Below are 144,179 nucleotides of genomic sequence, written 5' to 3'. Positions count from 1 at the left end.
TGTACCTTTAGAATCTTAAATTTTATTTTATATCTTCYTTACTGACACATTCTCTTTAGGTGCAAACATAGATGACTTGGCTCCTCCGTGCACACAGATCTAGGTGGTGGCATGTACCACTCTGCTGTTAATGCATATAAATAKTGAGGTTCTGTAGAATGTTCTTTGCATTAATAATGCAGTGATGAAAAGGAACAGCTGTGCTGGCGTTATTCCTGTGATCAGAAAGTGGTTGCTGGTGTGCAGATAGGTAAATGAAGGTTAGCTGAGGTTAGCAAACGTGTGGCAGCTGAAGCAGCCAGTGACTAAGYCCGTCCTGGCTTCTCACACGCTCTGCTGTCCTTGGCCTGTTGTGTCCCGTTGATGAGCAGCTGCCTGGAAGGCTTGCCTAGCTAGAGAAGAAGGATTTAAAAATCCATATCTGATATCCCAAGCAAAACCTGCTGGCTGAGTGGTGGAGAAGAAGCAGTAGTGGTAGTGTGATAATTTGTTGACAGTTATTTTTGCAGTGTTCTTGGTTGCATTAGCTGCCACAGCCTCCTCTTGTGGGTGTCTGTCCGTACTGTGAGTGTCCGTCTGGGAATGTGTGGATACTGCTGAGCTATCACGTGYGGTGGGTTACTTCACATTGGCTTTGAATTTCTTAATTTCAACTATGATTTAAAAAAAAAAAAGTTGATGGGGGGAACTGTATAAAATATTTACTTGCTTAGTCAAAGATCATATGTTTGTTCAAGTGAGGTGCTGTAAATCATCCAGAAATTACAGGAATTGCTTAGTGGGATTCTGCAGCCTGCATTACAAGGAAGGTTAGATCATCATGAGGATGGTTTTAAAAATACCTGAATCTGTGAAGAATGTCTACTGAAAGATATTGCAAGGAGCTTTCCAGTTAATATGGCATCCTTCTAAAATATAGCTTAAATATCTGAGATTTTTCATCGTTTAATTTTGCGTGCACATTGATTGCAGTGCTGAGGCTAGGCCTATTTGTAGACAGTGTGTGGCCTGAGCAGCCTCTAATAAAGGAAGCTTTCCTGAGGTGTTTGTTTATGTGTGTGTGTGTGTGTGTTTATATATATATATGTGTGTGTGTGTGTTTATATGGACATGGATGTTCTGCAGAGGGTTGTCTTCAAAAGCTCTCTAAAAGATTTTCCTCTTAACTGTGCCATGTTTCCATATGAGCTTAATAGTGAAGGAATTCACCCTCTCCCCTCAGAGCTGTCGTTGTCCTGGGAGCTTTTTTTCCGTGTGTGTTTGCTTTATGTTGCCCATTACAATTTCTCTTTAAACTGGATGCAGTGCAGCAGTTCAGGCTGGTCTCGGTGCAGACTGGACATGTCCCATGTTTGGTGCATGAAGTGGTGCCAGGCCTTAGTCCTGTATCCCCGACTGCATTCCCGCTTCCCAGCATGTCCAGGCAGCTCCATAGGGCTGAGAGAGTGGCAGCCCTGACAGSGGATGGGGAGACCCAAAGCAGAAGGGAAAAGAGATGTCCTCAGCTCTCCTGAATTTAATGCCTGTTGAGATCCTGCCAGGAATCTTAGAATGAACCTGATGATTCGCATTGTCCCATCCTGTCTGGTGATTCCCAGAGCTTCCAATACCTCCTTGTTACATTTGCACTCTCCCATGTTGTATTTATTGAGAGAGGTGCAGTATAGAGTTGTAAATGGCTTTTCAGGACTTCTTTTTAGATCTGTCTACATGGTTCAAATCTTAATGTGTGGGATTCAATGGCAGGAAAAGAAAAGCAAATTTGATTCAGTTCCAAAATACCCAAAACTTGCTTTTAAAATTAATTAATTAACATCTCTGTTTACTTTTTGGAGAATTTTCAGGTCTAGAAACAAGTGTTTTATGTTTCCATTGGCTCTGCAAGTGTTTTCTTCTACTGTTTTAAAAAAAGCTATTCTATTTCTGGCTAGTTGTGAGTTGCAGAATACTTGTGTGTGTGTTTGTTTGCATGACTGAAAGAAAGCCAGCAATTCAGGAAAAAATATATGGCAAAGAGATGTTTAATACCCAATTGTTTTATCTGGTTTTGATGGCTGCTAAGGAATTTGGAGTTTTGGAAGCCTTGTGGTGGAGGTGGATTATGAGGTAGTGAGTTAATGTTGTCAGTGCAGCTAATCAGAATTTATCCCACTGCTTCACTGAGAGAATATTTAAAATACCAATTTCATTCATGTTATGTCAGCAGAATTTGGGAACATATCCTGGTCCAGCCAAATTGGTAGCATTGAGRCTGTTTGTCAGCGGTTGGTGTCTAGAGTTGGGTTAAGGTGAGGGCAGTGTGTTACTCAGAGAAAGTTTCCCTGTTGTGTTTACTCAGCGTTTTGCCTAGGATACAAGTTTAAAAGCAGTGAAATGCATCCTGCAGTGCTGATAGTTTCCACCTCCGTGCTACTCTAATTCTGAGGCTTATTCAAGAATTCCCAACAATACAACCACATAGATTAAGAAAACAAGCAAATCTTTCATTCAGTACAATAGAATAGAACTTTGTCCATTTCACTGTAGTTTTATTTGACTAATGGCATATTGTAACTAAGTAGTTTCTTCTTGCATTCACAAATCTATGCAATATGTCTTGTAGTAGCTGAATACTAATTCCAGTCTCTTTAATGTTGCAGTCCACTCACATTGCTCGAGCCAGCTTCCAAGTCGATGCTTTTGGATCATCCTTCATCCTGGATGTAACACTAAACCAGTAAGTAACRAGTGTATCTTATTCTGTGTTTGTTCAGGACCTGATGCAGGGAAATGTCAGCTTTTAATAATGTTTTTAGAGGTTCTTTTATAGCATAAGTACTATTTTTAGGAACTTTAAATACTGTTTGTTTACTTGGTTTTACAAATAAATGCTAGTTCTAGGATTTCATTTGAAATAGTATATATTAGATAACTTGTTTCCAAGTAGGCTTTGCTATCCTCCTTGTTACTATTAGCTACTAGCTATTGTGCTGTAACTAATGTTGTTGTTTTATAATTTCATTTGCAGTCATTTTAGTTTACCAGGAAGGCAAATAACTGTTCTGAGGCAGAAGCTTGCTGGATTTGAAAATACAYAGTTGCTGAAAAGTGGTAGCTGTTAGTGTTTTAATAGTTTAGTGCAAAGAGAATTGGTTGTTACTCTACAAATAATCCTTAAAAAAAGAATGAAGTGAAGAGTTGTGAATGAAGCTTCTCCAGATGCGTTTTGTCTTTTGGGAACATTTTGGGAACAGAAGAGGCAGGAGCACATTGTGAACTTCAGTCGAAGTAGAAAGATTGAACAGTAAGTAATAGAATCTGATGTGAGATTCAGCAAGGAGTTTTCAAAGCAGCTTTTTTGGCACAACTGTTTCAAAAAAAGGAGCTAGTTTACTTTTCTACTTTAAAGTGAAAAGAGTCAATACTTAGAGTCCTCTATTTATTCCATTTATGTTTAATTATTAGGAGCTAAAGTTCTGTTGCGTGGTTTAATGTAAAAGGTGAACTGTTGAAATCCTACGAGTTTTTCTGCTCTAAAGATGGACAATGAAGCTTGCAAAGAAGTCACCTTCGTTGCAGTTCTTTTACTTTTAGGCACATCTTAGTGCCAATCTCTTTATGTGTGTAAGCTGCATTAAAAACACATATGAATTGCTGATTACAGAGGGAAGAAACACTCCTCTGCTAGAAAGAGAGAGAGAGAGGGAGAGTGGCTGGTTTTAAAAATAAATTTAAAAGACTGCTAAAGGAATGATATCCTGCTGGAAAACACTAATTCCACATAACTGAATTGTTTAAAAATATTATTTTTGAATGTATTTGAAGCATTATTGAGAAGAGTTTGCACAAACCTCTTTTTATTTTGGATAGCAGATTATGAGTGTGCTCATACTTTCTAAGGTCAGGCATGAATTTCAGTTCATCTTAATAAAAGCAAATAAATCCACTCATGGCATATGAAAAGACAACCTAAGGATGTGACTTTTATTATGAACTGTAACAGCTCTCTGGAGGTGTCTTTTTGTTTGCTYTTGCATAAAATATACATTTAAATAYATCTATATATATAATATATGTGATTTGTTTTGAGCTAGATTCCATTTTGTCATTCTTTTTTGCCTTTAGTGACATTAGACCAAAATTTGTATGAATAAGGCTGCCAAAATCTGACATTATTATGTGTTAGTGCCAGAACACAAATGAAATATGAATGTTTTTGAAGGAATTATTTTTGATATGTAATATGAACAAAATCACAAATTGTGCAAGACGAAAAACAAGTAGGCTGTAAGGAAATTAATCATGGTATTTAAATCAAGATGTAAATTGCTTCTGAAATTGAATTTGCTTATGGACAGATCATCCTTTTAAAAAAAGGGACAGGAATACCACAGCAGCATTTCAAATGCTTTCTTAATGACAATTCTTGTTCTTTTCAAAGGCTGTATATGCTTTTAACCTTACTGATATTGTTTTCTCTTGTTTTATTCTTTTTTCTCTCTGTGTGTAGATTTTTTTTCTAAATTTCCTGAGAGAAAAATACCRTGTCTTTAAGACAGTGAGTTGWCAAATTTGTCCCACAGTAAACTTAKTGAAAAACAATTGACTGCTTGAACYGAACAAGACACAAGATTTTAGTTTTCTTCTGAAAAGAAAAAAACATAATTCATATAGTTTAGCCTCTGATAATATAAAAAGCAAGGAAAGCTTCCATAGTAAAATTAATTCTTGATATCTACTTAAAGAATGTTAAAGGAGGTGTTGGGGAACAAAAAGGGAAACAAGTCACTTAAAAARAAGTCACTTGAAAGAGAGACTCCTCCTGCCTTTGCCAGTGTCCTTTGCTATGGAATCACAGGGGCTTAAATGCTTTATAACTGGCAGYAATACTTTACCTAGAAAGACAGATCTGTGCACTGCAGCCATCCTCAGAAAAGTGGTTTGAAGACAATTCTCAAATAACCATGTAGGTATGGAGCCAATGCACCCTGTTGCTCACAGGTCAGTGTGTAGGACTAATGTGCCAGAACATGTTTGAGCATCATCTCTAGTTGCAATGTAAACAGTCAATAGTCCCCATGAAAATGTACGTTCTTCCATATGGAGTGAAATTCTTCCAATTTATGAAGAAGAAAAGATCAAAATTATAGTGGTAAACAAAGAGGTTTAAATACATTCATAAACTAAAATACACTTCCATTCCCTGAAGTCTGCAAATAGATTATTGCCTCTTTATTATCTCCTTGTAATATTATTACTCTGTTCTCTTCCATTCTTTTTTTGTTTGGCAATAAGTTACTCTGTTCTCTGTAGCATTAGTCTATACTTTGTTGCACGCCCCCTTGTTATGTACCCTTTAGTGTTTCATGTTCTGCTGTATTAACGTTTTTTTGGCTTTCTTACTTGGTTCCCTAAAGATTCATATATTCCTTTCTGTTCTTTCCTCATCAGGAATACTTGTCCCCTCTGCTGTTGTTTATAATTTTCTTCTTCTTCTTTTTTTTTTTTTTTTAGCATTCTTTTTCCTCTAAATCTTTTTGTCCATTAAAGTTTAAGCTTAGCATATATTAAGGTTTGAGGCTAGCAGAAATTTTTATGGTCTTATACCTACCTCTTCTCCCGTGCTTGACATCTCTGTTTTGTGTCTTCAGTGCTCGTGAATTTGGGAGTCAGCTGAAGCAACCTTCTCTTCCTACTCCTTTCCTTTGCCATCTCCCCCATCACTATCCTGCAATGACGGAGAGTCTATCTCTGCAATGAACTGGAAAGAAAGGAAGAAAGAAAGAGGGGGGAGTGGAGAAAAAGGAAGGAAGGAGAAAGGGGGTGCTGGGAAGAGAACCCAAGAACAGAGTTTACACTGATTCTAGATATTACAGCAAATTAAGAGACCAGATTGTGGCCATTGTACCAGTTATGTGGGCAGGCAAAGGGAAGGAAAAAATTATTTTCCAGATGACATTTCCGTAAGTCAAATTAGTTAAACATTTAAATCTGTATATGTRTGCTGGTTTGGCATTTCATCTAGTTTTAAATGCATATTTGTTCGCATTAAACCCAGATGCGAGGTACAGTYGAATGTTATTTTAAATAATATTTGGGAAGTGAAAGGGCCTAAAAGATGATAATTACAATGTAGTTTCCTTTTTCTGCAATGRTAACATTTGTTTCAGGTGTCTCATCTTTCTGTGGGGTGAAACTGTCTCTTCAATAAGCGTTTTTTTTTTTAAGATAATGTTAAGACTGTTTCTTTTTGAACTGTTTTTTTCCTGTAAAACTGGCCAAGGTATTTACAAAGCAGCTGTGTATCTGAGAGGCCCAATCCCTCGGGCAGAGGCTCGGAAACATGCTCGCTGCATCGGTGTCCGTAGGAGGCCGTTGCCCCGGTCTCCCTGCGCCAAGACCTGCACTAAATGGAGCTGTGTTTGCTGTGGCCATCGTCATTGACGTGGCCTTCAGCGTGAGCCCCGCTTGGCATCGGCCCCTAGGCCGGGTCTGCTGCTGGTGCTGCCGCCTTTCCGGGCACCTCCAGCTCTGGCCATCCACCCAGWGCTCGGCGGCAGTTGAATAGCAATTAGAAGTGCTTATTTCATTATTTATTTTTATTCCTTCTCCATGAAGTGTCTGTTGGTGTTGTAGAGTTTGCGGCTCAGTAAATGGGCTCTTTCTTTTTGTATACAGAGTATTTTTCCTTAAACGTTGCCGTGTGACTGTTCACATTTTCATCTTGGTTTGTAATTGGTTAAATAGCAGAGCTTGTCAGGAAACTGGGCATGTTTCCGAAGGCCTCTTGGAGCTGCTTTTGTGGCTGTGCAACTCTTGTGTCCGTCTGAGGGGACGTGGGCCAGAGCGCTTCCATCTGCCATCCTCTGTGGAGCAGCAGCGACCCAGTTGCAGATGGACCGAGGAGAGCGATAGCTTTGCTGGGCTGGGGAAATGCCTACTCTAATATAGTTTATATAGTTTGTTAACCAGTTTGTTCCCTAATCATTCCTTTTTTTGTGATAATGAGCACATCAGTAGTGTGATATCATCAGGTGTGTTGTGATGGGTACGTGCTCTCAAGGCTCACCAACATAAATAAGGGTTTCAAGCTGATGTTCAGCACTTAAGGGCTGTCCCATTCCTCCTACTGACATCTGGTGACCAGGATGGCAGTGCAGTCACCACCTGCATTCCCTGCTTGCACCACAGAAACATGATTCTTCCGATCTCTGTGTTTTAGAGGGAATCAATTGATAAAGAAGTGGATGAGGCTAGAAATGTTTCTAACCACTGTCCTCTTTGGAAAGTGCATGAGCATTTCTGCTCCTGGAAATGCCTCATCATGTCCCCGGCGTGTACCAGCAATGTGTGTAATTCCACAGTCAGGAAAATCAGAGACATTCAGGAGGCTCAAAACTTTCAAATGAGGCATCTTTTCAAAAATTTGCAAATACGTGGGAAACAAATGTCTTTTTCAGTTTTTAAAATGTAGACACAAAACCAGAAAGAAGCCTCTTCAGAAAATCCTGATAGGTATCTTGTATATTTTGATCATATTTTAAAATATTTCTGTGTAATAATTCTTAAAGGTTCTTGGTATTCTCAATTAATTATTCTGCTGTGCCACAGAATAGTGTTTGTAATAGTTCTAGTGAGAAGGATACAGACTTCCCTCATTCCTTCAGGGGAATATTTATTAGGAATGTGTTCCAAGTAGGGTTTTGAAAGCCTTACAGAATCAGATCATAAACTTCATCAAAAAATACTGAAAACAGACACAAAATAAAAGGCAGCTTGACAGACAAGTGCCAGCTTTTCCCTGAGACAGACTGCTAGAGTCTTGTTTGTCAATTCTCTTGGCAAATGGTCTCTAACACTGATATTAATGTGTYGTGTAAGCTGTAAATAAAAAACATATTCCTAAACTTGCTGTAAATTGTAAACATTTGACTGCGTGGAATTCCAAAGGGGTAGTTTCTTGACGTGATTTGGAAAATACAGTTACACTGTTTTTGACTCTTACCATTTCTGGTTGATCTTTCTTCTGTGTTGCCCCTGCTGAGTCTTGTGTTTCTTCTGATCATCTGAAAAAACGCTGCTGTGCAGCTACCAGGTTTCACATGATGTGCTGGGTGATTATAGCTCTAGGTGGGAGCTGACAAGTCAGTTAYTCCTGCTAAAAATATGTTGTGGCCTTCACGGCCTCCACCGTTGTTCGTGTCACAAGTCTAGGTAGCTGCTTGGATGCCTAATGTGTAAGAGATGGTCACCTCAACTGGAGGAGGAGCAGAGCTCGCTCAAAACGATTTTGGGGCCTCCCTAAAGTCTAGCCCAGCCCCTCACTAGCTGCTCAAATGCTCTTGGTACCTCCTCCCTGGTAGCACAATATAGAGCAGGTTCAGGTCTTCCAGATGAGGTGCTGATTGATGCTCTGCTCTTATGTTTCCAAATTATTGCTTGACTTGGGATTCATGTGATTTTTAGCACGTGCTCTGTGATCAGAACCGTGCCTGACCAAGCAAAKCTTTTCTCTCTCAATGCTGCTTGCTGTGCAAAGTCCTTCCAGTTTTCYTGCCCACTTTGGTGGAAATTCTCCCTTACATTGTAGCTTAATTCTGAAAGCTGATTTTATTCTCTGGGAGGCAGTTATTGTGCGTCTTCATTTATGATAGCACATTTTCAATAACAAATTGTACACTCTTGGAACAAAAATCTTTGTGAGTGGATTATGACTTATAAAGTTAAAAGTTTAATCCTTTGAAAAATGTCAGCTCTACAGAGACTTCTGCTAACTAATTCTATTTGGTCCAAAAGAAAAGGGAGCGGAGGAGGAAAACAAAACCCAAGATTGTACTAGTGTATTACTACCTAGCAGGTTATGAGGATAGAATGGCTGGGATTGTGTAGTTAGACCAGTGTAGCAGTGTAACTAAGGGCTCCTACCCTGTGTTTTTTGATTGTTTTTATTTTTATTTTCCAATTTTGTTTTGAAGAAGTATAGTGATGATGAATTTGTCAAAATAGAAATTATTACAACAAATAATTACGTTGCTCTGTGTTAAAAGTTCTGAGCATTATTTATAGACAGAAACTGCTCTGTAATAMGGAGTTCTCCTCCCATGTCAATACCTTTAGCCTACCAGCCTTTGTTACCTTTCATTATACAGGTTGAACTCGTGGATCTTTGACAATAAGGCCTCTTTTATGTTCTTTATTCATTCCTGTGCCTTGCCTCTGACCTCTCCAGTTTATGAACATCCTTGCTGGAGTTTAGGCTCAATATTGTATTTCAGCCCATGCAGTACAACCTTTCTGTTTCCATTTAGGGTACTGATCATAGAAGCACCAGTTTTTCTTCTGTGTCAGGGGGGGAAGTCTCATTCAATTGATTATCCATCATGATTCCCCAGATTCACTTTTAAGTCTGCATTTCTGAGATTACAATTCACTATTCAGTAAATATGGATTGCATTCTTTGCGCTTATTATATCAGCACCATCACACTTACTGAATTTGAATACTGCATAAGGAAAATACTTGATGAATTTGACACGATCATTTTTCCATTAACATAGGTTTATGGAATATTATACAGAACAAATTAAAAGAAGGTAATACAATCACTTATTATGTTTAAGATAATTTTTGAAAATTTTGGTAACTGTTAYATTTTATTTTTGAATATTACTCTTTACTTTTAGATTAGCATTTCTGCTGTGATTACTCCTCTATTATTTTCAAAGTATGATTTTTTTTTCCTTCTTTTATTTCTATTATCTCTCTMCCTGGATGCTTGGAGGTGTATGTATGGCATGTAAGCCCACTGCTAGGTTGCTTTTTCAGAATCACCAAAAAAGAAATGGTTGTTAATTGTTGTTAGGGTTACAAGGCTTTTTCCTTGAGTGAATCCATAATGATGGTTGCACAGACTTATCAAGGCATCTTCAGTGATGTAAGTTATGAGTGTAAAGCACTTGTAACTTTTAGAATTTTATGATTTTCCTCTGTTGGAGGAACCATTCAGCATCGTGGTTCTCTCTTTCTACTTAGAATCAGATGGCAAATGTTATTTGCTCTGAAGTTAATGGAAGACTCCAGGGCAAGCCTCGGGCTGCAAGGAAGGAGGCGAGGGAAGAGTGTGCATGTGTGTGTGGCAAGGTGGATAAATACAGTGTTTGTGTATTTGTGCTTTGTGAGATGCACAGCTTTATGCCTGCTGATGGGAATTTATCTTGACAATGTGATGTTATTGTCAATATTTCTCTAAAATTGCTCTCTGAAATCGGATGCATGTTTCCATTGGCTTGCTAGATGTGTAGCTGTCCGCTGTTTTTCTGTAAATAGCAAATGCTAATCTTAAACTAGCTTTGCAAAAGTGAAAATAATTTTTGTCAGTGAATTGAAGGAAAAAAGCATTCAGATAGTGGATTACACTGAGATCTTTCTGAGCGATTGTTCATTTAATGTCAGCTATGGATAAGGGTCATCGAAATGGGCACAATTTTGTTACTGACTTCAGTTGTACCAGGACTTAGAAAGCTTAAGGGATGGAAGTGCTTGCAGGGAAGCTATTTGGTATTCTGCTTAAAATGAAATAGGTAAAGTCTTTCTTTCATTCATCTATCTCAAAGTGCATCACTAGAAGATATTTCCAAGTACTAGTATGAGAATTCCCCCAATTTCTCTGAAGTAGCACTTAAACCACAGTGGTTTCTTGACTTCTCAGAAAAATAACATTTCAAAACATGACAGTATTAGTACCAAGTAAATTACCCTTTCTGGATGCTAATGTTTTTATTTTTTTATTTTTTTTTTCTGAAATGAAATTGTGGAGAATGTAAGAGCATGTATTACGGAGCATTTGTTTGTGTAGAAACACATCAATTAATTATTCTGGAGAAATGTTTCCATTCTATTACTGTAATACTTTTATTTCTTGGTAATGACACTCCTTAGATTACCAGATTAAGAACTATATATCTTTTACAGAGGTATCTCATGCAGAGAGATCTGTCATGTATTATATTTTAGATATTTTTTACAACAAAATTGCTTAAACGGGAAGAGCAATCGGATTGCCGAACATGTTTCAGTGTTTCTCAGCCTTTCTGCTCAGTGCTGCATGTCCCCAAGTGGCAGTGACTGTAGTTTCTGGATTAACTGTTAAAAGTGGAATTATGTCCTCAYGTGCTAACATTAATTTGGTCATTAGAGCTTTTACTTGAACTCTTGGATTGTATGTACTTTAATTTCCGCAAGAAAGTAGGAAATAATGATCTTTCATATGTATGCATTAAAAATAGCAATTGTACATCGTGGACCTTTTAGCATGATGGTCAAATAATATCCTTAGCTGAGCAATGAAATGAGTTGAAATCCTCTTTCCTAGAGAAGGATTTGCGTGAAGCATGTAGAGGAATGAAGATGTAGAGAATAAAAATAGTAGAAGTTATTAGGCTTTTTAGGGGGAACTGAAGGACCTGTAAGAAGGCTGAAGAACTATCTGCACACAAACTAATAATATTTAATTCTTCAAGATTTTTATATGAGGAGTAAATAATTCAAGCCAATTGCACTCAGGATAGTGGTTCTACTTAAGAATAGTCACTGAAGAGACTGAATGAACAGGCACTAGTAAAGCACCGTTTTGTCAGTATCTGGTACATCTTTTCCCGGTGAGGGGCTGCCAGGGCTGGAYGTGTGCATGAAATTCTACCGTCTTCTCAAATTAACGGGCTCTGCTGCTTTCTTTGCAATGTCTGTGGCAGAGATACAGGGCTAATTGTGAAGTCGACTGCTACTTGTTTCTGTACTTGTGAGAAATGTAGGTAGGGTTTGTAATGGTTTTGCTGGTAAGACCAGTGTGTTATTGTTGACTTATGCAAGTGGCCAAGAGTAGTCCTTCTTTGAGCAGGTTTCTATTCAGCGCATGGTCATTGGTGTAACCGTTTCTATTTGGTTGAGGCCTGTTTGTGAGTAAAACCTCAGTTAGGGGCAACTGTATCACCTCCGGTTCATATAGGAAGTATTTTTCCTTGAARAAATCCCCCAATAGAGCAAATTCAGCACTTTCCTTCCAAAGATTTAGAAGTTATTTTTGATAAATGAGTATTTAACTAGTTAAATCTTTCGCTTTTTACAATTTCAGTACAAAGATAMTCAAAGATGTTGAGACATGATAGATCAGGAATGGCTTGAGTCTAAACTGATCCTGTCTACATGCAAACACCTGAACTCTTTTGRTACTTTCCAGACCTGCAGGCTTTGCAGTGATGCTTCTCTAATGCCTCATCTAAATCCTTCTTTTTTTTCTTTCCAATTGCGTGTTAATCAAATTTTCATTCTAAATCATCTTCTGATTTGAACAGAACTCAGTACGTCCCTAAGATTCTTCTAATACTTGATTGCTTCCTATTTAGTTGCACTTCTTTATTGTCTGTGGGTCTSTGTTCCATTATTAAATAGTATCAAATGAATCAAAACCTCAAATATTGAAAGGTGCCTTGTTTACAGTGCTCATCAAATAATACATTAAAATATATTTGATTGAAATATAGAGCAGTTTGCATTACATGAATATATTAATTTGTTTAATGATATTGACATCAGATAATCATAATAAAACAGCCAAATGGCTCTTTGTTTCTATGGTACCTTATTGGGGGGGGGACAACAATAACAACTTGTAATTTTCTTTTATAGTTTTTTTTCTAAGTGTTTTAGTTATATGGAATCCATGCCTATTACCTTATAATACTGATAGCTACAAGTTATCTACATGTGGGCTAGATGAGATCCATTTGACTTAAGGTCTGATCGCATGATGACAGTTCTATTTAAAAAAAAAAAAAAAAAAAAAAAAGCCAAAACAATGTTAGGAAGCATTTATCGTGTGTCCTCATTCTGTTCCATTTACTTTATTTCTTCTGTCCCAAAGGAAATAAAATGCTGTCATTTGGTGTGATACACAGCGAGATGAAGGAGGAGAATCATTCTGTACTTTAATAAAAGATGACCTACAAAGAGATATTTCTTCTAAAYTGGGCTTCTGCCCTTCTTTGAGATGTAAAAGGTGAATCTGAAAAAAGAACCTTTTTACTGTAGTTCTGCTTTATTCCTTTCTCCAAGCAAATAAAAACACTTAAAATCCTACTTTTTAATACCCAAGTTGATTTTTTTTTTTTTAATTCCCCCCCCCCCCACTGTTGTTTACGTTTTTACCTATTTACCTATTGGATCTCCACTCCTTTCCCAACAGCTATTTGGAGGGCATAAATAGACATTTGGGGAGAAGTGGGGAAACGGGGCCTTGGTACTGTGAGCTGGAGGCCCTCCTGGGGTTTCTTGGTTGGTACAAAGCCCTTTTCTATGTCTCACCAGCTGCAGTGAACGTTGCTTGTAGAACTTGCCACAAGAAGCACTTGGTCAGTCATAGACCCAGTTTCTGGCTTGAATGTACATGTGTGTGTGTTGTGCAAGGGGCTGGTCATGTTTAAGAGAAGGTAACTTCCTCAGAAGTTTGTATTTAAAATATCTGTGTTTGGTACCTGCTAAGCCATTTGGCAGAAGAAATGGAAGGGATTTGCTGTGTGTTTTAACCACAACAAAGTGCTTGCAAGGCCTTTCTCATCTCGTGATGCTACTTCAGATGTTTATATGAGACTTTTTCTGTCTAGTAGCATCCCCGATGCTTCTCAGGTCATTTTTACAACTCAGATCATTCTTCCCCTGAAGGCAAAGCCCTCCTGAGGATGTGCTTAAGGTTGGCCTAAATATTAAAGACGGGAGGTTKGCTTCAGAAGAACAAAATGAATGTATTTGTGTCCAAAGGGCATGACGGATTTTCAGTCCCTGGCTACATGTCATCAAATATACCAGTYGCTTCTGAAACTCCAACTCATTGTTAAGATGCATCATTTTAAAAGAAAATGGCACTTCACACTTTTTTTTTTTTTGCAGACTGATACTTTGAGCTCTAGTATTGTACCTAAGCAAGCCAGCAAAAAAAAAAAAAAGTAAGTATTAAATAAAAGCTGTCCCCTCTACAAAGCAGTTTAGCTAGAACAAAACTATGCCATTTCTGAACCTCCAGTTCGCAGAGACAGCCTCAGCTCTGTTTGCTATTGCTCTTATCATAGCTTTCTTTTGCTTTGTCAAGTTTTGAAATTATACTGAGGGAAAAGGAGGGGGAAAAAATGGCTTTGACTTAATGTTTTTTGGTGGAGCGACTCGTTTTCAAAGCAAAGAAGTAAATTCAGCAACACTTTTGCTTCCTTTCATTTCTAAATATCACTGAAGGGCCTCTGTTGTGTTACCACATGTATTAGCATCACTTCTGTTTCTGCTTAATATAAGAAACAAAGGATTTCTACTGACTTTGTTGGAGACAGGAATTTATCCAAAGGCTTCAGAATTATCAGTTTGTGCCTACCTATCTAAATGGCCAAGTTGTTCACTGAGGCAAATTCCTAGAAAATAGTAAGGAATAAATTTAGATTATTCTGCTCCGCTCCTGTGAATTGCCCAGGAGCAAGTGGGGATGGCACTGGAAGCTGCAGAGAAACTGCAAAATTGAGCTGAACATGATACTGCAAAGGGGCTGCCAATTCTAGCTAAAGAGATTAATATAAATAGATTTCCAGTGTTAATGAGAAATGGTAGCTGGATTTTTTTTCATTTATATTTTCACAGCCTTTGCTTTGGTACAAAGTTAGAGCGTTTCTTTTGTCTTTCTCTTTTTACAAGAGTTGTTAAACCTTATATTACAATGTATTTTCTGGGAGAGCTTGCTGATCTTTAGCCTGTACTTATCCATAATCATTCTTTGATCTTCCTTTCTTTTGGTGTAAGAGGATGTATTTTGCTTTGGTGGATTGCCAGAAAATCACTGCTAATGGATTTCTGGGGCGCTAGAAATGTTACAGTAGGAAGAGATATAATAATGTTCTGATGGTCTGCAAATATATGGATGTGTCGCCACTTAAATTAGGCTTTATTCATTTTTTGCTCTTTCCTTTGCCTGACCTCTTAGAGAGGGACCTTGAAAGATGTATTTAATGACTTGTTATTCAATATGTTTATTTTCTTTTTTTGGCAATATGACCAAAATAATACCAAAATAGATTTGCAGCTGGGAATCTGAAATAAGAGGGGCCATACTAATGAAATTCTACCAGCCCCCTGATGACTGAGTTCTTAYGTGCATTTATGTGGTTTTTAACTCTAAGGGTTATTTGAATTCACCTTTATTTCAGTCTTGCTGCATCTGGACAGAAGAAATGAAACACTTGGATCCAAATTATGTATGTTCCCTGGCAAATGCTGTTTGAATCAAGGCCTGTTTCAGGTTAGGACTTAGCAAGGTTTGAGAGGACACCTTCAGGCACTGAGTGTTGTACTTCAAATGGTGAGATGCTTGTCAATAATTTGACATATTCATATTTATAGTTGGATGTTTCACCAGTCAAGAGAGAAAAAAAGGATGTGACTTGTGGAATTACCTAAAGGACAAGCTATGGACCTTTCTTTAAGATTATACTTGTAATAAATGATTTAGCATTTCAGGCAGGGGCCCTACATGATATATTTTTCACCCCCCTGCCCGGGAGGCTTGGAGGTTAAAGCTACTGGTATCAGATTTCAAGAACAGAGCACAAAATATATAGATGGTACTGAGGTAAAAATCATTCTGTGATTCTGTGAAAAAGAAGTGGTCTGATTTAATCTTTTGCACTAATAATGCCCTCCCCAGATAGTGAGAGATAATGATCTATTACTTTATTAATAGTATATCTTCTTTTAGAGTTGTAGTATCATGTTGGGCTATGCATGGAAGTTGGGCACTAACTTTGATCTTTCCATTGATATAATTTTCCTGAAGGATTGAAGTGTTTCTGCAGCCCCAGTTGGTGAGACCTCTTCTCTCCTCCCCTGCGTGTGCAGTACTGAACCCCCTACATCAATTATTTCTCTTGTCCAGTGATCTAAAGTTTGGATCTTTGCTGGGGTGAGAAGGGAGTGCTTCTGCTCAGGAGAAAGAAGCAAGCATGGCCTTTATTCATGCCTCTGTCTTGTAGATGTTAAGCAGATAGGGTTGTCCTTCCTGAATTACCTAGGTTGATCCTTTCCTACTTGGTGCTGAGGAGGCTACACATGGAGGGCTGTGTCTGGTGTCTTGTCCAGGACAAGAGAGACATGGAAATACTGGAGCGAGGCCAGCGTATGAGGAGAGGCTGAGAGAGCTGGACCTCTTCAGCATGGAGAAGAGAGGACTGAGAGGTGATCTTACCAACGTGCATAAATATCTGAAGGGAGGTTGCAGAGAGGACGGGACCAGACTCTTTTCAGTGGTGCACAGCAATAGGATGAGGCAACAGGCACAAACTAAATCAGAGGAAGTCCTGCCTGAACGTGAGGGTAGCAGAGCACTGGAACAGATGGAGTCATCGTCTTTGGAGATACTCAGGTATCGTCTGGACAGAATCCTGTGCGACATGGGCTGTGCAGGGAGTTGGACTAGACCATCTCCAGAAGTCCCTTCCAACCTCAACCATTTTGTGGTTTGTACTGCCACCGAGGCACTTTGGGGGGGCACTTTTTGGGGCACTTTCATGGACATTTATAATTCTGATTCTGGCTATAACAATATTGGGAAAAAAGGGGAGGAAGGTGCACATTCCCTTTACTTTATTCACTCATTAGAGTGATTTAATCTCCCTGGGATCTATGCTTTCAGAAGCTGTTTCAAGAAATCATAGCTCTSTTAGGTGGATATACTGTCAAACAACGTAAAGAACTCTAATAATGAAGTTTCCATAATTAGGATGCAAAATCTTTATGCCTGTGCAGATGTGAATGCTATGTAATCACTCATATATCTGGATATGTTTTTCATATTYGCCTCTGTAATTTCTAGTGAAGCATTAATCCAGAAAAATGTCTTTTAAGTGACTGCGCACTTAAATGCCATTAATGTTTCTGCCTATTGATTTTTTTTTTGTGACTTTATTGATCTTGCTATTTTTTTTTGTTAACTGGTAAAAGTACTTTAAAAACAGACTTTGCAGATGCAGTTTTTATTTATTTATTTATTTATTTCCTTTGGTGAACTTGTTCTATCTCTTAAACCCATGAGAAGGATTGAGAATAGTTCTGGTAAAGCTTGTTGAATAGACTCGTCATTAAAATATAGTACTGAGAGTTTGTCATTAATTGTCTGGAAAGTTTTCTTTCATCTTTCTCCTTCCTTAAAAATTCGTATCAACATTTTCTGAAACAACGGGGTTTTCGTCTAAGTGCAACAAGGGGGAATTCATTGGATGACATCTTGAACTGCAATAAAAATTGCTTTTGAGAGATACTGAACAGTCGCTGCTGCTTTTGACTTTCTGAACTTTGTAGAGGAAAAAATAGAGCAAACTTTAGGTGGTCTGTTGATTAATATTCATCTTTTCTCTGAGTCACTGTGATAGGCTTCATGTTATCCTATTCTAAAAGCTGACTTAGTCCAGCAGAGTTCCACTGTTAGCTAATTGTGCAGTTCACTTGGAAATAAGGGAAGACTGTCCAGAGAACCCAAACAAGTTGTGTGTTATCTGATGCTCTCAAGCAGACCCTTGTCCTGGGGATTCCAAGGTCATGAGAGCTGTCTTGATAAAGAGCAGGATGAGTTGTATCAGTAGCTTCCTCTGTGATTTAGTTTTTTAAACAAGCACATGAATGTACACACACACTTGTAAAATATATATTATATATACACACGTATACACACACATTTCTTTCCTCTCTTTTTTTTATCTTTGTCGATTTGTCTACRTTTAAATATAGAGTAATTCTGTGTGACTCCAGTTTCTAATAGCACCATGGAAAGGCTGTTGCTTGCAACAGAGTTGTCTAGACATTGTCTGGGTGTGCAGACAGCAGAATGATATAGGTAATGTGTATTTTGGACTAGAAGTCTCATATGGGAGATGTATTTGAATACTTTCTGACTTTTTTTTGACATTTTGATTCTATTTCTCATTAAAATGGATGAGGGAGAAAAACAAGGCAATTACTCTTTGGTCCTTGCAAAGTCTACTATTTAAAAAAAATTTTGGATTAAACTATTCCAGCTTAAAATAATGTTTTTTTTTTTAAATCTCTCTGCACCTGGAGAAACATGTTGTGGAGACACAGTGACACTATCCTGTGTCAGCAGGAGGAAGAAAGGCCTTTAAACTCACCCCCAAAGGGGGAAAAAATGTTCACATTTACAATGTTTTGGTATATTGAAAGCAGCTGTAAAAGGTTTTGGAAATCATTTGCAGGTCACTGTAAGTCAGTGAGTGGACATAATCTTTTCAGCCCGTGTTGCCAGTAACTTGCACTGGAGGAAGGAGGACCATGGTGGTGCTACCTAATTGACTGGGGAGAAGAGCTGGAGAGTGAGTAATGAGATGGTCTCCATACCATTGACCTTGAATGTTTCTGCACAGAAWTCCACTGGTGAATTCAAAGATATATTAATATCTCTGTGTTATATCACCGTGTCACCCCAGCAGAAAAAAAGAGGAGAAAGGTGGTAAAGGGATTTCATGCAGACCATGGGATACTGAGCCACGCTCTTCAATTTGTAGTTTCGTTCTGCTTTATCAGAACCTAATAGTTAACTTTAGCTATGCATTTTATATTTTCTCTATTTAAACTTGTTTGTAGCATAAAATAAATATTGTATGTCACATTTTGCACTTGGATGAGCATATGTAGTTCTGGTTGACTTCAGCGGGAGCTGCAGGCAAGCATCCTAAAAAAGAACTTGGCCTCAGATCTAAAATCCCTTTTGCCATATCCTATATTCCAGGAATGTATTTATCCCTGTTTTCCAAGTACAGTAATTACTCGCATCGTTTACAAGACTCTTTCAGTTGTCCTTGGAAAAGGCTAAACAGAAAGAACTAAATATTTATGGGACCAAGAGGCCAGTGTTTGTGCACTATTGAAATCTCAGACGCTGCTTTCTCAGCTGCCACCTAACAAAAGCATTAAGGACTTGGTCAATGTGCACAGAAAATTAACGAGCAGCAGACACCAGCAGTAGAATGATCTTAAACACCAACTGTCTAGAGAAACTGCTACATCTATCCTTACTTTCTAGGATAGCAGACGAGTTTGCTATAATCTTAAAGCAGCATTTTAATGCAATTTTAATGTAGTGTGACTACATGGTTAAATTTTCCCTAAGATTTCCAAGCTTAGCTAACAACTTTTGCTGTGAACTGCTGTTCTTCTGTATAGGAAGAGAGAGTTATAAGGAAAGATAGAGGAGGAACCTCAGCTTTCAGCCACAGAGCAGCAACCAAGAGTCCTTCGCCCTCCTCAGCCCCTGTGGCAAAGCAAGCYAGGTAACTCACCACGCAGGCGGCAGGACACAGGAATATAAATCAGCCAGCCAAAGAAGAGGCCAAAAGAGATAATCAATATATAGAAAAACCACCTGGAGATACGTTAGGTGTTTTCCACTGGGTAATGATGGCTATTTTATGCTTTTGTAATGGGGAAGGCAGAATTCCTTGCACTAGTCCATTACTAGTAGCAATTTACATTGTTGTACTAGTAAATGGAGGGTCAGACCATTGCTGTCAGTAAGGAGGAGCTTGAGTAAGAAAAGTTTCAGTGTTTCTGTGTGTCAGGTTTCCCTGTTTAACTGATAATCCTCAGTCCCTCATATAGGACTTGGATCCAATTCACCACCCCAGGTGGGTGCCCTAAGGAGTTGGCTGCAGGATTAGCTTTTTAGATAGTAGGATGGTTTAGTATAGCCAGAGAGGAGCTTTCCAAAACTCTGATGTTTGGGGCATTATCCTGGGATGTGAGACCTRATTTGAGGTTGCTTCAGCAAATCTATCTAAGTAGGCTTTTTCTTTAAAACAGATCTGCTAGCTGCCTTGTGTCCTTAGGCATCCGTTAGTGGTTTTGGATTTTGCTGTGGGAGTTGGTACCAGATGGATGCTAAACTGAGATAGAGAAAGCTTCAGTAATCCGTGATATTTTGCAGGGAATTAGGCTGCTGTGGATTTCTGCTTGAAAAGCAATGAGGATTCACTACTGTAGTGACTAGGAAAAGGTGCAAAGCTGGAGGGTGTGACCAGGTAACTTCTTGTTACGAATTGCTTATTTTTYCCTTTCTGCCTTTTTGCTCATGTGTGCCTCAGCAAATTGCTTCAGACCCATGTTAAAATAATTGTCATTATTCAAACTCACTGACGTAGATCAGTAATCTGCAAATGAGCGATTATGTTCTCAGTTTGTATAATCAGTGGATAATTATGAAATCACGTTAATATCATGCCCCAATCCCATTCTAGAGTTTTCACTGGTGTGTGTGAATGTCAATTTGTACTTTCATAGACTGCAGGTATAACCATCAATGACATATTAAGCATTCTGTCATGACAATGTATCTGAAAAAATGTTAAATGTTAGAATAGAGTTTGTTTTTCTGCTMATTATCTGTAGCAGCAATATTTATTTACTGCAGTGTTGAATGGTACATAACATCCTGCCCAGCTCTTTGTATAGTGGCAATTTTCTCCCTTAATACTAGTTTAATGCTTTCTGGTGACAAGTTGTTTATTTTTAAGCACAAAATTCAAATATGAGAAGGACGGTATTAAGATGGTGCCTCCCACCTGAAAAATCTTAAGCTGAACATCTAGTAAGAAATCAGAGAGGTTTAACCACTTTTGAAAAATGTCCTCTTCCTTTTTGAAGCAGTGCCCGGTTCTCAACGAAGGGCATCTTAGAGCTTCCAAGTGACTCCCCTTTGGCCTTTAAGAAAGCACAGTTGCAAAACTAAGTTAAAGCTCCAACTCCTTCACATCCCGGGGCCTGTGCAGGGGTGTGCAATGGGGCAGGCAGCTCATGGCTGCCACGCTGTATGTTGTCATCTTCCTTCTTGTGCTGGTGACCCATAAAGCTTAGGGAATGGTTGCTTCCCTTTTCTGTCCTTACTGTTCATTTACTAGTGCTTCTTCCATCACCTTCTTTCTGTTCCTCATGTTTACATTAACTGAATTTCTAGTATTTCATCTGAAAATTACCGAGAACAGGGAGAGAGAGACTCCATCCATGTTGCTCTCCTGCACTTAGTCTGTGCCTGGCTGTTTGCTCTTAGCTCAGGCGCCGTGTTCTGCTTGTCCACAATCACATGCAGTGATCTGGACATTATTCCTGGAGACCCTGCGAGACTCGCTGTTTTTCAGATATGTTGTTTTTGTGCAGGATCACATATTCGTTCCTCAAAGCGATGATGCTGGCTGGGATGGGTCTCTGGGGTGCTCGTCCCTTTTCTGTGTTAGGTGAAAACTTTGGGAGAGCAGGTGTGATATTCAGTTGCCCCTTTCAACTTTTCCRGTACAGATACTTTGACATAGAGACCAGCACGACATTGCTCCAGCAGGTTCCCAGGTGGAGTATGTGTGTGTATATACACACACTATATATGTACTATATATACATATAYGTGTGTGTGTGTGTATATATATGTTTAATGATRCTCTTCCTTGTTGTCTTGGACTTTGCCTAGCTATTTTTTAAGCTCATATGTGACAGTATCTCTTCTCGCATCTAGTAGCTTTGGAAAGATTTCTAGCCCAGGAAATTCACCATTCCTCAAGTTCTTTATGGCTTTAATTTCAAATTACTTTTGCACTTGGAAAGAACAAATAGTCTCTGTGCTGTAGACATAGGGAACTCGATAACCAAGATCTTTCTTTCCATCTCRCCCTAATCCTTTGCTAGACATTTCCCACCTGTTAATATGATCACTTTTTTTTTTTTTAATTCAACTCTTCTCCTTTTATTTTTAATGTATTCCTCCTTCTGGCCTCATAAACTCAGAGACCAGCTATGTTCCTTCTCTCTGTGACCTTCCCTTGTACTTTTCCATTCTATTTAGTCTTTTCTCTTCAGACAGTTATTAAATGTGATTCATGAATTTACCTTTAATTAGTATTTTGGACTCTTTCTGCACATAGAGTTGCAGTGTCGTCTTAGGCTGTTTTATGCCTAAAATTTCTGTGTATCTTCTCTAAACAAAAGACTGATTCTCAGCTGTTACAACTAAGAAACTTCTAATCCTATTTTTTGTTGCCTCTGCTGCAGAGATCATTATTATCGGTGCTCTTTATTGCACCTTTTACAAGCAATAATCATTTTGCAGATACTAGGTAGCGAGTATCTACTCCACTAAAGGGTTCTAGCGCTGAGCACAGATATTAGTCATGTACCATTTGCCAAACTACTGCAGATCATCTTTCTGCTTTAAAAACAATGGAGATTTCAAGGTGACCTGGCAGGTATGTTCCTACAAAAATATTGTTTTTTTTTCTTATTCTCCTTTCTCAATGTGTGCTCTGTTGCACTAGCTTTTGTTACATCCACAACTTAGGGGGTGCTTCTGCAACTGAAAGGTACTTCCAGAAGAGGAAGATGACATATAGCAAGTCATCTGTCACTTCATCCGTTCTTGTCAGCGCATGAACGTCCACAGTCTTATCTTAGCAGCAGCCTTGGGAGCGTAGGCCTCACTGTATTCCCTTGGATTTTTGCTTCATGTTGGTGTTCTCATTTTTCGCTGGTATTTCAGGGTAATTCAATCCTGTGCCTTGGCCTTACACCCTTCCTGCACTCTGGTCGAGCTGCGTGCCCGTGTTTTACAGCAGATGGGGAGACCTCCGCTATTTGCTGGGCGCTCTCTTGTGCGCCGCYGCKCCTGACAGGGGATTGCGCGACTTAYCCTRCCCTGTGAGACCGGGTGAGGAGCTCTGCACACAACATATTTCACTTATGGAAATGGATTAAAATCACAGTTTCTTTTTGTTTACTCATTTTCTTGCTTTCACCTCCCAAAGCCTACTTTTGGCACAACCTGTATGCCAAATTATAATTCTGCTCCTGGTAGTAGGAATCAAACTCTRAACAGTCGTGGTCATTTTGTTGGGGTGTTATGTTCCTGCTTGCAAGTCTCTTATAATGTGAAAAAAAAAATAATCAAAGCACAGTGCTAATATGTCAAATCAGTAACGTCCAGAGCTATCTGGTTGTTCGGCACCCCGTCAGTTAATTGGTGCCTCAGGAATTCATTTCCACCTCCTTGGAGAGCCACTTTAGCACGTAGGTAAAGACCCTGATTTGTGTTGGGGAAAGCACCAGCTCAGGCACGTGCAGGTTTCTCACCTTCCTACTTCAGTTCAAGGAAACCAATGGCACCAAATTATGTAAAACTCAATGTCCTATTCCTGGTCCATTTTTATAGCCTCAGGTTGCTATTGTCATCTGTTTTAACTTGCAAAATCCACTCCAGACTCGGGTTTCAACGAGCAGTAGGTTTCTGTCTGGGTACTGCACTGTCTCCTGGGTACTTCCATGGGAGCTGAAGAAGCAAACAAATGCAGAGCTGGGAACCTGTTAAGAGTTTTAACAGTGTAATCAGTCATACAAAAAGTTACTGCCGTCCAAGCTAAAATAATACTAAATTTCCTGTCTAGATTATCCTGTTCCAGCTCATTCTGAACAACAGTACAGCAGAAACTACCTATACAAACTATATCAGATCCCCCTTGTCCCTAAGCTACGTTTACTCATCGGGGGGTGATGTTGACGAGTCTGCTGTCAGGAGTTTGATGTTGATCTTTCTAGGGGATCTCTTCTTTCACAGTCTTGAATTGCTGCTGAAACATTTTGATCCCTTCATAGTTAGTTATGGATCTACAGGTTTAGTTATACAGTGTTTTCTTAGTTTAGTTATGTCTTTACTATAGTTGCATACTTTCTTTAGCACTAAACAAAGGCTGTGGCCTCTTACTAGCAGTGACAATACAGAATTGAGCCACATAGATTCTAGATATATAATAGTGTACCTAAGGGAAAAACTACCTRTGCCATGTTGAGTTTTGAAGTAATATGGGCAAAACCTGCTATATTTAAAATTGGGTAACCTCTCCCCTCCCCCGCTTCCTTTATTCTCCTTCCTTCCTTGTGAGCAAGCATTCCCAGGCACCATTGATACAGTGAATAAAACCAGTTAAACTCTACACCAAACCTTTTAGGCTATAATTAAAATGCTTATGGCAGACAGTTTCTTATGTAGTGTGACAAAGTCTTATAGTTCTGTTGGGTATGGCCTTTGGAATAAGGATTGCTTTTTTCCCTTGGCTGAATGCCACTACTTCTGTAAATGTGAGATTGTCAACTACTTTTAGGCCTGTGTTTTCTGGACTTCAGTTACAAGTGAAATAGAGAGTTGGGATCTTGGCTAGTTTTCGATTAGCCTGARATGTTCCTAATCTCTTCCCRATACCMTAGGATGTTCAYGTTCCMGTCACATATAGCATGTTTTTTTGTCTCAAATTTCTGGGGAAGGCATGGTGCTCACTATATATAACTATTTATGTATGAGACTAATTATGTTCAAGAGCTTTTTCCATACTTAAGTGCCTTGGTAGCCTTACCAGCATGAATATCTAGTGGTTGATTTGTGGAATAAAGCAAAGGTGATTTGGTACCTAGAAGCATGTCTTGCACTGGACAACTCCCTGCTCTGTCATGCACCTCACTTAAGTCATGTGCAGATCACTTAATTTTGCTGTAACTCATTTTCCATCTGTCAAGCAGGATAATAGACCTTCTCTTAGGTGTAACGGGGCTAYGGGCATATTAAATAGTGTTAAGGTGCTTGCCTAATAGGTAGCCAAATCTAGATCCTTGAAGKTGAACACAGACTCTCGAACTAAGGGCTTAAACCTTATGCAGACCCAGGCCTGTGAATATAATATTTTGCTGTCTTTGCTTTGCATGGGAATTTGGAATAAGCCTTTTCAGGAGCGAGTTACCTTTGTATAACTTACTGGTGCAGATGGTGGGTCTGTGTGGGTCTGTGTGTGTCTGTGTGTGTCTGTCTGTGTGTGTGTCACAGGCAGCTACCAAACTGGGAAGGGAGCGGGAGGAGGCTGGGGAGCCCCGCATGCTGAAATGATTTGTGAGAGCGCTGTGGCTTTCAGCTCGCTGCTTTTTCCATTTTCCCTTGGTGGGTTAGAGCTATTTTTAAACTCTGAATCTTTTAAATAATGTATAAGTTAACAGTAGAGACTTATAGTACTGGAGAGAGAGGGAGGAGAAAAAAAAAAAAGGAGCTATTAGAGAGAGGAAAAAAAAAGAATAAAAAGAAAAAAAGAAACAGAAAATCCTGCGGGGAGTGCTTGCAGGAGGGTCTTGGGATGAGCAGAGCTCATTTGTCTGTTCAATTTCCAGACTTCATTTGCAAAATTCCTTTTTTAGAGCAAGTCTTCTCACTTTAAACAGAGACTTTTCATTTACCAAGTGCCTTCCCAATCAAAGCWACTGCATAAATACCCTGCTGTGAGAGGAGCACGTCACTTCATGGCCCGTATGTTTTGACATGGTAGTGCCCAATCTTTCTGACTGGCTAAGTACCTTAGTGTCTTTGAATGTCAGGAAACCCCTTTTCCTTTGAGAACAGCCTGAATGAATGTTTAAGTTAAGCTGTATGCATCCAGCTAATGCAACTCTTCCAAGCAGCACTAGATACACTCTRTATCTGCCAAATGCATAGGCAACTGAGGCCCCACAGCATGTGTACATATGGGAATATGTGAGACCCTAAGCATGGAAGGGCTGTCCCTGAAAAGATGGAGTCCCAAGCAATTCTGCACACACAGCTCGTGCAGCTCACTTCCACTTTCCACACTTTCCCTGCAACTGGCACACATTTGTGGAGCGGGATCAAGGGAAGTGGGTGGCTGGGAATGTTGTYGGTGCCAGAGCGATGTATCCGGCCCCCAGCTCGCTCTGCATGCGCTGCCCGTTGGCGCTCAGGAAAGGAGGTTGTGGGGAGCCAAGCGCCGGGCACGTTCATTATCTTGGGAGCTTATGGGTTTGTAACCTCTGTGGGCATGAGGGTGATGTCCACAGCAGAAGCCTGGCCTTGTGTGAAGCGTGCCGGGAGAGGAGAAATGCAGCAAGGATTTTAGTTCTTTTTGCACAGGGGTTTCTTAAAGTCGTCCTGTGCCTGGAAGGGCTGCAGCCCAGTCTGCTCTTCAGTGATGCAAACGGTTAACTTAGAGGTGGAGCAGGACTGAAGAATTGGGAATGTACCAAGGGTTTTGGGTTTGCTCCATTTCTCACCTCCTCTAGATCTAGGGTTGCTAATGAGACTGCTAGCTAATGGAAAGGGAGAATTTCTGTTTTCAGACTTCTCTGCTTGTCTTTATTGAAAAGTGAATTCCGATGCTCTTAAGGTGAGGGGAGGAAGAGGCACAGAGTATTTATGGGTACAGCATCAATCATGTAATTTTATTCCTTTTCACTTGTGTTATATGCCTTTATACCATCATGTAGACAGTAATCATAAATATTCATGTGGGTGTAAAGATAGCACATTTTTTTTTCCAAGTACATTTGGAAATAATTTGCACTCTGGGTATCTGAAAAATTACAGTTCTGTCCTGGAACTGTACATTATTTTAATACTTAGTGAGGTATTTTGGGCAAAATGGCTAGCAAATTGAAACTGTGTTGTTGTTATAGTATGAATTCTATTTTTTCCCCCTCTCTAAATTTCTAAGAATCCTCAATATGGAAGTGTTTACGATTTACTGTATTTAGAAGATAAAAATTATTAATGTCCAACACTGAGACATACTAATGAGTTACAGGGATTAAAGAAATAAAAGGTCTGCTCGTACATTTGCTGCAGTCCAGTAATTGATGCTAGCAAGAAAAATAATCCTCAACCTGGTATCAATGCAGGAAATGCTTTTAAGAATAATTGCAATATCTTTTTGTATCAGTGCATAGAAGTTTTAATTGATTTTTATATTGTTGATAGAGGCAGTAAAAACCTGTGGTATCTGGTTATTAATAAAAATTAACCATAAAATGATATGCATAGTATGTGTCCTTTTTTTCAGGATTATTGATCATGGTTTGCTGTTCAGGGGAGAACTCAGAGTTTTAGCTGAACGTGGCCAAACAGTTGGAGAATGTTGTCTTTGACRTGCACATGAGCAGTGATGAATAAGAAGTCTGGGTAAAAAGCCATGCCTGGATTGCAGTGCTCCTTACAGAGGTTCCTTGCAGAGAAGAGGCTGATGTGCCTTCCTCTTGCAGCCCACGGKTTTTTTTTTGTAGTGTTGCATGTGCAAACGCTCCCTTGAACGTTTGTTCATACACAGAGCACTGCRTGGGCCTGTGCAGTTCAGACACTCAGGATAGATGGTTTCTGCTTTTGATAGTCTCACAGGGTGCACGTGTGTTGTCATCCGTCGTGATCCAAGCCTAAGGACATGAAAGGTGGTGCGTGCTTCCGTCTGCCTCTCTCATCCATCTTTGCCTGAAGACCATATTTTCTCATGACCGTATGGTCTGCAGCTGTTCCCACAGCGCTGCTCTTTCCCTCCCTGCCCCCTTTTTCCCYATGTTGAAGTGTTTCAGAGAGTTATACTGTCCTTTCTTTTTCCATCTTCAAGTTCATTGCTGCTGATTAGGTGACACTGGGCAGTCTGTTGATCTCCACYACAGGGCTTGTTCACAGAGGTGAGGCTCGCTTTGGCTTTTCAGGGGTGCCTGGCTTCAGCTGAAGCACTAAMGGCTAGAGGCATTAAAGAGCCGACAGGTTGTTTAGGCGAACCACATCTCCAGCATGTATTGTATTCTAGGATTTTATTCATTTTCTGWTCCTGAAAAATGCTTTGGGTCAAATCTAGTTTGTTCCTAGGACAAATGCTTGTGCTTAGTATCCAATACCCAAGTATTAGATGGTGCAGCAAAGCTCTGGGAGCAAGAAGCTGTCTGTGCTGARGGGTCTTTGAGAGAGTAGACCAAGGCACATTTCCCAAGAAAGAAAATTGTTCTCAGGGCCTTCAAGAATGTTTGCTACACTCTCTCCTTGCTCAAACAAGGAGCCTGGGAACAAATCCTGGTGAAGGTCATCAGCCTCCTGACAGCGAAGTCCAGTTTGGAGAGCTTCTGTTCCAGGGTATGGTCTGGAGTTGGTAGGGATCAAAACTGTGTAATGGAGCAGGTAACACTGTGGATGATCCCAAGCCCTTGCTTGAGCCTGTGCCCCAGCCCTGCTTAGTACGTGTGGCACCTTGTATGTTCAGACTTCTTTAGTGATGCTGCCCTGTAATGACTCAGTAAGCCAAGGAAGAATTGCTTTATACATGCCTGCTCTATACACATGCTCTGTCTTGCTTAGGTCTTTTTGTTTTGATATGTTTATCATAGTTTCCTCTGGTTTAGTAAGTTAATCCCAGGGGATCTTAGAGGTACAAATCCACTTGAAAGTTCAGGTCAGCTCTAATTGGGRTATGGTGAAAGTGCTGCAACTGTGCATAGCTACACAAATATATATGTGTATTCAGTATTCTTCTTGTTGGATTCTTTTTCTACAAATTTTGTGGGKTTTTTTTCCAGGAAAAAAAATAGTTCTGTGCTTCATTCATGATCTGCAGTGTTGTTATTACCCAGTCATTGACTTTTCTGTGTGATAGTGTGGAGTTCTTCACTGCACAGCTCTGAAAAACTTGGATTTGAGACAAGAGTGTTATTATGTTCTTTTTGAAATGATATTTTGCAAGTCTAGGATAGTAACTCATGATTTTTTTTTCCATGACCTTTAATAACCCATATCAATGGTACTGCTAAAATACGTATTTGTAACCCGAATAAAATGCCGGGGCTCAACTGGCCAAGGAGCGAGGAATAATTGCTTATTTTGAATTGTTTTCCAGTGCTTTAAAACAAATTGCTCATTGAGGGCACAATGAATAAGTTTCTATTTTGGTGTGTTTCTCTTACTTAAGTATCTTTGAAGATTAAAAAAAGGAATTGCTTGGGGGAGAAAACCCATTTGGAGAAAATGTCAGTACACTCTTTAGTTTAATAAGAGGCCTGGTATTTGCGGGTTCAGTTACTACTGGTGAGCTGAAACTGTTCTGGTAGAAGTGCAGGGCACGTGTGCTCTCCATGGGCCATTTGTGGCCTGACAGGGATGGCTASGAAATGGAGCTTCCCTTGCACGGATTTGTGTTTCTTTTGGATACACCGAGGAATGAAATAAAAGGACTTTAGGGGCAGGAAATTACGATACTTAGAAATGCATTTGGGACAGAACTATGCCAATATATTACAGGCAAAATCCTTTGTGGGCCCTYTCTGTGTTGGAGGAGAGGGAGAAGGGCGATGGGCTGCTGGTCTATGCGTCATGCTCCCGATGGAAGTAGGCCTGGGTGATGGTGTTGCTGGAAGCAGGGTGTTCCCTGAGGAAACGGGCTCTGCTTGTCCTCTGCTCCTGTCTCATGCTCACACTGGGGTCCTGCACCTGCTGCCAACCCCTTAAGAGCAGGGTGCAATGGGGCAAAACACAGTTATTTCTGCCCTCTGCGCACAGTGCTATCGAGCAGCGAATCCGAATCTGCATTTCCTGCTGTCTCTTATTCTGCTTTCTGTGAACGGGAATAAATCGCGTACACGGATCCAGGCACAAAGTCCCTTTCATAGCTGGGGACTCATTCCTGCCATCAGAGACTAAGCGAGTGCAAGAGGGGCCTCGTCTCGGGAGGCTTTGTTGTCCCCTCCAGTCCCACTGGTTTAAGTGAGGCCTGGGCCCCCTTCATCCTGTGCACGTGCAGGGCTGAAGCACCACCTTTATTTTTCAGAGCTCCATCATCCTGTGTAAAAGAAAGATTTCTTTAGTTACCTCATTCTAAGCTGAAAACATTTCCTCTCTTCAYCTTGTTCTTAATCTCTGATCCTGCTGATATTATATATTAATTTTGCAAATGTATTATTTAATTCTAAGGAACATTTTAGGCTGTGAGCTATTAAAGTGCGGTGGTGTATTGAAGGAGGCTCAAGCTAGAAGGAAACACATTTAATCTTGGCTTTATTTAAATAAAACTTCATACTATTTGGATAACTGGACAAGATTTTGCAGAAAATGTGTCACTATTTCAGAAGTTTAGAAATATTTCTGATGTTGAGTTCGGTTTAAGGAGATTTTTAACTCCTCTTTTTTTAAATAAAAAAATGAAAAAAAATATATCTTTGGACTGCTTCTGAGGTATTTTTCATGGCTTCCACCATGGAAAGCTGCAGGATGTGTCGTACCACAATGAAACGAGCTTTTGCAAATGTTGGAATCTTCTATGAGGATTTTATCAATAGCTCAGACACTGTGCACCTAGATGAGGAGAAAAACAGTTGTGTTTACAAAAGGGCTCTGCTCTGTCACATTTGCTTATGAAATATTTTAAAGAAGAAAAAATAAGGTAGTTCATAATGGTGACAGTTCGGTGTAAAAGTGGTAGCAAATATTTGTTCTGCTATTATAATCTGGAATACTTAGCTGTTAAGTGAAGTCTCCACTCTGTTTGAGGTACTAATACAGATGTTGGAAGAGTTGGACTGCATCCATTCTGCAGTATGAGTCCCATCTGTTATTTGTGTTTAACCATGTATTCCCACGAATTAGGTTTCCATGAAACCTTCCATGAATTTGTTCTGTTGTTTAGAATATTTCAAAGCTTAAATATTTTTGTCCAAAAATGTCAAGCTCAAATGTTTTTTATCCATGTTCAGATGCTTGAATAGTAATGGAGTGATTTTCAAAGGTGCTACCTATTATATCTGCTAACAAAACACAGAATATTAGCAAATGCTCCACAACTCAAAATATCATTGAGTTTAAGAGGAAAAGTCACTTTGGGAGTGCAGAGAGAAGGGAACTCACGGTATATCCAAGACACTTAGAGTGAAGCCTGTTGTGTCTCAGATACTGACATTTTCCAGGTAGTTTCTTCTTGCTCCCTTTGATCCTTTGGATCCCTTGTAAGGCATGAAGTGGATTTGTTGGTGCCAGTCCAAGGTCAACCTAAAGAATGGGGATTAAGGCACATATTTTATTACAGATAATCCAAGTTATGTTCTTTCATGTGAATCAGACAAATAAGGGCCTTGAATCTAAATGAACCCGACTGACTGTTCAGGTCTTTGGCTACAAGAAATTGTGTTTTGGGGAGAGAAAAAAAAGAAGTTTGAACTGTAGTGCATCTGAATAAAGCTCTATTTCTGGAAATGGTGGAGATTATTATTATTTATTATTATTATTTTTAACACTAAAATTAAGTCACTTATTAGAAAATTCTTGACCAGCAGTATTTAAAATAGCTTTTTCAGGGCAGATGAGGTGTCTCGATGTCCAGATCTCCTCGCCCCAAATACAATTATTTATAAGCAGAATCAATTAGATTGTAAGAAAATACAGGTTTTAATGATTTAAGAAACAGCTATATTTTTCCTCTGATTTTTATATTAATACTTATCTCTAAAATACTGAGGTAAAGGCTAATCTGTTGCAGCCTTATGAGGAGTCCTTRGCAGATGTAGTGAAATGATTCCCAAGAAGAAACATTACAGAATTGAYTCAGTGGTAGTATCTTGGTGAACATGTCTGTCTCTACTTTTGTGAAAGAAAAAAATGTAGTCAGGGTTAGATATGCATAATCTTATACCTCGTATATATTCAGAACCATCAGAATCCTTAGAAATTGGTTTGCTTTAACTTATAGTTCAATTCAGCATTAAATTCTAGTGAGATGCATGTAGCTTTTTGAAGGGCTTTTCTTGTTCCACAAGCCACATTAGCCTCCCTGGTGCTTGCCTGTCAGACGTGCTGCACAGAACTGCCATCCTGCATTCAACTTTTATTGCAAGCACCTGCTCACATGTTAGGAGAGTCATTTTTAGAAACTTAAATAATTTAAAATATGGGGGAAGATTSTAGACACATATAGTAATGAAGATAATGATGATATCCTTGTAGATTTGTGTAGTAAAAAGGAGAATAAAATCTTGAATGTGTGCTTGGCAGTGTGAGAAACAGGTACAAACAGTGGTGCTGTTTACTWACCTAAATTAACGTTTGCAGAACCAAACATGCTATTTCCTATGGAATGATTAGCTCTGCTGTGACTGGGAGGCTCTTGAACATCAAGAGCCTGGTTCATGTTCCTGGGGGTTTATGTTTGGACTGCCTCATGTAAGGCACCTTGAACACAGATGCCTAAATCAGGAGGCTATTCACCCAGGAACCTCTTGAGCCAACAGTGAGGGAGTGTTGACCCATCCAGAGGGTGATCCGGTGCAGGGGAGTGACAGCAGTGCGATGAATTGCCCTTGGGAAGAGCATCTCTGCTTCCCTCTGATTGCGCATAGAGGGCTCCTAGCCTTGCAGTTAGGCACGGTATTTCCCCATGGCCTGCCAAAATGAAGGAGGGTAATTTCCTTGTCTCGTTAAAATTTTCATCAGTATCTCTGCTCAGCGGTAGAGGTTCCTCCAGGATACAAGGTTAACTCGGGATAAGGGTAAGTGAGGAACTAGAGTGATTCCCTTGTTAAAACATTGTTGGCACATCACTGAAATTTCAAGCAAAGATGTCATGGTGGATTTGAAATTAGGTTTCTTGTAGAAATGCTTGGTCAAATTCATCATTCACTGAACTACTTTTTAAGTACAGGCAACTTCATGCCCAAATGCAAATCACAACTAGTACTATCTGCACCTAACCATACCCCTGGTCTATGTGGTTGCTTTACAGGTACTATTTTTTCCCTCAACTGAAGCCCCTGTCAGCCAGCTGTGTTTCTGATCTGTCTGGATACATGAGCGGACGTTTACATGGGCAAGAAGTGTCATGGTTAGACAAAAAGAAAGAAGTCCAGGAGGAATGGTGGCACTTAGAACTGACGCTGTGCTCAGTATTCCCTGTCCCTTTTTCTARTAACAGGGGCCCAAGATGGCCCAAGAGTTGGAGCTATTGGAGTCCAAGATGGTGAGAGGGGATGTGCTATAATGTGAGTTCTTTAAGGCAGGGCCTTTCTGGTCTTTGAAGGTTTTCTACTGCAGTGCTATACACTATTTGAAAGGGGCTGCAACTGTTCTGCATCTTTAGATGTTCACTTTTTTTTTTTAATGAACAAAGGTCTAGTTTTATGGTTGCTTTGTAAGAATTAAATCAAAACAGAATTACCTTTTCATCCTGATCATCTTCAGTTGTTTGGAGAGATATTGACTTGGAACTCTTTGGAGAAAGACAAGGCATGTGGCAGTGCTGTGGAGCACGATCCTCCTCCCTTCCATGTAGGCTCTAGCTGCTCTCACTGTTGAGTATTTAACTCTTACTGCAAGGCATGTTCTGCACTCTCTCYGAGGTGCTTGCTCATTATGTTCAAAACATAATGATTAGATGCCAGGTCAGTTGCCAAATTGCAAAGAATATTGTTTTTAGAGYGTAACAGGAGCGAATCTTGACTTACAGAAAATGTGACACCCCCAGGAAAGATGTGGAGTGAATAAGTAACCTCTCAAAGAAAATGAAATATTTATCCTTTGAAATATCCTTTGAAAACTGGACTTGATGGGCTCAAGTGTGAAGAATCGTTATCTTAACACCTCTGTCATAGAAATCTGTTCTGATTTTGTATATGGATATAAAATCTATTTTGTATATGGATATAAAATCTATCTACCTGTAGCGTAGCATGGCTGAAACAGGAGAGGCTATAGGAAAAGACAAAACACTCCTAAGGATTTGCATTATGACAAAAAGAATTTCAGGCCTTTGCTGGCACCATTAAGCCCACATAATGACCATAAAAAGAAAAGGCAGAATGGCAGGTGTCTAGAGGCACAAGGAGGTGAAGGAAGAGGGTTACCTGGACAAAAGAACATTATGCTTAGATCCTGCCAGCTCTTCTGTGTTAGGATACATGTATCTTCTGAAATTTGATTCATTGCTCAGGTGGCAACAGGCAACGTTGCAGGTGGTTTATTTTTGAGCGTGGCTGAATAAAATATGTCAAATTCTGAAAATGTCATTTGGTGCATTAGACACATCAGTGAGCATTGAGGAGAAGGCAATTTGGTGTGTGTTTCAAGTCAACAGAGGTAACGTGCTGTCTGCTGTGTTTTAGTCTTGAAAGTCAAGCTGGAGTCCTTCAAGCAGACAATTCCACAAACAAGGCAGTGGATTGGTCCTGATTTAGGTGTCGAGGGTGAAAAATGAGACTAAAGGAATACTTGAGCGTATGGTGAAGGACCAAGAGAACATAAATAAGCAAATTTGTTATATGATGCGTAATGAATCCCTGGCAGAAAATTGGATCCAGTGGCATATGTTATATATCTATATATTTATAAAAGGATATGCAGTGTAGGGAGGATCTGTCAAGGATGTGTGTACATATATATATATAAATATATATACACACGTATATGTATAAAGGAAAGAAATGGTAGTAGCAGAAGGTCAGATGAGAAATGCTGCCAGTGCTGTTTGAGTGAACCAGCTACAATAGTTAAGATTCTGTTTGTAAGCTTTTCACCAAACTGTTAGCTGGATGTGTGAAAGCAATTTGTAATACTGGAAACTGCATCTTTCCTAYTGCTTCACTGCCATTTCATTGCTTTTCTACTGCTTAGAGAACAGCTGTTGCATACTAGTGTAACCGGCCGTAGTGCAGATTTTGGAAGCCCTTGGAAGGAGTGGGCAGGTGGGGAGTTTRGGGAGCAGAGGAGTCAAGCTGAAGTTGGGCTAGCAGGGATGTCATCCTTCCTACAGGAGRAGGAGGAAGTGTTTGAAACCTGCAGGTGTTTTGCCATAGTCCGAGTCAAGTTGTAGTCTAGTCCATGCGGCAGGAGAGGAAAAGCCGTCACCGCTGCTGAGATGGGTGCTGCTGATTTGGAGCAGCCTTTGAGGGGATGCTGCTTGCAGTGTCATCCTACAAAATTATTGTAGGGTACGTGATGTAAACGTGAGCTGTAGTTAAAAGCAATCCTGATTATGTGGAAAACAGTATGCACCATATAAACATGAGCATGCTTTTTTTTTCTCTGAATTTTAAGAACTAACTTTAGATAGAAAGGTGATTTTAAATATCAAATTACTGTCTTCCTTTAGCCCTAAGGCAATGGTGAGAGAGATTAAGAACATAAAAACTGAACCTGCGTCATTGCAGTGCCCATCTGTCCCGCTGTTGGCAACAGGAACCGTGGTTGGCCACTTTCTGGGTCTGTTCCCGTACTTGCACATGCGCCGCGTCCATGGCGTGGATAGGGACGTCAGAGGGCACATCCCTGCACGTCCCTGCCTTTCAGTGCCTGTTTACAAACCCGCTGTCCCTGACTTTCTCTAATCCCCTTCGGGTACTGTTTGCCTCCATGACCTCCTGTGGCAGCACATTGCAGAGATGCACGGCCTGCCTGAGACATGGTCCTTCCTTCCATCTGCTTTAGAAGGACCTTCCAGCTCCTCCTTATTCTGGCAGTGTGGAGTTAGGTGAATAACAGTTTTGCAGTCATTTGGGTCTGTGCCCCTTGTGACGCTATAAAGCTCTATCATATTCTCCCAACCCTCACCCCGGCCCTTCTTGGCCAAGTCGAAGCCTGGGGCCTGGAGAGGACAGTTTGCCAGTAGTTGGCGTGTGAGGAGGCCAACTGGCCTGCTGGGGTCTTCATCTGGGCTGTCAGCACTGCCTGGCAAGCCAGCCAGATCCCTGTGGAACAGCATGAAGAGACGGATTCTTATTTCTGAAGCTTGCTGTTCTCCTGTACATGTGTGTGCTGAATGAAGGCTGAGGACTGGAGGTCTGGGGAGCTGTGACAGTACCTGGGAGTGGGGCTGCGTACTTAATGGTGTCTCAGGATCTGGCTCCCGAGGGTGTTGTGGTTAAGGTACTCCCCTCCTCCCACTCTCCATTCACTTTTAAGGTGAATGAATCATGGAGCTTACTTCCCAACTCTATGTTTTGTAATTTATGGGTGTTCTGTGAGGTCTCTGCAGTAAGGCAGGCTGCTCCTGCAAGAGCCTCCTTCCAATGTTGCTCTTAATGGTGCATTTGGACTTGTTTGCATCATTTCAAACTAAACCTCTGGCTCACCCACAAGTCCAGTGCGAGCCCTTTGACTTCTAATCCAGGGCATGTTCTGTGTTATTAAAATGAAAATTCTTTATAAAGCGAGAAATTATGATGCTATACAGATATGTGTAATTGCATCTGCTGCTTTTCTGACTTGTCAACCCTTATAGATATTTTTCACATCATGACTCATTTTTCCTTAGTCCCACTATCAATGACAGATTTTTCTCCAGGTCTGTGCAGTTTCAAGTCTTTTTACACGTTTTCCACCTTTCTGTCTACAATTAAAACTATTTTTAGGAGAGTCCCCTTTCTCATGCTCACCTTTTTGTGAACCACAATAAAAGTGTCAGTAACCATTTTTCTGCTCTCACTTCTGAAACATATCAGATCCTTGCACAGATGATTCATTCACTCGGTTAACAGTAAAAGCAAACATCCATTTTTTTCAGTTAATGTATGCTAGTACTTTCTAATTGTACAAATATATATTCTATTCAGAATTTTTTGTTCTCCTTTATGATTACTACATAAAAATTTCTTGGGGCATGAAAGTTGAGGCAAATTTTAGGTTAAACTGCAAATTCTACCAGCAGGTAACCACAAGTGTAAGGAGATGAACACCTGAATCCTGTGCAGGAGAAATGACAGCCCAGCAGGCTCACGCTTCGCTGTCATGAAGATTGCAGGTTATAGGATGAATGTGTTCAATGTTAGTGCCAAGCCATAAATGTAGCCTTGAGAAACACTGACTCCTTTGCTAGTCTTTCTTGGCATTGTGCACAAGAGGTAAACAACAACATGGAAATGGTGGCGAGGAAGAAACAGAGACGGGCTGGCAAACAGCAGAGGAATCGCAGGGTTGCCAAGGAGAGGGAACCTGAGGACAGGAGGAGGTGGATCCTGTGATGGCCTTTGGAGTTTGGATGGAGGAGATGATGGGATGGACAGGAGCTGAAGCAGAGCAGACCCTCTGAAGCTTTGTTTGCTGCCTTTGTATTATTATCAAAGAGGTTTGATTTATTATTTTAATCAGATTTTTATTTTTTGTCACAGTATAAGCATCCATGGAATGAAGCAGGCACGTGCTGGACAATCCCGGTTTGGTTGTTGCCTTCGGCAGAGATTTCCTGTGGGGCGCTAGTGAGGCCACCATGGACTCCAGCAAACACCTCTTCTCTTTGGGTGCCCGTTGTGAGCAGGAAGCTCAGGAGCAGCTTCCCAAAACTCCTCTGGAGTTGTCATAGCTGCAGTGAAAACTGGGCAGGCAACATCTGAAATGGGTTATGATGATAAATACGTTTATACAATTTATGGTTCTAAAGTGTTTCAAATTGGGCACCCAAAGCACAGAGCTACTTTGGCAGTGTCTCAGGATTGAGGAGAATGTTTTTCGGAATATCATAGAATTGCCCTATATCAGAATGCCCATGCCTATGCCCAGAATATCATAGAAATGTAGAATATCATAGAAATACATGTAAATGAAAAATTGGTATGTTTGTTGCAGAGTAATATGATATATATTGATATATATGATATATGTATATATATGTGTGTATATGTGTGTATATAAATATATAGTAAATAAAAACAGAGGGCAAATCCTAAAGGAATCTACCAAATAAAAACAGTAACTTCTATTCTCTGAATTGAATGATACAAGTATTCTGAGCAAAATGTACTATGTGCTTATATTCTACAGCATAAAATCCTGCTGGGGCACCGTTAGAATAGTTTTCATAATATTTAAGCATTTAATATTGCATTTTTTTCTCTTTTAATGTAGTGCTTTTGTGGATAATACAGCAAAAGGAATGAACTCTTAGACTGAAATAGGCTTGAAATCGCAATTCATTTAGGAAGTGGTTTTTCATATCATAAAAACAGTTCATTTGGACAAAGTAGGATTAGACTGCACTGACAAAATTGTCCAGGAAAATGTGTTGTCGATGCCTGTTGTGTGTTTGCTTCCTGCCCTTACTATTAATTTACATTCTCTTCAAATACTAAAATTAACTATACTAATCCTGACTTTGAAGTAGCAAATGCATGGCCAGAATGGCATTGAAGAAGCTCTTTGCTTTGCAGTAATGGTATGAATATGGTCTAAAAATAGCTTCTCATTTTTATAAACGCATTCTGAAATTTGTGTGGGGAAAAGAAAAAAAAAAGTAATTGCTTAAAGAAATACTGATGTAAATTATTCATTGGTAAAACCAGAGTGGGGCTTTTCTGACACTTGCATTGCTCTCACTACTGAAAACAAAGTGAGGAGCACACGGTGTGAACTTTACCCACTTTCAATACTGGTTCTGACAATGAAAGCTTAGAGCTAGAAAATTCCCATTTAATCCTCCTGCCTGACAAGTGTCTTACTGTTTAGCTGCCTGCTTCTCTTTATTGCAGTCTGTAGTTTATTGTCACAGCATCTTAAGTACCAGGATCTCCTGCTGGCTACGGAGGAGAATCTCTGCGTGAAGGGATGCAGCTTCCTAGCGAAGGTAGTGGGTGAGGTCTCCCAAAGAGAAGGTCATCAGCACCTTTCCTGTGCCATAAGCAGGAGGAATTAGTTACTGTATGGAATTTGTGCCTCTTGCAGCATTCGTGTTACAAAATATTTTAAAATATTTGAGACATTTTAAGTACTTTAGCTATATATGTCTTATCAGATATCAAATATTTTATAGTCTATTTCAAAATAAATGATAATATCAATAAAATACCTTGAATCATTTTTATTATTTTAAAATTATAATTTAAAAATAGAATCTGAAATGATTGAGAAATGATTTATTGTTGAAGTTTTTTATTTACTATCAAGTTGTTATTACTTTTACAGTGTTAGAAGTTGAGTTATGTTAAAACACAGTGTAAAGAAATGCATGCTGGAGTATTACCAGTCATCAAATGATTAGTTTGTAGGTATCTCTAGCTGCAGATCCTAAAGCATGAACTCTTCTGTGTGTTTTTATTCATGGAGAATATAAGATCATAATGATGTGCCAGATCTTACACTAAGTAATTTCTTGTAAAATTCCCCAGACAGTCACCTAGGTAGAGGACATCAGACTTGGCAGTAGAGAGTTTGCTTGGAAAGGATGAGCCAAAAAGTCCATGTGGTCATCACTGACCTGCACCTCTAGCAGTGGCACCACATAAATGCAGAAGTGCTGCTGGCCAAGAGGTTTGGCTGCATCTGTAGCTCCTACGCACAGGACATGTGCAGCACATGGGCACAGCAGCACGTGCCTGAGCATTGAGCTGTTGCTTATGAGTTTTCCTTGCAGCTTTTGCTGAGCTGTCCCTCCTTTTTTGACCCAATAGGAACCATGTGTGTAATAGATATTTAATGAAGTTATGCAAGAATGTATCCAACTTGCTTAAACCTTTTTTCAAGAAGAAATGAAGCCAATCTAGAAAATCAAACCTAGGCTGTTGATAAGCTGGAGTGTGGTACCTATCTGCACAGTAGAGCCCTTCCTTGGGGCTGCAGACACACTCTGCAGTTAGATGCCTACAGTAAAACAGAGGTCAGTCACTATGGTGTCATGCAGACTGGTTGGCTGCTAAGGGATGAAGACACAGAGTATTTTTAGTCAGATGGAATCAGGGTCTGAGAGACATCCTGAAGAGGAAACATTTGAGCTTGAGTTTCTTTAGCAGAGATTCTTTGGCATTGGTTGCTACTGAAATGTGAAATCAAGCTGTGAATGCAGCTTTTCTGTGTAATTACTTGAGGACTCAACCCATTTGTAAGGTCCTAATTTCTTGTTGAAGAGGGTCTTTAGTAGTCAGTAGGAGTAGAAGCCTTAAATTTCTTCTTGTTAGCTGCAGAGCAAACAGAAGAATTTTTGAAAAGGCTGAAAGGGCTCAGGTTGTGCAAGCAAGAACTGGCACAGTCTTTAGCCTTGTTTTTCTTTCTTCCAAGTAGGCACTGTGAAACTAGTTGCTATGTCTAAGAAATGATAAGAGAATTTTGGTGTTTATTTGGCTAACTTAAAAGGTACAGTCTTTAAATTAACAGTCCACATGAAAAGAAATTGAGGAACTTTTTTGAGGGGAGACACAGAATGAAAATTTTAAAATTGAAGCTACTAACTCAGATATATGCACTGGAGTGCAGAGATTATGAGGGGCTATTTCCCCCGAAATGCATTGTAAGATTGTGAACGAGCAGAGAGAAGGTGTCTGGGTAGGAATGAGGATAAAAGAGAACGTCCTAGCTGGTTAGATACAGACATCTGCCTGCTAAGTGACTTTCCAGACTTTATCTGACTTTTTAATTTAGGCTGTAATTAATATTGAAAGTGTTCTAGGACCATGATTTTATACCAGCAGAGAATGGGGAGAATTGTCCCTTGCAGTCTTCCTGATGGGCAGATACAAACATCAGTTCTGTTCTCTCTCTTGCCTAATGTTCCCCTATCTTGGTCCTTGGCTCGCGGTAATAATCAACCTGCCCTGTCTGCCTGATCTACAAGATAGGCTGTTCTGAAAAATAACCTCCCCAGTTCACTCCTTCCGTATCTATTAGTCTTGTTAATAAAAGGAGTCTTTTGTTGCTTTTCTCAAAGCAACATGTTTATAGTTTCCCATCTTTTACAATCAGAAACATATTATCTCCCCTTCCCCTTCTTTTTATTGGTGAGGAAAGTATAGCTTCCCTATGGATAGCTGAGTTATAATTTAGACCTTTCCAGGTTACAGTTGATACCACACAATTCTCCTGTTAGTGTCTCCATCATTTCCCTGAACGTGTCTGTATGTCGTCTTCTAGTTTCCAGCTGGAGCTTTGACACATGCAGGACTCTGCTGATTTCAGCTAAAACTCTATTCCCCTTTCCAGTAATGCATCTCAGCTCAGATCTTTTATTGATGTCCTTGTCAGGCACCATATCTAATTAGAAAGTTGAGGTATACATAATGGAGAGATGTGGAAATAGAGTGGACACAGAAATAAAAGTGAAGAGGCAGGAAAAGAAAGTTTTAAAGAATTCCCACTGTCTCTAAGAAGAAACATCGGTGTGATACCAGATGTCCTGAAGCCAGGTATTTCTGTGAAATATGCCAACAAAAGTGCATTTTAGCTCTATGATTTTGTACTCTCTCAGTTTCTGCATTTCTTAAGTGTAGAATTCTGCTTGGAGTCTCTAAAGAGCCTGCTGTCATCTCCTTTCAGAATCTCCAGGCATCCCATCTTTATGGTCCAGCAAATCAAGAGAGTTATTTTCCACTCCCCCCAAATCTTTTGAATGGCTTTTCCACCCTCCTCTCCTTAAAAAGGGAAGTTTCCGTTTTTTTCCAAACAATATTTCCCGTACAAACCTGCTCCCTTTTCTCAAGTTCTTCTGTGTGCTTCTGCCTTCCTCTTTCAAGTCTAAGTGCTTTACACTTTCTATTCTTTTGTTTTTTTTCTCTTGCATCTTTAAACGTCTCATTTAGTCTGTCCTCTCTTCTCTTGCTACCTCAGATTTTTCCGTTTTTCTTGGAGCAACATTTGTCAGCTGGATAACAGATTCATTTCCAAAGCTACTTTCTTCTCCTGGCTTCCCAATCTTGGCTTCAGTTTGATAAACCTCTTAGGTGAATGTTATAGTTAATTCCTATTTAAGGCAGAATGTGATCTTGAAAGCATCTGGGCATGCTTTCTGTAATTGAGGCTTTATTATATAAAGACCAAGTTTAATTCCTCAAATCTCTTTTGTCTCTGTACTACTGTTGTGACCATCTGGGAGAGTTGCCCCCACTGCTGAAAAAGCAGGGAGGAGCTTGTGGGGTTTGGGTCTTTTTTTTCCTTTCTTTTATTTATTTGTTTATTTTTTAATTTATTTTACCCCGGCCCTCATGCTATTGGAGTTGCACGGGATGGACTGATATGATTGTGACCCAAAATGGTGCTCAGTGATGCAGCTGCTGCTGTAAGCAAAACAAGCTCCACTACTTTATTTGTGTGCACTTGTAGAATAACAGAACTCAAAAAAGCAAAAGTGCTGTTACTACTGTAGCTGTTGTTGGGTTTTTTTCCTTGTAAAAGACATAGGTCACATCTGCTTCTGGTGAAATGCTTTATTTTTAGGTCTTAACATATGTGGATTTTTCCTATGTGGTTACATCTTAACATATGTGGATTCCTTTTCAAAGAATTCATCTCAGTGTCTCAGCACATCTTCTTGAAAATCTCAGACTACTGTCTTTTCTCGTATAACGTGGCTGTTTTTTCACCATAATTTTCTGCATCTTTAGTATTCCTAAGATTTTTTTTCACAAGCTGTTATTGTTTCACATGCAGGTTTTCTTTATAATTATTGTTAAAACTAAACCCAACTTTGGCTTTTGGTATGGATTGGCAGGCAAACTAAACTATTTTTATTTCTTCTTTGTCACAGAGAAGGATTGTGTAATTTATGCTGCATGCATATTATTTTATTGCTGAATGTTCAGTGTCTTTTGCTTAAATAATTTTCCTCATGTTTCACAAGTGTTTCACTGCAGTTCTTTCTGTTTTAAAGTAGTGGCTTTTACTGAAATTATGCAGTTACTTGCTTTCCGTTATTGAAAACAAAACATTACTCCACATATGAGGCAGTTTCATAACAGGAATATATCTTTAGGCATAAGGTTGTGTGTCATTTTTAGATTATAGCTTAGCTGGTAAGAGAACTGATCACATTATTGGATCTGCAAGTGTTATGTTTTTTTTGTGATATTTCTGTGCAGTGAGTCATGATTATTACACTTTTTTTGGTGGGGGGTAGAAGGGGCATGTCTACTAATAAAATACTCCTGCATGTATTCTGCCTACCCCGCTATTTAGGTTAGACTTTAAAACTGCTTTAAGTTAAACCTGTCACCTGTTTGCAAACTGCAGACTGAGCCCCCAGGAGTTGTGCATTGGCTGCCTTGTTATTCCCAGCCCTTTTACCTCTCTTTCCTTGTTCTCAGAAACAGCTGAGAGTTAAAGGAGGACCTTTAGTAAACCCAGTAAGAGGAAGTGTAGCTTTTTGCTGGAAAGAAGGTTTAGTGAATTCTAAGAAACTATGTTTACTCGTGTCTTAGCGGGCAAGTTTGTGGGAAGGATTGAGGACTCAATGTACTCTTTCTTCCTCCCATGTTTATAGCTGCTCAGGTACTTTCCATGCCTTGCATCAGCTCTGCAGCTCATCACACCTCTTCACAGGGGACTTTAATTAACTAATGCAGCAAAAACATGGTTTTAAGAAACCCTCCATGTGCATTTTGATGAGTGCTGTTGCTGACACCAAGAATTCTTTGATGAGTGTTAGTCTTGACACCAAGAGCGCTTTGATGAGCACTAGTGGTGACGCAAGGGAGGTGGCCATGCTTGCTGCTGAGGGAGCACTGATGGTGCCCAAGGGAGCCTGACCCTTGTGAGCAGTTGTCCCATAGACGCTCCTATTCAGAAATTTCTTAGCATTCCTTTTTGTCAGTTCTGTGGCTTGCAATAAAATAAGTTTTTTTTAAAAACCTATCTGCATTTATTCATGGACCTATGTCCATTAGTGGTATATCAATATTTTCTATATCTTCATTAGGTATCTTTACACCTTTTGTGTGTAACCTGGTGTCTTCTGACCCTCTCCCTGCCAGGCTATGGAGGCTTTACGTTGGCAGGCTGCCCCCCCTGTGAGAGCTGTTCAGCACCTGCACGTGCTTTAGGGAAAGAGCTCTCCCTTGGACAGAGCTATTAATCTTACCATAGTTTGACTCAACATAAATCTTGCTTGATAGATTCTGGGATGACAGTTGTATTTTTCAGGAAGACGCACTATTGATCTGGAAAAAACATTTCGTAAGAGATGAGCACAGTCAGGTTTCACTTCTTACATAACAGTCACTCCAAAAAAAACATAACAGAAATTCCCCTTAGCATTTAAGTGCATAAATACGCTGTTTGTATAATTCAATTTTATCCTCTTTCTAACATCCAGTATGAAGATCAGCTTTCCTATGGGAGTTCTTTCAATCCTCTTCTGTATTTCCAGCTTAGTCTTATCAGTGTATTTCATTAGACCGCTCTTATTTTCGTGTGTGTTTGGATTATTAATGTAAATACCAAATTAGGCAGTCCATAAGGCGGATGGGACTGAGTCTACACTATCAGCGCTGCCTTACCCTGGGTTCACTCTAGGCAATCATCAGTGAGTGAGCAGTCCAAAAAACACCTATTTTGCTGATGCTGAAGTTCTGGGAAGCGAAGCGGGAGCTGTATCCCGCACCCAGGGGTGGGCTGCTACGGACACGGCTCCCGGGGCCCTCTCTCACTGATCTGGGTAGTGGGGATACCAAGGCAAAGCCCCGGGTGTCATGGTTTTCCTATGTGCTCTGTCTCAGCTCTGAAATGTCTAAACTTCTGGTTTATAACACTGGCTTGTCTGGCTTGTGAGGTTTTTGGTAGAGCTCTGATTTGGTGTGAGGTATCTTGCTAAGTGCGGAGTCCATTTTATCTGTTTATATTTGTCTCAGGTCTAATTATTTTCTTTAGTGTTTGCTCCAAATTCCTGTGTGCTTTGAGGCAGAGCTCATCGTTGCCTGGATCGTTTCCTTCTGATACTGTAAAAGCCACAGGGAGAGAGCGAGCGTGACTTTAGTTACCACAGTCGGTGTCAGCCCTGCCAGGAGGGCCCATGGCCGACATGTCGCCCCCTGGGCTCCGGAGTGCCATCCCGCTCCGCGGAGCAGCCATGGGCCTGCGACTCCCACCGACCGTGGCCTTGGCTCCCCATAGCGTGGTCCCGAGCTCGCTTTCAGGCCACACATTGTTACTCTAATGTCACCTCGTTGTTGTCCCCTTATGTTCTTCCCAGCCTGCTGGAAGCCCTTTCCGTTCGGATGCAGCAGCGACTCCAACTGCATTCTCACCCTACCAGTTAAAAATAAATAAATAAATAAAGCTTCCCCGATTTCCTTATTGTTCTCTTCTATCAGAAATGAGAAATTTCTTGTATTAATGCCATTATCAATACCTCTTTGAGCAATCTGTAAGGAAAATACCACTTTTTCTTCTCTCACCCTTTGGTACCTAAAATCCAGCTTATCCCATGTGCAGTGTAATTCTGCTGGAACTAGGGGTTTCAGTGATTTTTATGAACATTTTTAGGAGAAGTGTCTTGTGGTTTTTGCCCTTTTCAAATGTTAATGTTTAATCAGTGCTTGCTGAGAGAGCGTGCAAGAAACACATGCACTAAGCTTATCATTCTTTTTTTTTTTTCTTGCAGTGATCTGCTGTCTTCTGAATATCTTGAGAGGCATATCGAGCAAGGTGGAAAGACAGTGGAAGTTAAAGTAAGAATTTTCTCTTTCTGCTTTGCCTTACATTTTTATCTGTTTTGCTTTTGATGTTAATCCAAATTCCTTTATTTTCTTAAAAAGAGATTTTTCTGAAAATCTCATTTTCAGGTCATTTGTTTTTATATCAGAATGGTATCCATGAAAAACACATGGCAGTCCTTTTAACAAATAAAAATTAACTTTTGATACCTGTTGGAGAAAATCTTTCTATTTTCATAGCTAGCTTTTTTCCTTCCTACTAAAATCCAAATTGTAAGTGAGAGTACGAAGACTTCCGTATATTATAGGACACCATATGAAATTGTGAGCTTCTTTGTCTGAAGATTTGTTGATGTGATGGCCACAATATGCTTGCTGCAATATATCTTCTAAGAAATGGCATACTGCTTTTACATGAGTGCTTCTGGTATACAATGTGGAAGAATTTCCCTGAGGACCTTGTGTTTGTTATGGCAATATTGTGTGGAAGTCAGATTTAAAATTAATGTAGATTATACAAAGCATGCATGAGTATAATATGTGCTGTGCATAACTGAAGCTGAATTGAAGCTAAAAGAAGAAAAACAGGTTAAAGTCTGTTAAAGATTTGCATTTTAAGAATGAATTTTATTAAATCTGATATTGCCTATATATCCTGATACAAATGTATTAACTTCTACAGCAACGTGGAAGTGGAAATGGAGAAAGCAATTGTACACTTCTGAATATCTGAAGATGTTTCCTAAAGTTTGCAAGCTTAAAATCTCATTCTTTTTGCTCTCTGATAGTAATCTGAATACATTATCAGATTGAGATGTGTATATGTTCCATTTAATTGTAAAGAACAATTTTCCAATCAGTCAAGAAACCTTGACTCAGATTCAGAACATGAGTCAAAGCTGAAATAAAGATAATAGCTCGTAATAATAAGAACAAACTAAACCATTTCTCTGTGTCAAGGAGTATATGCAAGTTAATCAAGTTAAACATCCTAAATGAGCCTTGTTACTAAATTAGGATAAAGGTGGTTCTGATGAATAAGCTTTTTTCTTGCAAGTAGATGTTTGAAATCAGTGACTCTTTCTTGTAAGTAATGTCTAGTTGTATGGGGGTGAGATGGCCAAATAAGACTTTTGAGAGAAAGGATGGGAAGGATTAAGAAAGGTTTTCTGAGCAAAGCAGCCCCTGTTGTTGGGATCACTGAGCTCCTCTCCCATTCATGCAGCAGCCTTGCAGAAAGGCAGGATAACTTTGTTGCTGTCTTAGCACCTAATTTAGCACCAAGCTCAGCAGCTAATTTAGTGCTATCAACTTTTTTTGAAGTAAAGCATTGGTGTTCTTCAGTGATCTTGGCTCAGGAGATGGGCTGAACTGTGACAAAACGGTCACTCTGCTTCATCCTGTTCGGCAAAACCCAGGCATTTTTTTCCTTCCCTTTGGTGATGCTCTTCCCGCTCGCTCCTGCTCCAGGCTCCTGGACCACTGGAAGAGCTCAGTGTGGAGCAGTCTTGCACAAGTGGACTAGCAAGGGGAATAATCTGGTTTCCCCTTGCTTTGCAGCAGCTGAGGATGTGGAACCAGAGGAAATTAAATGTAGAAATGTCCAAAAGAATTTAATGGCCACAGTTACTGCCCAATTTTCAGAAAAGCTCAGATACCAAAAGAGTTTTGGAAGAGTTTAGGCTGCGGAGAACCTTTGTGAGCACCACGTGAGGCTGATTTCAATACCCAATAACTTGATAGAAAATCCAGCGCTATGTGACCAGCCAGTTTGTAGAGCACCAGTGAGTGCTCTGAAGAGCCCTGCTGGTCTGTGAAGCTGTTTTTGGAAAGTACCTGATGCTGAACAGTGTCTGTTTTGCATTTGAGAAACTGAACTCTGGTGTTAGTTCAAATGATTTTGAAAACCTTATTGCAACCTTATATACCTTACATAAAACCATATGCGTATATATAGAATTGTCAGGATGGTGATTTAGTACCTTCATTTTCTATGCTGTTTTATAGTAACCAGTAAAATCACTCTTAAATTGATGCTTATTAAACACTCCAGGCAAAACAGGAATGATGATAATAAATCCTAGAAATTGTGTGGATCGCTTATGTAGATACTCATTTAAAAATAGTGAAAGGGTGAAGTTTATAAGTGGATCTCAAAAAAAGACCCTCTGCTGCAGCCTGTCCCTCAGCAGGTGCAGGACGAGCAGTATTTCAGTAGGAGTCAGTCTTGTATCACTTGCTTTACAGGCTGCTCTCTGCCCTCTTCTGTGGGATTTCTGTTTCGCTGTAGGCAGGGATGGAGGGGGCTGAGCAACATCCCTCTTCCTCCCTTGGTGAGAGAAAGGATGACAGAAAAACCCGTCTGCCACCCACTCCCAGCTGCAGCCTTTGAACGAGCCTTTTGAACTGCAAAGATGATAGAAGGGCTGTGGCTCCTCTTGGCCTTCCTAGCGAGGAGGGCTGTGTTACTAAATACATCCATTTTTCCCTCATTGCATTTCTCAGTGCTGCCGTAGTGCACAAACAGCAGCCGGTGCTGCAGTTGTCACCAACAATATGGGAGAAGGCAGGAGCTGGAGCGGCGTGGGGAACGCAGCACTACATCTGTGCGGCGCTTTGGGAATGCTGTGGCTGGGAAGCGGGGGCCTCCTGGGCTCAGCGGCAGTGTGGAATAGATAAGAGCTATTTTTAATGCGCTGCCCCCTCACAGGCCCCCCTAGTAAAACTTTCCATTCTGCAGAATGTACACAAAGTGCCTGCCATTAGCCAGGATGTTATGGAGGGGAGAAAGGGGCGCGAAGAAGTGTGTATTTTAAAATCCTGCATTTTGGAAGCAAAGGGATTTTTGTAGAGAAGCGAGTTCTCTGTTTATCGTGGCTATTTATTAGAAAATTGAATTTGATTGCTTAAAAATTCATTAATAATTTGGATCACTGTGAAGACAGAACATGTTTATGCCCTGTTTTTAGAGTATGAGTATTTAGCTGTTGCACAGGAGGGGCCAAGGCCTCTTTCTGGGAGGTGTTTTTGGTACTTGCCACAGTTAGGCAGTACCTAAGACATGCTGATTTCATCAGCCACAGTGTGCAACGCTGAAGAAAAAGGAGTTAAGTGTTTGAATTATTTCTGTGTTTTACCCCCCCCCCCCCACCTCCATGCCTTTTACTTTAGATCATGTCTCTAACTGCCTAGGGAAAGTAACAATTGTCCTAAATTCCTTAAGGAAGCAAAGAGAATAATCAATTAACAAGAAAGAGAAAAGCCCTTCATGCACTGCCTTTTCCTAATTGTGTCAGTCGAGATGATCCTGTGCTCACAGCACATAAATACTCAACTTGTGTACACTTTATGTTGCTGCAGTATATCTGTGTCCTTTTATCTCACTTTTCCTTTTTTTTTTTTCCTTAAAAAAAAAGAAAAGCTTTTCAGTCTGTCACTGATGCTGTCAGTGAGATGAAAGGCAAAAAAAAACAGTTATAGTGCTGAGTACTTCACATTGCTAGATTTTTTTCTTCCTAAGAAGAAACGACTGATACCTGTTCAGTGATATTTTCCTTCATAAAGTGTTTCAATTTTTTTTCTTTTGAGAGTAGGGTTTTTCTTTTTTCTTTTTCTTTTTTTGTATTCCCCAAGAACATTGGGCAATTCTGTAAGAGTTCCTAGAAAATTACGTTCTGAAACAATTACGCAATGAAAATAATTCAGTACACAGTCAGAGAACTTACACAGGTAGGGTTTTGGTAACCATACCCCTCCACCTCCCCTTTTTGGAGGGAAATGGAGGAGTTGGGGGCCATACATTTTAATGCTTCACAGCAATGAGAGTGCTCAGCTTCTGGAAGCCCTCACCCTTTCTTTTCATTTCCTGTATCGTGTGGCTGGTAGCAAGCACGTGGTGCCTGTTATTGTAATTATTTTGATGCCTGTGCACAAGAAGGGAAAATTACTGCTCTTCAGTGCTGTGCTGTGATTAAAATCTCAGCTTCACTGTGTCAATAACTTATTTTTGAAGGGCCATTTAAATGTCCTTCTTAAAGAGAATAATACAGAAGGGAGCAAAATATTCAGGATTAAGGACAAAGGTGGCTGGGGACACTCGAGAGCCCAGTACATGGTAATCCTATGTTTTGCCTTTTCTGTCAACTCTCCTGTTTTAGGAGTCCTTAGGGTGAGTACAGTCCATCAGCTTAGATGAGCTGCTCTACCTATGTTTCATGAGACCTTTTTGCACCCGTGATACCCAAGGAGCATTCAGAGTTTTCACCGCATTCCCACAGACACTGACCAGGCTTAATGACACAGCAATTTGGCTTGCAGTAAAGATAGGCTCCTACTCAGCGACCTCCTCATTTTATTGTCAAATGCTGTATTGCAAGTTCTACAGAGCTGAGGAGCTTCCCATCGCCATCTCCCTGTTTTAAATAAATGTATACGCTCCCCAAGCTGTGTCTTTTCTACTCAGGAATTATTCTCGATTCAAGATTGTTTTTCTTTGGCCTTTGATAACTAGCAACTTCACAAGCACAGGGGAAAGAGTTTCAACTTGTCAGAAAAGCCTGTGTGCTGGGTGTACTTTCCTGAGAAGAATGATACGTTTTTCTTGAAAAATAAGACTTGTGTGATGCGGAGTGGCATGCAGAAGTGTGGGCTAGGAGGTTTGAGCATATGTTGGTAAAGAAGCTGTTTGTGGAAATACCCCAGAGGTTGCACAACCTAGTGCACAAGCTAGAGGAAAAATGAAACCAAAAAAGAACTAGTTATAAATAATGTAAAACTTATATGTGCCCGTTTCTGGCAGGGCTTTGTCTGCTGTGTCTAGAGAAGTTGTCAGTAACAGGAAAAAAAAACCCGACTCTTATTCAATACAGGAATATAAACAGGGGAATCCCTTAGCATCATCAGAGCCCCTCTCCTCTACTCCCTCAATTGTGCTCTACTTGCCTGATAGCAAATCATTAATAAATCTAGGCCATAATTTGCATTGTGAACTAGGCAAGGCAGAACTGCAGCAGACACACTGACAGGGAGCCTGTGCCTCTGACGCACATTGGTAGGGAATTTCCACAGGGCTGGTCTTCAGATTGCTTTTATCAAATATTGTCATTAGTGACCTAGATAGAAGAGTATATTAGTGAAATTTGCTGGTGATTCAAAATTGGGGAGGGTTTCAGTACACAGAAGGATCAGATGGAGAACTGGCTATCTTTGAATGGAGTAAGCAAAAGTGGATGAAATTCAATGGTACAAATTGCAATTTCTTTCCCTTAGGGGTTAATATTAGGAGTTTATTTTGTAAGCTGGGAGCTCATAAATTGAAAATCCTGCAAAAAGGAAGAGGTTAGAGTGCACTAGGGGACTCTGTAGTGTCTTCAGGRTGCCCTCATGTGAACAGGAACTGATCCCAGTATATTAATTCCAGCAGAGTTTGGATAGCATTAATGCTACTGCCCGTGCTCTGTTAAAGAGTTGACAACATGTGAAAATTTCTATGTATTTTCAGTTTCTCTGGATGTCTTATTTAGCATTGTCGAACTGTCAACTTGAATCAATAGGAGTCAAGGAATGTGTTTTTGCTCTGTTTTAGCATTGTTTCAATTAGGTAGTAAATTGTAGTATCCTGCAGGGGACACCATCACAAGATAATCAGTTATCATACATGCATTTCTGTGACCTAAAGGTCCTGCAAGCCGGTACTTTCAGTGTAGTTTTGAATTAAGTATTTGTTTGTATCTGAGTATAGGTCAGCTCATTTGCTTGTACATCCTGCTATTGGGTGGGAAGTGAAAGATTTCGAAGTGATGTCTTTTAGTACTAGGAGTCTTTCCTGGGCCAAGACTGGATTCACAGGAACGTCCTGTTGGACTGTGTGCACTTTGTGAGCTGTTCTCCCACGAAATGCAACGTGCACAGGAGTAGGCAGATAGTGGCCTGGTCCAAATGTTCTGTAAAACTGGGCCATGTTTACATTGCCACCTCTGAGTATAGCTAAACCAAATTAACTACGATATAGTGTTGAAGTGCATCAAATCCCTTTGTAGATGTTCTTATTAAAAAATAAAAGTATCCTTTTTGGGTTTAACTTAATCTCCTTGAAGGAGAATTAACCTAAAGTAAACTGAAGCTGCTGTGTGTCTGAGAGAGCGCGTGCACACAACACGTCAACGTGCTCTAGCTTTGCTTCATCTTGGCTACTGTAAACAGCCCTGTCTAGACACATCTCTTGTTTCCTATAGAAACGAAGCCGTCACTGCATTATATATGATGGGTTAATGTAGCTAGAGCTTGGCATTCTCGCTTCAAGAGAAATTTCAGAAATAACAGAGCTCTGTTAAGGAGTTTTGCTCGGTGTTTTCCTCTGCTCTGCATAGAGCTGTAGGCAGGCTCTATGGGTGTAGGCGCGTGCCAGTGGGCTGTCTGCCTGTCTCCCCTATTGTACTTGTGGTCATCTGGCACTTCACGTGATTGCAGCTTGGCTCCTCAAGGCTCAGAATTGGCTTGTGAGCTTATGTGCCAGATTAGAATAGGCAGGATATAAAGACCTTTATGTAGACTCTGTAAAAGTTTGCTCGTTTTCCTCTAACGTAGACACACAGGATCAGCACAACGTAGCTGTCCTTCAGTTCCATTTGTGGTGTGACTTAGAGGCACCAGCCCCTGTTACAGCAGCTGAGCTGCTGTGAAGATAACAGAGCAGGGAAGAAGAGGTAACCAATCCTCCTCCCTTCTGCCTCCCCTGCAATCAACAGGTGGTCACTAAAGCCATTTTCTTGGAGACTGAGGCCCCGCAAGTGAAGGGCTCTTTCCCAAGCAGATGCTAAGGCAGCTCCCCGAGCAGATGGGCCTGTGCTGACGTGAGCTCTCCATCCATGCCCTGCAGCCGTAGTCAGGGAGCATCTTCCCTTGTAGCTGCTGGGCAGTAAACACAGCCCTCGCTTGGCCTCCTCGGCCCCTGGAAGCTGGGCTGAGCATCCGCCATCTGCCCCTGGCCTGGGCCTGACTCACCCTCAGGGAGGCGGCCTGACGCACAGGCCACAGGGCGCCTGCTGCGCCGCGCGTCCTGTCACCAAGCAGGGGGGTTTTAGGATGCTGCCCACTATCTTTCAACGTGGATATTCTGTGGTGTGTTTTAGAAGCAGTGATGCTTTATTTCTAATGTTAAAAATCCTATTTCTAATTCTCTCATGGCACAATCTGAAATAATGTTATCACCAAATGTCACTACTGTGCTCTTGCTCCGAATTACATGAGGATATGTAATAAATGTCCTACGAGAGGGCACCATTTAAATTTCCTGAACTTTTGTGTTTTAGGAGTGTACAGCAGCAAAATCCAGATATCTGCTCCACAGAAAATAGTGCCCCATTTGCTGGAGCTGCTGCTCTGTTATGCGGGGGCTGAGCCTGCTCCTCTGGCCCTGCTGCGAGGCAATGTGGCCATGCCAACATAACCTCCCCATCAGTGGTAAATGGCAAATAAAAGAGATTTTTGCTTGGCACAGTAGAACTACCCTTTCGAACGACACAGTCCAAAGAGTTGTTAGAAATGGTAACTCATCTGTAGCAAGTCATTTACTTGCAGGGGAGGTGAGCTGGAGCTGGGCAGTCTTCTGTTGATGTTTCTGTTGCACAGTCTTAGTTATCACTGGGTTAAAACTTGTGCAAGCATCAATAATTTGTAAATAGACCTAAGTGATGATTAAGGAAGCAGTTGAAAAGCTTGTGACCCTGCAGTGGGGTAGCACTTCAAGAGCAGATCATTACCTGGCACTTCACAGTCCAGCAGCTTGGTCGTTAGCTTGTCTTCTGGGAGCTCTTTGCTGCAAAGAAAGAGGGGGCTGTATTAGCAGGTTCTGAACCAGACTGGCAGACCTCTTTCCTTTGGACTAATGAATGTTAGAGATATGTAACTGCTAGGAGAGGAAGTTATTAATTTTAGGTCCAGTGCCTGAATGTAGCATGAGTCTTAATGGTAGGTACCTCTCCTAATTGCAGAAAAAAAATGCTTACTGGAAGATCTGATGGGGATGATTGGAAAGAAGATGTATGAACATCCTTAACTTGCCTCCCCTGGGAAAGTCAGAGCATCTCCGAGGTGAATAACAAGCCCTTTCAGTATATTGACAGCAAATACTTTCTTCCCTGAGACTGCAGAGAGAAGTGAACCCCAGCCATCACTGACTGTAATGGCTACTCTCATTTCCCTCCTTATTTTTGAGTATTGGTTAATGTGCTTTTCATGTTCCTTTTGTGTTTACTGCAACAGCTGGTTACTCTCTGACAAGGGATAGGAATGGAGAAAATTTAACTTGCTTTGCCAACTTTTCTACTTTCCCATTTTTTTCAGATCTTTGCTGCTCTAACTATCCAATAGGAGGGAAACCCAAACTGACATGGGGCAATAAAGGTTTCAAGTTGGCTGGCAAAGAGCAGTTCAGAGGGCAAGCAGGGTCTAATTCAAGATTCAAGCATGAAGATGAAGATTAGATCATAGATTGACCCCTATCGTGATGGTCCATTTGCTTTAATTGATCTTATCATGGGGTCATTCTGTTTTTTGTTTGTTTGCTTGCTTTTGTCAAGTATTACATTTTTAGCCCCTCCAACAAATAAATGTTTATTAATCTCTATTTTCCATATTACTCTTGGAATTCACCAGTAAGGATGAGAGATTTTTGTAAAGGAAAGAAACTTAGTGAACCGAGGGAAAGGACAACCTAGAACCACTGGGCCTGGCAGAAAATGTATCTTGTGCTGTACCAACTGCAGCATGAGGAAGGGGTGTGTGCACCTTGTGAAGGCAAAGATACTGTTTTTTCCTCTCTACAGGAGTATTAGGCTGTTGTTTGAATACTTTGTCAGTGTTTATGTGCACGTGTTATGAGGGGGACTTCAACAAGCATTACCGTGGAGGTGAATCTCAAGAAAATATTTAGTGTTTTCTGCTGGCCTCTGACCAGACAGCTTCATTATTAAAGAAGAAAAGGATAAATGTGTGTCTGTCACGTGTATATTTGAAGAGCCGCATCATTTCGGCATCATCTGAATATGAAAGTATTATCCAGCAGCTGACAAAGACCAGTGCAGAAGTTTGTTTCTCTAGGATAAGCAATTTTTTTTGGTGGGGGTGGGGAGGAAGTAGAAGGAAGTTGCAATAGGGGCTATGGGAAGTTGATAGTCCTTTCATTAGAAAAAGATCTTGGCAATAAGGATTGGACTGTAGTGGATTATGTTTCTAATTTCATCCATAAGGGATGTCTAATTCTCATGGGGTACTGGAATATTTTCAGGAAAACTGAAGTTGCTAAATTATTTTTTCAGTTCCCGTCACGCTGCTACGAATAGGGAAGAGAGACAGCTCCAGTTCTTCAGTGTTTCCAAGAGCAGAACAAAACCAGATATTGTGATGATTGTATTTAATCTTTTGGGAATTTTAGACTGCATATATTGTGACATTCTTCCTCAAGTACAAGACTCTACAGTACCTGCTCTAAAGGAGCTTTAGTGCTTGTCAAAAGTAATGAATCTTTCAGCCACCTTCGGTACATACTGCTGGGAGACAGCGGAGGAGACTTCCCATCCCAGTTGCTTGCACTCCAAAGAAAAGATCACCTGTAGCATCCAGCCCATTGCCCTGGTTTCTCCATCCAGAACCACTCCAAAACTTTCTAGTTTTAGTGTTCTTCTCTTCACAGGTTTTCTGAAGGGAGCTGTTGGGATAGAGCCTCTCAGCGTCCCCAAAGCTGAGCGTACAGTTTACATGCGCTGCCCAGTGTGCTGAGAGTCCCCAGAGTGACCCATGAGAGCCTCCGCTTGCAGTGCTCTGGCAGGGGTCTTAAGCAGTCCAGAGCGGGTGTTTCATTCTGAAGCTGTCCGGTGTTACCACCATGTGGTTTCACCATATCTCTTCTGTTGCATTTGCTGGGAGTAGGACATTTAGGTGGCAATCTGACACAGCTCCTTAACTTTAAGAGTATCCTGCTAGTAGAATTGCTTATTCTGAGGAGTTTTCTTAAAAACAAACAAGCACTGTCTGCTCCCCGCTCCAAAACCTTCAGGGCATCAAATATTTGAAAAATAGTAATTTCCATTTAAACCCGTTAACTTTTAACATTTGCTTTTGAGAGGTGACATACAATGTATAGGAACATACAAGTCCACTTTTAAAAATATCACATATATGTTGATGTACAGAAATGATAAGGAAGGCTCTCCAAGGCTGAGGATATCAATTACATTTATATCTACCTGAGATAGTGGTAACTTCAGTAAAATTAATTAACTAAATTATTTCAAGTTGATTAAATAGAACAAAATTTCTGTGTCTGATTTGTGTTTTTGCTAAGCAAGAATTTAAAGTTGTTTTTCTTTGCTAGATAAATATGTTGAAAACTTTGTTCATAGATTTATTATGGAATAAATTAATTAAGAGGTACTATCAAGGGGTTTTTACTTGATTCTCATTAAGAAGATCAAAACATTTTTCAGCCTCTGATTTGGATTCTTGATGTAAAAAAAAGTTCCTCCTGGTTACAAAGACTAATGATTTTGCAAACTAATGGAACTTGAATTTTATTTCTGATACATATTCACTGCATTTGATGAGGACAAATCAGTTTGATTAAATAGTCCAAACTCCTTCTACAGATAGGAGTAGAACTCTACGAATAGTTTTTTTCAATATTATTCCCATGTTTATGTACTTATATCTTTTTCAGAAGTATTACTGCAAGAGTTCATTTCAAAGAACATTTTACTTCTTATGAAATAAGGTTTTAGTTTATCTATGTCTTTTGATTATTTTTTTATTAATTTACTGGATTCTTTATTTGCTTTTTGTTGATGTTTTCTGGAAACTCTCAGAAGTCCTAGACAGTTGGCCCTGTTGGGGACATTTGAAGCCTAAGAAAAAGAAAATTGCACATCAACAGAGCTTCAACTAATTAAAATACAGGATGTAATTGGGTGTTAAAAAGGAGAAGAAAATAGAGAAAATGAGTGGTAGGCAATATGGTAGTGTCTTTGCAGGCCAGTTTGGTGAAGATGATCTGTATGTGAGAAACGTAGAGAAGAAAGCGCAGTGGTGGATAGGTGATGGAGTTGGCTGTTGCCACAAGGGAAAGGAAGAGTTTGTGTATAAAATAAGAGGGAATGGTGGGGAACTGCCTCCCTCCCCAGATCCCTCAAAGGACACCTTGAAGTGCAGGCACCCAAAGCCACTAGGTGCCTTCAGATATAGTTTGCATGCCTCATAAATAAACAGAGGCAGGATTGCCCAATCAAAGCTATCAACATATACTCAGTGCCTTTTTTTTGGTTTGATTTTGGAGTTGATTAAAAATATTTTCCATATTCAAAAAATAAAATCCAAGAGGATGTGACGAGCATTTCCCATGTTTAAAGTAGGCAGCTATGTTGACCATCAGCTAGGTGGTCCTGAGGCGTGCAGGTGACTACTGGCTTTTGGAAAAGCAGTAGTTATGATGCATTTCCCTGCTGTAAATGGACACGAATCTTTGCAGAGCTTGGTACGTTAGGCCAGGTAGATTTTTTGTACTTGTGGGCTAGTATTTGATAGTATGTAGTAGAAATGTTAGAGTGTTACTATTAAGATGAAATTTAAAAAAAAAAGAAAAAAAAGGAAGTTTTCTGTCTTTAAATAGTCTTATAACCAATAATAGCACAACAATAACATGGCGTGACTGAGTAGCGAGCTTCTAATAGCGAAGTTTTTCTGTGGGAAAAGGTGGAAGAAAAAAATCTAAGGACTTTGGAATTATTTTTCTACTTGCATATTCAAGTAGTTACACTATGCAAAACTGACTACAGTCAGTGCATGTGCAGTAGGGCTCGTTCTACTTCTCTGAGTTCTCTGAAACTAAAGGTAGGGAATGGTAACTAAGGGCTTCTGGATTTGATTTGAAGATTATATATTTTATTTGCAGGCAAGAAGAGGCAGATACTGATTTTCTTTGTACCCCTCTATACCATTTGGTTTTAGTTAGATTCCATTAGCTTGAAAGCACTAAGAAGCACTTAGAATTCTTTCTTTTAATCCAATATTATTATCTTTTTCCCCCAAAGAAGGAAATTGCTCGTGCTGCAGGCTAGAGTTCATCTTATCCAAGAGACATGTGCAGACCAGGTGTCTAGTCTGCTGTGTTCATAGTGAGTGAAGAGAGAAGGGCCCTTCTGGAGCCTCCGAGCTCAGAAGTCTGTCTCGGATGCCAGGGATCACAGACTGCCACTACTCATCTCCATTCAGTGTAGAGAGGGTCAAAACCACTATATTAGATTAGATACCAAACTCATCCATGGCCGAAGATTTTGGGAACCATGTCCATGGGTTCTCAATACAATTGTGAAAGAAAAATGGTATTTGAAAGAACAGATTGTGATAGTATGGGGCATCTTGTGGATTTACATTTCTTTTCTCTTTCAGGGTGGAGAACACTGCTATTATCAGGGACAAATTCGAGGAAATTCTGTATCATTTGTTGCCTTGTCAACATGCCATGGACTTCAGTAAGTCTGCTATTTTGTTTTTATTGTGCTTGTCTTAGTCTTTTAAACAAAATATAGCTGTTTATAGTAAAAGAAGTACTATTTGTTTTCTTATTAGGTTGCAACCTCTGTTAAATATCTCATCATCTTTTCAAAGAGTGACTTTAATTAGAACCTTGTAAAATCCTTGCTGTAAAGGCAAACAAGCACACAAGGCAGGGATTGCAAGGCAGACGTCATTTAAAAAATATCATGTAGAGTAGCAAAGGTAAAAGTAACCCAAAATATCACATTCGACAAAAATAAAAATATACTGCAATAAAAAAAGGAAATATGAACCACTTGAAAGTAGTACATATTCCCTTTTTTTTTGTCAGTACAGTGACAAACTTTTTCTACTCTATTTAGAAAGCAGATTTTGTCCATTTAGAATTTCTCTACTCCTGTCCACTTTCTTCAAGAAATGCTAATCTTAACCTGTGTGCATGGAATAATACTTTAGATATATCAAAGTCTTGGGAATATGGAAGAAAGCATAATAATTTGGGAAGAAAGCATAGTAAAATATAGTATTTTAGTGATCAAATAGTTAAAACTGCTGTCATCTGAAGGTTGCGGGGAGCTGTATGTGGCTGGTGTGGCTTTTGGCACTCTCTGCTTTTGGCATTATTAAAAGGAAGTTATTCAGGTTTTCAGAGCAGCCAAATAACTTCAGTTGGCCTAGGGAATTGCAACATCTCAGTAATTTTGATCCTGAGGCCATCCTTCACTTGAGAGGTCATGTGGAGAATGGCAGCAAGGGAGCCCGAGTGTGAAAATTCCCTGGACTTTGCTTTTTTTCTCTGGTGAAGCCGGGCTTAGCCAATGGGACCTTCTTTAGCTTGCTATTTTCTGTCTCCAGGTATTCTACATGTCTTTAAGTGGTTTCTATCATATATCTCTATCTGTATCTGTATTTTATTTTTTGGGAGGGGGGAAGAGCGTCGTTCTTGCGCTCATCGTCTGACACGGAGATGCATTTCTCGCTTCTGTGTGCAAGGTTGAGCAGCTCAGGAAACCTGAGCTCAGGTTCTGTACAGCCAGCCAGCCTAAAAATAGATGCATCCTAATGCATCCAAGAGGGGCTAACTGCATGACTTCCATTAGCAGCCATCTATTAGGTCTTGGCTTGCAATCCCCTAGGCCCTGCTCAAACTCCTAGGAGAAAAAGCAGGAAGGGAAGGCTGTGTATGTCCTTTCCCGGCCTCCTTTTGGTGGTTCTTGACACTTTTTTTGCCACTTTGTATTCTTAAATTGCCTTCTATTCCAATTTGTCCCCTCCAACATAGTTGTATGATGAGAGATGCAGATATTTATCCTCCATAATTAAGCTCCTCTTTGAGAACTATTTTTTTTTGAGGCAATGAAGTTCCAGCAGAATCATCCTTCATGTAAGGTAATACAGACCAGGTGTTTTTAACAGAATAACAAACTTCATACTCCCAAAGTTCAAGCTATTCTCCTCTTACTTGTTAGGACTTCTAGAACTTGAACAGTAAGAGCTGAATTCTTGCTGAAGGTCTCCTCAGGATAATGTTATATTTGTTTAGCTAGTTGTAAATCAAGAGTGGTAATATGTATGTTGTGGTCTCCTTTTATAAATTAAGTTAATAAGTGTCCAGGTGACACTAACTCTACAACTACAAATTTCTTCTCATCTGAACTTCTCTAATGAAAAATATATTGCTGCAGCTTGAACTCTGCACTATCCAACATTGTTTTCTGTGGGATATGCAGTACCCACAGTTTCCCATGAATTAATGCAAAAAATGTTAAAAACAAAACACCAGTTTTGGGGATATACATCTGCCCTAGTCAGGTGTGACTGAAAAATTCTGCTTCAAAGCCTGTCATGCAGACACCGGGTAAATATTCATCTGTGATTTGGCTGCCCACTGGTGGTGAACATTAAAACTGCTATTCCACCTTCAACTTAGAGTTTCATTATCGCAAATTTGCTTGCTTGAAGACCGTGATCCAAATTGAGGGTTTTAAAGGGCTTTTATTTTACTACTGCTTTCTCTCATCTCGCTCCCATGAAGATGCGGTTCGTTCACAGCAGACTGAGGTCCCTTGTCAGGCGGCAGGTGAGGTGCCCAGGCYGCCTGTGACTCTTGTATTTATTACCAGGGAGAGACTTGCTGCGAGGTCAGTGCCGCTGGGCGAAGGGTTGTCTCATTTTAGTGCTCATCAGAGAAGCACAGCAGGTGCTAGAGTATTTATTTTAAGCACTCTGGACTTTATTTCTARAGAATAGGCAGGAGTGGTTTGAAAGGTAAAACAGCTTTACTTTCTAAATATACATTAAAGACACATAACATTTATTGATATATATCGAATGTGCTCAGTACCCAAGCCTACTTCTGTGAAATCTGCATGATTGACCCTGTAAGTGCAGAGCAGCAAGAGAAATATTCTTGTCAGAATCTGTAATGTTTCACAAGGTTAGTAATTTTAACAGTTAAGAATAGGAATTAATATTTTATTTTCTAGAACATATTCTGCATTCTGGGAAGGAACAWGCTATTTTTAACTATTAGGTTTTGACAGAAGGACAGTATTTTACTTACAGAACCTAGTCCTGTGTGTAACCTAAACCACTTTTGATGATTTAAAACAAAATGCAAAAAACTGTTTATTATTGAGAATTCTGGYAGCTTTTTAATGCTGTAAAATTTGGAAAACAGTAARTAAATAAATAAATAACATTGCTTTTTTGCTGCTGTTGTGAATATGTGCCAAGATTGAACCTACAGCTTATAYTTATGGCCAAGCTTAAAGCCCTTAGTAGTGACACTTTAAAAGGGATGTGCTGCTACAAGCTAATCTCARCCATGCATATCCCTGTAGTAAAAACAAAACTGCTGATCTGGTTGACTGTCTAAAGGATGGTGATGTAAGAAATGTCCTTTTGTTTTATGTTCTTGAAAAATAATATCTACATGAACATTTTCTTCTTTTAAAGTATATGACCCATACTCATGAGTCCTGCACTGCGTTAAGGACCAAACCTCACTATAATTCTTTAATACCTATTAAGGTATCCTATAGCAAGAAACATCATTGCAGGAGAGGACCTCATCTCTGCTGTGTGTTCAGATGGTAATGTGGAAGTGTCTGATGTCACTCTCAGGTGTGACTCCTCACCATGACTTGTCCTGTAATGTCCATGTTGATATAATACTGTATATGGCCATTAAAAGAAAAGATCATCTGACTCTCATTATTTGCCTATTTTCCTAGTCTTTTTGTGTGTTGTAGGAGTGTTCTGGAGGAGAAAGGAGTGTTTATCTGCAATGGAGAGTCTGTCTTTCCAAAAACAAAGAATCATATTCCCTTCCTGAAACAGCATTAACTTTCTGAAATACTTGATTTTTTATATATGTGTACTTAACTAAACATACTTTGATGCCCTATTAATGTTTCTTTATTAAATCAGTATTTGCACTTCTTGCTGTTAACAGTGGGATGTTCTATGATGGAAATCATACTTACCTTATTGAGCCAGATGAAAACTACACTTCAGATGTAAGTAGAATTCCTAACTGTCCTGTCTGTTGTTTTTGAATACAGACATTTATAGGTACAGACCAGGCATAGGGAACTGTGACCAAAGAGCCATTCCCTCATTCCCAAGTCATTTTCTTAGTATTTCAGTGCCCATCACCACGTGTGTATTCCGGGAAAGTAGGGGGAGAATTACAGAAGTAGTTCTCCAGAAGTTAGTTAATAGCATGTACATCTGTGTATACTTCCTGACATTTTGATGCAGAATAGCACTAAGGACTGTATGGTCTCCTCAGACCTGCAGGCCCAAGCTGTGATTACCTTGAATCCCTTCTTCCCACTTTGCCTCTCCAATTGTGCTCCATACCTCTCTCTCTGCTTCAGTGCCCTCAGGCGCCCACGTAAGTTCAGCCTCTGAGGTCTCAGGATGCTGAATTGACTCCATTTGATGTACTCGCATGTGTCAAGTGAAATATTGTCATTAGTGATTTCATCAAAACTGAGAAAAGGAGAAAAATCTGCAAAAATGGTRCCTTGCAGCTTGCAATTTCCCTAATGTAGTTGTCTGGTGTCAGGGGACTGCCTGCCTAATTCCTAAGAGATGGATTCATTTAATACATGCAACTGTTTACTGTTTCAGGATGACTCCCATTTCCACTCTGTTTACAAATCCAAGTTGCTTGAAATTCCTTTGGATGACCTGCCATCTGGTATGAWTTTTTTCAATATTCATGACTATTATATTAATCTAAGGCTGGGTTTGTTGATGATATTTGATTGTTAATCTTCTTGACAGTGCATTGCATATTTGTGTAGCTCTTTTTTTCTTACTAAATAAAAAGCACTGAAAAAAAAATCAATCTGAAACCCTGAAAACACTGGGAAAAAAAATGAAGCACTGAATCAAACCTCACCTGTACCTGCACATTGTGACATGTATGTTTGTTTGAACACGTCTTGTGGTTTGTGGGCTGTTATGTATGATTAAATATAGAAAAGCAAGGACAGAGATAGCCTGAAGATGATGTTGGAAAAAAACTATATTGCCAAAGATTGATAACTCTCCATGAGTTCTTCCTGTTTTGAGGTACAAGGTGAGTATYGTGGTGTGAGTCTAAGGGACAGGAGATTGCCAAACAGTGTTGCTGGTTGGGGCCTCTCTCTTCTTCAGCCTGTTCAGTGTCTGTCACATGTGGGCTGTAGCACAGGTCACGCATTTGGAAGTGGTGTTAAGCACMTAGTCATGAATCCTCACAAACATTTTACTTTACCAACATTGTGTCTGGATGGATAAGAGGCTTTTAAAATCATGAGTTTTATCTATGAGAAGCTGGCTTACTAATTGAAGCTAAAATTACACAATTTGTGGCATACTCCCATTCTGTCAAGGATTTGTCAATTTTACAGTTGCGGTTTCCAACTCTACAAAGTGTATCCTAGATAAATGAAGCTGTCCTTCATAGCAACTGTTATTTGAGAAGAAACCTCTGTAGGCTGAAGGAGAATTGCAGATGTCGAGTGTTTGCATTACAAAGTACTTGTCCTGTGACAGCACATACTGTGCTGYGCTCTGCATTGGTCATGCCCGGGAGAACAGTGTGCAAGGGTCTGTTAGTTTTTAAGCAAAGCAGAGTAATTTGGAGAAGTAATGAGGGAAAACACAGGAAATAGCTACATTTGGACCACCTTGATTTTAGTTCTAGAGGAGCAGTATTTCTGAGTCTAAATAGAGCAATGTCCAAGTTTGGTCTCTTGCATCTACTTACCATTGCCCAGGCAAGGCAGAAGAGGCAGAACCAAAGGCTTGTGTGGTGGGTGATGATCTCAGTGGACTCCCTCCAGATTGGTATAGCTCCAGGCATGACAGAAATTAGCACCATGTTTTCTTTACCACGTTTTTTCCTTTGTGCTCATGTGAGCAATGTTGTTCTCTCCCGCCTGGCTGCTGCCACATCTTCCCTCTGTAGCACCTGGGACTGCTGGTGAGGCTCCTCTTCACCTCAGTGAGCTAGGGCTTTGCTTTTTCTTTACCTGGGAAAATGCAGCATCCTCAGAGGAATACAATTTTTACTTCAACTTTTCTGAACTTTTCAATATTTACAAGTCATATGATCATTGTGTTTGTTTTTTTTGTTAACTACTGCCAAAGGATCTTTATTGTTAGCAGCAAGCACTGTGCTAGGCTATATCATCAGTTTTGACCATATTCTTTATTACTCTCCTAATTTGGCAATTAGGCTCCAGCCTAAGGAGCTCTACCTTAATGTCAGAATTTCTTTCTCACCTTTAAAAGAGGCTGTGCATAAGCTGAGATCTCCACTAAGCACTTCATTATGGGCTAGATGAGCTTCAGTGGAGCTTTGTGCTGATGCTAGAAAGGCAAAAATCAAGTAATAGGGATTACTTGACATCCCTAAGATTAAAGGCAGACATTGTTATATCAACAGTGATAGCAACACTTTTACATTTGTCCATTCCTTGAGAATTAAAAAAAAGTGTTGTTGTAGAAGAGAGTAAACTGTTCTGTACTTTGCAGTTGTCTATGGAGGTAATGAGGAGCATAAATAAGGAAGGCTCGGGAGGATAACCTGRCATACCTAGAGACTTTCATTTTGTAGCTTAGTAAATTATAGTTTTTCATCACAATATGTATGGAGCAATAGTTCTCTGTCATGACTTTCACAACAGTATATTATCGAATGTGTTGTTTTTTCAAATAGTGCATAATAGATGTCCTTTTCTTTTAGGGTCACTTGAATCCTCATTACACTTTTCTAGAGGTCAGATATTCCTGTCCAAATTGCAGCTAGCTTTTCTTAACTCTCTGTATTTCCTTTGTGTTTTTGCTGGTCTTGTTCTTTTGCCTGAGGGTCCCTGGCTGGAAATGCACCCTAAGTGAACCCGTTCAGCTTTTGAATTCTAGTGCAGTGTTAACGTGTGATAACGTGTTAATGTCAGTGTTCATTCCCCTCCAGAGATGCCTGATTTGTGAGAGTAGGGAGAATGTTTGCATTTCTTCATAAAGTTATTTCAGATCCTGAACAAAGAATCACAGAGTGGTTGAGGTTGGAAGGGGGCYTCTAGAGATCATCCAGTCCAACCCCCTGCTCCAGCAGGGACACCCAGAGCAYGGGGCACAGGGCGGCATCCAGGCRGGTTTGGAAGATCTCCAGAGAAGGAGACTCCACAGCCTCCCTGGGCAGCCTGTGCCAGGGCTCTGTCACCCGCACAGGAAAGAAGCTCTTCCTCACCTGGAGATGGAACTTTCTGTGCTTCAACTTGCACCCATTGCCCGTTGTCCTGTCCCTGGCCACCACTGGGAAGAGCTTGGCTCCATCTTTACCTTTTCCCCTCAGGTATTTGTACAGATTGATCAGATCCCCTCTCAACTGTCTCTTCTCCAAGCTAAACAGGCCCAACTCACTCCATCTTTCCTCATAWGATAGATGCTCTAATCCCTTAATCATCTTTGTTGCTCTACRCTGGAGCTATACCAATGCAAAATATTATTTTATTGATTAAAAAGCTGTATTTTTACCCCTTARAAAAAGATACAAAACTAAATTGAAAGGTTGAGAGTCAGATGTGTGGCACTAGCACACAGTCTAAATTAGTCAACAGAAATAAGAAGAAATAKGTGAAAAAAATTAAGTAGTTTTCCCTTCATTGTGAGCTCTAGAGCCTGGACTTTTGCAGGCTTTTAAGCAATAAATAGGGGTCCTGGTCGCAATTTAGTTTATTTTAGATTTGTTTTATCCAGAGAATTCTCAAATACACTGGCATAACTGGTCTCAGATGGATCTTCATGGGTGTAAAGCACCAAGAAAATGCTTTTAAGCAGTTGTCCAGGCCCCTCTATAGAAAGATATTTGTAAACTTTACATATCAATTTGACAGTTAGATTTAGACAGTCAAATACCAAATACCCATGCTTTGCTTTCATGGTTTGTTTTGTAAGTAGCTACCCACTCTTGGTTAAGAATAGTTTCATTTTGTGTCAGATAGRCAGTTCAACGTAGTAGTTTAGTCTTTTCTGGTAGGGCAGGTCTGTCAAGAACTTAGTCAGTGTTGGTTTTAATATTACTTTTTAAGCCTGGTGCAGAAATCCTCGGGCTGCATGGTGAGAGGTGGAGCTCTGAGAAACCTTCTGTAGTCACCAGTAAAACTGAACTATTTAGCATTTTCTAATACAAGCAAAAATTATGAGTCAAGGTGTRTGAATTGGAAGTCCGTTACTTTACACAGCTCCTGCAGTACTGTTTACTTCTCTGCAGGATTGGTGAAATCACTCTGCAATCTAGAAAGTACCTTGCAAAAGAGAGAAACTAAACAAAGGAAAAGACATGCTATAAAATAAGCAAACATTTAATTTCTGCTTCTCAAAAAATCTTCATGGGGCCTATGTCAATAATAAAAATGTTTATGTGGRATAGGGAAAGAGATTTCTATTGTGTAAGGAAAATCAAGGCAAAGAACAGGCATCTAAAATTAAAGTACATCATGGAAAAGTACACGTGGACACTTAAAAGACTGAGAACAAGTGTTGACTTCTGCTTTACCCTCGCGTGCCCTTCCAAGGATTTGGCAAAAGAATAAACTACTTGGTGCTTGTGATTAGAGATTTAACAAGTTAAAGACACAGAGGGATTAGCAGGGAGAAATATTGTATTGACAGTGAGCATTGCCAAAATCCCATAAGGTTTCTCCCAACTCTAACATGTTTTACTTGGTGAGTATAATCGTCTTAAAGCATTAATTCTGCCTTCTGTTGCTCTTATTAATTTAGGCAGCTATTGCAAGAGCTCTGTGAATGTCTGCTGAATTTCAGCAAACGTGATTCATTCCACGGGAGCACTGTGCTAATAATATTTCACTCACAAGATTGGTAAAGTTTTGCCTTAGAACCTCTGCTGTGCTTTTTGAGGTGTGACACCCCCGAGTCATCTGGTTTAGCAGACCAAGATTCCACCAGTAGTGTGTCCAATGAGAACAGTATTCCTGAGAAGCAGCTGTAGCATGGCCTCCTTTCCAGTGGGAAGCTTGTGAGGAGGAGTTGTTCCCACACCTSATCCAGAGGAGGATGTGCTCCCTCAGGGTCAGTAATGGCTGAGCTGTGTTGCTGTAAACAGTCCAYGTATTTGCCTGTGTTTTCTGCTTAGAGTTCTGGCAAATGAACACCACGTCGGAGGARTTTGTTGTAAAGCCAAGACACAGAAGACGTAAAAGGCAGGTAGGTGTCACTACGGTGACTTGAAAATAATATTCCATTATGTATGTTTGTTTTGTGTCTCCTCAATTAATTCTTGACTGATGGGAGCCCTGCGGATGCTTCTGATAGGGCATGAGGTCTCTCTATACCAATACAGCGATTACAAAAATGGGGATTGAGTGTTGGAGATAGACACTTAGAGATACGTGGGGTGTGCATATTTATAATGCTGGATTCTCCTACATATTACTTGCCTTATGAATTAAGCTCCTCTTGAGTGATGAGAGCTAATGAAAATATSAGTTATCGGTTTCAAGAGAATTACTGGATACCCCAAGAGGGATCTTGCCAAGATCAGCCCCCTCGCCTTTATTTTTATAAACGCCTGTGGCAATTCCTTCCCTAAGCTCCATSTAGTGTTCTGCTGCTAAATCTCTGAATGAGTGTTTTTATCAATATGATAAAATTGTCTACATTGCTAAACTGCATATGAAAAAATAGCAAAAATATTTTCCATCTGTTTTAATATAGGATTGGATTGCATAATCCCAATTAGAGAAACGTTTACATTTTATGTTGCAATGCTGATTAGTAACATCACTTTGATTTAAATAAATATTATAAATTGAGAGTTCAGTTTCCATTGAAGAAGGCATTAACAGCAGATTTTTATCTTTGCACCAGAAAGATACCAATAGCAACAATCCTTTAKGTTTTAGGACTAGAGCTCAAATGATGGTACAGGTCAAAACAGGGCCAGTTCAAGGGTGCTGAACAGTGCAAGTGAACAGGAAATACCGAGGACAGCTGGAGAAAAAGGTGTTTTTTATGTCTGTAACTAATGTTGGAAGCACCTTGGAGGGGAAAGAGAAGTGAAAATAACATTAGAGAAATTCCAGAAATCATTTTTGAGGCGCTCTCAGGTGGTTTATAAACCAGCCACTACTCTGGATTGTCAAAGCAGAATGAAGTGGTAACTGTCCTGGAAACGCCAGGAAAATAGGGACCTCATGGAGAAGCACAGTCCTAAACTAAAAGCAAATGTGGCATGGAATACTGGCTTCAGTGGATTATAAGGATTATGCAGGATATGAATGAATAATACAATTGTTAAAAGATTTTTGTAGTACAAAAAGTCAGTGTGATCCCCTTTCTCTGTAAAAACGATTAATGTTTAACCCAGTTGGAACAATCCATTTGTAACAACCCATGTTTTAGAGAGCAAGGCCCGGAGAAAGTYTACTTTAAAAAAAGCAGTGATGGAGGGTCAGGTGTGGTGACAGGCTTGATTTCACTGTTTAAGGTTGTATACATGTTCTGGAGGTGGTGAAATTTGGGGAACTGGGGATTTCTTTTTTTGAAAAAATATATAATTCATTCTCATTCACCCTCTAAAAAATACCTCAGCTAGTTACAGAATAAAAATGTGTGCCTTTTTTTTTTTATGTCTGCTTGTTCTAATGAATTTGACATCCTATTGCCTTTTTAGGGTATATTTAARATTTTTTTTGAAATGGTGTAGTTACCAGAAGTAATATCAGTATCTAAGAACAGAATTAATAAAAGAGAAATTTGTTTTCTGAAGATATCACTCTGTCTGTAGGTTCGTCAGATTCCACGTAAAGTTGAAGAGGAAACAAAATACATTGAGCTAATGATTGTAAATGATCATCTAATGGTAAGACAGGCTAACTTCAATACCTTATGTTTATGAGTAACWTAATACTGTTTTAGTTGCCTGTAAAGCATGGGCAATAAAGAACAGCATCTGGGTAGAATAAATGCAGGAGGCTGCTAGAACAACAGATGGGGTCTCTCACTGAGGTTGCAGTAAGATAATTTTACTGAGAATGGATCCAGGACTGATTATCAGAGCGTAGGGTCATAAAGTAGGGCTCAGTGTCATAAGGCGAAAAATATCAGTGTGATTTTTAAGCCAGTGTTTTTTCTTTCTGACTTTCCTTAGCACTTTTCTTAGTTCTAGTAGCTCAGCAAACAAGAATGTAATTGTACAACTTTGAKGATAATGCAGAGATCAACAGTGACATTGGATTTACTTTTTATATGTCCAAGTAAATATCGATAAAATTATTTTTTAGGCTTCTATTTTCTCAGGGAGAAAATGAACAAGCCACGTAATGTGGTGGAAAGAACACGCAGACAGTCCTCAAACACGGCAGGGTGCCCTGGTGCGGGCGTCCCAGGGTGTCTCCTCCTGCTCGCTGCCCCTTGCAGCACCACTGCAGCCCGGGGCTGTTGGTTGAGTGCTGCTGCTCCGGTTGGGGTGCGGAGGGTTTTAGCCCCACACTTGGGCTGTTTCCTGCACCATGGCTTTCCATGGCTGGAAAGCACCAGCTTTCGAAGTAGAAACATTAGAACCAGCTTAGAAATTAACATACTTCAAGCATTTCCATGCTTGAACAGCTTCCAAGCATTTCCAAGTGCTTAAAGCAGCATGGAGACCTGGGTTTTTATTTGCAAGTAGAAACTTAAGCAGTGTACRTGTTTCCTTTCATTCCTGCGCTTTACTTTTTCCTTATCTTGTACATCTTTCATTTCATTCCAACTACCATTTTTTCATGCTCTTCCATTATTCGACTGTGTAACTTTCATGTTACGCCTCGTTCTTGGCAGTTTCCCCCCATTCCTGCTTAAAAGCACAGCTCCCCCACCAGCCGGCTGGCCAGCTCTTCCTCTTGTGCACTTTCAGGTCCTAGCTTTTAGAGAAAATGGAACATTTTGCTTCTAAAATCAAGTTTCTCAGGGTACAAGGCGATTAAATCTATGCCTTTATTCCTTAAGTGCTTCTGAGATACTTGCCATTTTATATCCGTGGTGCTCTTCCTAAGTGTTTATCAGCAGATAGGAGTACCTGGAACGCTTTCTTAAGTGCCAAATGTCATCTTTATAGAATTATTGTATAGATTTCAGTAAAGATGGCATGGCTGTCTGGTTACTAAGGTGGTTTGAGCCAATTTTTTTGGAATTCTGCAGTGTGATACTGCAAATGGAGAAATCCAAAAGAAGCCTTAAGAGAGTTGGGAAAAGAGAAAAGGAAAGTCTGATAAATGAAAACGTTGATACTGGCAAAGTTGTATTGCTAACTTCTATATTGACATTTGGGAATTAACTTCTAAAATGCCAATAATAAAGATAGTTGAGAGAGAATAATAATACGTTCCTGCCCTTATAGTATTTTTCAGCAAAGATCTTGCTGTACTTTCCAAAAGTTTATTAATAGATTCTTGCAATAGCAATGTGCATTTGTGAGTGACTTTCTGCTGTCACTTATTGGTGTTTCATTCAGAGCAGGAGACCCGGCCCTGCGCAGCGGTTCTGCTGTTGATGCAGTTGCTTTTATTCCATACTCGTTTGGAAATTGTGTTTGTTCTTTCTCAAATCTGTGTTTATAACTTGCCTGTGTTTCTTTCACAGTATAAAAAGCACCGCTTGTCAGTTGGCCATACAAATAGCTACGCTAAATCAGTTGTCAACATGGCAGATTTAGTAAGTATCACTCAAATACATATTTTTCTGTCTGTGAGATAAATCRTATGATCATCCTGCTGATAATTGTGGGAATTGTCTCTTTTGGGATACCTAATAATAACATATGTGAAGGTCACAAGTTCCAAATGAATTTAGAACCAAAGTCAGCCAAATATGAGCCTTTTTCTAACATAAAGGGTAAGAGATCTTCTGTATCCACAAAGGTTTAAATACCCTGCTGGAAGGACTCCTTGAATTTGACTTGTCAAGGGCATCTTAGCTATGACAGTTGTAATGCAGGATCCTGTGTTGGCTATGGCTGAAACTACAAGGCAGTCTAAAATTAGAATGCACTAAGTTTTTCAGAAAAAAATTAAACATTTGAGTAAATGAATTAGAATAGGAGCAATCCATAGMGATGGATTATATGGATTATAGCTCAAATCAAATGAGCTCAAATGAACCAAATGTGAATCAACGGGGGYTTATATACCTCACTCCAGAAAATTCTGTTGCTTGAAAATGAGAAATGCTGATCCTGCTCTTGAAACCCTTTGATGGGTGCTCTCAGCCCTCAGCAGTCAATGGATGGCCCTGTTTTGCATGAGGCAGACAGGATGAGGTTAAATACTACMGAAGAGGCATACAAAAGTAAAAACAGCATTTCTGCAGAATGTGTAAGACATTTCTTTTACGTTGCTGAGATGCACTGGACATTATAAAAGACAGATAAATGCCAAACCTTTGAGCTATTTGAAAAGGCTCTGTAGCAATCTGACAAAAATCACACTTAATTTCTGTGAACCTTTTTAGCACCTGCAAGGAACCTTTTATTTTGGCATGGGAGAAGTTATTCAGAATCTAGATTTTACTTGATTTTTTTGTTTGTTTGTTGGTTGATTTTGAGTGAGGTAAAAATGCATAGGAGAACCAAAAATGTATTAATACATACTAAGTACTTAGTTATGCAAGCTATTGCAGAAAGGAGGGAAAAAGTGCCTTTATTCTATTTGACATATTTATTCATTCTGTTATGTACTAGATCTATAAAGAACAACTTAACACCAGGATAGTATTGGTTGCCATGGAAACCTGGGCTACTGATAACAAGTTCGCCATATCTGAGAACCCCTTAGTGACCCTACGTGAGTTTATGAAATATAGGAGGGATTTTATCAGAGAGAAGAGTGACGCAGTTCACCTCTTTTCGTACGTAACCTCGTGTGATGCTTTATTATTTTGGGGTTTTCTTCCTGTATCTCGGGGATTGCTTGTGGCAAGTGGCTAGTGTGTCTCCTTYATGGTGCGTGTGCAAATGCATGGAAATTTTAGACAATGATGTTTCTGAGTGGGAAGGAGCTAGAATAATGCATAAAGAGCATGGCCAGGCAGCTGGAGATTTGATTCCCCCTTTCTCTTAGCGGGTTCAGCAGCAGCCGCGGGTGCGTGAGCTGCAGCCTGCAGCGCAGGGGCAGCTGCGCGGCCGGCAGCGCGTGGCTCCGCTCTGCAGGGCCACCTCTGCTGCCATAGAGCATCAGCCTCCTTGCTGCAGTAATGAGAAGCAGAATATGTGCTTTGGAACCAGTGAGCTTTTCTACTTAAAAGCCAAAAAAACCCGAATTAATTAATTAATTAAGTAAATAAAATGCAGTATGGCCTGCTCTGCTTTGTCAATTGACCTCTGTGCTTGGAGGTTTCAGTTGCTCAAAGCTTTTTTGGAGAAACATGTGCTAGAAGAGCAGTGAATKGGGAGGAATGCTGTTTTCCCTAAATCTCTCAATTATTTTGCTAATGAGGTTGATTTAATAGTCAATATGTGTACAAAAGGTTCATGGTTTTTGACTTACGTTAGATAGACCAGTGCTCTGAGAGTCCTTATCTCTCTGTGCTGTTGTTTTAGAAGCCTATATGAATAAACTTAGCTTAAAAACTCACTTTAGCACAACTTAAATGAGAAGAAACAACTTTCAGTTTTTTTTTTTGCATTCCTGTCATTGACCTTTTTRTATGAAGACAACTCTGCAGCTGATGTCTGCAGGTTTTAATTCCTCTCTCTCTCAGTTTTTCATCTGTGAAATGGGAACTAGTTTTTCTTACAAGTGGTTGTGGATTGACTATGACAGAGAGGGCCCTGTTTGAACCAGTGATGGGGACTCTAGGCCCTACTGTAATACTGATTCCAGTGCAGACCAAAACAGCAACGAAAATCATGATATGTGAGAYATTACGTTCATAGATAATTTAGAAATTCTCAAATTGCATCCTTTAGCAAGGCACTGTTGAGCTGGGAGGTGAGACTGGCTTGCGTGCTAGTGCACAGCTTACAAGTGAACTTGTGCCCTCAGCACCATTASGTGTATTCTGTTTCTTGGTGTTTTTCTGTTTTCCTGTGAAAAATGAGCTTGCCCAAATTGGTGGGGATCGGTGCCCTGATGTGGTACAGAGTATCTGCTGCCTCCGGTGCCTGGCTGTGGCTCCTGCCGACGTGGGTGGCATCAAAGTGGCATCAAAGTGACTGGGGCGCCTGGAGTAACTGCCTGCAGCTCTGGGGAGTTTCCACCAGCCTTGGGCAGTACGGATTGCTTAGTTTTCACCTGGATCTTTGTCACATCTACATGGCCAATGTAGACACACAGCTTTTAACCCGTTGCCCATTATGGCAGAAGCCTCATGCTTTGCACCACAGTGGCGTCTCTTGCTCTGTCTATAGCTTAAGTCCAGGTCCTTGTGCTAATGTAGGTGGGAACAGGCAGAAGGCTGGAGAGGTGCAGGAGATTTGGCAAAATAGTCTCCTCCTTATTCCAACCTTTCCCATGCAGTGTAATCAGAGGAGGAGAAGGGAAGATGGCAATCACTTTTATTAAAACAGTTGAGAAAAGCTTTCATGTGAGGTTTGTGAATAGTTTTGTGTTTTTGCATAGTTGGCAGCATGTTGGTAGCAACTGGCAATTGCAAATGCTGGGGCCTCCTTTGGAGATAAGGAAGGTAAATAGAGGGATGCTGAATTGAARTGCTCCGAGGCTGAGAGAAATAATCTTCTTTTCCTCTCCTTTTTGTTAAAGGGGGAGCCGATTTCAGAGCAGTCGGAGCGGCATAGCCCACACTGGTGGAATCTGCTCCTTGCTGAAGGGTGGAGGTGTCAATGAGGTAAGTGGTGGTAGGAGCAAAAGGAGGTGCAAATAGCAGAACTGCTCTCCACAGAGGTGTTCCTCAAAACACCTTGCTGTTTCATTGCTGATACAGAGCTTTAGTCCAGCTGTCCGGTCCCCAGAAGGAGTGTTTCAGTAAGAAATGGTGCTTAAATAAAGGCAGATATGGATTCAAAATACACTTTCATTCTGATCTTGTCATTCATGCTTGCAGCCAAAAAGGGAAGAAAAAAGCTTCTCTTGCTCTCTAGGCAGCTTTTGATCTTCCTCACTTTTGTCCCCCAGGTAGCTGTCGTAAGGAGCTGTAACATTTTGCATCTGATTTTGCCTCAAAATATTGCCTTTAAATGAGAAAATCAAAACTTGTATCTGAGCTACTTGTAGCTCATTGATTTACTGTTCTTGCCTTGCTTCTTTCTTTCAGTTTGGAAAACCAGACTTAATGGCAGTTACGCTGGCACAGACTTTAGCCCAAAATATTGGCATTTTCTCAGACAGAAGAAAAGTATTAAGTGGTAAGTGCATTTGCTCTTTCACCCTCTCTTGAGAGGATCTAAACAGCTGGAGGAGCTTACCAGTGGCTGTTATGACTTTTTTACTCATGGCTCTCATGTGGCTCTCAAATTTTTTACTTTTCGTGTAATAACATGAGGAGAGACTGACATGACATGAATTTTCCTCTATAAAATTCACTCTATAAAATATCCGCTATGGAATTTTCCTCTGTCATTTTCCCGGCTCATAATTGCTGGTAGCATTGTCATCATTTAACTGAAAATAGATCACAGAGGTGTCTGCCACCTGCATTCATTTCAGAGAGACTGGTGTCACTCCCCAGACTGAGTGGGCTGCCATCATAATGTGTGGAGGCAGATGGACATTGTTGGTCTGAGGATGGGGAGTCATCTCAGTCCTCTGATGCAGGGTGCTTCTTACCACAGAGTTTTCCCTCTCTGCTTTGAGTTTTGGTATTTATTAACCTTTCTTATTATTTCSTCTTGTTATTTATTACCCTAATCTCCCATATTTACGTTGGTGCTGCTACCTAATGTCTTACTGTAATCTGGTATTCAACTTTGATTAACCTTATTTACCTGCAGCTCCTTAATTCAGATCTTCCCCCACAAGCATCTTGCCCTCACCGGTTTCACTTTGTACAAAGTCCCAGCACCTTGAGGACAGTGGGTGATTAAAATATTCATACAGTTTTAAAACTATCAGGATGATGGAATGCTTAGTTATTAGGTTGTGGATACTTACATAGTTGAGGTGAAAAACAAGGTTGCTACTATTTTTTGAAAAGGAGCGTATGAAAAAATAATTACTATATTGAATGATAGAAATCTCTTTTAGATTGATTTTATTTTCAGCTATTGTAAAGATAGGAGGTAATGCAAAGATATCTGCATATGAAAGTTTCTGCAGTTCACATAATTCTATTCTGAAAATATTCAGAAATGTAGAGATGTTCTTTGCTACCTCCAGCTTCAGTACTCCTTTTCCAGATGCACGTTATTAACTTGATGTGGGGGCAAAAGGAAAGTGAAAATAAGAGTGACAACTTCCCCTGTCTTATGACTGAGCAGAGCAAAAGCACCAGTTTTTAGGGGGAGGAAGGGAAAATAAAACCAATGGGCAGAGCCTCATTTCCTCTTCAGTTATACTTCTGTGAAGTAATAAACTGATATTCATGAGTTGCAGTAATGTACAATGCAGAAAAAGAATGAAAGTCATCCATGCAGAGCCCATGCATAGAAGTGTGCACAAAGTGCTATTTGGGGACCTGAGGGTGAGAGCAGAGCAAACCCTGCCAGCTCTGCGTCCATGGGGAAAGGARGCAGGACGGGAAGGGGCCAGGATGGAGGAATGAGCTCCTCTGTCCCTGTACTTTGCTGTGTTTGCAAACTGTGCTGTGCATTTTTGTGTGCATCAATACTTATTTCTTTATTTTTAAATAGAATTTTCTCTAGTCACACTGACATTAGCAGTAGAAAAGAACTAAGGAATTCTAAGGTTGGTTGAAAGGTCTTTTCTTTGTTGTTGTTTTTCTTTTTTTTTTTTCCCCTGAAAATTTGGAAATCCAATACCTTGTTTTGGGAGGAAGGAGGAAAGCTGACCTATGATTTGCAGGTGCCTGAGGCTGACCTGGCAGTTCCCTCTGACTTCATTTAAGAGAAGGAAGGACAAACAAGACAGGTTTTCAAAGCTCAGAATAGAAGCAGATACAGGCTTTTGAAGTAAAGTTTGTCGATGTGCACACACATGCTTAAATTAAGGTATGCAGTGAAACACCAAAGGATTCTTTTCAGGTTATATTTAAATGTGAAATGAGGTGACCACGATGTAATTTTTTTATAAGAAATGTATTAATTTAGACTCTTACAAGCAGCAATGTGTAAATTTTACTTCTTTTTTATTGTCAGGTGAATGTAAGTGTGAAGACACATGGTCTGGCTGCATAATGGGAGACACGGGGTAAGCATTTCCTCAGGGGACATTCATGTCATTCATACAGTGCCATGAATAAAAAGTCTGCAAATAGGTGCCTTTTGTGTTGCAGCAGAATATTTTCTGTGAATCAATTTTCTGAAAGYAAATTATTTGTACAATGTACTTAGAAAGTACCAACAAAGTTACTAGAGAGATTTTATCTGAAGAATGGCTTTTAGTGTATTGGGAAATTTTTGATTTTAATTTAAATTTCATCAGAATTCCTAGAGTGTTTATTTGGGCTTTTGTCATGCATATGAACTAAGCTATAGTTTGGTTTTAAATACAGACAGTGCTTCACATTTTTGAAGATATTTCACTCTGACATATAAGTTCTTCTAATAGCTTTGTGGTCTGTCCAATTTGTCAACAACAAGAACAACAACGACAAAAGTATACTTCATTCAGGGCTCTTTGGATGTGTAGATGTAGGCCTTTTTTAAGCCCTCTTTACCTAAACACTTATGAAGTAGGATTTTTCTGGTTGCTTTTAAAAGGTTAAAAACAAACTTGGGAAGCATCCCAAGCTTCTTGTAAAAAGCAACTCCTTTTTTAATGGTCTTTAAATTTTTTGTCTAAAATCCAAAACTTTCATATAATTATATGCAAAATAATATCATATATTTAGAAAACTGATTTCAGGATGATGAATCCTTCATTCTCTATGATCTTTAGCCCTAAATGTTAAGCAGTAAGGATGGCAGAGACCAGTTATGTTTTGCAAGCCATCGTTCTTGGCAGTACAGGATTATTTTGTATAGTACTTTCACTAATGTCTTTTATCCAGTCTTAAGAATCTTAAGACTCCAAAATTTGATGGATGCATAAATATTCTTGTGACGAAGCACCTAAATATAAAGGTAACTCAAATTACTTAGGGGAAAACTATTTCCCTGGGCATAGGATCTGAATGAGTTACAGGCAGATGTCTTTATCTTAGTTCTGAGCCATGACTCTGCACTAGCACTTCTCCTAGAATTTAGCTATATGTTTCTCATCCCCCTATTTTGAAGAAAGAAGATAAACTGCAAAAAGCACTATAGAAAATAATCCTGCTATCTCACTCCTTTGCAGGTATTATCTGCCAAGCAAGTTCTCCAAGTGTGATATTGAAGAATATCATGAATTTTTAAACAGTGGAGGTGGAGCCTGCCTTTTCAATAAACCCACCAAGGTAAATATTATCTTATTTCTCAGTATCACTTCTATTACATTTCTAATTTAGAAGAACTCTAGAAGAGTAAAAGCAATATTATGAGAAGAAAAACTCTAGGTTCCAGATTTCACAGTGACATTTTGATGAAAGTGGCTAATTTCAATTCACAGTAGTTTGACGATTATATTTAACAAATATTTTTTAACAGTTGGTTTCATACCCAACAGAGTTATCCCAGGCTTAGATTTAGAACTGTCCCTCATGCAATTTTCTCTTGTAATTACAGTATGTTGTTGAATTTACTTGCTGGGGTTTTTAGTGTCTGGTAAACGTTGCATAACTGATTCTAATTTGCTTTGAGCTGATGTTTTCTGATGCCAGTCTGTGGAAGCTGAAGCCAGGTTGCTTTTGTTCCACATCTATCCCGAGGATGTGATAGAGCTTCTAGAAACTCTCCACTAAGTTCACTGGCTGCGCAAATCATCACTCGCCTCTATTATGATTCTTTCCTATATATACTTAATGTTAACCTCTGCTTAATGATAGTCCTTCAATGAGCAAAGAAAACGGGTTAAGGCAGAGAGTCTCTAAGTTCCTTCCGAAGTGGCTGAGGAAAAAGTACAATTTCGGACAGATTCCACAGTCACAGAATTTCAATAAATATTGGAGAGAGTGGAAGAGAAGGCATCAAATCTGGACAGCTTAAGAATTGCAGGTTTGAGTATTTCTTGTTATGAAACAACCGATGTTATTAATAAAGAAACAAGAATGAGTTTGGGTTTTTTTTTCTGGTGCTTGGCACCTACTGAAAGCCACCTCTAGAGGCTCATGCAGAAAACACCATCCTCTGTTTTGCTGACTGTAAGCAGAAGTTTGTATCTACTTATCTCTGCAAAATACTCCATGGAAGTACCTATTATTAAAAGTGCGAGAAAGCAATGTAATTTGTTGATAAGATATATGGCCTTTCATTTATTTTAAAACATCCCTGCATTTTAAAATGTGCTTTTCCTATCTCATTACAGGCGGAGAGAAGTGCTGATGGTTTTATTTTTTTTGTTGAGTGGATTCTTTCCATGACATAAAGCTGCCTTCCTTGGGCTTGTTGGGCAATTATGTTCACTGCACATCTGTCACTTGGACAAAAGCAAAAAYAATTTAGTTTCATCTCAATTTAGATTAGCAGCATTTGCATTTTTTTTTCTCATGGGATATGAAAATGAGGAAGTCAGATGTGATTGATCTTTCATGTATTTGAGTTGTTTTAAAGCTATTAAGAATGGGTGTCTGTCCAATTCACAAAGCTATAAGAAAGACACATTTCCCAGCAAGAGAGGTAAAATATAAATGTACTTTTAAGGAAATATGAGATAAAGGAAATGTGATGTGTGAARGTGCAGTATTCTCCAGTGCTCCACAGCCTTGATCCTCAAAATTACTTTAATGACTGCTGGAGCACATTGAGCATAATGCTCTTTCTAATGGGTAACTGAATTGTATAAAGACTTATAGAGAAAATAGATCTAATTTGCTTTCGTGTTTTTTTCTTTCATTTAATATTTAGTTGGCTCTGTTCTGCTGCAAGTTGGCCTTACGTTTTATGGCAGGACACCCTGATTTTTCAATCTACTTGTGCAGCACACTTAGAGATGGTGAAGCAATTAARATGTCTGGGAAAATATCTAGGAAGCAAGCACTTTTAACACCTATTTAATAATTCTAAAAGAAAATGAGTTGAAAATTTAGTGTAATGCTCTACGCCTGCATTTCAAGCTGCAGTCAGATTTCCATTTCAGAGAGGTACCTAACAACAGCCCGTCACCCTGTGCCAYGGGCATGGGTTGGTCAGTGGTGACCCCCAGCCCGTGGGCTCCTGGCAGCYCCGCGGCAGCAGCAGCGACCAGGGGGCAGTGCCCATTTACCCCTGCAGGGACCTTGCAAGCACAGGGATTCCTGGCATTACCCTAGTTTCACTGGGGAGCTGGAAGGACAGTCATGGGATCTGCCTTGGTGCTTATGTACCTTGTATACCTTCTGATTTCTATAATAAAAGGTGCTGTTATGTTTTCTTATGCCTTCAAAAAAGCTTTTGTTTTYGTTTTCCACGTTGAAGAATCACCTTTAGAAATTTTAAAGTAAACAATGAAAAAATAAAGAACAAAGTATAAGGGTTCATTAAATGAGAGAAAAATATGGATTCTTATTAAAAGTGGTGAATAAATCCCACTTGTGGGAAAGGAAATTATTACTACTACGGATGCGCGGATGTGGACTTTTAAAGTTGCAGCTTTAGGAAGGAAGGGGAAATGGAGAAGAGCAGCAGTGTTATCAGCTGTCCTTTCTCGGCCACTGTGATGCATCCTTATTGAAAACTGTTGCAAATTCAAAAATGTGGTATAGGAAAAGCTTAGGGAATAGCATCTAACTGTAGCAAAGACTGGATCAGAATCATGGCCACTTCCTTTATTTCTGTGCTGCTTGCTTGCTTCCAAAGGACAATTTATATGGCTTTTCCTTCTCACAGTTAATGCAGAAGGCAACCTTGGACTCAGTCGTCATCACTAGGATTGAACCATCGCAGCCCCTCTAATGAAAGTGTTGTTTATATTTTTTTTCATTTGTTGTCATATTTATTCCTGATCGTGGCTTCTGCTCGGACTGAACTTGCTGTAAAAATGGCACTCCAACATAGACGATGCCATATTGCTCTGCAGAATTGCTGAATTAACTCATTGGGCTGATTACTCTCTCCATGTTTTATTTGATTTATTTCTAACCCGATTCTCCCGAAGTTGTGGGCGCTGTGTTTTTGGTAATACATTTGGAGTGCCGGCTAAAAAAGCRTGTTGTGCAGAATGAATATGTCAGGCAAGTTCTTTGATTTCTAATTTTGCTTTGCAGCTTTTGGATCCTCCAGAATGTGGCAATGGTTTTGTGGAAGAGGGGGAAGAATGTGACTGTGGGACTATTGCAGTAAGTGCAGCTTACTGTAAAATAGTACCTGGATTCTCCAGGTTATTTGTTGCCCATAATCTAAAATCTAGGAAGACAGGCAGTGCTAAGGGCCTGGACTGCTTCATGTCTTACCTGTTTCCATCATGTTTGACACAATGTGGGCCCATCATGTGTTTCCATCATGTTTGACACAATGTGGGCCCCACCATGTGAACCAGCTTTTAGATTGTACCACAATCTAAATAATGTGAATCTTAAAAGAGTAATGTGAATCTTAAAGAGTAATAACATGTAACGTAGTAGCTACCACAGCAATACCACTAACGTGGTAGCTACCACAGCAATAGCTACCACTACAGAATCAGGCAGAATTGTATTTGRGAAACTGCTTATGTCACTGTGAAGTTAATGCAATTATTTCCTGCATAGCATCGCAGAAAGCTTTAGTCTTCACAGTGCTTGTGGTTGGTCCTTTTTGTTTTAATTTTGTTTTAGTATGTCTCCGGGTGCTTTAGGGGCCTAGCTAAAATCTATTCCAGAAGTGCACTAAAGCAACGCAGGAACTATATGGATCTCTGTGTGTGTTTGCCCTAGGAATGCGCCAGCGAAGGAGGCGAGTGCTGCAACCTGTGCACCCTGACGGCCGGCTCGCAGTGCAGCAACGGGCTCTGCTGCAGGAGGTGTCGGGTGAGCGCCCCGACCCTTGCTCCATGTCCACCCACGTCCCAGGAGACACCTCCACACGCACCTCTTTGCTCCTGTTCAGAAAGCCCCTTTTCCAAAAGATTTGCATGAAAGCTCCTCCATTTAGGCTGTTCTCTCTCTTTCAGGCTTGATTTCTTGGAGCAGGGGCTGTGATCAAACACAGAGGTGAATCAAAGTCTTCCTGTTTCTGTTTGAATCAGCTGAAAATCCAATGTGATTCCAGTAGATGGGCACTTGTTTTTGCCAACAGATCAACTGTTGGAATGGCCACAATGAGCAAAGGAAAACCTCTCCATTTCAGTCATCACTGGGAAATTTCATTTTTTAGCATTTTAATTCAAACTCTAATAAGTATTGCATTCAAAACAAGATACAGAGAAACTAAGGCACTGATTTTCTGTCCCCTTTTTTTCAGTTTGAACCTAAAGGAGTTTTGTGCCGGGAAGCAGTGAATGATTGTGATATTGCAGAGAACTGCACAGGAAATTCCAGTCAGGTGACTTTTAATTCTTCTATCCAAGAAATGCAAAAAGTAGACAATATGAATGACATTGTTTTGTAYAGTAAATTGTATAAAACTTGTCTTAAACCTATTGTGTGTCTGGAASAAAAGAATKAWAGTTAAACAATTTTCCATATGTCAAACATCTCCTTTGTTGTAGACTTTGATTTCATTATTGTCTGAGTTATCAGATCTTTTCTTTTCCTATAGTGTTCTCCAAATATTCATAAAATGGATGGATATTCATGTGATAACAAACAGGTAATCAACACGTGATTTTTTTTATTTTTTATTTTTTTTTACATTGTTGCCTTTAGAGAACTTTTATAGATGGCTCTTATTTTAGAATTTGGCTTAGGATTTTGAAAGTCTTTTGGGATATTTCCATTGACTTTACTGAATTTGAGGGTTTATTAGTTTGGTACTAAACATTTAAATGAGTAACCTAGAAAGCAGAACCATGTTTTAGGTGTTTATCTCAAYAGAGCGTATGTGATAAAGTCTGTATGTTAAGGTTCTTTCTATGTGTTTTCTTTTTCTTTAGGGTATTTGTTTTGGAGGAAGATGTAAAACCAGGGACCGACAGTGTAAATATATCTGGGGTGAAAGTGAGTAAATAATATTTCTAGGTGGTTAKCATTCATGTGGCTTGAAATACTACTTTATCTCAGAACAGTTATGGAAAGAGTATTTATAATCATTGGAAAAAAGAAAATCAGCTGAGTCWGTATGCTGTGAAAAATATTCACTGTAATCCTGAACTCTGCTCTGCTTTGAACTTTGCTCTTCAGTTTTAGGGTTTTCTTTTTTATATATATATATAATTTTTCCTCTCCTTTGGGGCAAATGCTGGAGTCCTCAACCTTTAAGCAYGATTCTTTGTATTTTTCATCCTTTTGTCACCTACAAAGTTCTGTTGTTGAGTTGTGTAGTACTAAGCCTGTAGTAGATCTGTAGTTCAGTGCTTCACCTTTTTCATAGGGTTTCTGTTCCCTCACTTTTACTGGCAGGAACTGTGCATTAATTAAACATGCAGCCTTAGCTGAATGGAAGAAAGGTAAAAGAAATTGTAATGGATAGTGTATAAGGAACAGCTCTGCTGCTGAGAATAATACTCTTTTATTTGGAAAACAAAATATATATATTCAGTTAACATTTAGCTTAACCTGCCTAAATTTCAATTAACTTAGGTGTGTTGCGTGGCAACCACATGCCAGTAGGAAGAAATTGGTGATTCTTTTTGTCTGATGACAAAATAAATACTTCTCTTGATCTTTCCAAATGCAAGATTTCTCTAATTGTTTTCTCACTCTGTAATGTTTTGTGTTTTATTGGCAATGTACCAAACTTMATAGAGGTTTGGTTATTTTACAGTTGTGAAAACAAGGGGATATGTTGCATTACAGTTCAAAAGGTGCCAGTTACAACTTATCTTTTCCCATTTTGCAGGCCTATAGTAATGTCTCTTTGGTTAAATGAACTACCACTGTTGAATGTCAGATGTGTTACACAATTACATCAACATTGTGCAACCTGGACTTGCAGTGATCTGTTTACACAGGGCCTTTTGCAGATAAAAAACACTTTGAATGGCATAATTCATGTTGGGAGACCGCGGGAATGCAGCCAAGATTGAGTTCCTTACACAAGCCRTGAAAAGTTGGGAGTCTAAATTTGGTTTGGAGTCTGGCTCAAAAAGGTCTGATGCTTTTTGAAAGCTTATTCGGTTTAGCATGATTGCCTAAATGGGACTAATTCATTTGGAAGTCTCATTAGAGCAACTCTGTCTCACTACCTGGTTGCCTCTGTGAGGACATTAGGCCCTTTCGGGCTTGTGCTAAAATATGGTACTTCCAGAGCATCCTTTACTGGATAATTTTGATGGATAGGCAGCTACAGAGGGGAGACAGATAACACTTGCTTTCTCTTTCTTTCTCCTTTTCTTTCTGTCTTTTCAAGCTCTTTCTCTAGTGGTAATTTAACTTACTGTTGATTATTCTGAAGCCTCAGGTTTAACTTCTCATTAATAGCCACCTAAGGACCCCGCACTCGTGTGATTTATTCCAGTGGTCTCCAGATGTTTTGGAACAACAAAGCATGGCCAATCTGTACAAAAGCTTTAGAGTCATGTGGGTCCAGCATAACTCTTTTCTCTGGAAACACTGTACAGCTGGCAGAGTGTGGTACAGAGCAGCTGCAGACCCGGGTACTGCAGTTCACAATTTGGGAAACTCGGCTTGTTTAGATTATGCATCCCCATTTCCCAAAGTCCTTGCTTTTAAAAGTCTTCCTCATCTTAGAAGAAATTTGTTTCTGTTTTTAGAAGTGACAGCTGCTGACAGGTACTGCTATGAGAAACTSAATATTGAAGGGACTGAGAAAGGAAACTGCGGGAGAGACAAGGACTCTTGGATACAGTGCAATAAACAGTAAGTTGACCCATTCAGAAAAGATGCTGAGAGATTTTTATCCCTGCGCCTCCTCTTTAGCTATCATAAAGGGCCTCTCAAGGCCTCCAGAGTGTTCTCCAGGAGTCAGGTCATCATCTGCAAACATTAGTGTTGARGGAGAGGGGCAGCTGGAGGATATGCTCTCAAACAAGAAAGCACTGTCTGAACTTTGGGGTTGCTTGGAATTGGGGCATGAATCTTCCCTGCTTCAAACTGAGTTTTCAATTGAAAGTGTCCCGTCCTGACTGGTGTGGCCTGTTTCCGAGTGCTGTCAGCTCTTGTGAGTATTTCAAATCTGAATGTTTGGCCTTAAGTTTGAAGAAAGTCCTAGGTCCATGTAGGATCTATTTGATGCATGTTTGGTCATTTTATGGTTTGCTAAGTCCTATTTATTCTGTATAAGGAACTATATTTTTACAGATATTGTGCCTGTCTGCTTAAGTGCAAGTATCCCCTGCAGAAGCAGTTGCATAAGTGTAGAAAACATGGGTTGTAACGGACCTTGGGAAGCCTTCTAGTGCATCCCTCTGCCCCAAGGCATGATGGCCCCAAGGCCATCCTCATGTCTCTCTTCTGACCTGTGTCCTGATGACCCTTATTCTTCTTAAAGTGCTGAGAMCAAAGCAGTTGCAGGACCATGATGAAACCCGCCCTTGATTGACAGTGTCCAGTCTCTACACAGAGTTTGTAAAGAGCCCTGCAAGACTTCACTTCTTTAGTTCCCTTAGAAATGTGTCATCTGAGATTTTGTCTAAAGCTGCTTTCTGCTGCTACTGCTCTGTCTGGCCTGTGACGGTATCCTAACAGGTTATTAAATCAGTTTGATATGGTCTGTTCTTGACAGCTGCTTTTTTGTTATTACTCAGAGCATTTTTGATAATATTTCATAAAAAAACTTCTGTCCCTAGTTGAAGCTCAGAGGAGGATCATGTTCTTGGGAAACAGGGCCTTATTTATGGGAGTTTCTGTCAGTGAGAGAAGGCAAGTAGTAACAGATGTGTCATAAAGCAGGTGAAGAAAAACACATTTATTTTAAATGTCCTTTTTCATTGAATTTTCTTTTTCATGAATGTCTGTTTAACCTSTCAATGCAGGGATGTGCTTTGTGGTTACCTTCTATGCTCCAATATATCTAGTGTGCCCAGGCTTGGAGAGCTTGATGGTGAAATCACATCATCAGTCTTGCAGTTTGGAAAAGTATACAATTGCAGGTAGGTTTTCTATAACCATTATTTAAGCTCAACCTTGTTAAGCTTAAGGAATATGACTGTGCGTCAGCATCATATGCTGTTTTGTTGACACCTCTATGTAGTAAATTTGCCTGTACAAATTTAATGCTCTTCTCTTGATACTACATTTCTTAACGTTTGTAAAGTAYTTCATGTACTTAAAATATAGAAATACATCTGAATAAACTGCCAGTTAGCTCTGGCTAATAATTTGCTGTATGTTAACTGAATCCCAGTTGTAAGGTGAAATATAATCCTGTACAAGTAAAATCAGTTTCTTTTTTTTTCCAGCAGCAGCTCCTATACAAGAACAATGGTTTTTAATTTCCATTTCTGTTATATTGTTTGAAATAGATATACTGCRTTTTGGGTTGTATTATCAGATAGATCAGTGAGATCAGATAGATAAGTGAGCCAGTACTTACACCTCTTCCCTGCTGCTGCACATCAAATAATGCAAACAAATGAAAGTACCAGCCAAGATATTGGCTACTCTCTCAAGCAGTCCTGTCTGGTGGCAACACATGGGTCTTGATTAAGGGTCTTGATTGAGTCTCTTCTTTGGGGTCTCCAGGTTCTTCTTGATTGTCTTGCAGTGGTGGCCACGTGAAGCTCGATGAGGATACGGACCTGGGCTATGTGGAGAACGGGACGCCGTGCGGGCCCAACATGGTGTGCTTGGAGCATCGGTGTCTCCCCACCGAGTCCTTCAACTTCAGCACCTGCCCAGGCACCACAGAAAACCAAATTTGTTCAGGGCATGGTGTATGTTTTCATATTCTGTAATCCTTTTTGTCCTTCTCCCTGAATCTGTCTGGTGTTATACAGTGTTCAGATCTTTCAGGAAGCCATGATTGTAGCAGAAAGAAGTCTTATACTGGAGAAGCTTCTGAAGAGAAAAGATGAAGGGAGCATATAAGTATGTGTAATATGTTATAGTCAGGGCATCTGAAGTCATAGATCACAGTAAAAGAAGTTATTTTTATTAAAAAAAAAGCAAACTAGATAACCCCAAAAAACCCCGGTTGTTTCTCTTACCATTGCTTTGTCTAACTTGATTCATATTTTCTCACACAATAAATGAGAGAATATTTTACTGCCCACCTCTGAGAAACTTGGATCTCTGTTCTTCCAGATGCTCTTTTTAATTCCCTATATAATGTGTCACGAGCTGAATATGGTCATAAGGTCATTGGATTTTAATGGTTGAGAGATGCTAGAGAAGAGAGCAGGGAGCTGACCTCTGTGCTTGGTGCCCAGCTCATGAGTTTGCTGTGGGGTGGTGCACTCTGGTCACTTCAGAGTTCCTTTGTGTCTCCCAGGGCCCCTAGAGTGGACCTGAACCCAAAAGAGTCATTCTCTTGTGGCATCTTACCTCTTCGGCACTGTATTAAAACTTACTGCATTGTTTTAAATTAACCACCAGATTTCAAAAATAATCTGCATTTTTGGATGCAGGTTTGTAGCAATGAAATAAAGTGCGTCTGCGACCGATTTTGGGGAGGAGATGACTGCAGTACCCACATCAAAGATGATATGTATTTTGATAAAGAGGCCCTCAGAAAAGGTATGTAGCTGCAATTTTTGTTGATAATCTCAAAAGCTTGGGTTTGAGGAGTGTCCATTAAGCAAAACTAGCTCTCCTACTCTTTCTTTCACCTTGCATGCAACATGATGCATCATTTGAGAGCCTCATTCCCTCCTCAGAGTGACCACTTGGTTTCTTTGCTTGTGATCTGAGTCTTGCAGTGGGATCCCAAGAGCATTCGATACAGCACCAAGGACTTACACATGTGCATCTAGTTGTACGTTGCTTGCTCCATCTGAGTGGTCTTGCTAAGTCTATTAACTGTTTAGGACAAGCAAAAATGTAGTAGGGCCCTTCATATCTGGGTGGGAAGGTAAAATTACTTACATGTTTGGCTTCTGGTTGTTAAATTTTTATAACGTGGTCACTATGCCAAATGTTTGCACATGGATTTTATGCTTTTATGGGTTTTGAGCAAAAGTTTTATTCATGTCTTGACTTGAATGTAAGCGGGAGGATATGTTTGGCCAGCTTATTCGGCTATAATGATATTTAAACCAAAAAAGTCACTTTTATTCAGAATATTTCAGAATATTTAAGGTTGGAAGGGACCTCTACAGATCATCTAGTCCAACCTTCCTGCTCAAGCAGGCACACCTACAGCATGTGGCACAGGGTGGCATCCAGGCGGGTTTTGAAGACCTCCAGAGTAGGAGACTCCACAACCTCCCTGGGCAAATTCCAATACAATTATGTCTAGTGAGCAGGTTACAGTGCTATGATTACAGCAGCTTAACTGTATTAATAATATGTTGATGTAAGTGAAACAACTTTCACATATACCAAGTGTTCATTTAAAGGAAACAGGTGTGCAACTTTCTGTATCCTGGCTATACTTCAGGTTTCTATCACTGGTTACAATTAATCAACCTCATACAAGTTGTCCAAACAGGTTTTTAAAAGACAGTGCATTTACTGTTTTTATATATAGTTTTCTTCTAAAACTCTGCATATTTTCACTTTTCTTCTAAAACCCTGCATATTTTCTCTTTTTTTTGTGTGTTTCCAGGTGTTGTGAGCACAAACATAATAATAGGGGCAATTGCTGGCACCATTTTAGTGTTGGCTCTGGTTTTAGGAATAACTGCTTGGGGCTACAAGTAAGTAAATTGTTGTTCTTAGTACAGTTTTTAAAATTCTAAGTTTGATCTGTTAGCTAACTACATTATGAATGGAAGATTCAAAACATAATGTAAAAATCCGTTTTGAATTGTATTTAGTTAGTGAAATTTTGATAGCAATAGCATTTTTCAGTCAATTCACACATGTGTATGTGTTTTTGTTTTTAGAGAGCATCATCCAGACTTGAAATATATTTCTTGCATTCCTTTTCTTTTTTGAAGATGATTGGATTATGATTTTAATATATCTGACAGAGAAAATTGACTTAATTACAAATCTTTTCTTAATGGCAAAGTAAGCTTAGGAAGATATGCCCTCAGTCAGCAAAGCATTTAACCAGAAGTCCCTTTCAACAGATGTTTATATTCAGTCAGCTTAACCTTAAGTTAGTTCAAGCAAGTGTTTGTTGAGAGACCTGTAATTTGCAAATATGGTTGAAGTTCTCATCTGGCCTAGTGTGCTGCTAACTGAAACTAAAAGAGGATTATTCGAATATGACTGTTCTTCAGTTTCCCTTCCTTTGTGAATTTCTTCTAAAACTGGAAAATTTTAGTTCTTCTGCATGTGTTATATAAAGAATTAAAGCACATCCCCCACAGAACAGTTGCCCACGTTTGGATGAGGCTGGGAAAGTTCATCCTCGTGTGGTGCGTGTTTTTTTTTCACAGTTAGTKTTTTCAGATCAGATTTAGCCAGCGACCTGCACGATTTTACTAGCAATATTGAAGCGATAGCTTCAGTTCCCCGATTTTATAACATAGATTTAGATGGCAGTGATCCATCCAGTAAAGCCCAGCTGAAGTCGGGCCATCCAGGATTGTGTTGGCACCACAAGTCCTGCTCTTGCCTCCCTCCTGTGCCATCCGTGTGCACTCCTGCTGGCACTGGGGCCCTGCAGTCTTTGGGATAAGCTTCCTGACATGAATGAAAATGAACCCCGGGGTGGAAAAGACCAATTTTCAGTGAGCTGACCTGACTCGGCTGCACAACCACATGTTTGCTGGTGTCATCTCTGTCATGCTAGTTCAATAAAGGAGACAATAAAATAATCCAGAGGCACCACAAGCACTGGGCTTTAGTTAGTTGATTTTTATTGACCTGTGCAAGATCTTTGTGATGACAACATCCACCATTAATCCGTGTGGCTGCTGTATAGGGATCGGCTTACCAAATAGTAAATAGCAGCTAGAAATTAATGCAATGAAATGGAGTACACTCTGTCTCTGGTACCCTCAGGGAAGGAGTACGTGACTGTTCTATGGTCTTCCTCATAAGGTGATCCTTCATGAATTTTGAGGAGAGTTGCATTAGATTATCTGCCCTTTGCATCGTCAGCAAGATGAATTTCGGCCCCTTACTGAGTGTTTGGCATCAGTTCTTCTCAGTTCTTCTCAGTTGGGTATTTTCCAGTTTTAGCGAAGTGAGACTGTGCTGCCTCCACAAGACCTCCCACTTCCCTCTCTTGTTCTTGGGGTCAGTACCCAAAGTTTCTCCATCACTTTTCTGCAGCACTGGCAGAGTCCATTTGGAGGTTTTGGTTGTTAACTCTTCACGTGCCCATCAAACTCAAGGGAGAGTAGGGAGGGCAGGATCAAGAAAGCACCTTTCAGGAGCAGCCCCATGGTGAACAGACCTACATTCATCATGAACTGCACCTCAAACTCAGTGTTGGGTGGAGTCATCAATTACAAAGTCTAAGCCAACATATTTGTGATTATGTTTATTTCTGAAGTGGTTTCTGTAGAATCATTTTGAGCAGAAGTTGTGTACACGTTGCTTTTCTGTCTGCCTTTTTTTTCCCCTCTTACTAATCATGTATACATGAAGGCTGATAACTCATTCATATTTCTTCCTCTTCTTTTTTTTTTTTTTTTTTTTTTTTTTTTTTTTTTTTTTTTTTTTTTATTTGGAAAGAAATTACAGAAGACAGAGGTATGTGATTAAAGTAATGGAATGAATCACTAGAATGGTCTGAAAATAGCTTTATTTTCCCCCCTTCATTTGCCCGTTTACATGCTGTAAGAAAGATATACTCATGATATGTTATCGTAGATTATAGAATGATTTCTTTAGTATGAAATCTGTGTTTATTCTGCAAATACATTGTTTAAAATCCTAATTTCATTAAACTCACTAGCAAAAGGATGTTTCCTTCAATAAATACACTGTTTTATTTAGGAAAACAGGAGAATATTTCCAGTAAAAGAGACTGCAAATATGCTATTAGATTAAAATGCTCTTGAGAGGCTGAGAAATAATTAATATTGACACGATGTTCTATGTTTTTCTGCTCTTACTACCGCCTCCTGGCCCGAGCTACCGCTTTGTTGCTGCCACCTGTTGAGTGTGTTCTCCATTTCCCCTGCCTGGAAAGCAGCGCTCTCCTGGCAGGTTGGACGTAGTGCCCTGGGGCAGAAAAGCCTGCCACGTGCTGATTAATTTGTTTTGTGTACAGCACAATCAGTTAGCTGACAGGAGCAGGCACAGATATTGGAGTCAAGCATTACAGAGGACAGGAGGTATCATCTGGCCACAAGGGAGACCGAATTTGGTGGCCTGTGGCTTGTGGTTCTTGATGGGTTCCCTGTGTGTGCAAATACAGGGTAATGCTGCCTTCAAGTCACTTGTAGGCCCGTCACCATCGGCAGAGGACAGTGCAGCTACAGCCTTGAAATATGGAAAGARAAACCCATTGCGTTGCATCTTAAATCTTTCAAACTTCCTTATCTCTCCAGATTAGAGAAATTAGAGAAATACAAGTATGCAGCTGGTTTGTAGCTGTGTCCGTGAGCATGGGCAGAATGGAAACTAGCCGAATCAGAGGCTTTTGAAGTGGAAGGCTCCAGTGGAAGACTGGAGGTGTTTAGTAAGTTCCAAGAAGTTCCATAGACTGATTTCCAAATGCACAATTTATGGATGCATAAAAGGAGAATATCAYAAACTGAAAAATATAAATCCATCATAGTGTCTCTTTTTTGAACTGTTTACAGTTAGTCCTTAAATAAAACCGAAAACAAGCGATTAAAATCTCTGCAAGCAGTACGTGCAGAATGACACTTGGCGGTACTCAGTGGCTGAAATAAGTCAACTAGAAGTTATAAAAAAGATAAATTATCAAGGATTCTATCAACTGAGATAATGTAGCATAAAGGACACAAATACAGAGGAGGAGTAAGTCTGTTCTGACTGACTAGTGGGAAGATGATTTGTTAGAGAAACCTTGGGGAACAGCAGAGCTGCACAGACAGTTCTGGAAATATTGATGTACTTACTACCTGAGGAATGAGGCAAGAACTGGGATTCATGAAAGATGAAGGAAATATTTGGGAATATTATATTGGGAATATGTGTGCTGTGTAATTACATATTTAAAATACCTCATGAACATTAGAAATTCAAACATGGAGTGGCAAGAGCCAATTTAGGTCTGTAGTTGGACACAGTCTGAATGTGAATTGACCTTCTGATAAATGAATGTCTTAACAGTGGCAAATAGAAGCAAAAATGTCTTGGATATTGCAGGGCTGTGTGGATAAACATGCTTGTTGTGTTAGGATATAGCAGAGTTCCAAATTAGCTGTCTATATTAGAGATTTTTCAGCTTGGTGGAGCTGTATGTGGCCTGACTCTGAGGCAGTTACTGGCTGGCAGTGCATTCAGTGCTCGAAAGTGGCGTAGCTTGGATCAGGAATTGGTAGTGCTTGGGGGTTTCATGTACCTACACCAGGATTTACTACTAGGAAAGGATGAACTAGTGTCCTATATTGGTGGTATTATTTTTGAGTGTCTTGGCAGAGAGAGTTTATTGTGGTTATCAAGAGTAGCTGAGAATCTCTGGCACAAGCTCCACTGCAGAAGGGAAAATTTTTCTCCTACAAATGTTTAAACAGCTCAACAAGTGGCTCTTCTTGCATTCATTAATGATCACAAAAATTAAACAGAAAACAACTGTCTCATYTAGAAGGGAAAACTCATTCACTTCTGCTTAAATCCTTTTTGYTCCGCTCATGAATCTGGTTCAGGTAGTTCAAGCCGACTTGCTGAGCCCTTGGAAGTGTCTAAACATTATTATCCAGTGTCTCAAGAACTACAAACTAATCACTTTGAAACCAGTGATCAGAGTTTATTGATGAAATATTCCTTGTTTTCCCCCAAACATACCCAAACTTCATACTACTTTTGTGAACTGTCAAAGATACGTAGGAGTATATTTATTAATGTTTACTGTGTATGTTTAACAGGTATCTCAAGGATCATTATGCTTGCCTCTTGCTTTAGACTAATACCTGTGTGTTTGTGTGCTCATGCCTGTCTTGTTTTCTGACTTGATAATGTTTATTATACTTTAGACAAATACCCCAGGGAGATTATGTAAAAAAGCCTGGAGAGGCCGACTCTTTTTATAGCGACATGCCTCCTGGAGTCAGCACAAACTCTGCATCTAGTTCTAAGAAGAGGTCTGCTTTTCTGTCGCATTTTCAGATTTCTACCTGTTCCATCACCCATTATTCCATTAGTCAGAACATTTCATTGTTTTGCAGCAGGTTTGATTCCTTCTTCTTTCTTTGGAATGTTAAAAATGGCACAATCCYTTGTTCTTTGATTACTGTTTTTCTCACATGTCTTGGGTTACCAGTTATTACAATTAGGCCAGGATAGACATGTTGACCATTGGAAACCAATTTTCTGTTAATCTAATTTTTATTATCTCCATACTTGAGAATTAATTTCAAGYAGACTGCAATAATAATTGCTGACTCAAACCCAAAATGTTTAATTAAAAAAAAAAAAAGTTAATCATGGTCATGTAATCAAAGAAAAGGAACATTGTCTTGCTTCAATAATAATTATAAATTGTTCAATATAAGTATTTTTATCACTTTATATTTGAAGGCCATCAATAACTACCTGAGCTGACCTAGATCTCTGGAAAATAATCTCACTGTCTTCCAGGAAAGCTGGAGATGCTTGCCATGTATTCCACTTTCACTTACTGGACAAATACATTAAATGATCAGCAAGTGTTATCCTAGGAAATAATTTTACAGAGACCCTCTGTACTTCTGTGCTTGTGCTTTGGGTACCCAAGCAGGGCATTAAGTTTTGCCTCTGTTCGGAATTTGCTGATCTTACTCTTCTCCAGTTACTTTAATAAAAGGAAAACCAAAACGAAGCAAAAAACACAACAACAGCATTTGAAAGTGAAAATTGATTGAGAAGCATTAACGGTCATTAGTGGTTGCTAAAGTCATGGGGTTATTAAGCTCACCAACCCTCTGAAGATAGAGATCCTTTAATTCTGAACATCTTCCTTGGCCAGCTTTTCCAAGCGATTTACAAGAAGCAGAATGTCATGGGAGGAACAGATGCTCTTGAACCACTTCATAACATAACTGGAAGTCTCAGTTTGTCTTGCTGAGTAATTTGCAACTGTGCACTAAACAAAGCCACAYTTATTCTGTTATTTCAAGGAAAGTGCAATGAAATACATGTGTTTGCAGGGCCCTGGCGTGTACCAGATAGATGCTGTGTGCAGCTTCCTCAGTCTGTGCCAGTGAAAATGTTAGTAAGAAAAGTGTCATAGTGACATAGTGAATGATTTCTCTGTAATAGTGAAGTAATTAATTAATGGTTTCTAACTTTCTCCATATAACTTTTAGATTTACAAGTGGATAAATTATTTTCATGCAGAATGTTTACTGTAAATGATGCAGTGTTTATGTGGGGGAATCCTTTCTCATTTGGAAAAAARTTTGAAAAAAAAGTCTCTTGGGAAACTAAGTTTCTGTAGGTTTTAAGGAGATGTGAATTCTGGCTAAGAAAACAAAAAATGCTTGTTTTTAATTGAATGTTATTTAACACGTTTCTTTCATTCTCTACCTTGCTTTTTTTCATGCTTCCATTTATTTCATGTGTCTCTGGTTTATTTTTTTTTATTCCACAAAACTGGTGGATTTGAGGGTCTGTCTCCACTAGAGCATTTCGTTGCTTGGGTACGTTGCACTCTCAGGTCAGCCTGCCCGGCCTTCCCTGAGCTCTGGAGGGACTCCCAATCCCAATCCAAGGCCAGGAGGCTGCTCCCCACCTTTGGAACTGCTTTTGTTCTGCTTTGCCTGCAGATGCCCCAGTCCTCTCCCAGCAGACTTCGGAGTGCCGGGGCCATTAGTCATCTCCACTCTGGAAAATGCTGGGAAGAGTTAGTAGTCTCAGAGGATACTACAGAATTAAGATATAATTATATAATAACTCCTGTTCTGAGAGAAAAACGAAAAAGCAACACCAAAACCAGGAAAAAGCAAGACATAACTGAGCCTGGAAAGATCATTAGGAAGAGAAAACGATTAAAAAAATCTGGCACTTCTCAGACATTTCATACTTTAAATAAGATTGAATTAATAAAACACAGGGCTCAGTTCAGTGATTCAGTGGCTGTGATTAGCCTGGTGCTTTGGAGGTTCTCTGAAGAGCTTCTGTCAGATCTCTGCCCTCTAAAGAAAGCAGCGATTGGAAAACATGAGAGTATTCAGACTGTTTGAATATCCAAAAATGCATCCTTTGAGCAAAACATCTTTGTAATAACTGGGGCTATTCATTCTGGCTATTTTTCTCTTCTGTGGAGGTGGGAGGAGGCGCAGAAGGGTACGAATCCCCGCTTCCCAGCGCGGCATGAGTGCATGGATGCAGCTCCGGGCAGCCCGTGCTCAACTGAGAGGAAAAGCTATGAGACAAGCAGGGCAGAAAAATCCTCTTCCAACTCAGTGCTATGGCAGAGATGGAAATAGCAAAAAATAGAGTGTACACTGGTGTTCTTCCAGCAACAGCCACATTAGGAAGCATTAGTGTTGCCTGGATGTGGACACGCTGACCTGCTTCGGGGCAGCCAGCAAAACATAAGTGCCCAATTTATCCAGAAATGCAGAATATGCTGCTAGTGCAGACAGACCTTAGGCTTTGTTCTGTGACCGACTTCAGGAATGTGATGAGCTCTGAAGCACTAAGCTAATATTTGTGTGAGAAAATGCCCTTAACAGTAACCGCATCTGAGCCCTCCAATTCCAGGTCAAATGGATTATCTCATTCCTGGAGCGAAAGGATCCCAGACACAAAACATATTTCAGACATCTGTGAAAATGGGAGACCTAGGAGTAATTCGTGGCAAGGTAAGTGTGAACCTGAGTGCACTCAGCAGTGGAAACCAACCCCTGTGTCATCTCTGCTCTGCTGAAAGTTGGGTTCATCTTTGGACAGCAGCATGACTCCTTAAAATTGTGTTTTTTATTATWATTATTAATCTGGAGTGGGAGTTTAGTAGTGTCTTACACAAGTACAGTTTTTGCATAGTTCATTATCATGTAGAAATTACATTTCCTATTTTTTTTACCATTCCTGTAGTGTGAGCTAACCTGAAAAAGAGAAAGATTTTTCATTCACTCTTCCAGCTTTTATGATTTTAATGTGCATTTTTCCTTTAAGTGGTGATTTTTTCAAATGATAGCTGAAATTATATTTTTGCTTCACACAATTGCAGCAAAAGGTAACAAAAGGTCTCCTAAGTGTCAAAAATTTCTGTGGCTGGGATTAATCCAGAAAGAATGATGATTTTTAAATGGTTAAAGCTGATCATATGACCCTATTGCTATGAATGTAAAGAATACGTAGAGTTTGGAATGTAATGCAGGTAACTTTGAGGATGTTATACAGTGTGTCTTTACCCTTTGGTCTCTTTCAGGTAATATAGGAGGAAACAGAAAGAAAGTCAAAGGCAAAAGATTTAGGCCACGGTCTAATTCAACTGAGTAAGTCTGAATTTCTACCAGCAAAGCCGAAAAGCATAGTTGACATGCTCATGTTTTGTAGATTGAGATTAAGAGTATTGAAAAAGTCTTGAAAAGTAGGTGACTATGTATTTGCTTTGTGGCCCAATCTGATTGCTGACTGATAAGCTGGTAAATGGTATAGCTAATTTATTTCAACTTTTTTTTTTCCCTGCATTTTTTAAAAATTAATTATCAATTTTCTTTTTTATGTAGGTTTCTTCACAGGCATTCCCATAGTAATTCCCAATGATGGTGACAACCTACACCATCACTGCAGGCTTTTGTCTACAGTAAACTGCCATTGCTGAGTGTATCCTGGTTCAATAGTGAAGTCATGATAACTTTTTATTCTACCTTTGTCCTCACCTTGGGTTGGGCCATTGTGGAGATCAGAGTTTTCTATCTCTGAGTACCCCTGTGGAGGTTTTAGGAGAGGAGTCTGCCTGTTTTGAGAGGACACTGAAGTTAGTTATTCCATGTCACCAGGCCCGAAAGAGCCAATCCTGAGTAAGCCCTGGATGCAGTAAGAGACCTTACAAGGTGGCTGACCAGCACAAGCCCATCATGAGCCTCAGTGTTGAAGCAGGTGGGCTACGCATGTGGTCCCAAAGAAAGAAAATAAAAAGTTACATATATTATTAAAGGAGCTCATTTGAAAAAGTGCCTTGTATACGCACAACTTGATATATGCGTTTGCAGTGGGATTTAGAGTTGCTTTCCATGTTGATTTGGTCGTTACATTTCTGAAGAGCTCATGTGTGCAGTGCCCGCCGTGGAGAAAGAGCCTTTACTTTGTTCTTGTGCTTCCTAACGTGGGTGAGTGGTGAATGGTGGCTGGAAGCAGGAGCTGGAGGTCCCTCAAGAGCTGGCCTGCCCTTAAAGCACCTGGGCCACCCCAGGATGACCCTTCCTTTGACATTAACAGCAATGGCTGTGCCCTGCCCCATATCATTTATACTAACTTGGCACCACTACTGGCAAGTGGGTTGGATACCAACCCTGCTGGAAGCTAATGACACTAACCCCTCTCTGGGCCGTGCTTTCTTCAGCCTGGGAAATGTGAGCTCTTTCTGCAGCTTTTCTGCAAACCTGCAATGCACAGTCTGCAGGCAGGTAGGCTTAGAAAGATTTCTGGAGAAGACCACAGAAATAATAGCTTGATAAACAGTAATTGTAATGTTGCATGGTCAAAATGACAACACAGAACTGGAAAAGCTAGCCCCAGATTTCTTGGGGAGTTTATCTACCAAGTGCCACTGTGCGCTTGGTCTTAGCACTGATAAGTTCTTACTGGAATGTTACTCTGCTGGTTTTGTTTTCCCCTTGCACGAGACAATTTGATAAAAGCAAAATTAGTCTGTTTGGCCAAGCCACTAAAAGTACAAATGACCTTGCAAGTTCTTTAGAAATTTGGCCTATACTTTACTTAATTTTCTAGTTGTATTTCTAGAAAAAAAAAGAATTAAAAGTAATCAGAGTGAGTTAATATTACCATTATTCTCATTATTCTGTCCTTCAGCAGAGTTGGACACYGGAGCTGAACTAGAGAATGAAACCAGATCCACTTTCTTTTTTTTTACCCTAGAGTGAACATAACTGTGTGGGGAAGAGAATAATCTTCTTAGTAAGGCAGAAGAACACTAGACATCTTTTCCCCTGTGCTGCTCTGCTAGTGTATTGTACATTAGCCCTGAGAACTTCAAGACACTAAATAAATAGAACTGAGTAGGCAGAAAGGGTATGAGTTAGATATCTTTTTCCCTATATATTTTTGTTTTTGTTTTTAGGGATGTCCCAGAAYGTCCACCTAGTAATTCTCTTCCTTCCTTCTGCTTTTTACTGTGTCCCAGCCCACAGCAGCCACTAGTCCTTCCTGAGGGTTGTGCAGAGACTGTTAGAGATGAAACAGTCATCTGAAACACAGATGACTGTGTGACATGAAACACAGTGTATGTGTTGCCAGCAGATACAGGCTGGGCAGGGGAATGCTGCTCCTTCCCCTGGGTTCTGCATCCTGCTCTCTGAGGTGTCTCAGGTTGGGCTGTGTGGCTGGTCAGAGTCTGCTCTGCAAGCCCAGCACCCGTCGGATAGAGGACTTCACTGGGTGAACCACACGCTGTGGCCAGTGCAGTGAGGAACAGAGAGAAGTGCTGAGGACACACAGTGGGTCTGGTTAGAAAAATAACTTTTGAGAAGGGAAAATGCATGGTGACTTAGCCATAATCCAAGTGTGACCAGCATTTCTTATTTATTTAGGAAAAGCAATGCCAGCTGTGCTGAGGTTACATGTGTCTGAGGATACCTCCAGATGTGGGCAGCCCCAGTGCAGCTGGCACTGCTTCCACAGCATCCTCAGAACATGTGTGACCTTTTCCCAGACAAATTTACCTTCTTCTGAGAAATACAGAAGAACCTTARGCTCTTCTCTGAGATAGTGGCTAGCATTTGGAAAGCTCACCCGTGTGACCCTGGAAGTGCAAGGATGCATGYTGCTACATGGATGAAAAGGAGTCARTGTTGCTCCCCTATGACTAGCGAAGACAGTGTAAGTGAATATCTAGAAGACTGGACCCATTTATTCGATACCTTGGGCCTAGTTCTCTTTCTTTCTTTTTTTCCAAGCAGATATATCTGGTTATATCTGATGTAACACAGGTCTGCAGTAATTGCACATATGGTGCACAGGGCCTGTATATATATCTATATGTAGCCAAGCACCAGATAGAGGCTTGTGCCATTTGCAGTTTAAGTGAAATATCTGAAGCACCGAGTGGGGTTCCAGCTCTGCAGCCCTCATTAACGGCACAAACCAGAGGGCTGCAAGTGCACAGGGCTATTCCTAAAAATGTCACTGATCACTTTTTGCTACCCTTCCTACTTAATGGATTCAWGATATTAAGCTCCTATTAAATGTCATGACTCCACGGAGACCGTTAAAGCTCTTCTGTGAGGTTTGAAATGGATCCTCAACGTTTTAAAACAACGTTCTCATTCTTTACTAACCCAGACCGTTTAGTTCTCGCAGGAGGGAATGCCGACAGGCCAAGTGTCTCTGCAGTGTTTTCACAAACACGGTTGGTGAAATGGCCTGATAAAACAATTGTTTTCTATTAAAATCAATTAGAATTATCCAGGAAAGATAATGGGGGTTTTCTCAACAGGACGACAGTTTAAATGGGAGCTTGCGCTAAAACAGGTCCCGAGGAACATGTGTTTTGCCAAACAGCAATTCTGGTCTTTGTTAATTTGCATTGCTTTTCCTCTGAGCATTTATCTTCCTCATTGTTATAACTGATACAAACATCTTTGGCTTAGACTTTCTGTTATATATTGTGTTTTTGCAGCAGGGTAACCCATGCATCTGAGCCTGGGCTTTCCCTCGCCCACCAAATCCCGGCCCAAGGCATAAGCCCCGGGGGTTCTCAGCACCCCCAAGCAGGGAGTCGGGATCACAGGTCAGTCTCCCCTGCCCCTGCGTGCTGGGCTGCCGTATTACCCTGTGGAAAGTCCCTTCCCTCAGTGTACCATAGTTTCACAGTGGCAAACACCCTGGCTGCTTGGAGGTGCTCCTGCTGACGCAGCGCTAGCTAACTCCTCGTGGCCAGCCCGAGGAGCACGGTTCCCCTTGAACCCAGGTCTTCTGCATCGTTGCATGCTGCGCTACAAGCCAGATAAGCCCGTGGGCTCGTGGCTTACGTGTCAGGACAGCGTTATTTGAAAGCAGAATTTCTCACTCAAAAAAAAGTGGATTCTGGCCATCGCTAATGAATGTTGTGGCCTAATCTAAAGAAGATCAGCTCAAGAGCTTTCTAATGGTATCGGTGGCCTGCCGTAGCTCAAGCTTAACCCTTCTGCAACAGATGGATTTAGGTGGTACGTGACGGTCTGCAACACAGCCAGGCCCTGGAGAATCTCAAGCAGGGCTGTGCAACGACTGCATGCCTTGATACCACGTTAAACTTTGTTTTCCAGTAGGAAAGACAGATTGGGAGTGTTTCATGGTTACCATAAGTTCTCTTAAAAAAAAAAAAAAAGTCAAAATTTTTACAGCAATTTCCGATTTCCAAGAAAATGTATAGAAGAAAATATATAGTTCTGCCTACAGTTAACGCTAAACCATGAATCTATTATTTTCTGGTGATATTGGCGTCAGCCTGGTGCCTTATTCACAGTTCAACTGTTGCTGCACTACCACTTTTGACATTTTCTTTCTCAAAGAACCACARATGGAAAGCATAAAGCACTCCTGATTCCTGAAAAACAAGCAAGCTGAAGAAGCTACTTAGAAGCAATTGTGGCTGAGGGCAAATACTCTCTGAGAGCTGTGGCTGTGCTTGCGCAGGGTGGGGAGAAGAAGTTCCAGAGCAAAAAAGGAGGCCTAAGAAGTGGAAAAACTGCTGCAGCTCTTGTCTTCAACATGGCTTGAAATGTGAGCCAGGTGTAAATAACATAATCCGGCCTATATTCATCTGAGCAATGCCTTGCAAGGCCTGTTCCCATGTGTGAGGTCACTGGAACTGCTTTCATAAGTAAGAGTGGTGAGAACTCATTCAGAAACATTAAAAATAACTCTTAAAGGAAATTTCTTTTTTCTTTCTTCTATTTCTTTTTCTTTTTTTTTTTTCCCCTTTGGTTAAAATTTATATCCTGTTTCAGAGTGCCTCAATCTCTATGCAAATAATTATTAAACTGTTGCCATTCTTCTGCAACCAAAAGGGAACTTAAATTGAACCAGACAGATGCTGTTTTTACATTACCCTTTTATCTAAACATTATAAAAGGGAAGGAGGAAAAATTGTGATACTCTTCACCGTATTGGTTTGTGACTAAAAGAACCATGTATGTTTTCCCCCCCTTTTCCCTGGTAATATTATTGTCAGGTAATTAAACACCATTTTTATTTCATAGCTTTCATGTAATTGATCTGAGTATGTAATGCAGGTTTTTCTAAAAGGTCTCATATTGGTATCAAGATTGCAAAATGAGAGATGAACTCTGCAGCCCATGTCCTTGAAAACTCCTTGTAAAATGCTCATTGAAAAATCGGGATTTTTTTTTTCATATAAGTGCAAAAATTGCCAGTGCAGTAGCAAATGATTAAAGCTTTTAAAGATACTAAGGCTGAAATTCATTCCTGTAGAAAGGGCCAAGCCCAAGTCTCCACTCATTAAACTATTACTTTGCAGTTTATTCCAGATAGATACAAACCTGTGTCTTCAACAAGCAAACTGCAGGACTGGAGCTAAAGTGCCCCTTTATCCTGATTTTAAGACTGTGAGAGAACTGTAGGCCAGAGAGTTCTGGCCCTGTGCATAGGAGTGAATTTTACCCTTATGATATTAAATTAATTTCCAGAGTAACCAAACATGTGAGTCTTGTAGTTCAGACTTTCTCATGCAGTTGTACACGTTGCCTAGTCCTCACCCAACATCCATACTGATTTATTTGCCATATTCACTTGCATTTTGGGGATGAAGACATCCTTGCTAAGCTTGTGCTGTGTGTTCTCAGATTTTCTATTCTTGTTCTTCTGCTTTCTCTGTTCCTTCCATTGCTTTCTGCAGGTATTTAAACCCATGGTTCAAAAGAGAATATAATGTAGCTAAGTGGGTAGAAGATGTGAATAAAAACACTGAAGGACCATACTTTAGGTATTTTGTAAATTAATTCTATATCATTTTTAAGAGCTGTTCCAGCATATACAAATATCTTGGGATTCCTATCTTGTATAAATCAATACAAGTCACTCTAGGTGCAGAGGTCCCCTCTTCTTTTGCTGCATTTTGATGTCTGTTTTTGGCCTCACGTGCAACTTACAGTTCTTTTCCTGAATGTTTTAATGAAGTCATTAAAAAGGGTGTTTGTAGTGCATGCATTCCCACCATCATCTATAGCTTGTAGTAGCTTTCTCATCATTTTATGCCAAGTAGTGTTTTATGGGCATGACACATATTTATCACTAATAAAGTAGTAGTAACTTAAACAGAATGTAATATATTACAGCAAGCAGTTTCATAATGCATTTACTCTACCCACTGTCTTATATTATGCATACTAAAACTTAAATTAAAAAAGAATAAACAGTAGTGGTATGTTATCTTCAGAATTAATTAATATAATTGTAATTGGAAAATTAAATATATGGGAATATACTCTGCATTCCGTATATCTAACTACTAATGAATCTGTTATAAGTGAGAGTAGGGTTCTGCCAAAAATATCACCTGAAAATATTTGTGAAGGGGAAAAAAATGCCTATTTGATACATTCCAAGGTAAAGAGAAGAAACCTGCATGAGACTGGCTTCCCTGTTGTATGTGACKGAATCACGGTAACCGAGAGTATTTTAGTAGATTCCCAAAAGAAAAACCCATAGCTAAGAAAAAGGCTTAAAGATTTGCATTTTAAAGGTTTTAAAGGTTTTGTTGAGAAAAAATAGCTAGCACAGGAGGGAAGGAGGATGGCTTGTCGTGCACAACATGCAATTAGAGAAGTTGTAAATTGACTTACCATTAGCTGTAGAAACGAACCTGAATACAAAGAGAAATCATTAGCCAGGAGAGTTAAGGAGGATAAAAAGGAGTAAACAGAGTCCAAAGAAGAAGTTTGATACACCAGGAGACAGAGTAATAGTCCAAAAGGACAGAAGTATATATTGGATGTATACCATTCAGTATACGTCCAATATGTTTGTCAGAAAAAAGGCAGGATGGGGTTGTATCATGGGGTGCTGATGAAACAGTCTCTATTCCAATAGTAACACTGGAAGATATTAAACAGCAGCTTGTGAATTTAGTCATTTTTAAAACTATGAACGCTTGCCCCAAAACATTTGAGGAGCCATCAAATAAGTTTTTTTATAGCATTTGTATATGCTTTTAAGAATTCATAAATCACTGGCGCAGAAATGCTTTCCAAAGCCTAAGTAGGGCAAATAAGGTAAATGTAAGCCTGCCAGTTCTGATATCAGTCTTGAACAAGGAAACCAAAAGTCTTGATGCAGCAATTGCAGATTTAAAGAAGAACCACCTAAGTTGTGCCAGTCAGCACGAGGCAAGTCCCAGTGTGGGCACGGTGCTTGTGCCTCCCTGCTAGCCTTAGCCCCAGGAGGCTGTGTCCTGTCTGCTAGCCACAGCTTAAGAAGCATGCTCAAGAATGGAGCGATTTAAGTGTATAGCCCTGGAAAATGGTAGAAGAGGCTTCAAGCCGCTTAGTTTAATGGAGCAGTTAAAGGATTACTTGGATCATAAAAACCCTGTGGAGTAAAACCTTTATGGGTTTCATTCAGACTAGGAGATTAAGACTYATAAGTACCAAGATTCACTGAAAAGCGAAGCTAGGCAAGTTTGCACTGGAAAGGAATTACATTTTTATTAGCAAAAGAAACTAAGCCTTTCCCTAAAAATGCACGTTCAACTTTTGTTGTTCAGGCAGTGTAATCATAGTCCTCCACTATAACTTTGGCCTCAAAGCTTTCTTGCAGGATATTCATATCAGAAGCCCTCTGACTGTAGTAAGTCATTGATGAAATATGAAGATAGCACTGGTTTAAAATCTGTTACTTTAATGGGATTAGGTAAAGGGATCTAACTTCCTTTGTGTCTACTCTTAATTTGGTTTTCATCTTTTAATATTAGTATATCTTGGTTTAGCAAGCGGTTTGAATTAATGGGGTGTACTCACCCAATGGTTTTCCCTATGGCACCAGCTGGTCACATTCCTGATTGTATTTGAGATAAACAGAGCGTTTTTTTTTCCTTCATAGAGGCCTACRCTGGTCCAGGTCAGTTTTAAGGACTTACAGGAGCAGAGATGAAACCTGACTTAAACATATTACTGCATAGAGGCTTACAGATGAGACTGTCTGCAGCAGTAACTTTAGGTTTAGAACTGAGAGAGGAACTAAAATGATTTTAGAAAGCTGTGTGTCCTCATTAGTGATGTAACCATGGGGAAGTGTTCTGTGTATTAGGGAAGGGAAAGGATGGAAATTTCTCCTGGGATGAGTCATTGTGGGTATATGAGAGGTTATACTGGTTGTTGTAGCCTCTCCGCAGCAGTTAGGTGCAGGTTTGGGTTGATCTGGCCTTGGCAGGACAGCACTATTCCTTGGAACATCATTGTGGAAATAATATGGTGGCTTTGGAGCCTTTGAAGTAGTTCATGAACAGGACAGCCCTGCAGTACTTGAGGAACCTGACTGAGGGGTGACTGGAGAAAACAAATCACACCTTGTTTAATCAGACTGGAAAAAAAAGGGCACAGCTTGATTTTAGGAATTGTATCCTGGGATAAGGCATTTACGCCTGATAAGGCCTGATTTATATTTTTGTTGCTAGTCCTTGATTTTTTGTTTCTTATAAAGAGACTTGGGAGGCACACTGCTTTTTTGTTTGTCTCTTATAGTTTTAAATCACTAGTTCATTGATGAGTGRTGCTATTCAGGTAGGGGAGTTAAAATACAATCAAAAAAGATAAGACCACTTCTAACATTTCCTAAGAAAGATGCAGCTTTTCAAAAAAAATACAAGAGTTAGATATCACAAAGACTTTCCCCATCAACTTAAAATCTACATAAACTGAAGTTTTGTTTTCCTGGCACAATGTCCTAGTTACTATTTTTTCTAATCTTGAAGTCTAGTGGATGCCTCTGTATAATTAATTWTATTAATAATAGTCATCAAAGCTGATGTCTCTGGTGCCAAAGAGCTCCCATCTATGGGATTCCTTTATATAAAAAATTAAGATCTGTAAAGAAAAATCTCAATTTCTGGSTAAAATGTAGGTGAGATTTTAATTTTACAGTCTAAACAGATACCAGGATGTAGCTGCATAAATCTAGTAATAAACCCAAGTGGGAGACTTTCTCCTGAATTAGGTTTTTGTTACAAGAGGAAAGCAATCTGTTAGGGATTTGTGGCAGAAGCAGGCTAGTTTGCACACAGTACGTGGCAAGGGCAAATTGTAGTTTTGCCCTATATTTATATTACTAAGTTGAATGTCAGGGAAGGCATAAAAACCGTCCAGTCCAGAGTGTGGCCAGATTCCCAGTAGTGAATATCTCCTAAAGTCTCAGCACTATCTATTGGAAATTCACAGTTGTGCTGGTGTGATTATGCTGCGTGTTTTTGTTACTGCCCATTGCAGTGGCTAGTGCACAGGCTGACCTTACAAAATATAGCTAAAGATTACTTGATATCCTCACTGAATTTTGAAGAACTTGGGAACTGTGATGGTGTGAGGAAGGCAACTGTCAGAATCCCCAATTGTGGCATTTCTGTAGATAAAAATAGAAAGAGAAAAAATACTGGAAGGTGCCCGGAGCTGCCTAAGCTTGCTGATGCAAAAATTTACAGTAACCTAGATTCTGTGGCAGTGTATAAAAGTAAAAATAATTTATAAATAAATCATTTTTTTTTAGGTGAAGATTCAGAACACATGCCTGGACAAAGAATAGCTGTCCAAGGCATTGGACAGCTGGTTGGCAGGAGACAACAGACTATCCATTTCCTATGTTTTTCTGAGCTTTGGTACTCTTGCTTTCTTCTTTGATTTCTTCTCTACCTCATCCATTACCTTTCTCTGTGAGCATCCAGCAGACTGGCCATAGTCATGACAGACCATGGTGTCCCTGTTTCTCTGAGGCAATTTTGGACGCTGCTTTGGAAAAGAAAAAAAAAAATCCTCTCCCACTGTTCATTTTTCTCAAGGTTATTTTTCAGTCATCTTAAAATTGTAATGGTCTCCTTCAACTTTCTCGTTGCCATAATGAAGTTCAATTACTGGAAAGTTCTGTCAGTTTAAGCACCAAAGCACCTCGGCCCCAAAGGCAACAGGCAATTCAGAGTCACCCTGATCTTACCCAGAATAACAAGCTGTGGCACCTCGACTCAAGGGGAAAGGCAGCTTTGTCACCATTTCTCACAGGCTCTGGTTGCAGGATTCATAGTTGACGTGGAGCCTCATGGTTGGGGAAAGCTGCTGCCAAGGCAAGTCCTGTCTCTTGGGAAGCTGTACTCCTTCAAGAGAGAATTTTTGTGATTACAGCTAAGGCTGTGATTTTAAGTGAGTTTCATTAAATTAATTCAGTTCACAAAACAGAATGAAACGTAGTTCGTGAACAGGTAAAATCTGTCAGGGCTTCAGTTTTACTATGAGGAGGTTTGAGGAGGTCACAGGACATTCGGCCTTATGACCAAATGTCATTTCAACACTGTCCCTTTTGGAGCAACGTTCTCTCCATTTTAGTCAAGAAAAGGCAGAATAAGCAGCCTGCAAAAGAGCCCATAGAAACATCCTACAGCTTCTGCAGCATTTTGCTCTGAAGCCCTATGACACCCTGTTAGTTCCAGCATCAAGAAGGGAAGGATAGCCTCGGTGTAGCTATTAGATCTTTCCTCCTGGTCAGAAATGAAAGTTGTTAATCACACAGAGGTGCATGTCTTCACTTGGGACTGAGAGTGAAATCTCTGAAGTTGTCACAGAGTGCTCAGGACCAAATTCAGTTTGCAAATCAGTCTGTAGTTCTGTTTTCTCTTGTAGGTTCAGATGGAAGCAGTGTTTGACAGGGAAGCTAATGGATGTGGTATCAGGAGAACTAACCCCCCAGTGAAAGCTAAATGGAAGYCACCCCTAATCCAAACTGCAGAGTTTTGCCTACCTTTATCCCTGGCCTTACCCGCAAGTGTCCCTGAATGCTGTCCTTCTGCCATCCTGTAAATGAGAAAGGTCGTTTCTGGCTCTCTCTCATTTAAAGTAGATGTAAATCTGGGATACACAGCACATACACAATTGCAGGAGAGAACCTAAAAGTTGGTTAAAAAAAAWAACCAACTACACCTGTCATTTAAGATGTATTTTAAGCTCTGTGAACTTGCACATGAGTAGTGATATGTTTTAACAGTATCAGTAGTTGACACAAAAGATGACAAAAACGGTACATTAATGTGTAGCAGAACTAAGCGTCTAGGGCCTTTAAGGGGAGGGCATGGACATTTCTTTAAGTGTGCAACTGCATTCCCAATGGATTAAGGGTGTAAAACGAAGCATGCTTGAGGAGCATGAACATACAGTTCCCAGACCTGTTGTGGCTGTGCCCGTGCAGGCTGGCAACTCTGTGCAGATGTGTTACATGTGCAAAACAGAGGCAAGATCTGTGAGGATTGGAGCTTCAAATCTTTCATGGGTGGGTTTGCATGGGTTTTGAACTGYTGTTTTTAAAAGCACTGCCAGTAGGGATAATCTATTCTGTTTCCCCCAGGTCTTTTTAAAATATTCCATACAGTCTTCAGATAAAATTCCATGATTGTGTCAGAAAGTAGATTCTTCTTTCTCACCACTAGCTTAGTGATCTAAAAGTTAGATGTTTGGTCTTAGTCATCTTGGAGGCCTGCGCTGATGGCAGTGCAAAGCTGTAGGGACAGTCCATTGGAAATTCAGAGGTACAAATATAGCCATTTAGTCACGTTTTCTGCTGGTGCTCATTTGTAGGCTCTTTCACCCAGATGTCTGTACTCTAAGCACCTAAGTTAGATGAGAAGTAGATATCTATGGTTTGCTAACGACAGATCTCGTGAGACACCTGCCCCAACTTTCTTCTGTGCAACTTCGCTTAAGTGCAGTGGCTGCACAGACTTCCTTGGAGCACTGAGGCCAATTCTGATTTCCTCCTCTTTTGTGAGACGTCCTGGCCAGATTGTGCTGGGTAGGTTTGTGGTTCTGGTGCAAAGYCCCCTTCTTGCAGGCTCGGTGAGGATCCTCCATACAGGGAAAGTGCTCAAGGTGTCCCATCCTCAGGGGATGCAACTCCTGGGGCCATCAGAGCTGGTGGACCCAGGACCCATAGACAGAGGGCCCATCCATGGCTTCCCCCCTCCCTGGGCTTGTCCAGGGGTGGTCAGAGTAGCTGGTGGGARCACACGGGAGGTGATGTGGCACCTGGATGTGGCCCCAGGGATGGCCAGTGTCATCCTCCTGCCCGCTGCCTCCCAGCTGGGTGAGCCAACAGCTCTCGGTGGAGTGTACCCTGCCAGCTCTCACACCCTCAGCGCCCTGCTTTGACTTTCAAGTGCCTCATTAGACATTTAGACATGAAGATCTTAAATCCTACTAGAGCTGTTAGGCAAAATTAATAAATGATTAGGTTATTGATCATCTGTAAATTCTGCCCTCTTTATCTTCCCCACTTCTTCCTATCCTCTGATGTTTTTAATTCTGGATCTAGTAATAATCTTAGTGTAAGCAATGTTTATCTGTCCAAAGGTGGCCACAGACTAAAAGACTGCTATGTGTAGCAAACAGCAGAGCGCTGAGCACTGCAGGGAACTTTGCTGTGCATAAAAAAAAAATAAAAAATAAAAATAAAATGAAGCTTATACCCAGATTTGTGACCCTGGACACTTGAAGGCCCTCTTTTGTGGTCTATTAGCTCTTTAAAATTTTCTTCCTGAAAATTTTTGCATGTGTCCAGTTCATCTTACTGGGTGCTCAAAACGCACAAGCTGAAGATGGAGAGTCTTCAATATTTGGGAAATGGTCCCAAGATCATTCTTTTGTTGAGTGCTGCTGAACTTGGAGGGGGCAGCACGAGGCATGAGAGAGTTGCAGGGAGCTCTCACCATACAGTTTCCATTGACACCCAGTTGCTCGTGATGCCATCAACCATTTTTTGTACAGGGGACGAAGGACTGTGTTGTCCCAGGGAATTACAGTAAAATGATGCACTAGTCTAAAACAAAAGAGCTATTATTTAAAGATAAATGAATTTCATTTAATTAACAGACATAGATAGAGCACAAAGGAGTCCTCCACCTGTCAGTCCCAAACCATAGCATGGGATCCTATAGCTGCTACTGTGGGGTGGGCAGCACCGCTACCAGGAGGCTCCTCGTGGCCCTTGGTACCAGTGATGCTGTTAATGGTGCTCATCACTGGGGTCCACACATGTGCCCCTTGCTGTGTTTTGAAGTTTTTGAAGATGTGCCTTAAAACCTGAGTGTAAACTGCTTCCCCAGGGATGTTTTAAAATCCAAAGATTTTAGGTGCTCAGACGGTGCCTGGGTGGGGTGCCCCTGCTAGGGGGCCCTCTCTTGAAAATGCCCTCAGTTTGCAAAATAAAACAAAACTTCCTGGGTATCCTAAGTTTTCTATTTCAAAGCCTTTTTTTTCCTTTTATACTGCCCAGATTTAGAGCCTGATAGAAACCTCTCAAGTGGGAAAAGTGCAGAATCTCAAAACAGAAGCATAAGAGTTTTTCTTGGGTATAAAATTTTAGTCAATAATGTGCTGATGCCTTATTGACATGAAAAGAATACCTTTCATGTGATAACAAACATTTACTTGCTACTGCTTACTCTACTCACCTTGTACAGAAATGCTGATTGCTACTGACTAATCAGTCCATTTTTGTATATTCTCATCAGACTCTTTCTTTGGCTGGAACAATATGCACTGTATGATGCTTGCATGTCTAATAATTTATTATTAGCACTTTGTATATGCCTTTGTTACTTCACAACTAACAGTTTGGCCTCTAAGTGCATGCATTTGTGTAAATTACTATGTTGTTATAGAGTAATAGATTTATTTGCTATGTTTGTATCAATATATGAGATGTGTAAGATATATACAAAGACACTGATAACTGTCATTTATTCATCCACTGGCAGAAGACATTGTTCAGTTTATGTTTATATGATTACTGTTTCTACTTAGCCTTCATGATGCCATGTCTATCTTTCAGTTCTCTATTTACTCTATCGCAGATTTGATTTGTTAATTTTATAGTGATTAGTGGTAGTACTCTGTAAAGCATCTTAAGAAATCATTTATTTTGCAATACAGTTCTGTTAAGAGGTAGGAAATTTTARTTTTTCTTCCAGAGCTCCTGAAAGCCATAAATATTTATTTATTAATATTTATAGTCATGAAATTTTAGACTGCTGATCTATCAAGTTTTACTCCCTCCTGATATTGAAGTAATGATAAACTTTAGTAAACACTTGGTTCTGAACCAAGCTTCAGATAATGGCAGTTGCTGTTGCAATGTGAGACCCCAAAGACATCACATTTATTYTGTGTGTTTCAACATCTCAGGACGCTTTCTCCTGCAAAGTCTCCTTCTTCATCCACTGGATCTATTGCTTCCAGCAGAAAATATCCTTACCCAATGCCACCACTTCCTGACGAGGAGAAGAAAGCCAACAGGCAAAGTGCCAGGGTAAGTGTGTGCTTGGTCATTGACTTGATTTACTGGTAGTTTATCAAGAGGAAAACATGACAGTTGAATATCTTTGAGTAACACTGGGARTCTTTGAGTACCATAAGCTTTTCCTTTGGATCTCCAGCTCTGGAGGTTGCTACAGGCTGAGCCTCTGGCACAGAGCCTAGCTGTGCGTGGCTGTGTCTGCAGTTGTCTGCTATGGTTGCTCTCAAAACTGGTTACCCTCCAGCATTACCTAAAGGTAGATCACTTGCAGTTAAGTAAGACATGGTGGAGCTGCATGGCAATGTTAGCCTTTGATTTCTTTGTATCAAGTCAATGTGGCTCTACCAGATACTTTAGTAACCACAAAAATCACTGAAATTCACTTTTGGGGTTTCAACAAGCCTCATTCCCAGTTAATCTGCTGACTCGGGACTCTGAAGAGATGCCCGTGCTAGGCTTGGGTGAGAGCAGCCTGCCTGTCACTTGTGACCAGGACAAAGTAGACAACAAGTTCATAGCACTGTCACGGTGACAGCCTGTTTTTGCCTTTGCTGATGTGTGTTTGTATTGTTTTTTTTTTTCCCTTTCCAGCTCTGGGAAACTTCCATTTAGCTCTGCTGGTTCCTGGGCCAGAACTGTTTCCTGCAGGTTTTGTAGGAACTCGGCCTCACTGAGTCGTTGCACATTCATCTGATCTTGAGACAACTTGAAAGATCCACAGAGACGCCAGTGATCGTGGTGACAACCTCCTCTCATTTGGAAGGGAAAAGGCAGTCCTTTTTTTTTTGACTAGGATTTTATGAATTCGATGTAAAGAACAACCAAAATGATAACAATTAACAGGGGATAATTAGACTGGATGTGACCTGGCTCTTCCGCATGATGACAAATACACTTATATAGCGTTACAGCTGCAGTCAATTTGCAAGTCCCAAGTAAYAGAGGTTTTCCTTTGGTTTAATGCAGTTCCACGTTAGAGTAAACCGGAATTGGGAAGGAGCGCTCTGAAGAACGCAGCCGGTGTAAACATGTTCGCTGTATGCATGAACCTTGTGTTCTTTACTTTCCACAWGTAAGGGAAAAACAACATACCGTAGTAGAAATTAGCATGCAGGAGTAAGAAATATAGGATTTTTGTGACAGGATCTCAAGCTTTGAAAGGCAAATATTTTACATAAACTTCAAACAAACAAGGGTTATTTTGTTTTTTTTTTACCTTACGTGTTTATAATCTCAATTATACAGATTGTATATATGTAAACATTTGATAATGTCAAAAATCACTGTTACACATAAGTATATTTTGCCAAATGCCTAAAGAAACAGTCATGACTAACATCATCACACTTCAAATTTTTTAATGTTATGAGCAGACAACTTTGGAAATACAGAAGATACAGTACTGTAAAAATGCGTCTCTCAGAAACTGGTGTTTGACCAAAATCTGCGCTATCTTTTAAACAACYGACAATCTCAATTGTATTGTAGAAAGCAGAAATCAGAGTGCAGTGACACTGTGTCTTAGATCATCATCAAAAGAACCAGCCAAAATACATTACTCGCTGATGACCAGTGTATCCTCATGCAGCTGTAACCGTRACTAGTTCTGCAGACCACAGAGAACGAGTGTTTTAACTAATGTTGAGTACAAACTGGAAGGTTGGGAATGCTGCTGGGCAGTCAGTGCAGGCTGTGGTGACCTCATTTTGGTGACATTTACTGTTTGTATTTGGTAAAGCATTTGAGACACTGCTTTAGATGGCAAGGTGTAGCTTATGAGAGGCAAAATGATTTCACTACATAGATAATAAAAATGCCGGGCAAGTTTCGTTACTGTTTTTATTTTGTATGTGTTACTGGAATCTCCTTTATCATGTTTTACAATACTATGCTACCTGTCCCTGTAATCCCTTTTACAATTTGTTTGGGCCTTAAGCTCAGTACTAGTGAGCTTAGCCCCCTCTGCCCTCACAAAAATCCTGGAAAAAAAATCCTGGAAACAAAATGGCCTTTTCCATGGAAATGTTGGTTTTGTGCATAGACAGGTGGTGATCGTCTGACTGCCAGTGTTAAGGCCTGAAAGATATTTTGTTCTGAGGTTTCTAGTACCCAAGACTTCTAAAGGATATCGTAAAATAAATGTGGTCATTTGATAGAAAATTTTTGTTCAGCAAGAAAAACGGGCCATACTAAATCAGTTTGTAACTCTCCATCTCTCCAAAAGCAACAAATTCGTAGCCTCAGGTAGTAACGTTACAGAATAAACCTTCTGTGTCTGTAAGGTGCGGTAGAATACCTTGTCCAATAGCCGTATGAACAATTAGATATTACTATGACAGGAGCATCCAAGGTGTTTCTGGAGTCTTCTACCTCTTTCATGTATTTCCTTTAGTAAGTGGACACAACACTTGCAGCCTTTTAATATTTTTTTTTAACTTTTACGTCTCTCAATAAAGTTGAATATATATAAGGTTAAATTAAGAAATTTTTACAGATGTCAGCAGCTGTAAAGTGTGTAAGATTTTTAGAAGCGCTATATTTTATGGTTAGACTGTGTGCTAGATTATAACAAAATACAGGCCTTGAAGTTGAAACCATTTCCTTCACAGTCACAAGGTTCTGGTAAGTATTAGGGAGATACAAATGAGCAAGGGTAGCGTATGYAGACAGGCTCTCTGCAGGGAGCTTGTCACTTCTTATTGCTTTAGGAAAAGCCCTCTTCACTTTTGTGAAGAGTAAATGTCTTGTAAGCACTGAAGAATATTTTTTTGCAGAGATTTACTTTGAATGTAGGTAGCTGGATTAAAGATGGTTGATAGTATATAGGTCATGAAATTAGGGCCTGACCAAGAATCACTTGAAGTCAATATGCATCTTTTATTGATTTCACTGGGCTTTGAACTGGACCCTCAAACAGTTCACCCAAATTAGGAAGTTTAACCTGATAGTCTCCATGTTGCTCTCCCACCTGGAAGCTATTTTTTCCTTCYGTATTAATGTCTTGTCCTTAGCAACCAGACTGTTTATCACGTGCCTTTTATGATACTTTGTTTGAACACAGATTAGTCTGTAATTATGAATAATCCTGTTAAATTTTTGTGGGTGTTTCATGCTCACCATCGTTTACTCTTCCCCTTCCCTTTTTCCCTTGTCAAGAAGCAGCAGGATTTGGCAGGCAGAGCTGAGTGTAACACACTGGCTGTTTATGTCATGTTCATAGCTCCTTGTTTTGCAAACACGTTCCTGATGGTATTTTCCATGTACTATGTACTTACAGCTTCTCCCTTGTTTTGGTAGCATTCATCTCTAGCATTTGTTGATACAGGTATGTGCATCTATTTTTAACAGACACTTTCACTTTGGAGCGATGCAGTGACTGGGCATCTAGTGAATGCTAACTTCAAATTAAATAGATATTGACTTGCACTTGATTAGGGTCGAGTGGGAACATGATGAAACTGTCTTTTGCAAAACTGTTCTGCAGGGAATTTTGCACTGCGTGGGTAACTTGGAGACATTAAGTTGTTGCACAAAACCTGTACGTGTAGGGCTCTATGAGCATCTAGAGTCAGTGGAGGTCAGAGAGAGAAGTTAGTGGTTATATTCTGTGGTTTTCCACTTTTAAAATGTAGTGTGTTTGACAACTGCCAGATTAGTAACTCTGGAGATTTCAAATATTTTTTATTTAACCAGAGTAGTTACAGTTACACTGGCAATAGCAATATTTTAATATTGCCGCATAATACCTCATCCGGCCTCAAACGATGTGCTTGTGTCRTCAGTAAGGTAGTTCAGTCATGCTGACTCAGGCCCATTCCAAGTTTCATTTGCTGGCTTTGATTTTTCTCTTCCCACAGTAATAAATGAGCTAGCCTGTGCCAGCTATGTTGTAGATATCTGTTAAATGGGGACATCATCACTTCACCTCCAACACATTATAAGTAGTTGTCCTTATTAGCATAGGGCTTAGAGGGTGATCTATACTTAACTACATTATTCTTAYATATTTCAGCATGTGGGAGAAGAATCTTGTATAATTTAAAATAAAATTAATAAGATTAACTGRTCAAGTCAAAAAATAGAGATAATATTCAAATAATAATGCTGCAGTGTGATACCATCATTTTACAATGCAAAGTTTACCTGCTTAGTCTGGATTTGTTAAGAACTTCAGTAATCCACGCTGTAAACTTTTGATGAATATATTTAGGCAGTATACCAGAAATGGATGTGATTGATAATTTACATGTAAATTTGTTATACTATTGTTATAATATAAATAGTTTTAGTTTTTAAAGAGGTCGTTCATTACTATATAGCATATCTTTATATAAGTTGTGAACTTATAAGTCACTACTTGCCAGTTATGTGATTTGAGATGTGACATATGTCTTTAAAGATAGCTACGTATAAATGATTTCAGAATTTTGTTCCTGATTTATGAAATCTTGAACCTGCTAAGCTGATGCACTTCCTGAGTAGTTTAGATTGTGCTAACGATCCAATGAGTGGTTGATATAGCCAGAATTAAAATAAGGAAACAGACTGTGTCAACAGCTAATATGTACCCAAGTCCTCCTATCTGAATCACCCTTGCTGATTTAAAATGAACTGAATTGTCCTGTCAACATAAATGCAATGACTGTTTTCAAACTAGGGCCAAGGATAGCTGCATATGYGTTGACAAGTATGCATCTACTCTCACCAAGTTTGCAATCATTTCACTGCTTAGTCTCGTGGATGTACACAGTGTAATCAAGGACCCACCACGTTATGAGAACACATGATGTTTGCCCTTGCCAACAATGTCAAGTGAAACACCTGAGAGACTCTGCAGTCAGGTAGGGTAACAGGTTGTTGTTAGGGCTTGCTTGGTCACTGAGCCCCATACCTGCTGTTTTAAACAAACTTATCGAACTCTAACTTAAAAMCAGGCAAGCTCCTCATCTTTTTCTTTCCATCTCACTGCCCACTCCTCCTCCCTGGAAATCACGTCCATCAAGGATAGTTACATCTACTAGGAGCCTTGTGCGTTTGTTGGACAAGCAACTGAGAAGATGCTGCAAAGGTGGGAACCTTTCCTCATGATATCCTGGATAAAGTCTTTCTGGTGCTCTTTATGGCACTGCAAATGTATTTCTTGCTCTTGCTAGAGTGACAGACTATAGCCCCATGGCTCATTTGTAGTTTGAGGTGATTCAACATTTGGTGTCTCATTCATTCTGGGTCTTTCTCATCCTCTGCCTTTTTCAAAGGATGAGTCTTTTTAGTCACCAGTCTCTTACCTAGGAGCAGTACCATGTCCTCCTTTTTCTCCTATTCCAAATCTCAAGATCACCCATTTTTTCCAGTGAGCTATTTCAGTATTCACTAGCGAACTCTTTGAAGCCACCCTTAGCAACCACAGTGTGAGGTGGTAACTTCTCTTATAAGAGCTTGAGCTCTCTGCTTCTCTGAAGCCATCTTTTCGGCCTGGAATAGGTTCTCCACCTGACTGCTGATGCTCCGCTGTTTGCAAGGCTTCCAGAGCCCGTGACATCTCTTGGGTAGTATGAGATTGGGCTTCCCTTCTGGCTTTTTCCTGAAGACAAGGATGAGTAAATGGCACATGGATGTGCGGTTTRTTGTCCTGGGATTGCGTGACGGAGAAGCCTTCCTGTGTGGACCTAACTGTTAGGCTAGTAGATCAGGAAAGATGAAAACAGTGAACTGATTGTGAAGACATAGTTGCAATATAAAAAAGACTCTCATGGTATGCTGAGAAATCAAGTAATACCTGCTGGTCCGTCTACACTCCAGAGTTCCCTTGAGCTGAGTATATTCCAAATTAGTCAATGAAGAATATTTTTGGCAACTCAAGTATGGATGCTGAGATAAAGTAAAGGTTTGAAAAGAAGTCCCTCTCACAGCCAGCAGGTCATATCTTCTCTTTCCAAAACCATTTTCTTCAGCTATTTAGGAAAAAATAAAGAAAAGAAAATGTAAAAAAAAATGCTATATTAGTCAACATCAATATGGTATCTGAGACAAGTAACCAAAGCAAGCAGTGAAATAAGCTCAGAGCATGGGAAGGTGTTTGGTCRCTCACACTGAGATCTTTAGAATGGGCTCACCTGGCCAGGCCTGGTGTTTGTAAATCTCAAATCACATCATCCATCATCTACGCCAGTTCCAGAATCACTTTAGCTGATCCAACTTTACACTGTTCAGAAAATCTCTGCTACATAGACAGGCCCTAATTACAATATTACTCAGAATGGGATGAGGAAGATTGGGGAAAATAAGATGAGAAAAGCAGTTAGAAACATATACTCTAAAGGTAGAAGATGTCTTAAAATATTTTTAATTATTAAAGCATAAAATTTCAAAGCAACAAACTATTTTTTCTGTTTGATTCTCTATTCCTCTGATTAAAAAAATGAAAGTTTTGATTAAAAAAAAGAATAACTTGAGGCCTTAAGACCTTATATATTCTAACTTTAGCATGCAGAGTCTATTTTTACAACTGAATTAGAAATTCCTGTATATAGGCCTGACTGACCTTGTAAGTAGAGTGGTGCTAGCAGCTGATCATGCAATATTGTAAGGCTCTGTATAACAGTAAATGCTGATTTATTTTGATTATTGGTACAAGAACTCCTGCTCACTGCCTGTGTAGAGAATCTGCATATTTTATGCTTGGAAATACAGTCCAGAACATATTCAAACTGTGAATATATAACCTGATTTCTTAAGGGTAAAGATATATTACAATATGTAGTGTTTTATATAGAATACAATACTTATTTTTATTGTTGCATAAATGCAAAATATTTTTTTCAGAATAGCAAAGCATTACAGAATTTTTAATCTGCTGGAGAAAAAAACACTTATTTGCAGTACAAGCAGTTCTTTCAGCAAAGCTTTTGGGGYGGTAAATACCAATTGGCTCTGCCAGCTTCACTTTGTGCTAATGTTGATCTTGGGCATTGCTGTAAGAAAAGGCTATTTTTTCACTGATGCTAGCCCTTGTTGGTAAGATGTGAAGTATGGAGAATCTGGTTTCACCACCGGGACTGGGCTAATGTTAGCAAAAACAACCAATCTGCAGCATATTGTTGTCTTTGCTAGTTAAACCCCTTTAAAAACTCTTACGTGACATAATAGAAACAAAAGGTTTTGACAAACACCAAAATGAAGCATTGCAATTTCCAACTTTGTAGCTTTGAGTGTGATATTTTTGTCATAAACATTACAGGCATTGGGCTGTTGAAGTGAATGAATCTGGCTTTCATGTAGCTAAACAAAACATTGCTTTTTATAAAATCATTGTAATTTGGGGTTCCAAATTCCTGCTCACTTTTAATAACAGCATCACAGTATCCACTTCTATGAGAATATTTAATACAAATGCCTGTGGTTTTCAATGTTACTAACATATTGTAACATCAGTAAAGTGACTTTCAATGATAAAGACTCATGTGTGTTTTGTTCTTGGAAGTCTGTCTTTCCATTTAGCAATKCTATACCCTGTTGTAAAGTTCCCTTTAAAAAGCAACACTGAATGTATGGGAGGAAACGATAATGGCTGGTTAAAGAATTCAGAAAATGGTTCTGTGAGCTCCTTAAGCTTTGGCTTAAGTTGCCACTGTTATAAACATGGCATTATTGTTCTTCAGGTTCACACATTTGAGGGCAACCTAGAAAAATGTGTGACTACTTCTTCCACTTAATAGGAACCCAAACATCTATTCCTGTCAACTATAACCTAGCATTGCATAAAACCAAGTCTGTGGCAACAAAACTATTCCCAAATTGCATGGAAATCAAGAGCAATCACCCAGATGCCTCTGGAAAAAGAGATACTCCTAAGTCTTCACTTAGAAATAACTGTGTTGCTCTAAAGCAAGTAGCCTGTGTCTTCAGCTCCYTTGCTGAGTGTCTATAAATACCTCCAGGGAGGGGTGAGGAGGATGGGGCCAGTCTCTTTACCGTGGTGGCCACTGACAGGGGTAGAGGGAATGGCCACAAACTGAAGCACCAGAAGTTCCCCAGGAACTTAAGGAAAAAATTCTTTCCCGTGAGGGTGACGGAGTCCTGGCACAGGCTGCTCAGAGAGGTTGTGGAGTCTCCTTCTCTGGAGATCTTCCAAACCCACTCGGATGCCACCCTGTGCTCTGGGTGTCCCTGCGTGTGCAGYAGGATTGAACTAGATGATGTCTAAAGGTCCCTTCCAACCTTAAGGATTGAGTAACAGGTAAATCAATTTTGCAGTTTTCATGGGGTTTTTTTAAGTAATATGACCCGCTTTTTACTTTCCCTTCCACAGACAGCTCCTAGGCTCCTAGGCAGCAGTGGGCCTCTACCAAAAGTGTCCCAAAGCACTCTGATAAGCATATAATTCTTCTGGCAGCATGATGAGTAAAGCTAGCCAAAAATCATATATCATTGACCATGTATCAGGCAGAAGTAATGAGAATTAACCAACATTCAAGGAGTTTATTTCTTTCAAACAACCAGCTCCATATATTTATGTTGCTCCCTCTGCCAATCTTCCCTTGCAAAGAAAATACCTTATTTCTACTATAAATTTGCTACTCCGTAGCCACCCTTCTGTAAGGTGCTGAGGAAGTAATTACATGTTGTGACATGAAATAGAGGGGCAAGAGTTTAATCAAAGGGCAGGGTGGTCTTTATACAAAGGCAGGAAGAATACTTGTAAATTAATATTTTATCTTTTTAAGATGTAAATGYGCCCTGACAGATTCAATGTTCGTCATTGAATGGGACTTTTATATATTAACTGCGAGTAGTTTTTAAAACATTTACAAGCGTCTCATGTACAGTCACAAGGAAAATGATGATTTTTCTGAATTAAAAGCAGTGCAAACAAGATTGGTCCTATGCAATGCAATACATCCCTGCTTTAATGGCATKTGAAAGAAGTTTTAATAAGGCCTATTTAGACTTAGTGCCTGTTACCATTGACTTCATCCCCCAACTGCCTACCTGTCAAAACAAGCAATTTTAATCTAATTACATGATCGAGTAGATCACAGTAAAACAATGACCGCAAAAGGTGATTAGCTCTTTTTGTACATCTGCCTTATACTGTCAAAGACAGAAGAATATGTATCATCTTATATATCATCATCCACACAATAYTGCTCAAGTGAGAAGGTGAATCATAAGTTTTTGGTGAATCATACAAAGTTTTAAGTAAATACATTACAGAAAAAATTACTGTCTACATAATTTGAGTTATACAGAGAGACAAGTTTGTGTAAAATAAAAATATCTTTAATAATCAAAGGTTGAAAGTTAAAGCTGACAGTACATTATTAGTTCATATCCATTACTGAAGTTACAGGCAAGCACATCAGTAACATTATAAAATTAGCAAGTTACAGTTTTAAGATACACAATCATGGTAACTTTTGGCAAAGCACAAGACAAACTGGAATGGTCCTCATGAGCATCCACGGCTTCTGCTGAAGCTTCTTTTGACTTAGATGCCCATCACACACTGTATGAACTGAAAAAACAAACAGCAACAACAACATACATTAGATGTATGGTACAAAGTAAATTTTTTGTTTTCTCCTACAAGACTTGTCACTACTGTTCTTATAATGTTGTGCAGTCCCTAAGAAACAAAAGCATTAAAGCTAAGCAGGAAAATGAGCTAATAGTTAACTTAAAACAAAGCACTTCCTTAATAAGGACAAATAAACCCAGGCACAACTTGATCTTACTGTTCTCCTTTTCTCATCCAGGTGCAGGGAGGAAGCCAAGCCCTATCCACCCGATGGATGAGGCCTCCCCTCTCCCCCCACCAAAAGCCACTTGGAAGTGTGTGTCTGTGTGGGCAGGGGTGGAGGTGCCAGGGAGGCTGGGGCTGAAGAGCAGTGTGGCTCCCTAGATCTTCTCAAAGCCTGGGCAAAAGGCACAGTGAAATTTAAATAAACCTCTGCAAAACGTGTAAAAACTTTGCAAGAGATTTGGCTCCAATTCTTCTACCTAGCTCATCTCCAAAAGAAAAGATGATTGAAATCAAAGCCAGGATCTTCAGGCTCTCAAGTAGGACGACAATAGTAGGCAATGTAAACATGAAGTAAAGTCATTACTACTTTCCTTCAGTTTTAGTTTTTAGTTTTCCTTCAGTTTTACCTTRAGTTTAAATTAGATTCCTTAGAGTTCACTTACGTCATCATACTGGAAGTTCACAAAACCTTGCTGAGATACATCCCTCATTCTAAAACAGTCTGCAAAAATGTATTTAAAAACAAACACAGAAATCAGTATGAAGAATTACACTTAATCTTCCCTTTTAAAAGTGTATTGTACTTCCATTTAAGACACATCCCTGCTGCAAGTTGTCTTTTGTAAGATCAGAAGTCTAGCCCACAGCTTCTGTTACTCCTCACAATTACAACCATTTCATGCCAATTTCTCACCTGAATTTCATTCCAAAGTAAAACAAAAGGTTCAGTGTTCCAGAGAGAAACCAAAGGTAGAATTAGGGCAGAGCAAAATGGAGGCAAGGAACTAAAGCAGAATCACTTGGATGACACCTCATGAAGAGCACTACAATTCATTCCAAGACTTAATTTTCAGGTCTTAATCTTTATATTTATCACAAACATCTTCCTATTTATCACTTAACATTAACAATGTCGGTTTCATCCTTTATGTTCTGTAAAAAAGCTGTTTGTAAATAAACTGTTTCCCAATTTTGAAAGCTTTTTCTAGTCTCTAAAATAAACCCTATTGTTAATTTTAAGTCTCTTTTTCACATTTTCCCCCTCTTTTTCAATAGGGACTTTTCAGTGGGTAGGTGCTGTTATTGTAGCAGCTCTGCCTGGGCGCTTCATCGGAAGAGACCTGTTTTGTGTTACAGAAGAGTTAAAGCTGAACCTGAAAGCCGAGTAATCCTCGGCAGTCAGATTTTGTTACACCTAAATCTATTATGGAAGTGCCATTAGGAAGGCTGCAGGGAACACACCTGTGAGAGCTCGGAGCTTGACACAGCAGGCGATGTAGTCATCGAAGGCGATCCTTCCATGGGTGCTGTATCGCCTCGCGATGGCCGTCACTGCCGCCGGGCTCAACCGAAACCCTACGGAAAAGGGGAAAAAAGCCCACATGGAAATGGCAGGTAAGCTGGCACAATCTACCAGCAGTCCTTGCTGGAAATCCGCGACAGTTACAGCAGGACTTGGGTGCTGGRGAAGGCTGAGAGTCAGCATCAGTGTTAAAATGAAGGAAGTGTCACAACTCACCCATGCTTGTCAAGGCTTTCTCCAGCTCGTGACGATCCACCGAGCCGCTTCTGTCGCTGTCGAAGGTCATGAAGTGCTGCATCCAGCCGTTGATCACGGCCCACAGTTCCTTAAACTCAGTAAATCCCATTGAGCCAGACCTATCTTTCTGATTCCAAAGCTAAGAAAAAGTTGCTTCGTGCCCCAAATTAAAGACACCTCTGTTTAATGGAAATTAGTGTTTTATTATCATCTATGGTTCATAACACTTGAAGTCTGGSAAACAAGAGATACCCTGGCGCTACTATCTATATTTTATTGTTATTATTTCTTCTCACATAAAACAGCATCCCACAGCACAGACAGACAATATTTCTGGCCAAAGGCCACAGAAATCACTCGCTCTCTCCACTTTTTCCTCAGGGAGGCATTAAGAAACTATTTGCTCCTTACGAATGTAACCTTGCTGGCTATCCCCTCTTCACTCCCTGTAGTGCAGTTTATTCCATATACATATACGTTATTGACAACAAAACAGGTGCCTGATAACCGATACTGTCCTAACTTAATATTTCTCTGTTATTCTAAGCAGGTTGCTCACAGCCCTTGCAGTTTCATTTCTTTTAAAATRGAAAACCATTTGACTGTTACAACATAAGTTTTAACTAGAAGCCTTCCAAGCTTCTAAGTTCATCCCAGGTATCCCAGCCTTCCACAGGCACCACTGCTGATTGCCCCTGAGGCTCCTGTGCCCGACTCGTGCAAGAAGGAGTTTAGGAGGCCTTGGGTTACATACAGCCTGTGCACAGAGGCTTAAATTCATTAGGACATCTACAGTGGTGGCTATTTTAAAAGCACAATGAGTGATTCACACAAACCTCAGTTCTGAGCAGCCAGAGCTAAATCTTTACACATTCAATGGAGAAACAGTCCCCAAGACTCGGAGACTCAACGTGTGTTATAAAAAGTCATTACTATTATTACTTAATCTTCTAAACAGAAGAAAGGAACTTGCTGCTCACATTCACACCTGATTATAATACATATGAACTACGGTCTGAATGGGAATTACAAAGCATTTCCCTGCTTTCACACAGAAGACTCTTATCTTTGTTCGGGTAATGTAAAAGTGTTTGCATTTCATAGTAAAGGATACATCCAGCATCGAGATCATGAGTCTGCAAGTCTCCAAGTTGAAAGCTATTTGAATTAGAAAAATCAAAAATGACAGCAGTACYAAGAGTCATTTTCAATATTATATAAAAACTGATATATTTATATAATATCCTAAATACTTGTTTCAACTATATATAGCCATACCACGTTTTGATCCAAGTAAAAAGCTTACAATTATGACATGTCAAAGTACATAATCACCTAATATGGCTTTTTAAAAAAAAAATATTAATGTGCTCTTAACTTAATGCATACAGGTTTTGGRTTTCAATTGAAACTGGTTATTTTTGTTTCACCAGAGATCACTTGAGCAAACCAGCTTTACTTTCAGAAACACTTTAAAGAGCTGCCTGCCTATTACAAAACCAACCACCTCTCCCGATCAGCAATGGGGAGCTGACCAGGTGGAGAAGCGAAGCTTTAAACGCACAAAGATTTTACATTTGAGCAGTTCACACGTCGAGAAAGTCCCTCTTCAAAATAAACAAATAAAAACACCCACTATACAAAAAACGTTTTTCAAAAACCACTGTGCACAACCACAAATGTTTTCTAGTAGACAGCAGTAAATGTAGTAATAGGAATAGCCATTCTTGAGGGTTGTTTTCTGACTTACGTTTATATGCTCCTGCAATCCCTGACTGAGTCAGGCATCTCTGCAGCTCATCAGCATCTATCTGTCCATCCTTTGGAAAACAAAGGCATATTAGCTAGAGTTTAGTCCCCTCTTCCAGTTTGGTTATTCCTACTACCCACTCCATTTTCAGTGGCATTAAACCTGTATTCCTTATAAAACAGAACTGATTGCCCGGCTCTGACACACAACTCAAACTGCCTCTAACTAACCTCTGTTTCTAACAATGTTTCCTTGCATGCTTCAACCTAGCAACTTTATGCAATCCTATGCACTCAAAAACAATCATGATTGGCCACACATTTACTCTACACTTATTTGCATAAAAAAAAATGGGAGCATCTAGGGGAAAGTTAAGTGCACAGAAACCAAAGCATAAAATCTACTACAGAAACTCAACTCTGCTCTAAGCACCAATTTCAAGTTAATAGGTGTTACTTTCACTTTATATTAAAAGGTTTAGGATCTCATTCTGTGGCAGGAAACCTGCAAGACAGATCACACATACCTGCCTCCCAAGTCAGAGTTATGATCAACAAATTTTAGGAAGGATTGTTCAGGAATAGTAAACTGCTATGCAAATACATGTAAGCAGAAAATAAAGAATTCCGAATGGAAGAGAAACATATACATATATATATATGCATATATGTATATATAATATATATGCGCAATTTTGCAATGATTCCCTTGCAAAGCACCTCTCCGTGTCAGAGAAAACAACTGCYAAGTCATGGAAGGAATGAGCTGCCAAAGGTGGAGTTCAAATCCTGGGTCACACTCCTCCCACCCACGACATGAACTTCAGTTCACAGAGAGTTCGAGTATAATTTAACCTGGTTCAAAGATGGTTATATGCCTGTATAATTCAAATTAATTCAAAAGAGTAATGGCTAGAACAGAAAGCATAACACAAATGCAGTCTTCCTAAACTGAGAATTTAAACCTCAGCTACGTCTGCTAGATTTAAACCTTTACATTGTGGTTACGTGTAGATCAGATACCTGGTCCAGAAGCACAGTTTTAGATTTGGGGGCTTCCTATAAGTGTGCAATAAATGGCTGTGTTAAATAAATAATAAAAGTAATAAATAATAAATGTGTACTGCTGGCAGGGACAGAACCTCTAGATCAATAAATTCAATCCATTCACAAGCTTTGTAATGCACTTCAAGAAACACTTATTCCTAGATACGTGCGTAATCATATAGAAACAATACATGACACAACATTACAAGAAACAAAATATAGTGAGAAATAGGAGAAGAAAAAAAAAACAAAGAGAGGGCTAGAGTTGCACGTGCCCTCTTCTCTGAGAAAATATCCRCCCTACCTAACATGCAAACACAGATATCAGCACCACTGAAGATTGCTTTCCCACCTGCGAGTTCATCGTGCCCCTTCATCACAGGAGCATGCCTTTCCTATCAGTTTGTCCTGCCCACAGCAAGGCCATCTCCACACCTGATGCTTCCAGGAGGCTCCTGGCTTCTTTTTCCTAAAGCTGATGGCATTCCCTAACCAAGGACTGAACCAAAATGCAAGCATACACTTCCTGTATAGTAACTATGCTTACCTTGCTAGCAATGCTAACTAGCTCTTCTACAGAGAAGCACACACTTTAGTAGAAGGACTAAGTAAAACACATCTACCTTTTTTGTTTATAGCATTTTTTTGAAAAAGATTTCTCCCTAACTACTGACATTGGGCAGTGCTCTCCCCAAAAGCTAAGGCAGAAATCATTCCCGGGACAAGTGAGGAATCTTTGCAAGGCTTACCGGCCCGGCTACCGCAGTGAAGCTGGCATACATGGGATCCTGAGCTTGGCCTGGGAACGCCGGTCCTCCTGGAGCTGCTCCGTACTGCAGAAACCAAGCAGAAGGGAATTAAATATAAACATATGATTCAGTTAACTGCCAAAAGAAAAAAATAAACTGCAATGTTTCTACTTGAGAATTAATCTGCAGTTTTATACACACGTGTAAAAGTCATATTAACCAAAAAAAGGCTTTTTTTTTCTCCCTTCTTTTTAAGAAGAACCCGCTCTTGGTACACCCACCTTTTACAGCCTAAGCACATCAGTGTCACACACTACAGTGGGTCACTCTGTACCTCAAGGCTAACTCCGCAGKCACAGCCTGTTTCTAAGGCCCTGCAGCAGCAGCGTCTTTGCAGTCAAGAAAGCAAAACGGATCTCTAGATCTCTAGGAAAGGTTTTTTTTTTTTTTTTTCAGAGCATTGATTTTTACCAGAAAGCAACGGTAGGACAGGAGCGAGTCCCGCTCGGGATGGGCGGCGCTTACAGCCACGGCACGGAACGCGCTTTGCCGCTTGTTTTAATCTGCACCTATTGTCGGGCCAGGCTGCGGTGCCCGGCAGGCACCGGAACAGCCGGGCCCGGCCGGTGGCGGAAGCCTAAGCCTAAAACTGAGCCTGAGCCTGGCCCCAGCTTCCCGCTACTCCCGCCCGCTCGCTCGCGCCGCCCCGGTAGCGCCCGACACCTGCCTGCCCCGGGTACGCCATGCTGCTCCGCGCCGACCCGTGCCCGCAGTGCCGCGCRCCCAGCGCCCGCGCCCAACAACTAGGCCTGCCGGGGGGCGGAGCGGGGCGGGCGGCCGCCCAAGCGCCGCCTTTCCGCGCCCCGGGYCTCGCCTCCGGCTCCGTCAGCCTCGCGGCTCCCTCGCGGCCATGACGGTGGTGGCGCCGCTGCGAGCGCCCCTGGGTGCGCTTCATCTGTGCGCCATATAGCCTGTGTATACACATACTGTGCTACGTACAGTAATACCCGGGCAAGAGGCTGCTCTAGTTAAAGTATGGGAGTAGGGGTAAAATGCCTGAGCTGGAAGGACTGGAAATAAATGTCAATGAATGAAAGTGCTAAAGTAGGGGACAAACTCCTCTCAGTGGTGGCCAGTGAGAGAGCAAGGAGTAATGAGTATACATTAAAAACACAGGCAGTTCCATCTCCATGTGAGCAGGAACTTCTCTCCTKTGAGGGTGACAGAGCYCTGGCACAGGCTGCCCAGGGAGGCTGTGGAGYCTCCTTCTCTGGAGATCTTCYAAAGCCGCCTGGATGCCGCCCTGTGCCCCGTGCTCTGGGTGTCCCTGCTGGACTAGGTGATCTCCAGAGGCCCCTTCCAACCTCAACCAGTCTGTGATTCTAAGAGTTGTAGAGAGGTTAGTGAAAATGTGAAATCTGATATGCACGTATAGCAAATACCTCATCAAGACAGTAGGAAAGCATTTTTAACAACATTAGTTGGAATAAACCTATCAGATASAGACCAGCTGCTAGATGAAGGTATAGATGAACTGTATAAGCTGCATAGAAAAAGAGTGGTGTTTCACACCTACTTCTTTTCTGTACATAAACACAACAGGAATATCCAGTCACCATCCCATTGCAGTGCTTCGAGTGACGCTATCAGGAATRGGCATTGCACTTGGGAGTTAATGTTTGCAAGATCGTCCAAATTCGACAACACRCGAAGAAAGGAAGTGGCAGGCAGATAAAACGAAGTAATGTACTTTATATGGTTTGCTGGCTGGGTGTTTTGTTTGCATTAGCGCATTTATTTTTTCCTGTATTCTTCTGGGCTTGTCCTGCAAGAGGCTGTTCGAGATCAACCAATATTCTTCTGAAGGGCTCCTGGCCTGTGGAAACTTTTATGCTACAGATAAAAAACTGTTAGAAATACCCTGGTATGAGACCTGTGCGAGCTAAGCGGGCACAGGCTGCGCAAAAAAACGGCAGGAATAGTCCCTCTGGTGGAAGACTGAGCTCAAGCAGCGCAGCACATCTGCACTGCTGCCCTGCTAGATAAAGTAGGGCATTTTCCCAAGAACTGACCTAAGCAAAATAATTTTCCCTAGAAAATTCAAATTATGTATGCAGTTTACATTCCAAAACTTTTGCTGGATTATTCTTAATAGAGTGTCAAGAAGGAGTTCCAAGCCAAGTTACAGTAATGGCATTATTATCTTTAAGCTCAATCACAAGTCACACTGATTTTATTTACCATATTTCCTCAGGGTGAACAAACACTAGCATAACTGCAGTGTACGTCACATACCTTTTGCTTTCCTTGCTGTGCCTCACCAGTGAATTAAGTAACTAGCAAGTGTGATAGGTTTAAATCTGATGTGAGCTTAGACATGACATATAAATTCAGCCACCCYGAGCCAAAAGCCTTAACCTCACAGTATTGCTACTTCCCATCTGGTTTAGCTGCATGCTGAAGCTTCAAACTTTCCTGGCAAAACGGATATGGAATTTGTCCTTCCCAGAAGCGCAATAAAAGTAGCTAGGGAGGTGAAAGGGAATTAAMGGGTAAAGTTCAAATTTGCTGACATGTTTACTTATGAGAGGATAAAACTTGAAAATAAGTACGTTTCTTGAAGAAAAAAAAAAATCTCACTAAATTGCCACAGCTTGAGATGCAAATTCAWGCAGTGATGTAATGGTTAATTAAAAAGCTAAATATGGTACTGAGCAAAAGATATTAAAGTAGAAGTGCCTGCTAAACTTGCAGACAGAGCAAAGACAGAATACACAGTCTTTAGAATATGCAGCCTTCAGTTTCTCTCTTAGAATAGGCACTTGAAAACACTGTTTTTTTCCCCCACAGAACTCCTACCTCACTYGGTGCCTGAATGAAGGCTGTCCCACTTAGTCTGCTGTTTTTACTCTTCCTTGACGCCAGTCCTCCTTGTTATGTTTATGGCATATTATTTATACTCTGCTCTTCAGACMCTTATTTCTCACAAGGATTTTCTGTGACACTAATCACTATCATAGGGATTTTTTTTTTTTTGAATAGTCATCACATAATGCATCTGTAAAGGTGAGGGGCTGGGCATTTCTGTCACTTTATTGGTAAAGAGARTAATAGAGATTTAACGTTTCTGTAATTTTTAATGGTTCTTTTTGAGCCACTATGTATTTTCTCCAACTCCATGTGACTTCTGGTCTCAGTTTTCCTTCCCAACTCCCAGTTCCAGCCTCTCTAGCAGGTGGTTATGTGTGAAGACTCCCTCTGTCCRTATCCCTTTTCTGGTTCACTTCTGTGTGCACTATTGTGGGACTCTCTGGGCATCAGCAAGAGCATCCCTGAAAGACTAAGGCAAACCTTAATAACCTTAACTGTCGTTGGTGCTGTTATTGAGGTTTTGATATTGCCATAATTTATACATCTAAAAATCAGGTTTTAATTATACTATAAAATAGCACAACACATTGATTTCATTATAAATTGTGCATTCTGCATATACGAGCTCTTCATAGAATTAAAACTTAGAAGTAGTTTTTCAGTAACAAAATTATAAGATAAAGTCACTTGCAGTTTGATGACTTCCAACATTATCTTTAACTACRGGTTTAATCAAGGTATTAAAATATCTAAAGATAATTCTGATACATGCCTGTAACTATGAAAAGACATTTAAAATTCTACTTACTTGGAATATCACTTCACATATGATCTGTACTTCTTTATTACTTACTCTATTTCAAAACCTTCGATTTTTGAAAAATTGGATAATAAAAGCAGAGCTCAATGAGCCCTGCAAGCTCCCTAAATCCTTCAGCTGCATAACACAGGGTCACAATCCACATCTGCTCTGTTTTACCAAACAGAAGCAATGAATGAAAAGCAGCTGTGTATAAATGATGGCAACTCAGAGCAAGCTCAGCTGTGGGGAGCCTGATCCCCCCTTGTACAGCCCTTGTTGCAATTGTGTGTATCAGCATGCATGCTCTGATGTGGGAATATATTTTCTGGAATGGTAGAACTCAGATTGTATTTTTTTCCTTAAGTGCAGAGCAGGAATGCAGTGCCCTGCTGCTGCACAGGCTGCTGTGGGTGTCTGGCATGTGGGGAAATCCCTGTCTGCAGAGCTGGCGTTGACCAAAGAGCCGCGCGGCGCCCTGGGGACAAGTCACCCGCCTGGCCGCCAGCTCTCCCCACGCGGATGTTTTGATACCGGTTCTGCTGCTACGCGGGGTGTGTGTCGAAAGTTCCCCAAATATTGCAGAATACATCCCCAAGCAGCCAACACATGATGCGTTTACGGTTCCTACCACAAAAAGTTACCATATTAAGCTTTAAAGGAGAACACATTCTTCCCTCTGATGTGGCTTTTGTATTTTTTTTTATATTTTCATTTTTTTTTTTATATTTATACTCGCTACTCATGTGTGAATAGGCCGATATTTTTTCCCTCGTGGCTCGTGTTAGCCTCCCTGCTCCTTCTGTTTTGTAACCACCTCTCCTGAGCTGCCAAGCGTTTCAGGAAGGAGCCTGATGCTTCCCGAGCGGCGCCCACCAGGTGTCACACGAGGACCTTCAACACAGACACATCCACGCGCCCTCCATGGCCTGCTAACCCGTGCGAGCTGTTCTTTAGGCCTAACTTTTTTTATGTAGTTACCTAACAGGCGTTTAGAAGTTTATGTCTAGGTTCTTCTATTGGATTTTTTTTTTTTAAGCAAAGATCAGTAGCAAAGCAATCAGTTGGTGGCAACTGATACTTTAAAAAAAGGCACTCTTAAGCTAGGAGCTGCTGTCTGATGTCAGTCTTGGCAATGCCCGTCCCTGGAAGTGCCCCTGTGACCGGCTTCCCTTGGAAGCCAGCAGAGCTGTGAGCAACCAGTGTGTCTCTGTGCCCCTCTGGCTTGGGATATACAACTTGTCTCTCTAAGGAGTCAGGGATGTTCCTCTCCTCTTTGCTTTCTACTTTCATCTTGTATCTTTGTTAATTTTGGCATTTTTGGTCGCCTTTAATATTAGCTAGTATCCATGCTAGTATCCATTAAGACCTTCTGAGGATTTAGCTTTAACAGAATTTCTCCAAATTGAAGATCAAAACCTATAAAAGCATTAATGAGAAAAGTAAAGAGCAAAAAAAAAAAAAAAAAAAACCCACACCACCACCACCAACAAAACCTAAAAGCCACAATCTAATAAAATCACGAACATGGGCCTGTTCTCAGGGCGGAGCCAGCTCCTTAGCAGTTCTGATGCTCAGGGCAGGTAAGATGTGGCCAGCCGTGCCTGCGATGTGAGGAGCTGCGATGTGAGGAGCCCAGTTCACCGCTGGTGGTGGCCCTGGGCGCTCCCTGYGCAGCCCTGTTGTGCTCAGCGGCCTGTGGCGCTGCGAAGGCTGGAGCAGTGAGTTCCAGTGAAGCTCTGGGAAGCTCTTTGCCAGAAACCGGCTTGGGGGGAAGATCTGCCTTCATGGTTGTTAAAGAAAGGCCATTATATTTTCTATATGAAAAGTTAATAAGTCTGTTTCTTCTGGAAGTTTGCTTTCTTTAGGAGGAGACCAGAGGTGTGTGTGTGGGGGGCAATGAATGTTGATTGAATGTTTATAATTAAAAAAAAAAAAAAACAAAAAGGAAATTTCATCTCCATATGAGGAGGAACTTCTYTCCTGTGAGGGTGACAGAGCCCTGGCACAGGCTGCCCAGGGAGGCTGTGGAGTCTCCTTCTCTGGAGATCTTCCAAAGCCGCCTGGATGCCGCCCTGTGCCCCGTGCTCTGGGTGTGCCTGCTGGAGCAGGGAGTTGGACTGGATGATCCCTGGAGGTCCCTTCCAACCTCAACCTGTCTGTGGTGCTGTGCATCTGTGATTTCCTTTCTCGCATGAAGTCTATTAATAAAAYCAATCAGGAGGCAACTCTCTAATTCATTGACCTCTTCCTGTCTGGAATAATGTGCGGAATTATACTGGGGGAATTATAAAGTTATATCTGTGTCCTGGTTGAAAGAGCTGCTCTTAAAACTTATGTTGTACTCAAAGATTTTCTTCTGGAGCAGGAATTAGGGTTCAGGATACCAGTGCTGGTCTGATGCCTCAGACTTTCTCCACCTTTGAACACTTATTCTCTCTTTACTGTTTGTAAATTGAAATAACAAGACTTTTTTTATGGCTCAGTCTGTTTATATGGTTTGTGTTATCTTTATATAGAATCTCCATAATTTAACTAATTAGAGAAAGAATATTCAGCAAGAGTAATCTAATTTTAAGCATTTTCTACATCTCACATTTTGCAAGGTTGGGATTTGAGGTGGGCTAACAGAGTGCTGTAGCACTCCACCTACTTTTTGCAATGTGATGTCTTTAGCTTGTTCTTCTGCCACAATAAGAGACTGCATCAATCAATATATTTTATTATCATGTATTTCTTAAATAATAATAAAGAAAACTCCTTAGGAAACTGCAGTTAATGTTTTTCCAGTAAATTTATTTCTACTGTTTTTCCTGGCACATCTCTGACCAAAGTAGTGTTTGGACTAATTGCTAAAACTTCCCTCCAGATAGCCAAGGGGAAAATCCATGACTCCCTGTTTGCACATACTCTGTGCTTGTGCCAGGGGGAGCTGTTTAAGAAACATTTTATTTATTTATTTATTTATCTATTTATTTACTTTAATAAATAATTAATTACTTAATAAGTAATTAAATAAAGATTAATTAATTATTTGTAACTGTGTGTGGGGAAAGAAATAGGTGACAAAGCAGCATGCTTTTTTTTAATATACGATTCTTTTAAGGGAACTTTCAGGAGCATTCTCCCATTTGAAAGCAAGAAATGAGCATTAAATGATGTAATGGAACCTCCTGCATTACGCAGGCTCTGCATTTCATTTGGTTCCCCCTATCCCAAATTCATTGACTTGCACATAACTAAAACAGCTCTTCCACATCAATATCTGCTCTTTGCCTAATGTTTGCAAGACATACCTAATGCTCTCATGCTGAAGAATGTTCACTTGAACACATAGTGGCAGTCATTATCCTCACTTTTTTTTTTTTTTCCTCTAGTACAAAAGCAAGTTTTACATCTAAATTTGTATGGCTCTAACTCCAAGAAGTTTTCTTATGTTGGGATAATGGCATTTGATACTGTTGCTTTGCCTGTCAAATAGTTATAATACTTCTCCTGTCCTAAACAGTATCAAATGCTAGACACCTAAACATGAGAAGAACTGAGCAGCCGCCTTGACTCTCAGCCTCTGAGTTGGAGCACTTTAAACCAASTCAGCTTAAACCAAGACACAGCTTTAAACCAAGTCAGAACTGTCTCTGTGCACTGGTGGTTTTATCTGATGCTTATGTGATACTTTCTGGGTGCTTCTCTCACATCTGTGGCTCTGGTAGACAGTCTCAGAGCTGCATATGTTTGCTTAGCTTGTGTTTTTCTGCTTTTCATAGAAGAGATGACCCCTTTTTTTGGATTTATTTCAGATTTATTATGAAATTTTGTTGTTAACATAACAACCTCAGCACCGTAAGTCTCTTAAGTCTGAGGAATTTTTCCCTATTTTTATAGCATTTTTAGTCACTCTTCTCCAAAGCCTTCAATATCCTTTTCACAATGTGGTGCAATACTCAACGGGTGCAGAAACTAAGTTCCATGCTCTGTCCATCTGAAAATGCCAACTTTATAGTAGATCTCTTCCCTGTCTCCTCTCTGTTCCCTTTCCCCCTCCCKTAGCAAGTTTGTACATGGTTCACAATCCTTTCTAAAAGGCCCTCTCTAATTTTTTTTCAGTCGATGCTTTCCAGGAAATATCTCCTTGCTTTCTTAGTGCAACACGTGTTCCCAGACAATACACCTAGACAAYGACTTTCTATAGGGCTGGATGCAAATGTGGTAGGTCTGAAAACCCACAGTTCATCAAAGTGCTTCTTTGTATATCTGTCCTCTTCATTGCTCATAGGGATTCCCAGGATCACGTAACTTCCTCAGCACCTGTTTTCTGCTTGTTTAGAGTTGTTACGTACAACAGTGGGTCTGCAACCAATTCYTGAGAAGCTAACAGAAATCTCACTTATTTGGTGGTAGTTTTTGGTATAAATTTATCAGAGCAGGCTACAAAAGCTGTAATCCTCAGGGTAGCATACTAGCTGTCTTTAAAAAGTTATTAACACTTTTTTTATTAGCATTTATTTTTTAGAATTAAATTCAAGCTTGAGATTATCCACAGTAACTCTAGATGTTTTTATTTTTTTTTTTCTTTTTAAATTGAAGAATATGTAGTGGGAATACTTTGAAACTTTCATTGTGGTCATCGGGAGATGTTAGTATGTGGTTGTATTTCCAGTTGTGCAGTAGGATCAGATATGATTTTTATTAATCCTTATTCATGTTCCAAATCACCCTTTTTGCATTTACACTTGTGCTTCTTTCCTGGAATGATATTTATGTACCTAAATAATCTTCTGGACACTTCTGAAGATTCACTGGAAACCATGAATTCTGAAGGGTGAATATTAAACAATTTAGGATATATATATTGTATATTAAAGTGAGGGCAAGAAGAAATGATTTGCCAAGAGTTGCGGGGAGTTCTCCAATATTTTAAATTCAACAGTTCTTTTAGAATATGTCTAAATTGGGAGTTTTCAGCCTGTTGTCACAGATTACCTGCCAGGAGTAACAAATGACAACTGGGTTAAAAATGCCTGTTTTCAGGAAGCTTAAACTTTGCGGCAATCCTYATTGCTTTTGGAAAATTCACAGAGAGCCATGAATGTGACAACTCTTGGTGGTTCAGGAAGGAGTTAATTCAGGCAGTGTCTGCCCATGTTCTGCAGGAAGAGAGAATAGTTGATCACAAGGTTGCCTTCTGGCTCTCTAATTTATAAAGGTTGTAATTAGAGAACTGTCATTAGCTTTATGAAATCTGTATCCAATTCCTTGCTTTGCCTCAGACTTCCTATGTGATGTTTTATCAGTCACTGAGACAAGGATCATTAAAGAAACTTGGGATGTGTCTGTGACGGAGGTAAGCGTGGATCTAAGTGCCAGCTTCTTTGTAAAAGACAGTGAAGTTCAGGGGCTTGCTGAGAAGTGTGGAGCTTCGTCCATGCTTGTCCATTGAAGAAGAGCAGCTCGAAGGTGTTCCCCAGGAAGGATCTTGTCATAAAAGTCAGCATAGYTGCAAAAACCCTTTGAACTCTCTAAAACTGGAAATATTCCTCCGGCCCTGACAAGCTTGGGAATCTTAATGTGTTGGATTTATTTACTCTGCAAMACTAAGCAGCTTTGGTAGTAAAACAGGACTGGAGTTTCTGCAGTGTGACATGAGGTCTGACCTTTAGACAAATCCAATTAAACATAGGATTTAGTTTCCATTCTTTACTTTTGGGATCGGAAAACAGAAGCTACAAACCAACCAAACAAACTCTAATCCTATATGTATTTATCATAATTCCCTGTAATTATTTCTGCACCCSTCCATGCTGATTCCCTCGGATGTGGGGTTTGCCCTGTTCCTGCCAGCTCCTGCCCCTCTGGATCATCACTAGCCAAACAAGGAGGGGGAAGAGTGGGGTTAAGGGGCTGCCTTCTTCCCAAGGGCTGCCCCTCTGAGCCGCTTTCTCAGGTAACTGCTCACCTTGCCTATCACTTGCTTATCTTCTTGATATGGAAGCCTTCCTTTAGGCTTTCTGAAACCTCTTTCTCACGACATGGATGAATCAGATTCACAAAAGAGCCAAACATCTTGTGCTTGGTTTTGTTTCAGTCCTTCAGAGACATAAATGAGAACACACAGTAGCCTCTGTCCTGCATCTGGCCGGTAGGAAGCTCCATCTGGCCTGAACTCTTTCCCCTGGGGAGGCATTTTGGCCAGCTATATTCACTGCTCAACAACAGAAGTCCTGTGCCTGATGTGAAGAGCTGGGTTCTTCGCTGCTGCTGCTAAAMACTGGCTGTTGGGGTGTGGAGTGACAGCTATTTTGGGGAGGGTTCTGGTAAATGTTTGTAAAGGAGGACCGAATAAATTGACTTGTACTGTTTTAGACTGGGGAAAGAGGGAGGTGTTGAGATGTCGAAACCTGAGCCAGATTCTATGACTGGCCAAGTTTGAACTTTTCATGTAGTATATACTGAATACTAAGGCAACAAGGTACTGAAATACTGGTGGCAGGCAACCAAAAGTAGTAAAAAAGTGTAACATWTTCTGTCATACAGCTAGTAGAAATAAATTTWAAAAAAAGTTAGATGCTTCTTTCTTTTTCTCAATATCGCAACCATTGTTTTACATTTTTTTTCCCCATATATCTTTTCTCCACACTCAGTCTTTGAATATACCCATTTCTTCCCTTACCCCCCACCTTTAGTGTCAGGACTTGATGGTAGATAACCCACCCCAAGCATACTTATTTTGTTTAAATTATACTGACTAAATATATTGTTTCAGTGATGAGACTGTCTAAAGATGTTATCCAGATAGCTACATTCCTTTCTTCCTTGTTTCCTTCTGTTTTTATCCATACAACTATGTTCCTTTGATTTTCCTTGACCTAACAGTATTCAGCTGTTATTTTTTTCTTTATTTTTTACATATTTTTTGAGCTCTCAGAGATTTATAAAGTATATACCATTCCATCATGCATAAAACTGGAAAAAAATGAGTTATAAACTGAAAAAGGTCCCTTTGCACTATTGTTAGACTAKATTGATAGTAGTTAAGATAGGTTAAAGCTAAACAAGTGAGAAGAAAAGCAAGCATAACAAAGGAATTGTATTTAAATGACTCCTAAATTATGGGCAAATTTGGATGTGGAGACAAGTGAGAGAGGAAGAAAAGATGCATATAGAGACATAAACCCCCCAAATTACTTCACAGAATCTCAGAAGAGTTGGAAGTGTCAAGTGGAGACAATCTGGTCAAACCCCCTGCTCAAGCAGGGTCCACTACAGCAGGTTACCCAGGACCATATAGAGTTGGGCTTTGAATTTCTCCAAGGATGGAGGCTCTACAACCTCTCTGGACAACCTGTGCCAGTGTTCAAACCATCCTTGCAGCAAAGAAGTGTTTTCTAGTGTTCAAGAGGAAATTACRTTTCATTCTGTGCCCATTGCCTCTTGTCCTGCCACTGGGCACCACTGAGAAGGGTCTGGCCCCATCCTTTAGGTGGTGACTTTGATTTCGAAGTATATTTTGAGAGCTAATGCATTATTCYTGTAGGGATTCTTAAAAAGTCATARTATATGTATGCAAATAGAGGCCTTATTTCTGCTTCTGGGAACCGTATGTGGCACATCTTTCCAAAATTAATTTCACAATCCTTCTTATGTATATTTTCCAAAAATGTCAATACATAAGAAATATTTAAATTACAAAGAACTCAGCCTCAAAAAATGTATACAACCCATGAACACTTTCCATAACTGCTTGTTTCAAAAATATTGCCATTTAACTATGTTAGTTTAGCTCTGTTAGTCTAGCTATTATGCAAACTGCTTTCTCTGCAATGTTCATGAAATAAATGCATAAATTTGTGAAGCAAATACGCCCCAGCTGCCCAAGAATAATAGGATATAAAATCCTTCACTCAGGCTGGAAAAACAAGTGCTACTGGAGATCTGACCTCTGATTATCTGTTGAAGTCAACGGAGAGCCTGCTGCTGGCTTCAAACGAGGGGGCTTTGGAGCAGCTGCTGGGCGCTGGCCCATTCAGACCTGCCTCCTGCAAGCAAACGAAGTCGCTTGTTTGGTTTGTACACAACAGATWGGCACTTCATTCCTGCACTAAACCTCAAATTGCAAATTGTCCCTACCTACCATTTTCAGTAAATCTCAGTTTATATTTCAGCCTTACAAAGGCAACCTAATACGGGTCCTGAAATAAATTTTTTTTGTCTTTTCTGCAGGACCTACAGTCCCGTGCCTATCTATGGTATAAATATATACTAAATATATATATATATACGTGTGTGTATATATATATACATATATATACACACACACACTATATGGTATAGTGCCGCCCTCAGGAGCATAGAGATGGTAGCCAGTTGGACTGCAGTCAGTAAATGAGGCTACTTCTCTGTGAGGTTAAAGAAGATGTGTTTTGGCCTGTCATCCACTGAAGAGGGCACTCTGATATGCAGAATCCTGTGTTCTGAGGGAAGAAGACACCGAGCACTTGTTATATCTGTATCTGATGAAGCATTGCTATTAGGCGAGCATTTCTTGCCACAGGTTGTGCAGTTTAAACAACAACCAACAAGTTCAGCCAAAAGAGAGAATTGGGCAGGTTTAGCACTGTATCAACACAGGCAGATACTCCTGTAAATCCTTTAAAAGTAACTGTAAAAACAAACAGTATATGATTTTTGGTGGTTACAATTCTTAAACATGTAAATCTGGGGAAAATTTGATGGCAAACACGGGGTGCATCTGTTCAGTTGGCTGCTTGTTTTCTTCACTGACTTGCTCTTCAGCCAACACACACATACATAGACGCACACAGACATGGTCCCCCTGTTGTTCTCAGACATATTAACTCTCTTACTGTCTTTCTTGCTCTCTGCTTGTGTCTAGAGRCGATTCTTTCAGGGAGTCCTAAGAGCTATTATGGGCATCAGCACAACAGCGTGACTTCTTTGGCTCCTTGATCCCTTTTCAGTAAGTGCTTCCATTAGATTAACTTGGAAAATCTCTAAGCAAAGCATGAAACAAACTACTTCTCCATTCTTTAGTAGGCCAAAGAATAGATCTGTAATGATGCAGACATCAGTCAGCAAACATACGTGACAGGCTGAGTGCACCTATGCTGATTAGTAGGATCACTTGGTGCTAGGATTATTTACAAGAAATCTGGCTGCATCAATTGCTAATACACTGGTGTCCTTTATCATTTTCTTGGTATAAAGAAATTTCTTTCTTTTTAGTCCAGAGAGTAGGAAGGGGAAGGGATAGAGATCCTGAATAAAAAAGACTTCACTGTTGACAAATATTTTGTTGTGTCATTCAGATAATGGTCTTTTTTTTCCCCCTCATCTGTTTGACAGTGCTTGTTTAAATAAGTTAGCTATTGCATGTTCATACTTTGTGAGTACMCTCTTGAAAAGACAGGGAAAAGACAGGGAGAGAAGGTGGTGAACAGCTCTTTTCTGCCATTTCTGCAGCAAACAAGCAAATAAGCACTTTTTATTTATTTATTTTTTCCCTCCAGGGTAAAGGAGGCTCTGCAAAGAGTTCCTCTCTTTGCAGTGTAACAAGGTCGCCACCTCATCTGGGTTCTGTTTTACTGCAACGTAAAAGCCCACTCCAAACCTTAAACAAAGATCTGCTTAGGTGAGGGTCTAAGAGCAGAGGTGGGGGAAGGCCACCACCAACAGGTACTGGTGAAGACAGGATCCCATTTCATTCTGCTGCCCAAGGCCTATCCTAAAACCACCAAGCAGCAGCCACATCCTATCAGAAGTTGTTCAGGAAATGATACAAAGTTTGACACTTTTAAGGATTTTTCTTTATTATATTTAAAATCTTTGCATTTTACATAGAATATCTTTAATATTGCACCCAAGGATCTCTAACAAAATTAGTGATAATATTTTCATGAAATTAAATCTTGATATATATATATATATATATATATATATATATACACACACACACACAAATCCCTGGTTAAATAGGATTGTTCTTCCCTTTCTTTCCTTGCCTGTTGCATACAGAGTTACTGGTTACTTTTCACATGTACCTGTTGCCACGCTTAGGTGTGTGACTGCACCTCCTGAGGTCTTTCTGGCATTTTTGCTTCTCCTTCGATCCCTTCCTAGCTACAGTTGTAGTACTATAGCAAAGCAAAGATTCAGTAATCCTTCACCCATGCTCTTMGAGCATCGCAATTCCTATCTGCAAGCCGAATGGGCAAATCTTGCTCAAGTACCTCTAACATATGAGGATCTTTTGGATCAGACAAGAATGAAGGTTAAAGTAATGCTGTGAAGAACTGAACTCTTCTTAGGCCAGAAAATGGCCCCGTCCTAGAGATGCTGCTGGCTTTAGTGGTGGGATCAGACTGTGTGTGAGAGAGAGAGTTAGGGTCTCCTTGACGGGAGCTTGAAGGCCTGAGCCAGCATGGGCMGGATGGGCAAGAGAAGGGGTCACCACGTAACAGCAGAGGTTTCTCTGGTTCTGCCCAGCCTGCAGTGAGATGCAGAATGACAAAGGAGGGACACTGGGCATCATTCTCCTCTTTCCTATTCCTACTAGGAATAGAGGATGAATAGATGAGGGGGAAATATACTCAGCAGAAATGAAGGCCTATGCCTGTATCCAAGCTTACATGGACAGCTGGAGCTCAACTGGCCCCTTGTTTGAAAAYGTACATTTTCATCTTGTAACTGTGGAGTGATTTTATTATATTCAGGGCATTGCCATATTTTTCACGTTTTTTGCTCACCTTCCAGATAAAGTTGGATATGGGGGATACTGCCCCCGCAATCTTTTTCGTTTTTGAAAATGCAGCCTGATTTAGTTATACAGCAGACTTGTTGATAATATAGTGGGACTGTTCAGAGTATTGAGGATTCCTCTCCCAGCCCTGCCGGATTCGTGTGAGTGGCTTATCAAGACAGGGAAATACAAGCACAAATTTCACCACCAGTACAATGCAAGGAACTATGAGAGAGAGCATGTAGACGCTTGGAAGGCACCATCTGTACGAGGAGGCATATAGGAACCACTTCCCACCATAAACCAGTGTGTGGGCAGTACACAGGATCAGTGTCAGGTATCCCAGCTTGGACTAGGGAGAAAAGAAGGAAAGAAAAAAAAAGAAATGGGGGTTAAAATCATATGCTACACATCAGAACAAATGCAGTTTACAGTATGTGGTAAGTTTTACGGCATGTGCTAATTTGGGGGCTAATCTGGGGCTGCTATGAAATATTTATGAATATAAAGGCAGTTACTCTTTTTAGTAAAGCTTCATTCAGATGGTCCTAGGTGAAACATCATTTTGGGTCTTTTTTCTTGTGAACTACCCTGCTACTTTTTTCCAGCAAACACATACTGCCTAGTGGTTATCACGTATATGAAAATGCAGAGAAAATGGTCAAAGACAGATCAGAGATCCAAGCTGTTTTTTGCTGTAGTGATAACGCACCCTGAACAGTGCAGGTCTGTATAAAACATTCAGTGACTTTAATCTTTCTTCCCCTTTGCCTTCGCTCTTGCACAGGCCCTGCAGCCTGCACCAAGCTTCCTCGGAGCCAAGGGCTAACACTACAAGGCCAGGCTCTTTGTAGGTGCAGCAAATTTTAGAGCCTGTGGAAACTGCAGATTTCCTTCCTTGTTACTGAGAGACACATTTTATCTGTGTGCTAAAGTGAATTTTCAGACTCATTTTAACTGGCCTATCCTACTAACTCAATAAATTAGTTTTTCACCTGAGCCAAGGAAATCAGCCCAGTAAGTGGCTGAAATATTCTGTGATTTAGTATAATTTAGCAATAGGTAATTCTACAATGTCAGCTTTTGCTATTTAGCAGCTCAGGTCTTCTTGTTCTCTGTTGTTAATGTAAATGATCTCAGTTCTCCTGTCAGTTCAGAGTGCGCAGAGATGTTGGTAGAGATGTTGGTGCTGTTGTCCTGTTTTCCTTTTTTTTTTTTTTTTTTTTTTCAGTAGGAGAGGTATATGCTGTATAGCTATGCAGAATATATTTTTTCTTTTTTTTTTTTAACCTTAAAATGGTAAAAGACGCACACCTCATTTGGAGATACTAATGGAGAAGAGCGCTGAATCTCTAGCAAATCTTTCTGGGGTCACAGTTTACAAGGGAATAGGAAATTTTCTGGAAGAGGCAGAGGGAAGATTTATTAAAGAAAGTCTTTTTGTACCTGCACAAATCGAAATTCTCGCCAGTTGACACTGTTGCTGACTGAAGGCAAGGAGGTTATTCCCAGCAGAACAAATAAAAAAAATCCTAAGATCCCCAAAGCCAAGTAAGAGTCACTTAGCCAGGCAGAAGTGTTGTCCAATGGATCTGTTCTGTTATTCAGTACCTAAAGAGAAGAAAACCAGGTATATATTAAACTGTTAGCAGTTTTGGAATTAATATGCAAAAAAAAATCTTTTTAAGATAACTGAAATAAATTTTTTATAACATTTTATAAAAATTATATATACATTATAACTTTATATAAAATGTTATACATGGACTATCCTAAAATGAACAAAAAGGATAGACTCACTGCCTCTTTTTAGAGACTCTCCTTGAATGGTTATTCAAAAAGCAGAAGGGACATTATAATATATATAAATTCTGTGTCCCATTACCTATAATTCTGTGGTACTGCATGCTTCATACTGCTGTAGATGTACCACTGAGGACACATATGTCCTCCTTTTTTGTTAAATAAAGTCAGAAAGTCAGGATGCGTGCCATTCTTAAAGATCTACACAGAAATATATTTGTTTAAATTAGTCTTAATTTTTACATTTTTCCTGCCCATTTTGTTAACACACAAACTATGTAGAATGAAGGAGGGAGAGGAGCAAAACTTACCTGGGAAATGACTCTGCTATTTATTCTCCATCTTACATAGGAGCGAATTGGGATAATAAGAGTGTACAAAACATGTAGAAAAGCAAATGCCAAGGCTACTAGTCCAAGCTGTTTTCTACACAGCATCCATTTGTCCAGCCAGTCTGGGAAACGACTGTATTTGGTGCCTCTGTATAACTGAATAATTGCAGCAAGTACCCCAGGAAGATAGACCAGGGCAAGAAGAATGAGTGCCATTGTTGGGCAGATCCGATTTGCAATGGAAATTGCAATAAAGAAAGAAACATCTTTCTTTTCATTAACATAAGGATAAATTACATCACGAATCAAACAGTAGAAGAAGAAGAATGCAGTTAGGCCGAGAGACAAGAGGATGGGGAATTTCCACATTGGAAAGAGCTGCAGAGGGTAATTCTCTATCTCCTGAGCTGCCAGGAGAGATCCCTGATCTAATGGTGTGAGACCCAGTGCACGAACAATATCCATCACCATTTGTTTGGCTTTCTTGTCATCTCCACAGACAAACACCTGCAGTCAAAAACAAACAGAAACTTTATTTTGACAAACTTTCATGATACTCCTTCGTGCTATTCTGCATGGAGATGGAACATAAGCGCAAGTTTCCTAGACTCACTGGCTTCCTTGCCAGCTCTAACCTATAGGTTATTTCTTGACCAGCCTGCCCAAGAAGTAAAAGTCATCCTTTCCTATGGAGAAGGAAATTTTTTCAAGTGGCAGAACTGTATCTATGAAAGCAACAAGCTATAACACACCTAATATAAGATTTTGCCTAGAAAACTTGTTTTTTAATGTAACTTTTGAAGATTCTGCAAGCGACTTGTAAGCACATGTGGTGACATGAGATTCTCCATAGGCAGGAGCAAACTTTGYCACTAGCTGTAGTTGGTGTAGGTTCATGAGAACTCCATGGGACTGGGCACAGAGGTTGCTAAAACATAGTTTATTAGAACCCCAAATTACATTTTAGTCCACAATTATTATCTCGGCCATCTCAAACTTGCCTGATTTGTACATCYCATGTGTTTTGTCTAGTAGGTAACAAGCTGCAGCCTGTTAACATACGGGGTCCTGCCGTCACTCGGTCTTACCTGTCGACTTGCGTCCAGCGTGCCGGATTGCAAGGCCCAGGCTGACACGGTGTTGAAGGCTTTCACAACCTTGGCGCCCGGGATCAGCTCAGCAAGGTATTCTGCGTTGGACTGGGGATACTGGTTTAATTTTAAGTTGTTGCTTACGTCCACCAGCACTTTTCCATGGAGAACTTCTGCTAATGGTAGAAGGAAGTTGTAATGTTGCCTCGGGATGGCTATGATGATGATGGCAGCTTTCTGTGCAGCCTCTGTGTGGCTCAGCACCTCCGCACCCTTGGGAATCAGGCTGGATATCTGAGCCTGTCGGCTTCCAAACACAACGGCGTAGCCGGACTGAATCATTTTATACGCCAGAGCTCTTCCAAAATCTCCTGTTCCAAATATGGCCACTGTCTCTTTTTTGTTTGAAGTGTTAGAAGTTAAAGCCATGACGTTGGAAGGATTTGAAGTCATCTATTAGAAAAGAAAAAGTAATGGGGAAAAAAAGCAAAACATCAATCACAAAAATGAAAGGTTAGCATGGGTTCTGGCTACACAAAATAAATGTATGAGAGCTTTCTTGCTTCTTAATGCACTTTCTGGACATTCTTACTAATACAAGACTCAAGATTTTTGTACAGTTTTAAAAAGCAAGTTCATATATTCAACTCTTCATTGCTTACAGTGCTCTCCATCCTTCTTTCAGTTTTTAATATTCAGCTGAATTTTGCTCTTTTCTTCTCAGAGGGATAGAGGGAAATATGATTCAGGATCACAGGCAGCAGGACTTGCACACACTTCAGAGTCGTTTCTGCTTTTTTCTGTTATATAAAAGCATGAAAGCACAGTGCACTAATCAGACTAGAACCTGGAAGGTCATCTCATAAAATATTTGAAGACAAGATTAGAAAAGTCGACCACAATTTCATGTGTTGCCCTCAGTATTTCTTTAATATGAGTAGTCAGTGCCAGTTTGTTTTGTCATTGTTCTCTAAAYTCCTGAAGAAAGTCCTGTGAAGCATTAGGCCAGGGGAATTGGCATATTGCACGTTGAACATTTATTTTTGATAGTTCTATATTACTCATTACTCAAAATTCTCTTTGAGGTCTATCTCCCCTCCYTCATCACTGTTCCTGGGAGCTCCAGAGTCTTTAATGTATTATCCATGTTGTACATGCACTTGTGTTTGTACCTTGAGTGAGAGCCATGAGACGCCTTCAAAATCAAGAGCGGCTGCTCCAAAGATCTTGTAGTAGAGCCACATACTGTTACCCTGACTTCACTGTTACCCTGTTACTGTGAACACTTTACAAAAGGTGAACTGAGGACAGAAAAGCTAAGGCCTGAAGGCAGATCTCCTGGAGGAGATTGTGAGAAACCTCTCTCCTACAATGGCCAATAATTCAGTGCTTAGAGCAGCCATTTAATTTGCATGAGGCCCAATTCAAGTCATTCTCTACATTTCAGGTGAGTGTATTAATTAAAGATGTGAGAATAACTGATTTTCCAGTTTGCAGGAAGGAATTGTGTAAAATGGTTAGCCAGACCTGAAGCAAATTGCTTTGCTACTGTTGTTTATTGACCCTTCACTTACACTTGTYTGTGAAGCACTACACGGAATGCAACTGTGCCAGGTAGGAATATTGAGATAACCTAATTTCTTTGTATGTTGTATTAATAGATGATTGCAACGCACTATGTAGTAAGACTCAACTTTAATTTCTTATTTTTTTTTTCTTTTAACAACATAGTCTCCTATCTAAATTGGAGAATAAGCCTTGTTTGTAATGCACTATTGTCCAGCTGAAAACTTCTATATCTGCCCTAAGGAAATCATTAAGCTGGTGCTGAATGAATATGCAAATTCCCCTCTCCAAAGTAATATTTAACAAAAAAATCAAATGGATGTTACTGGATTACATATGAGGTAGATCAGTTGAAGTTACCTATCATTTTTGACCTTGGGAAAAAAAACATATAACATTCACCAGGAAGAAATAAATCTTTAACAAATTGCCTGTGTTCATTAATACAGAACTAATTTGATAGTGAACATGGAACTCATCAGGAAAGAGAACAAGAGGCACATGAAAAGCGAAGTTAATGCAGGAATACTCTTTTTTTTTTAAAAAAATATCATTTCTTAGATCATTATCCAATATATGAAGGACCTTTACATGAAAATGAATATTATTCCATAGAAAATTGAAGAGAATTAAAGCTGCCTGTAATAATAGTGGGCTAATCTAAAATAATTCAAAAATGAAAAAAAGTAAGCTACAATTAGCTTTTCTTCTTAAAAAATAGTTAATAGGAATGCATACAGCTGCCAYTGAATCTCTCTTATGCTGGTATACATATTACATATCAGGAACA

The 144,179-nt window shown here is 40.0% G+C and overlaps 3 protein-coding genes and 1 long non-coding RNA gene across 7 annotated transcripts; 2 read left to right on the top strand and 2 right to left on the bottom strand.

Annotated features, from left to right (window-relative positions):
* Positions 1-371: 371 nt before the first annotated feature.
* On the top strand, positions 372-37,479 carry LOC112947351. Of its 2 annotated transcripts, none has more exons than XR_003249395.1 (3): positions 372-613; positions 2,640-2,716; positions 16,144-16,284. It is a non-coding gene; the product is annotated as an uncharacterized LOC112947351 (long non-coding RNA). The 2 variants fall into 2 exon arrangements; XR_003249394.1 differs by lacking the exon at positions 16,144-16,284 and adding an exon at positions 36,997-37,479 and having other exon boundaries at positions 378-613.
* Positions 37,480-57,694: 20,215 nt separating this feature from the next.
* On the top strand, positions 57,695-114,813 carry ADAM22 (ADAM metallopeptidase domain 22). 2 transcript variants are annotated; one of them, XM_026039415.1, is made up of 26 exons: positions 57,695-57,752; positions 61,235-61,298; positions 61,918-61,987; positions 66,437-66,507; positions 68,090-68,164; positions 69,922-69,993; positions 71,018-71,184; positions 73,038-73,122; positions 73,549-73,639; positions 75,548-75,599; positions 76,689-76,788; positions 79,672-79,743; positions 80,320-80,412; positions 80,846-80,926; positions 81,143-81,193; positions 81,477-81,540; positions 83,256-83,361; positions 84,477-84,593; positions 85,208-85,376; positions 86,070-86,178; positions 87,209-87,299; positions 89,236-89,253; positions 91,671-91,778; positions 94,381-94,481; positions 109,233-109,356; positions 109,936-114,813. In XM_026039415.1, the coding sequence occupies exons 2-26, from the start codon at positions 61,239-61,241 to the stop codon at positions 110,036-110,038; spliced, it is 2,250 nt and encodes a 749-aa protein (XP_025895200.1). In that variant the 5' UTR covers positions 57,695-57,752; positions 61,235-61,238; the 3' UTR covers positions 110,039-114,813. The 2 variants fall into 2 exon arrangements, with proteins under 2 accessions (XP_025895200.1, XP_025895201.1); XM_026039416.1 differs by lacking the exons at positions 89,236-89,253; positions 91,671-91,778 and adding exons at positions 95,051-95,117; positions 100,703-100,789 and having other exon boundaries at positions 109,936-109,988.
* A 3,631-nt stretch (positions 114,814-118,444) lies between these two features.
* Positions 118,445-125,126, bottom strand: SRI (sorcin). The gene is made up of 8 exons (XM_026039376.1): positions 124,854-125,126; positions 124,172-124,255; positions 122,377-122,446; positions 121,741-121,784; positions 120,606-120,753; positions 120,329-120,442; positions 119,530-119,588; positions 118,445-118,858 (listed from the first exon to the last, which is right to left on the bottom strand). The coding sequence occupies exons 1-8, from the start codon at positions 125,124-125,126 to the stop codon at positions 118,832-118,834; spliced, it is 819 nt and encodes a 272-aa protein (XP_025895161.1). The 3' UTR covers positions 118,445-118,831.
* A 13,507-nt stretch (positions 125,127-138,633) lies between these two features.
* On the bottom strand, positions 138,634-142,276 carry STEAP4 (STEAP4 metalloreductase). Of its 2 annotated transcripts, XM_026039467.1 has the most exons (4): positions 141,821-142,276; positions 140,712-141,239; positions 140,044-140,208; positions 138,634-138,949 (listed from the first exon to the last, which is right to left on the bottom strand). In XM_026039467.1, the coding sequence occupies exons 1-4, from the start codon at positions 142,274-142,276 to the stop codon at positions 138,680-138,682; spliced, it is 1,419 nt and encodes a 472-aa protein (XP_025895252.1). In that variant the 3' UTR covers positions 138,634-138,679. The 2 variants fall into 2 exon arrangements, with proteins under 2 accessions (XP_025895252.1, XP_025895253.1); XM_026039468.1 differs by lacking the exon at positions 140,712-141,239 and having other exon boundaries at positions 141,821-142,274.
* Positions 142,277-144,179: the final 1,903 nt, after the last annotated feature.

Source organism: Nothoprocta perdicaria, unplaced genomic scaffold (genome assembly GCF_003342845.1).
Source record: "Nothoprocta perdicaria isolate Ctin4 unplaced genomic scaffold, notPer1 scaffold_23, whole genome shotgun sequence".
In the NCBI taxonomy this organism is placed as follows: domain Eukaryota; kingdom Metazoa; phylum Chordata; class Aves; order Tinamiformes; family Tinamidae; genus Nothoprocta; species Nothoprocta perdicaria.
This window is presented reverse-complemented; position numbering and strand designations above follow the sequence as displayed.

Coding starts and splice junctions, on each gene's coding strand:
- STEAP4 (XM_026039467.1), bottom strand. CDS start 142,276: ATGACTTCAAATCCTTCCAACGTCATGGCTTTAACTTCTAACACTTCA. Junction 141,240..141,820: donor CGCTGGACGCAAGTCGACAG/GTAAGACCGAGT, acceptor TTTTGACTGCAG/GTGTTTGTCTGTGGAGATGA. Junction 140,209..140,711: donor ATAGCAGAGTCATTTCCCAG/GTAAGTTTTGCT, acceptor TCTTCTCTTTAG/GTACTGAATAACAGAACAGA.